The sequence below is a fragment of the Mercenaria mercenaria genome, chromosome 3 (genome assembly GCF_021730395.1).
Source record: "Mercenaria mercenaria strain notata chromosome 3, MADL_Memer_1, whole genome shotgun sequence".
Classification (NCBI taxonomy): Eukaryota; Metazoa; Mollusca; class Bivalvia; order Venerida; family Veneridae; genus Mercenaria; species Mercenaria mercenaria.
In genome coordinates this window covers 41224289-41363233 of record NC_069363.1, presented here as the reverse complement: position 1 = coordinate 41363233, position 138945 = coordinate 41224289, and the positions used below count along the sequence as shown (strand labels likewise).

Sequence of the window (138945 nt, the reverse complement as noted above, 5' to 3'; positions counted from 1 at the left end):
CTTAGCTCAGTAGGGAGGGTAGAATCAGGAGCTAGTATTCAATCCAGTTCTCCGGGTGACTTGCCCGCTAAGCTCAATAGGGAGAGCGCAGTTTTACGGATCGCGAGGTCGTGAGTTCGATCCCCGGGCGGGTCGTATGTTCTCTGTGACGATTTGATAAAATACATTGTGTCTGAAATCATTCGTCCTACACCTCTGTTTCATGTGGGAAATTTGGCAGTTACTTGCGGAGAACAGGTTTGTACTGGAACAGAATCCACGATCACTGGTTACGTTAACTGCCTGTCGTCACATAACTAAATACTGTTGGAAAACGGAAAACGCTAGCGCCACCAACAAATTGTGGTGATGAGGAAAAGAGCTATCGACATTTCCGAGGTGCAGCTATCGCTCGTTTCTACTTGTAAACACGTGAGTAAAATCTATATTTTATCTTATATTTTTATTGATAGAATTTTTTTCGAAAATCGGAGAATGTAGTTCCGTGTAACAACACTTTTACTACAGTTTGGTTGTAATTCCATTAAAAAAAATATGCAAATTGTGGTGTCAGGAGCTTTTCTCCCGAATCTGACAATGGAACATTTTCATATCGGCCAGTATTCGAACACCATTCCGATGAATAAACACACTGTAAGAACATTCCTTTGCATGCAAATGGTGTAGAAATGATAAATAATTATATACGCACACACCACGAATGATAGAATCTCGGGTTAGAAGAAATATGCAAGGATTTTTAAAAGTGGTGGCGCTATAACTCTAGTGGTGGCGCTATACAGTAGTGGTGGCGCTGTTACGGCATTCACTAATACGAACTGCGAGGGACATAAATAGATAGGGAATCCCTGTAATAGATTATTCCTGGAACTGCTGACGCATCCGGAACAAAACAAACACCAATATTCTCTAACTGATAATTTCCCTGCAAGGAATTATGCTATCAAAGAAAGAAAAACACGATCATAGTTTATTTACCTTTATGAAACATTCTCTATCCAAGAAAAAAGAGCAAAATACTCACAGACCCTTAGGACTCTTGTAGTCAAATTAAAAATTTTCCTTTGTTTAAAATGTTAATGTAGAATTATTTCTAACCTTTAAATATTCTACTTAAATACAAACGTAAGTGTACTTTAAATTCAGGTCAAGAAAAATAATAGCAATACATTTATTTCAAACAAAGATTTGTGTCCAGGAAATAATCTGAAGATATGGTAAATTATTTTTTTAAATCAAGATTCTGAAAGTTACTTCCCCTTGATCTGCATGTCATTGTAAACAAAAAACCTTACTTTCACAATCCTTTCTGAAAAGTGAGTACAGTCCATTTTCAATTCCAATCGATTAAATATGATTTATCAATAGAGCTTAGATGTACAATCTGAATCCAAAAGAATGTAGATTATGTTGCGATCATGTAGAGGTTACTACATGTATTTTGTTGAGTAACGTAATTTGGGTATATATATATATATAGTGTGGGATAGGTTGATAACATCGATTATTGTAGAAATTTCCGTGGCTTGCTGACAGCGCCACCACTACTGTATAGCGCCACCACTAGAGTTATAGCGCCACCACTTTCAAAAATAGTCGTGTTTTAACTTCTTATTGTGTTTTCCTAATTCTTTGGTGTATGGGAATACGTGCAATTCATTTCTACACCATTTGCATGCGAAGGTATGTTCTTACAATGTGTCTATTCATCGGAATGGTGTTTGAATACTGGCCGATATGAAAATATGCCACTGTCAGATTCGGAAGAAAAGCTCCTGGCACCATAATTTGCATAATATTTTAATGAAATTACAGCCAAACTGTAGTAAAAGTGCTATTACACGGAACTACATTCTCCGATTTTCGAAAAAGTTCTATTAATAAAAATATAAGATAAAATATAAATTTTACTCACGTGTTTACAAGTAGAAACGGGCGATAGCTGCACCACGGAAATGTCGATAGCTCTTTTCCTTAGGCCTAAAAAAAAAAATTCTTTGTTTCCGGTAACATGCTCAAAAAAATTAGGGTAGGTAGGTCGGAAAAACTTTTTTTTTGGATTTTTTTTTTATTAAGGGAGACTTTTTGGAAATTATTTTTGTGTCAAAAAATGAATACAAATAGGGGGGTTATGCCTCTAGAGCATCAGTAAGTTGATTTATAACATCACTGTCCATGTTTAAAGCATAAAAAGTGCAGTTTTGCAACTTTTTGTCAAAAAGTTGAAAAAAATGTTCTCCAAGGCCATAAAAACATTTAGGGTCGGGCCAAAAATTTAGGGTAGGTCGGGATACCTGAAACAAACAATTTTTTTTTTACGCCTTAACACCACAATTTGGTGGTGGCGCTAGCGTTTAGTAGCCGTGCAGTGAGGAATGATTTCTTCTTAGTTCTAAGGTCTTCCAATTCAGTTCTGTTAACATATCTGAGACGCTACTGGCAAACTGGTAATCATTAAAACATAGCGTTCTGCAGATCTTTGTACCCTTTCTACTTTATGAGTAAGATATTTTAGCCAGGGTGCCAGACTGTGGAACAGTACTCAACCTGGGGGCGGACATAGGTTTTATAGGCCATTTCTTTAACCTGTCTGATAGTAGTCTTTACAATCCTTTTGATGAAGCGGTTGGTATTACTAGCCTTGGATGTTATGTCATTATGTGATTTGACCAGGTCAATTTATTACCTAAGGTAACACCAAGATATTTTCATGGTCAATGGACTGAAGTTAGACATTATGTAGGGTGTAAACCATGTTGTTGTGGGCAAAAGACGTTGTTTTTATCAAAGTATGACATTATGTCGGAGACTAGTAAATGCCCCAATATTTTGGATGCTATGCAAGTCAGGGAGATGGGCCTATAATTACTGGGTTTTGAATTTCTGACCTTTTTCGAAAACCGGTGCTGTGACCGCATGTTTCCAGTTGTTCGGAATACTGCCAGTGTCGTGTAACCATTGGAAGACGACCGTCAGTAAAGGGGTAATTTCATTATGCAGTTCTTTCAATAATCTAGGTGAAATTTCGTTTGGCCTAGATGCCTTATGAGGGTCTAAACCTAGTATTAGGGACATAGGTGGGTGAGTAAGAGTGGAAGTTGCACTTTCCGATAACTGCTTAAGCTGAGGGGCCGTGGGCAGGAACAAAACAGACACTAACTGACAGCTGAGTATGTTTACCTTGGTGATTGGGTCTCAATGAATCTGACCATTGCTACTAAGTTGGGCTATTTTAGTTTTGTTGTGCTTATTAAAAGAGTATATTTTTTTATCTTTTGACCTTCACCAGAGTTTTATGTATGACAAATAAGCACTTCTGATTTTTTTTCTGGATGCTAGACTTGAGGGCTTTAAACTTTTGGACTTTAATGGGGTCTTTGGAGGTGAAGCTTTTAAGCTTGGAATAAAGCTTATAAATCCTTTTCCTAATGTTCCTAACAATTAGAATGTCCTGTGATATCCAACGGAGGTCAGCACGGGACTTGCATAACCTACAGGGTATGTGGATGAATGCTAATCTGTTTATTTCGGTTTTCAGGCTGTCCCAAGAGGTGTTTGGATCAGCATGGTCTAATTTAATAAATTTATCAAAGTACATCCTCATCTCCATCTTGAAATTAGTCCAATCAGCTTTACTGTATAATCTAATCGGTCTCTTTGCCTGAACAGAACGTTCCCTTTTAATGTTTAATTCGTGGAATACAATATCATGATCTGATGACCAAAGGGACGGAAGTGGTTAGATATTGTGGACAACTGAGGGATTATTATTGAGGAAACCCACATAAAGCGTCAGGTCCAGATAGTATTAATGCCCGTATACTTAATTAAGGAGTGTTCTGGTGAACTTGCAGACATATTGTCTATCATCTTTAACCTTTCCCTGCGCTCAGGACAGACCCCTAATGACTGGCGTAATGCCTCAGTAGCTCCTATTTTTAAGAAGGGTGACAAGTATAACCCGATCAGTTATAGACCAGTTTCCCTTACATGTATTTCATGTAAAGTGAAACTTAATGAAACACGTTTCATTGTCTAACGTTTTGTCAAATTTTCAACACGATTTCCGAGAGAAAAGATCGTGTGAAACGCAACTAGTACAATTCATCCATGACTTGGCCCACAACCTGGATAATAGTAAAACCAAGAAACATGTCCAAACCGATATATTAATCATGGATTTTGCCAAGGCCGTTGATAAGGTGCCTCATAAGAGACTCCTGCACAAGTTAAATTTTTATGGTATACGGGGTTCCACCCTTAAATGGATTGAATTTTGGTTAAATAACAGGTCTCAGGTGGTAGTCCTTGATGATGCAGAGCCTGTCCCAGTCTCAGTAGTATCTGGTGTTCCCCAAGGCTCAGTTCTTGGACCAGTATTATTCCTGACCTACCTGAGGGTATCATATCAACAGTGCGTCTTTTTGCTGATGACTGCGTGTTGTATCGCGGTATCCATTCCTACTCAGATTGTCTGACCCTACAAGATGATTTGAATAAACTGCAACAGTGAGAGCAAACTTGGTTAATGAAATTCAATGTGGCCAAATGCGAAGTTATGAGAATTTCTAGACATAAACAGGCCGACCTTATTAAACATAATTATTTGCTCCATGGTCAAGTCCTAGAGGCAGTTGACTCTGCTAAGTATCTTGGTGTAACTGTCACAAATACTCTGGATTGGTCCAAACACATAGACATTGTGGCTAGTAAGGCCACTAGAACACTGGGTTTCATACGTCGTGACCTCTCTTTTGCCCCACAGGGGACAAGAGTTTTGGCATACAAAACCTTGGTTAGACCCCAGATTGAGTATGCGTCCCCAGTATTGAATCCTTACACCCAACAGAATGTACAGAGGATTGAAAAGGTGCAACGCACTGCGGCAAGATGGACATGTAGGAGGTGGCGTAGGACTAGTCATGTGAGTGACATGTTGGCAGAATTAGTTTTGGATAGTCTAGAGCATAGAAGAGAGGTCACAAGTTTAACCTTTTTCTACAAAATTCTTAACAAGCTAGTCTGTATCGACAAGGATGGCTATTTGACCCCTGTTACAAATGGGTCACTTAGAACCAGACACAGTCATCCCTTCCATTACTATAGACTTTCCCCACATACAGATTGCTTTAAGTACTCCTTCTTTCCTAGTTTAATACCAGTCTGGAATGGCCTATCTGAGTCAACTGTCTCCATTAGTATAGTGGACTCCTTTAAGAAGGACCGCCCCTGAACTTCCAAAGCGGATGCTTTTATCCCCTTTTAACTTGTGAATATTTCATCTTACTTAACACTTTCACACTTTTATCTTCTTTCTCACTATCTTCATTTTTGAAGCCTTCCTTTCACTGCTTTTAAACCAACTTTTATCTGGTTGTGACGCGCATCCGGCTATTATACCCGTGAGTGGAGTCCAGCCGTATACAAAGATAGATAGATAGATAGGTCGTTATGACAATGTAATTAAGGTAATATAGCCTTGTACATAGTTTTAACAGGTTGTGTCGGCTACCCTTTTTAAAACATATAATTTGGCTGTCAGAGCGATTTTGGCATCAAAATTACTTTTTTTATTAACTGTATTATATGGGTAGTTGTTTGTTTTTATCAACTTTTCTGACTGTACAAATTGCCACCAGCATGACGTTATGATCAATAATGATCGAAGTCATTATTTTAAAAGGAAGAAAGAAAGAAAGAAAGGAAAAGATCAAGGAACTAGTAGAAATTTTGACCTTTTGTTCTAAATTAAAATTTACTAGAATTTCAATAAAGTTTTCATACATGTTCTTGCATTTACAGGATTGTGTGGGCGACTCGTAAGCTCAAACGGAAAACCGATCATCGTTCGATTAGGACAGAATGCCACTTGGTCAAACTCCATGCTTCATAATCAAGTACACTCATGGCGGCGCCCATGGTTTCAGGAGTCATTCAAACGCCGGAATCATTTCCTGTGAAGACAAAGCAGGTTTATGACATTAAATCACTTATAAGTTTTAATATTGATCTTTCTCCAACTATTTTAACTGTATCCCAAACTCTTTCTTCTATTTTATTGAAGACACATGCATATGTAATGAGTTTTCGCGATAATTTCAATATACGTTTTTGTTCGGAGGGAACTAAATGAATTTGCGTAGGCACAGATTATGATGTTTCCAGTCCTGGGCATTACATAACATTTAAACTTTTAATGCCATCTGCTAAAACTATTCAAGACCTATCATAAACCTGCAAGAAAGTGCATTTATATCCCCAATTCCTAGGGATTTTTCTAGAGCGGAATAACAGGGCGCAGCGCCCTGCCCGTTTTTAGCGCCGCCCTTCTGCCCGAAATCGCCGCCCTTTTGCCTTTCTTCTGCGCCCCTTTGCCCTTTTAGCACCGCCCCTTTGACCATAAATTAAGTATTTCTAAACGAACTGCCTGTCAGTCATCTGTCAAAATACCATCCCAAATAATTGTCAATCGAAACGAAGTTATGACACGCACCGACTATACACAGGTGCTGTATATTTGCCCAAGGTATGTATACAGTATCCATGCAGACGAAGACCGACCCAATCGTAATAAACAACAATTAGATAGGTCAGCAATTAAAGCAAATTGCAAAACAAAACAAAAAAGGAGAAAAAAAACATACCTTAAAACAAAAGCAAACAGCAAAACAGAATAAAAAAGGAGAAAAAAAACATACCTTAAAACAAAGTTTGCTGCATATTAAATGCCGATTAATGGCCAGTAATTATCGGCAATTAGCATGGCACCTTGTGTCAATTTCGTTGTTCACAGTTTGATCTCGGTTGAAGATAACAGTCGATCTTTAATTAGTATCACTGCCTATCAAAATATCTATGATTTTGTTATATATATTTATTTCATCAAAATACTATTAAATCTGTATGATATTAATTTCGTTTAAAAGAAAATAACCCCTCGATGTTTTACAGAACGTAACGGCCATCTCAGAATTTAGCGTAGACAGTCAGCGCGTAGAGTAGTTTCCCTTTACCAAAATGGCGAAAATCGTAAACAAAGTTATTTTGAAGTTGGAAAATTGTCTACACCTTTGTATAATATGCACCCACGATTCGGGGGAGTGGGGGAAAAAAAAAATGTGCATTTATACACGAGTATCAACGGTACGTTCGGTAATATAATAAATGTATAATGACAGATTTGCACCAGAATTATTAAATTCTTCTAAAGTATCTTTATGGTATATTTCTAATCAAGAAAACTTTCAACACAAAAATAATGTATGCAAACATAAAACAAACTGCATGTATTTATAAATGATAAGCATGTTATATAGACAAATGGGTATTAATGTTTTTCCTGACATTCAGATTCATTGCAAATCTTTCTGTAGTATCTTACAATGTAGACATTACAATAAAAACCATGGAAATCTACCTTATGATTTTCGTAGACAAAGGTACGCAACGCGCAAAATGCACCCTGCCCCTTTTTAGCAGCACCCTGCCCTTTTTAGAGGTCTAGAAAAATCCCTAAATTCCTATATCTTACCACAATGGTTTTGGCTTATACCCTTTCTTTGGTTTTGATTTCGGAACATATCTATCTATACTGTGAGTGTCATTGAATTTCTTAGTAAAATGGTTCCACATACCCTCAATGTCACAGTTTTTAAAAGTCAATTCCCAATCTATTTCCTGCCATTCATATTCAAAACCTATCAAATCACATTTTCTGTACATAATTATAACCACTATTTCCAGTGTAATACTCTTTATAGTCACAAAGGTAGTCAAAAAGTTTCATAACATGGTCACTACATCCCAAGGATGGCAAATATCATTTCATGTAAGAGTTCTGACGTCACTAAATTGTGTTAACATTTATAATAAGCACTTGATATTTTGTAAACAAAGAAGACAAAATGCATAAAAAATGTAGATTGCCTTTAATCCACATTTATTTAATATCTGCCATTTTCAGGGTTTCCACTGGCCCTTATTTTTTTTCGCACAAAATATCGATGTCAGTGACGCATTTAAGGGGGAGGGGAGGGAGGTGTATTCTCCAACGTACTGCGCATGTTGCAACATTTGTCATTTTTTTTAGTTTATTTCATTATTTAATTGTTAAAACTTTTATTGGGGTCAGGGGGCTCTCCTGCTGGAAATTTTTTTAATACAGGCATGAAATCATGGCCTCTGGTGCATTTTTAGGTCCAAAACAAAATTTTGAGGTAATGGAGAAATTAGTACCCTCTTGATGAGAGGGGGTCAGGGGGAAAATCATGAAATATAGGTATGGAATGGTGGCCTTTGGTGCATTTCTGGTCTAAATTTTGAAAATATATTATTATTATTCCTTTGCCAAAATAGTAGGGTGCATCTTTGATGAGTATAGGCCACTTCTCAGCTAACTGGGGGAGGTTTGGGGGTGGGGGCTCGAGCCCCTGAAGCCGGACCTGGAATTATATTTCAAATAAAAGGACTTTATAAATCAAACAAGATTACTCTTTTCAAATCTCATGTAACTACTTTAGTATGGCCTGTAGCAGGTCTAATCAATTTTCGATTTCGTGATTAGGCATGCTAATACAGGTACAAAATTTAATATGCTCTATATCTGACAAAAGTTTAATTTTCCATGTATATTTTTATCCTAATATCGGAAATGAATAGTGCCTTGGTACGGCCTGTATATTCTAATTACTATATTTCCCTGACCTGCAAAATACTAATATTTTGACTATTGTACACACATTCGAAAACTGTATAATTAATTGCTATCTTCGAAGATGAATATTAATTATTAGTCTTAGGAAGTTAAAGATTTTAATTTTCTACATTCTGTTCTGCCTAGAAACGTAATAGCATTCTACAAGAAATCACATTTATTTTTAGCTCGACTATACGAAGTATAAGGAGAGCTATCCTACTCGCCCCGGCGTCGGCGTCAGCGTCTTTCCGCATCCCCACCTTGGTTAAAGTTTTGGTGCACTTTCTCATTTTTCAACTTATCTCTGAAATTACTTGATGGATTTTGATTCAAACTTGAAATACTTATTCCTCATCATCATCCACATCATCTGACATAAGGGCCGTAACTCTGGCACCAATATTTCATGAATTGTCCCCCCTTTCACTTAGATTTTCAGGTTAAAGTTTTGATGCACTTTCACTCTATCTCTGTTATTACTGAATGGATTTGATTCAAACTTAAAATAGTTGTTCAACATTATCGCCCACATCATATGACACAAGGTGCATAACTCTGGCACAATTTTTTCATGAATTATTCCCCCTTTTTACTTAGAATTTCCGGTTAAAGTTTTGGTGCACTTTCACTCTGCCTCTGTTATTACTGAATGGATTTGATTCAGACTTAAATTAGTTGTTCAGCATCATCACCCACATCATATGACACAAGATGCATAACTCTTGGCACAATTTTTCATGAATTATTCCCCTTTTTACTTAGAATTTCAGGTTAAAATTTTATGCACTTTCACTCTATCTCTGTTATTACTGAATGGATTTGATTCAAACTTAAACAATTGTTCAGCATCATTACCCTGATTATATGACACAAGGTGCATAACTCTGTGACCAATTTTTCATGAATTATTTCCCCTTTTTACTTAGAATTTTAGGTTAAAGTTTTGATGCACTTTCACTCTGTCTCTGTTATTACTAAATTGATTTGATTCAAACTTAAAACATTGTTCAACATCATCACCCACACTATATGACACAAGCTGCATAACTCTGGCACCAATATTTAATGAATTATGCCCCTTTTTGCTTAGGATATACTTATATAGTGTTTTGATACATTTTATCTTTACCTCTCGTATTACTTTAAGTTGATATTTTTGACATAGACTCAGGCTGTTGTGCAATATCTTCATCCACAATTGGAGTCATTAAACACTCCAGTGACAGCTCTAGTTTCCTGAGATGTGCCCAGATTCACTATCCAGCATCGAAATAGTCGAGCGCGCTGTCTCCTGTGACAGCTCTTGTTTGATTCCGAATGACATATCTCATTAATCCAAGTACTGTACACTGTGTATGGGTGGTTTTCAAAATAATGAAGCAAAAGTGTGACATAGGGGTTGAAAATTCAAACCTATTTCTTATAGTGGTCACCTATTTTATATGATAGCAAATACTTCAAATTTCAAGGAAATAGCTTTGGGAAAGTGTTGAGAAATACCAGTCAGAAAATATTTCAGCCTTTAATTCAAAAGTTTGGTGAATTTCCAGTAAAATGGGTGATAAATGCTGTAATGTTTTATGACAAGGAAATATGTATAACAGTAATTTTTTCAACATATATGATACGTAATAGGTATATGTGTGTGGTGTGAAACTTAATTTATCAAATATTTGTGGACATTGGCTTTTAAAATAGCCATTTCTGCATAAATATGACATGAAATTAAATTCTACCTAGAGAAGTTATTGCTCAATGAAAAATAATGAACATATTATTATAAAACCTATTTTTTTAAGGCAGTTTGCATGTTCGTCAACCGCATGCCAAATTTCAAGCATGTACTGTAATAATAATTTCTAAAATTATCTCGAAACTTAGTTATTTTACAGGTGCACAGGGGACACATATTTGAAAATCATTGTTGTATTCATTTATTATTAGTTTTCTGTTTATAAAAAGACTATTGTTGATCAACTTAAGACAAATCCTTTCAAACAAATAGTGTATTCCTCAAAATAACTACAAAACTGAAAATTTTCGCAACAAAACATGAAAATTCAGCAGCATGTAATGTTTTTAATGAAAAATAAATTACTTTAAACGTAACTAACACATTGAAATCACTTACTTTACATGCAATGCTTATTCAAAGTATAAAACTGACAAAATGTCATGCATGGTACAATGGAATGGTAAAATACATGCATACTTCATAATGTTATTGAGAAGATGCACAGGGGACAAATTGCACCCAAAAATATATTTATAGAATATGTTCATATCTAGGTAAAATTCTTTCATTTACACAATATTCACTAGTGAGCATTAACATTTGTAGGCAAACTTGACAGCTTAAGAAGCAATAAAGTTGATATTTCCACTTTTTAACTTGAAAATTGGCAACTACGGCAAAAATGCAAACAATGAATTTTAAATTGTCCAGGGTTTCTTTTATAATGCTAAATTATCAAGTAATGCCTAAATTTTGTGTACACATTGCTAAGAATATAGAACTGCCACCATATATTGCAACAATACTAAGGTAATTGATGAATGTGAAAAAAGGATGCACAGGGGACATCACTTTTGGCTTTGTGAAAGTTTAACGGTCCTTTATATGTGAAGTTGAAAGCTGCTTTTGTATCCACTGTAACTCCCTTTCAAGGAAAATAAAGTAAAAACCCATTTTATTTAAAGAATAAAAGAAATCTGATGCTTAACTACTGAAAAGGTGCACAGGGAACATTTTTGGGTATATAGACATTCATCAAGATTCTCAGGAAGTTGATTCATTAAACAAAAAAATCATATCGTGTCTTCAAAGCTTAAAGGATTAAGATCTCAGAAAGACATCAAGAATTAAGAAAAGTAATGGGGTTGTGAAATTGTAGAGTTCAACATTTAAATTTAGTATTTTTTTCACTATTTTTGAACTGTCTGTCTGTCTGTCGGTCTGTCCGCAATTTTCGTGTCCGGTCCATATTTTTGACATCCATGGATGGATTTTCAAATAACTTGGCATGAATGTATACCACAGTAAGACGACGTGTCGCGCGCAAGACCCAGGTCCGTAGCTCAAAGGTCAAGGTCACACTTAGACGTTAAAAGTCATTTTTCATGATAGTGCATTGATGGGCGTGTACGGTCCATATCTTTGTCATCCATGGATGGATTTTCAAGTAACTACGCATAAATGTGTAGCACAGTAAGACGACTTGTCGCGCGCAAGACCCAGGTCTGTAGCTCAAAGGTCAAGGTCACACTTAGACGTTAAAGGTCATATTTCATGATAGTGCATTGATGGGCGTGTCTGGTCCATATCTTTGTCATTCATGCATGGATTTTAAAATTATTGGGCATGAATGTTGATCACAGTAAGACGACGTGTCTTTGTCATCCATGGATGGATTTTCAAATAACTTGGCATGAATGTATACCACAGTAAGACGACGTGTCGCGCGCAAGACCCAGGTCACACTTAGACGTTAAAGGTCATATTTCATGATAGTGCAATGATGGGTGTGTCCGGTCCATATCTTTGTCATTCATGCATGGATTTTAAAATAACTACGCATGAATGTGTGGCACAGTAAGACGACGTGTCATGCGCAAGACCCAAGTCCGTAGGTCAAAGTTCCTAAACTCTAACATCGGCCATAACTATTCATTCAAAGTGCCATCGGGGGCATGTGTCATCCTATGGAGACAGCTGTTGTTTATGAAAGGGGTTCTCTTACAAGATGTGAAATATCAAAGCTGTAAGAATAAAGCTTGGTTTGAAAACAATAAAACACTGTTGAAAACTAGCCTTCATGTAAAATGTCACACTTTTTTGGGTGCACAGGGGACAAAATTAGCTATATAATTCAATATAACTTTAAAACTGCATGAGCCATTTAGCTGAAATTTAGCTGAAATTGCACACATTTATTGACTACATTGATTTGGATATAATTTACCCCAAAACACTTTCTGAAACTGAACTAAATTAAAATAAGGTGAGAGAGAAGAAAAATCTTCATTATTTTGAAAACCACCCATATAATTTAGAAAATACAAATCTTTTTAAATATTACATAACCAGTAAAATATTTTTCTCTTCTTTTTTTTATTCCTCTTTTTTTCACACATACTGAAGATAGTCGTTTCCCAATTCATTACTGTATTTAAATTGTTTTCAGCATGTATAGAGTTATGTTCAAGATTTGAAAAGTTTATTCATTACTCTATTCATCAAGAAATTGTAGTGTTATTTCTATAGTGATGTAGCTTGGTACTCCTCCCTGCCCTTTCCAACTGTCAACGTCTTGCTGTAAAAATATGATCTTTTGCCTTTGATCTTCTGCTGTATTCAACCCCTTTACCTGTCATATCTTTTTATTTATCTGTACTTATAGGATGTTTCTTTTTCTTGACACTGGAAAAAATGGTAGATATATAGCTTGGAAAATGGGGCAGATATATAGGACCCACAGCTGATAAACAAAAATACCCTGAAATACATAAAATTAAATTGTATCATATCAATATTTCTTGTTATTCCAGGTTGCAGTAGAGATAAACAAGATCAGGACAGAGTTGATTTGTATGCAGTTCAAGGACAGGGTCTTCTTTATAGTGACACAATACAACAAAATTGGCACACTGGTATATCATTCACTTTATTTTGGTTTCAGTAGGTACTTCTACTTCTGTTGAAGTGTGAAAGTTAGAACTTTGTTATGGAGAAACTACTTGACTTTATTAGAACTAAACCTCAAAAAATATTAATTATTATTATTATGTAGTTTTGTGTTATAAAAACAGTCATCATTGCTAACATGCATCAAAGAGGTGACTCTGGGATCAATCTACCCCTTACCATAGATAAGATACTTACATTATTTTACACCAGGCTGAGCAGCAGCAGTTCTACACTAGCTTTAAAATAATGCAACAAGGGCTCCTGCTTGTACTTGTATCTTTAATTATATTATTTGATTGAAGGTGAAAGTGACACAGAACAACATTGCTGATGAGACTGGTGCCCGTTCTTCCATGTACAGTACAGATTTACTCATGGGAATAGATGAAGTAAGCTTCTATTACTTTGTAGTATAGAAAATGATTATTTTTCTGTTGTATGGACAGAAGTTAGAACATCCCACGGACAAAGTACAGAATGATGTTCTCATATGGAATATGTTCTGATGGGAACAGTGCAAAGGTGCTGATAGCCTTATTAGGAAAAGTTGAGGTTAGCTGTTATTACTTGTAGTACGGATGTTTTGATGAGAACTTTGATATCCTGTCTGCAGTTAGCATGTTCTCAAGGGAAAGATATGTTCTCATGGTACCAGTTATGGGTAACAGTTGCTACTCTGTAATACATATTTTCTCACAGGAAGCATAAAGAAGTTCTCATGGTAAAAATGAATTTTGTCTAGTAAGATCCAATGTTCAGGGTGAAAAAATTCTCTTGTGAAAAAATATGTTCGCATGGGACAGTACAGAGTCTAGGATATATATGATAATTATAGCAGAAATACATGTATGCTATCTGCTTTTTAGCTTGGTAATTCCAAGAATAAGAAGGACTGTTGTACTCACCCTTTTGCCATCAGCATCAGGGTTGCATGCAGGTTTTTATGGCAAGCTTCTCAGTTTCAATTTATCATTGAACCTTGTGTACAATTTGGTTTGGTAAAAGGAAGACATGTTAGGGTTAAGATACCCTAAAGGTCATGTTCAGATTGTAAAAGTTTTATGTCAAGCTTAGTACTCAATTTCACTGTTTCTACCAAAGTACTGTCCATAACCTCACATAAGTATTTGTTGTGGTAAAGAGCAAACATCATTTGGTTTACTGTTTATGGTCAGGTTTCTGAAAGGTCAAGGTCACTCGGGTCAGATTTTGTAATGGTGTTTGTGGAAATGGCAAGTTTCTCAATTTCTCTAAGTCTTCTTAAACAAACATATCTTCTATTGCTTCTTAGCAGGGCTCCGGAAATTTTGAGAACTCAATCGGTCCGAAACGAAAATCCTGACGTCGTCTGACATCAAAAATGTTTAATACATTGCAGTCGGCTGTCTGCAAACATTAAAGGATGTGCCGCGCGAGCACTTATTGCGTCACGTGCTAATTACGGACCGATTATCAAGGTGACAATCAGACCGTTTGACACGTTTATTGATTATATGAGGGTGCGACCAACAACTTCCTGCTTGGCAGGTGATGGTGTATTGAGATTTCAGACTGAAATTTATACTTTTCCCATTTTTACGGGACCGATTTTTTTCGTTTTTTCACTTCACGATTCGGTCTGAAAAGTCAAGAAATCGGTCCAAAACCGACAAACCGACAAATTTCCAAATCCCTGCTTCTTAGTATTTCTCATACACACTCCTCAAATTCTACCACCACCCATAACACCCCCTGCTTCCCAAATTTTATGCCCCGACTTCTAAAGGCCCAGGAGCATATAATGTTTTAACAGTCCTTCCATCATTCCATCCATTTGTCCATCACACGTTCTTGTGCAATCAACTCCTCCCAATGAATACATTCAATTTAACTGAAATTTGATGTACATAGGGCTGAAAAGTTTGAGTACGGATATTCGTTATTGTCAAGATCTTTGGATCGCGATCTTTTTCATTTATACATGCAATATGTAAAATTCTATCAATAAAACTTAATTGAAGCCACATTAAATGTCTTCAATGAATTTTCTTGCACATCTAAGAAGATTACGCATTGTCAGATCCGGATGTAAACAAATGTCTTAGGTAAGGATCGGTCTTATATTCGAACTAAAATTAATATGAAATCTGTCAAAACAGTGAATAAACATTTATCATTTAAGTAATTAAATTCAATAAAAAGTTAAATACGAAATTTCTTTCCAACAAATAAAATTTTCTTATAAAAAAAATGCGAAACTGTTGCTAAATATTATGATATTAATGACCAACGTCATATCGTTCATCTGCAAGAATGGCCGAACATTACAGAAGTCCACCCGCGAAACCTGACATTAATTAATGAGCAAAACATTAAACATAAGTCAAAACGAAAACTGCAAAATTTAGATTCCATAAAGAAAATGGTACTTATATAACAGTCTTGCATTTTTTTACAACATAAGTTGCTGATGACCCGTGGTTCGATCTGTGAATCAACAGCCCAGACTCGCGGATCGGATCGCCACTTGTTTGACGATCCACAGCTCTAGATATACATCATCAACATGAAATGGACATGCTCATATTATTAGTACACGTCTGATGATTGTTTTATGAGTTATGTCTCTGTTTTTGGACTTGCTCATGTTTTCAGGGCTTTCTAGTCAGGTTAGTTTTTATGCCTCCACACAAGAAGAGGTATATTGTTTTGCTCATTATCATCTGCATGTCCAATGGTCTTCCATTTGCATTTTGATCAAAATATAGAGAATGCTTGGGCTCACAAAGGCCAAACATTATAAGCTTATTGCCTGTAGTCAGTAGATGACCTTAATTTGGGGATCAATGTCACTGTGACCTTGGAACTGAAAATGGTTTCCTGTGAAAACTAACAAATGGTTTGGCCTACTGTTGTACCTCTGGTGCATTGGATAATTTGATTCGCTTTCTCACTATTGTATTTCAACACCTCGTTATGACACCATGCAAATTGTCAACAGTCCGGGTAGCAGTAATTAGAGAGTGCGGAAGTCAAAGAAAATCGGGCAACTTGCATTTTGCTTTGAGGTTAGATTTGAGCGAAGTTTGAAGTTCCAAAGCGCCTATTTCGCTCAAGTCGCCCACTCGCGAGAGCCCTGCCCTAGGCACACACAAAGTACAAATCTCTTCAATTTTTTCTATTGCATGGCATTGCAGTCTCCAGTCATTTTCACTTCTCTGCTGGCAAGCATTTTTGAATAGTTGATGTGTAATTGTTGAGTTCTGCACAACCTGGGGCCTAGGGGTATGGATAGTAGCTTGCATTTCTGTTTTCTCCCATGAACAGGCTCAATCAGACTTATTATGTCATGTTGAGAGACCTGTAGTTTTCCTCCTTTTCTATCTTTTACAATTATACCAAATATAAAGTATTGCAAATTGATGACAATTGGTGAAAAATTTCATAATCTAGCATTACTGAAAACATCATCAGTTGTTTATCTGATGTTTTGTTTGTTTACTACAGTGAGGAATTTGTCAAATATTGAGTAAGAGGGAAATGTTGACTGATTACATTGTATATGTTTAATCATTTATTTCATCAGTATTTTTACTTTTTATATTATTTTTATATGATTGCACTGAACATGAATCTTTGTTTTATGAGATGTTGGCTGATTGTCTTGTTGCATTTTTGATTCCTCTGCATTTATTTGAAAAAGAAATTGAAGTTTGTTTTACTGTAGTGTTGAAACAGATTGTGTAAGCTTGTACGAACGGTTTTATAAAGAGCGCTAATCATCATTAATTCATAAGAGTGAAAAATTTTAACTGTTTCTTACTTTTATAGAAAATTCTGTTATACTAAGTAGTTAAAATGTGGTATGTCATATGGAACTGACAAAAGTAAAGTACGCTTCACCAACTGCATCAGATATAATATTTTGAGAAGTTTAATGGCACAGCCACATAAGTATTTTTTTTTTGTATAATGGATTTAGTTTAAATTATAAAAAGAACTGGATTTTATGGATTTTGAAAAACATTTTGAAGCTTATGTTGTTACAGTTTACTACTTTTTATTGATACCTTGTATTTTACCTTTACAGCCGTTGACTCATGTTGTAGCCAGGAATCTGATCACAGAATTATCCTTACATAAACCTATACTGCTCTCAGTCGCTCTGAAAGACTCGTCAGCACCTACTGTGAAAACAATTGCCAAGATTCTTCCTTCACTTGTCTAATCCTTGTATGGATAACAAAGACAGGTGTGTCTCTACTGACGAACCAAGTTCTTTTAAAGGAAGTGGAAAATTATAGTGCAAGGTCCTAATAGGACAGAGGATAGGAAAAAGAGCTGTTTTCATATGATATGTTGCCTTCTGGCTGCATAAAGTCCATGAGCTGTGACACATCTAGATAGTAAAACCACCTTCTAAGGGCTTTTCTGTTCTGCTTTTACTTCTTGCATAGCTCTTGTGGTCCGGCTTTGACATTTAGTCAGAAATATTTTATTTGATTAAAATCTTGCTGAATATTGTTAATATATGAATGGTTTCTTGTTGAGTTATAATGAAATTATGTCTTTAGAAGTTTTATGAAATGTCACATAGAATAATGCAGACTTTGAAGAAAAACAAGTTGTGTTTACTTTAATACAAGCAGATTCGGTTATTTGTGTATAACTTACCCGCATCTGTAGATATTTCTATGATGGATAACATAGGAGTTGCGAGTGGTAAACCTACTTTTATAGATGAAGTCAGTCAGTGTAATGATAAAAGTGCTCTACATGGACAGTCTGTATGTGTAACTGGTCGACTTACGTTACATGAATTTAGTGCTTGCTTAGCAAAACTTACAGATCCACAAAGTAAATCAGAGATATGTATAGACACATCGTTGATAGAGCCATTTCAGGCAAGATTTGGTTCCCAGTTTCAGATGATTGGGGAGTTGGAACCAGGGAGCCAGCATGATATTGTGTTGAAAGCACGTGTTGTAAGATGTGTGGATGGCCTAGATATGTCTCTGTATAGAAAGGCAATAGAGTGTCAGAGAATGTATCTGCAGAAAAGAAACTCTTGATTCTTACACAGTGTTTTTTAAACTCATTTTGACATAATTTGACATTTATTTTTATGCCCCCGAAGGGAGGCATATTAGTTTTCAACTGTCCGTCCGTTCGTTTGTTTGTTAGTTTGTTCGTTCATTCGTCACAACGTTAACTTTTTGCATGAAGGCACTTTACTCGCAAACCACTGCACCCAGGACCTTCAAACTTCACGTGCTGATAGTACTTATTGAGTATACCACCCCTACTGACTTTGGGGTCTCCAGGTCAAAGGTCAAGGTCACAGGGGCCAACGTTAACTTTTTGCATGAAGGGCTTTTACTCACAAACCACTGCACCCAGGACCTTCAAACTTCACGTGCTGATAGTACTTATTGAGTACACCATCCCTACTGACTTTGGGGTCACCAGGTCAAAGGTCAAGGTCACTGGGGCCAACCTTAACTTTTTGCATGAAGGCACTTTACTCGCGAACCACTTCACCCAGGACCTTAAAACTTTACATGCTGATAGTACTTATTGAGTACACCACCCTTACTGACGTTGGGGTTACCAGGTTAAAGGTCAAGGTCATAGGGGCCAACGTTAACTTTTTGCACGAAGGCACCTTACTCGCGAACCACTGCACCCAGGACCTTCAAACTTCACTTGCTGATAGTACTTATTGAGTACACCACCCCTACTGACTTTGGGGTTACCTGGTCAAAGGTCAAGGTCACAGGGGCCAACGTTAACTTTTTGCATGAAGGCACTTTACTCGCGAACCACTTCACCCAGGACCTTCAAACTTCACGTGCTGATAGTACTTATCGAATACACCACCCTTACTGACTTTGGGGTCAAAGGTCAAGGTCACAGGGGCCAGCGTTAACTTTTTGCATGAAGGCACTTTACTAGTGAACCACTTCACCCAGGACCTTCAAATTTCACGTGCTGATAGTACTTATTGAGTACAACACTCCTACTGACTTTGGGGTCACCAGGTCAAAGGTCAAGGTCACAGGGGCCAACGTTAACTTTTTGCATGAAGGCACTTTACTCGCGAACCGCTTCACCCAGGACCTTCAAACTTCACATGCTGATAGTACTTATTGAGTACACCACCCTTACTGACTTTGGGGTTACCAGGTTAAAGGTCAAGGTCACAGGGGCCAACGTTAACTTTTTGCACGAAGGCACTTTACTCGCGAACCACTGCACCCAAGACCTTAAAACTTCACATGCTGATAGTACTTATTGAGTACACCATCCCTACTGACTTTGGGGTCACCAGGTCAAGGTCACCAGGTCAAAGGTCAAGGTGCTGCGGGGGCATTTGTCACCATTAGTGACAGCTCTTGTTTTAGTTATTTTATGCATGTATAGTTTGTATGTATTTTGCTTTAAGAAGTTGTACATAGTACATAATGACATTGATAAAGGAGAAATGAGTAACTTTTTTGTGTGTCAGAAGATGTCAAATTTTACATTTTTAGTATTAGAGAGTTAAAAAATATTGAGAATAGTGTCTTAAAAATAACATGGAGCAAAGTTTCAGTTAGTCTCCTGACAATTGGCTAAATGCTAAAAGCTAATGGCCACCATTTTAAAGTTTGAGTGATTCGAGCCAATAATAGATGAATGTTAACAGATCAGCACACTTTAAGCAAATCTTAATAAGCACCCTGCTGCAGTCTAATAATTTGGTCTTTATATCAGTTAATCTGATACTGTGTTTTTTTATTTTGATTCATTGTGAAATAGAAGAATACCAGTTTGAATCAGAAATCCAAAACATATGAATCGACTCCTGCTATTTAATGCTAAAAAATGTTTTCTGCAGAATTTTCAGACATAACAATGTATCTTTATAAATATTGGACCAAGTGTTTATTGAACAATGTTAAACAATCGTTCTATAAACACAACCCAATTTATTTCTCTATTAAACAAAGAAAACTGAAACTGTGTGTTATTATGCAACATATCTTACTGTAAGCATGTCACAGTTATTATGTCATTGTGTCAGATGTCATAGTGGAGCACTGGAAAAGAAAACCACAGAGAACAGGCCCCGTGTTCACAAAACATTTTTCGATCTCAGCTGAGTTTGAGTTTGAAATTTTAATATCAATTTTACTAAAACTTCAATACTTATTTCCAACTGAAACTGAGCATCAATACTGAAAAGTCATTTGAAAATAGTTATTAACTTAAAATTTAGTTTTAAACATGCTATTTAGATATAAATGACAAATAAAGTTTCATTATCAAACTCAGCTGAGACTGAAAATGTTTTGTGAACATGGGGCCAGGCAAATATTTTTTGGACATCTTCAATATGTAGGTTATAATTCTTGATAGCATGTTACAATCGAAATAATATCTCCTTAAAAAGTGATTTGCTCTTGAATAAAATCAGTGTCGTTCAGATGTGTGTTATTATATCATGAGGCCTGTACTCTCTTGATATAATGCCTTTGCAGCTTAACCCGAAACAGTAATTTTTTTTCAGTGACAGATCACTGTTTGGAATATGATATAATTTCTTATGTAAAATAATTGTGCGTAATTTAACATCCTTAAGCTTAATATGTTCCCTGCCTCCTTTGTTTGCCATTCCCCTTATTGGTTTAATAAGTGCCTCATTGTTCCTAATCCAAAGTTATTTGTGTCGGCTGTCATTTGATAAATCTCCTATGTTATTATTAATGCTTTGTTAATATGAAATAATTTAGCCAGAAATATAAGGGGAAACAACTCTAGGAAGAAGTGTGTGGAAGCAATTTGTTGTACAGTCCCATAATAGCATTGTCTATGATAGAGACTGAAGTTGCTAAAACTTGTTTGTATCAAGTTATTTGACTGATAGACTTTGCTGACCCTCAAAATTTTTAATACATTTCATTTCCATTTTAAAGTCATCCCAAAAAACTGAGATTCATGTTGTAGTTTATGATGTATTATTGAAAATTAAGTAGTTGCAATGTATGTACTTATGCCATAAACTAAATAACACCAGTAGCAAAAATATGGTAACTTCCTACGGGAGGCATACTGGTACTGATGATAAACCCGGACAGATGATAAAGTCGACCACCTTGGAAATATTCGATTGCAATCGATTATTTATAAAATTGAACACACCATCTAATAGTTTCCACTTACCACACCAACTGGTGTAAACAAAAACAAAATTGGTAAATATTCTGTATAAATAAATGACTTACATAAATTTGTATAAAAAATATTTATCCAAAATTACTGGGGAAGAGGGTGTTTTTTGCGCATGCTCACTGTTGAAACATGAAGGCCTGACATTTGGTAACTTTTCATTACTTGATCAGGAATGACTGTTGCAGCTTTTTGGGGAAAGTTTCAATATAATAATACCAAGAAAATTTTGTAAATGACAAAGTGTTCGAATTTATCATCAGTCAACGTTCATACAGTCCCCTTTTTACATACCCCTTTCAGGGCCTCACTTCATGTGAGTTTGCTTACTAAATATAAATTTGAATTCAGCAAAGGTTAAGCTTTATTTTGATACCGACCATTGATTACAATTTGCAGAAATAAAAAAGTTACAGGTAAAAAACTTCATTTTCTGTTCGGGTTTATCATCAGTACCAGTATAGTGTTCTGTCCACCTATCCATCACACTTTCTCCTGCAGTTTTCATCCAGTTAAAATGAAACTTCAACATCAAACATTAACATAAAATGTGCAAGTTGTCAGGACTTCCATGTCCGATTATTATCCCCCGCCGATGAAATCGGGAGGTGGGTATTGAAATGGCGTTGTCCGTCAGTCAGTCAGTCCATCCATCCGTCCGTCCGCAGCCATTTCTCAGTAACTACCTGGTAGAATTTCATGAAACTTGAAATAAACATGAAGCAACATATTGCGATGATGCCCGTCAAGTTTTTTTTTTCATTGGTCAATTTCCCTTAGAGTTATTGCCCTTGATTTAATGAAAAATGTCCGTCCGCAGCCATTTCTCAGTAACTAGCAAGTAGAATTTCATCAGACTTGAAATGGACATGAACCAAGATATTGCGATGATGCCCTTCAAGTTTATTTTTAATTGGTCAATTTCCCTTAGAATTATTGCTCTTGATTTAATGAAAAATGCACAAAAATGTCCGTCCACAGCCATTTCTCAGTAACTAGCAGGTAGAATTTCATCAAACTTGAAATAAACATCAGCCAACATACTGCAATTATGCCCGTCAAGTTTTTTTTTTTTGGATTGGTCAATTTCCCTTAGAGTTATTGCCCTTGATTTAATGAAAAATACACAACTGCAACCATTTCTCAGTAACAAGTTTGTAGAATTTCATGAAACTTGAAATAAATATGAACCAACATACTTTGATGATGCCCGTCATTTTCTTTTTTTATTGGTCAATTTTCCATAGAATTATTGCCCTTTAATTGTTTAAAAATCCACAGATTTGTACATAACAAACCAACCAATTGGAAGAATTTCATTAAACTACTTTCATTCTTTTCCATGAACATTTATTATAAACATGACTGTGAAGTTGTGTATCCACACCTGGTCGCCACCTTGCCTTGGTCACACCCCCTCCTTCCCCCAACCCCACCCCCCCCCCCAAAGTAAAGTTTTGTACCCTCACACCTCCCCCAACCTCCCCCCCACTCCCCCCCCCCCCCCCCCCAAAAAAAAAGCATTCATTTTCTGTTAATTTGATTATGACTAATGAAATTATTTGCTTCTTTGTAACATTCTTAACTTTTTGCCAGATGTATTTTTTTGCTGTTCCTCACCACAGACCCTTGCGGCGGGGAAAACCAATTCATCGAATTTGCTTGTTATTTTTTCTTTCTTCAGTTGTGCCCCGTTTTTGGACAAGGTTACCCATATTACAACTACATCTTTACCTTATGTACTCAAGTCTTCTTACAGTTTCCATCCAGTTCAAATAAAACTTGGTATACATCATCTGACAGCATATATTGGAAATATGGATATTGTCATCTGTACCTCATGTGCTCAACTCTCATCCAATTCAAATGCTGTGTAAAGCATCTTTAAATGACTCTTTTTGAGAATTGTTAGATGTTCAAATGACTTACTGGTCTTTGTTTTAAAAAAATTGTAAAAAAAAAAAAAAGATCCTCTTAAAAATTGAAAAGCTTAGTATTACTGGGTACTTTTGGTCTCGTTGTCAAGTTTATCCAAGCAGAGTTCTTTGAATCAAATTCTGCGTTAAGAAAATTACTGTAGCATGAAGAAATGAAGAAAATAAAGTAGAAAACCTGTAGTCTGTCTAGTTGAGACGATCTGGACCACCCTGGTTACTTAGGTAAATCTTTATGAAACATTATCTTTTCTGATATGGCATAGCTTTTAATGAATTTTTTATTCAATTTAGTATTTATTAGTGGTTCAAGTCTGTTCAAGACAAGCCCTGTGGTCAATATTGAGCTGTAAATGTCATGAAATTTATCAAGTAAAATAAGAAAAAAAAACATTTCAAACTTTTTCAAACTGTTACTCAATTACTGAACATCTTTTGACATTTAGTGTGTCATTATTTCATTCTTGAAAAAACTAAACAAAGGTACAACAAAATGTACATTAAAAAATGAAACATCTTTTTATAAATGTGCAAGTTGTGATACACTGTTAAACAAATCTGCTGTAAGGTAATGTTTGCATTTTTAGCTCGACTATACGAAGTATAAGGAGAGCTATCCTACTCGCCCCGGCATCGGCGTCGGCGTCTTTCCGCGTCCCCACCTTGGTTAAAGTTTTGGTGCACTTTCTCTTTTTTCAACATATCTCTGTAATAACTTGATGGATTTGATTCAAACTTGAAATACTTATTCCTCATCATCATCCACATCATCTGACATAAGGGCCATAACTCTGGCACCAATATTTCATGAATTATCCCCCCTTTTCACTTAGATTTTCAGGTTAAAGTTTTGATGCACTTTCACTCTATCTCTGTTATGACTCAACGGATTTGATTCAAACTTAAAATAGTTGTTCAAAATCATCACCCACATCATATGACACAAGGTGCATAACTCTGGCACCATTTTTTCATGAATTATTTCCCCTTTTTACTTAGAATTTCAGGTTAAAGTTTTGGTGCACTTCCACTCTACCTCTGTTATTACTGAATGGATTTGATTCAAACTTAAAATAGTTGTTCAGCATCATCACCCACATCATATGACACAAGATGCATAACTCTGGCGCCATTCTTTCATGAATTATTCCCCCTTTTTACTTAGAATTTCAGGTTAAAGTTTTGGTGCACTTTCACTCTACCTCTGTTATTACTGAATGGATTTGATTCAAACTTAAAATAGTTGTTCAGCATTATCACCCACATCATATGACACAAGATGCATAACTCTGGCACAATTTTTCATGAATTATTCCCCTTTTTACTTAGAATTTCAGGTTAAAGTTTTATGCACTTTCACTCTATCTCTGTTATTACTGAATGGATCTGATTCAGACTTAAAATAGTTCTTCAGCATCATCACCCACACCCTATGACGCAAGGTGCATAACTCTGGCACCAATTTTTTATTGATTATTCCCCCTTTTTACTTAGAATTTTAGGTTAAAGTTTTGATGCACTTTCACTCTGTCTGTTATTACTGAATGGATTTGATTCAAACTTAAAATAGTTGTTCAACATCATCACCCACACTATATGACACAAGCTGCACAACTCTGGCACCAGTATTTAATGAATTATGCCCCTTTTTGCTTAGGATATACTTATATAGTGTTTTGATACATTTTACTTTAAGTTGATATTTTTGACATAGACTCAGGCTATTGTGCAATATCTTCATCCACAATTGGAGTCATTAAACACTCCAGTGACGGCTCTAGTTTCCTCAGATGTGCCCAGTTTCACTATCCAGCATCGAAATAGTCGAGCGCGCTGTCTCCTGTGACAGCTCTTGTTGTTACCCTGGTTATGACCTTTTTATCGGGATCCTGGAAAACCTGGGATGGGCTCATGGGATGGGCTCGTGGGATGGGATGGGATGGGCTCAAGGACATGGGCTGAACTTATTTGCCCCTAAAATTTTCTCAGATTCTCAAAGGTTTCTTAAGGTGAACAGTTCTCTATAAAATAAATGATACTTCTGGGAATTCATGCCATACTGTCAATAAGATCTGGTCGAGAGTAACAAAATGGGTTAATGTCTTATTCTATAGGCTAATAACAGTAACTACATTTTCTTATTATTGTTATCATTATTGTTAATTCTCTTGATCCAGTCAGTAGTACACTTAATAAAACAGTAATAATTTTAAAGTAATATTATGAAAAATAAAAACACGTAGAACAGTAATAATTTTAAAGTAGTATTATGAAAATTAAAAAATATATACTTCTTGCATGTGTATTTATAAGTGATACCTTTATGAAATAAAAGTAGACTTATATAGCGGAAGAAATGTATTTGAATATTATCAAAACAAAACAATTAGGTATAATGAAGAATTATGAAGATAAAGGGTAGAATTACATGTATATATGTCACAGGGAGGAAAATGATGAATTCAGCAGTTGACCTCTCACCCAAGGCAGAGAATGAACCTACAACATTAAGTTTGTAGAGAGAAAATATGAAATGGAACTTATGAAAAATCAGTTCTGAAGAAAAGTTACTGAAAATAGAAAGAAAACCATAATTGACGTATTTCAATATAAAAAGATGACAGAAATGAATTTAATATATTAGAAATATTATAACATATGAAAAGGGAGATTCTCAAACATACCGCAATTTTCAATTTATTGGAAATATACTTTGATGTTTACATTAACACAAAGTGGACAATAAATGACCCATATTTTGTTCCAAATAATTGCTTTTTATTTCTACTTGTCATAAAAAAGATGTTTACATTAACACCAAGTGGACAATAAATAATTATATTTTGTTCAAAATAATTGCTTTTTTGCTTTACTTATGATAAAAAATACAGTCCATAAATTTTTCATCACTTATACCACTTATATTGGAACCGTAGAAGTACATTCCAACAAGTTAGAGGACTAAGTGTTGGTATTTTCTTTTTTGTTTCCCTTCTTGGCAGCCAGTACAGCGTGAGTCTCACTCTGGGAATTGTAATTACAGGCAATGTCCCTGTTATCCTTAGCTGACCTCTCAATTGCCCAGTTGAACTTATAAATTCATGTACCTCACTATATATTTCTCTGACCTTGGGCCCACGATCCCATGACCTTCAGCCCATCCCATCCCATCCCATGAGCCCATCCCACGAGCCCATCCCAGGTTTTCCAGGCTGCCCTTTTTATCATGTCATGGTGTAAGAAAATAGTCCATTCAGAATCTGCAGAACACATTAATATCAGATTATATCAGTCCTGGGTGGATTTTATTTCTAATATAAAGATAAATCAGTTGATTTCATGAAACATGATATTTGGTTCACAGTTCCAGAAATGATAAATCATTTTAATTGCTAATTGAAAGGTTGGCCAGAAAATTGCCTAAGATCAGCTTTTTTTTGGAAAGAGTTCTCATTGGCATTGTTCAGTCTTCCAACATAGCTGGACCTTGTGACCATTGCTATGAATGCTAAATAATCACATTGTTTATAGTATGTGATGTGGATGTGCAAGGTTTATATGTTTGCTATACTAGCAATTTTCAAGTTTCCTTTAAAAAAATTGAAATTTTGATGCCATGTAGGAATTCACTTAAATTCCTTGGTGCTGTAAACATTTGCAGCCAGGTTACATTACTCTTACACATATCTTTTTATATCAACACCCTCATTACACTTCGAATTGAACAGGTGCAGCCAAACTTGTTTATCTGCAACCTCTGGGTGCACTAAACTGAAAATTCACACAAAACTTAACTTTCAATGCTAAATTTGTTAAAAATCTGTTAAGCCTTTCAAGGAAGATGGTTTATCTAAAGACCTCCCAGATTATCTGATAGAAGTTCAGAGAATTTCAAGATCATTTAAAGGGATAATCCAAATGGAATTCACTATCTGCATTATAAATTCTAGTGTGAGAATTGAAATGCATTGACTGATAATGTAAGTTTTAAATACCGATTTTCTAGATAATAAATCTAAAGCCTGTAGCAAAAATAGGATGATATTTATGGAATACCTGAAGACTTCTTTAATACTGTTGTAAATGTTCTGTGATGTAGTGTAAAATCATTTCATTTCGTGGGCATGAAATTTCGTAGTTTTGGTCAAAACTGCAATTTCGTTGAGATATGAATTCGTGGATTTCAACTTTTGAACATAAAATGAATGGGAATTTTACTTTTTAGTTGGGATTAAATTTCATGGATTGACTCAACCACGAAAATTAGTCCCCTACGAATATTAATGATTTCACAGTATGTGCTAGGGTGAACTTACATCAGCAGCATTGTCAGAATGTTTGTTCCCTGCATTCTGCTTGCCCATTTGTCCAGAAGCTCATATCCATCTGTCTGTCAGATTTTGTCTGCCGTTGTGGCGAACAGTTTTATGGTAATGCAATTAATGGTAATAATTATTGTTTATTGTAAACCTCTGATATATTAATAGGTTTTTAGTCTTGTATTCAACATTTGAATACATAGGCTGAAGGATGTATGAGATGCTGCAAAATAAAAGTACATACTTTTGCATTAAGTTCTACTCATAGCCAATGATATCTAGTTCTAGTCTTTACCAGTGACATTTTGGTCTAGTGTTAACCAGTGACATGTAGTTTTAGTCTTGACCAGTGACATTTAGTTCTAGTAACATGTAGTTTTAGTCTTGACCAGTGATATGTAATTCTAGTCTTACCAGTGACATTCAGATCTACTTTTGCCCAGTGACATTCAGTTCTAGTCTTGACCAGTGATGTTGAGTTCTAGTCTGGACTGCCCGCTTGCTTAGCTCAATAGGGAGGGTGCAGATCTATGGACCACAGGGCAGTGAGTTTGATCCCAGGGTGGGGCATAAGTATGTTCTCCATGACTTCCTGATTGAAGACATTGTGTTTAAAATCATTGCCCTCTGCCTTGGATTCATATGGGGAAGTTGGCAGTTACTTGCAGAGAACAGGTTTGTATTGGTACAGAATCAAGGAACACTGGTTTTAGAGTCTTATAAGGCTTTTAATTTTATAGTAAGAACAGAAAAAGCAAGAGTCCAAATAAACATTATGCTAAATTACATGATTAGAAAAGCTTATATTTTCAATATCACACATGAACTTATACATTTAGTCTTAAAGGGAGGTAATTGAAAACAATGAATGTGGCAGCCACAGTTCTAATTTTGACCTAAATATGGGGTCTTTCTTTTATTCCGTATTAATGAAATATGCAGTCATACATCAACAGAACAGAACAGCAGTCTTAAGTTTAAAGCCAGAGTGCATTTTGTTTTCACATTTTATTAACAATCACTAATATATCATGAAAGTCATTATCTCAATTTAAAAAAAGATATATGCACATACTGGAGGCATTCATCTTTCATACAGTGGCCTACAAAATGCTGTAGCCTTCAAGAAGTAGATAGTACAGTATGGCTGTTTTCTTGTGACTAAAGTAAATCATTTGTTTAGAGGGTAATTAATCATGATGTGTGTTTGTTGTGAGTGTACTGCACATTTCTTTCATTCTCATATGTCTGGTATCTTGTCATGATAAAGGAGTGTAGCAGAGTTTTGGGGGATTCTGCTTCCTCATTAGGCCAACAATTATAATGCTTGTTCTGTTCATGAATAAGATGTAAAAATGTTAGTTTTCTCAGCTACTCAATTTTTTACAAAAACTGTGTAATCTACTTGGAGAAATAACAGAAAATGGTTTAAGATTATATAAAAATACCCAGGTGGAAATGCAATTCACAATTCAGCACCATTGGAACACCTCTTTTTGATTAAAAAAACAACGCAGGGATTAAACTTGTTATACATTTGGTACTTTTAAAAATATTTTACATCCAATATTTCAAGAAGTTTTAGCTAGTTGCTTGCAGGCGGCAAGTGATTTTGCCTTTGCCACCAGTGCAGACCAAGATCAACCTGCACATCCGTGCAGCCTCATCATGGTCTGCACTGCTCACCATTCAGTCTGTCAGTGAACACCCCTTTAAATAATAAATGGTACTGCCTAAATTGAATGATGGACCAGTCCATTTAAAAAAATTAGCAGGCTAAAGGTTAACAAAAACTATTTAGACAAAGAACACTTTTAACATGGTCTTACAATGCTGGCGTCCTTTATCAGAGACCTTTTTTCTGAAAACCTAACCTTCAATAGAAAACTTTGTTTTGAAATTCTGAAAATTTTGACAGCATGTCGATAACTGCAGACATGAAGAGAGATCTGTACACAAAGTCTTGTAGAAGGTACACACATTATTAAAACAAATGATTGAATTCATTAGATATTGTAAGTCTAAGGTCCAGACATAATCAGTTTCAATGTTTGTTTTTAGGTGAAATGTGTTAATGTTCCTTAATCTATATGAGGAGGTTGCTAATTGTGTGAATTTAGGTAATTGCTATTTTTTTGCTACGGAGGTTAATACTATTCTTTACTAGGAATCCAAGCATCATATAAGAACTGGCCTAACAATACATGAGGCAACAGTATGAATTGTTTATCCATGTAGAGCATGTTCAAAGATCTAGTTGCTAAGATGTAAAGTGAAGATAGCAAATTTCTGAAAAGATAAGACTTATACCCTGCCACAAAGTTACATGTTATCCCCAAAGCGAAAAACATGGTTTGTCTGGTCTTAGTCTGTTTTCAGACCCTCTGTTTTGTTTACAAGAGAACTCCTGAGGCTGTTCAAATTTTGTGTAATTATTCTCCCTTTTTTTCTCAGCACAGATAACCAGACCTAATAGGGAATTTGCTGAAAAAGTAAAAGTGAAAATTTAGAAAGTTTGAAAAATATTTGGAAAAATATTTTATCACAAAACAGCCAGCATAGCCTCTCCAAAACAGCCAACATAGCCTCTCCAAAATATCACAAAACAGCCAACATGGCCTCTCCAAAATATCACAAAACAGCCAACATAGCCTCTCCAAAACATCACAAAACAGCCTACATAGCCTCTCCAAAATATCACAAAACAGCCAACATAGCCTCTCCAAAACATCACAAAACAGCCAACATAGCCTCTCCAAAATACCACAAAACAGCCAACTTTTAGTCTCTCCAAAATATCGTGAAACAGCCAACATAGCCTCTCCAAAATATCACAAAACAGCCAACATAGCCTCTCCAAAATATCACAAAATAGCCTCTCCAAAATATAACAAAACAGCCAAACTTTAGCCTCTCTAAAATACCACAAAACAGCCAACATAGCCTCTCCAAAATATCACAAAATAGCCTCTCCAAAATATAACAAAACAGCCAAACTTTAGCCTCTCTAAAATACCACAAAACAGCCAACATAGCCTCTCCAAAATATCACAAAATAGCCTCTCCAAAATATAACAAAACAGCCAACCTTTAGCCTCTCCAAAATATAAGAAAATAACCAACTTTTAGCCTCTCCAAAATAAAACAAAACAGCCAACATAGCATCTCCAAAATATCTAACTTTTAGCCTCTCCAGAATATCACAAAACAGCCAACTTTTAGCCTCTCCAAAATATCAGAAAACAGCCAACATAGCTCTCCAAAATATCGCAAAACAGCCAACTTTTAGCCTCTCCAAAATATCACAAAACAGCCAACATAACCTCTCCAAAATATCACAAAACAGCCAACATTGCCTCTCCAAAATATCGCAAAATAGCCAACTTTTAGCCTCTCCAAAATGTTGCAAAACAGCCAACATAACCTATCCAAAATATCACAAAACAGCCAACATAGCCTTTCCAAAATATCACAAAACAGCCAACATAGCCTCTCCAAAATACCACAAAACAGCCAACTTTTAGCCTCTCCAAAATATCGCGAAACAGCCAACATAGCCTCTCCAAAATATCACAAAACAGCCAACATAGCCCCTCCAAAATATCACAAAACAGCCAACGTAGTCCCTCCAAAATATCACAAAACAGCCAACATTTAGCTTCACCAAAAAACAGCCAACTTTTAGCTTCACCAAAATATCACAAAACAGCCAACATTTAGCCTCTCCAAAATATCACAAAAATAGCCTCTCCAAAATATAACAAAACAGCCAACCTTTAGCTTCTCCAAAATGTAAGAAAATAGCCAACTTTTAACCTCTCCAAAATATAACAAAACAGCCAACATAGCATCTCCAAAATATCGTGAAACAGCCAACATAGCCTCTCCAAAATATCACAAAACAGCCAACATAGCCTCTCCAAAATATCACAAAATAGCCTCTCCAAAATATAACAAAACAGCCAACCTTTAGCCTCTCCAAAATATAAGAAAATAGCCAACTTTTAGCCTCTCCAAAATATAACAAAACTGCCAATATAGCATCTCCAAAATATCTAACTTTTAGCTTCTCCAGAATATCGCAAAACAGCCAACTTTTAGCCTCTCCAAAATATCACAAAACAGCCAACATAGCTCTCCAAAATATCGCAAAACAGCCAACTTTTAGCCTCTCCAAAATATCACAAAACAGCCAACATAGCCTCTCCAAAATATCACAAAACAGCCAACATAGCCTCTCCAAAATATCGCAAAATTGCCAACTTTTAGCCTCTCCAAAATATTGCAAAACAGCCAACATAGCCTCTCCAAAATATCACAAAACAGCCAACATAGCCTTTCCAAAATATCACAAAACAGCCAACATAGCCTCTCCAAAATACCACAAAACAGCCAACTTTTAGCCTCTCCAATATATCACAAAACAGCCAACATAGCCTCTCCAAAATACAACAAAACAGCCAACTTTTAGCCACTCCAAAATATCGCGAAACAGCCAACATAGCCTCTCCAAAATATCACAAAACAGCCAACATAGCCCACCCAAAATATCACAAAACAGCCAACATAGTCCCTCCAAAATATCACAAAACAGCCAACATTTAGCTTCACCAAAAAACAGCCAACTTTTAGCTTCAACAAAATATCACAAAACAGCCAACATGGTCTCACCAAAATATCACAAAACAGCCAACATAGTCCCTCCAAAATATCACAAAACAGCCAACATTTAGCTTCACCAAAAAACAGCCAACTTTTAGCTTCAACAAAATATCACAAAACAGCCAACATGGTCTCACCAAAATATCACAAAACAGCCAACTTCTAGCTTCACCAAAATATCACAAAACAGCCAACTTTTAGCCTCTCCAAAATATCACTAACAGCCAATTTTTAGCTTCACCAAGATATCACAAACAGCCAACTTTTAGCTTCACCAAAATATCACAAAACAGCCAACCTTTAGCCTCTCCAAAGTATCAAAAAGCTAGTAATAGTATTATTCTGCTGGACTGTAAACCTAAACAATCACTGTGGTTTAGGATGGTGATATGACTGATTCTCGAACTACACTTGGCTTTCATATAGGTATTTAAGTAATGCTTCAAAGCATAACAATATTTTTTTCAGATTTATGAGTCATTAACAATGATAATGAATTAATTTTTTATGCTGTGCATCTTGCATTTGTCAGTTCCAGTAATTAGAATGAAAATGAATGAATTCCTCTCTTGTGCATAGTTTTTTTCACGGCCCATCTGTTGTGTGCAAGAAAATTCATTAATTCACATTGATGTTTTGCTTTTTTTAGGAAATATCGGATTTAACTGGAAAGGACTTTCAGAGAGATGGTGTTGCAAGAAAACAGTATGCTTGTTTACAATTTGTTAGAAATTTTAGACCAATAGGACTTTTTGCACTGGTCAGCTGTGGAAGTGAGAAAGAAACCCATTTGTCATCCAGGACAGGGTAAACAACTCATTGTTTTTGCTATTCTATTCCCAGTTAATCAAAACTTCATAGACCAGACACGTGTAAACAATCCTTCATCATGGAGAGCTCATTATTCCTGTTACAAGGTGATGAAGGGTCACTGTAGTCAAATAGGGTCAGAGGGTCTCTGACAGGGTCAAGCTGAATTCCAGACCTGCCAGAAATCAGCCTCTGTAAGCTCTGTTTTAGTATATTGTTTCTCATCTTCTGTGTTTCTGGATTCAGGAAATTTTTAATGGATATGGGCACAAGTGTAGGATGAAGGCCTCATTGGTAATGTACATAGCACAGTCCCTAAAAAGGGCCAAGCTAAATCATTTGAAAAAACAACTTGAAAAAACTTGAAAATGGTCCATGCCACGATACTGTTGAACAACTTTGGTGTAATTTTGACAAATTGAGCCAAAAAGATGTTTTAATAAAACATTGATGCAGGACACAGGATGATGGAAGCCAGACATTCACAAATACAAGTAGCTCACCCTGAACAAAATTCAGATGAAATAGAATTTAATGGTCCCATACCTATCCAATTTATTGGTTCTGGGCTTTAATTTTTTGTTTTTTGTTTCAAACCTTAGAGATTAAGTAGTTATTTCCATAAGAAATTTGATGGCCTCAAACTTAAAACGTTAGGTATGTTGCAAATATGTTGCAGTCTTACCCCTCCATTAACCCAAATAGAGGATTGGTTTGCAATTATCGGGCAGTTGGATAAAAGGACAAAAGCAAAATACTCGAGGAGATGCAATTAAAGGTAAGCAAGTAAGCTTTATTTGAGCCGTGCAATGGGAAAATCAACATAGTGGGTGTGCGACCAGCATGGATCCAGACCAGCCTGCGCATACGCGCAGTCTGGTCAGGATCCATGCTGTTCGCTAACAGTTTCTCCAATTCCAATAGGCTTTAAAAGCGAACAGCATGGAGCCTGACCAGACTGCGCGGATGCGCAGGCTGGTCTGGATCCATGCTGGTCGCACACCCACTATGTTGGTTTTCCCATGGCACGGCTCATTTAACATGGCATATAATCAAGATACAACAGGACTTACAAAGCTCTTGTGCAATAAACTAGGGTATCCAGTAACATATACTTAATGTCCTGTGCTTATCATACCAGTCACCATGGTCCAATGGTTAAGGTGACCGCCTTGGGGATCGGGAGGCTGCTTCGTGAGCTACAAGCTAGTTAAATGAATGATTACCAACTTCTATCCACCTGGCTTAGTGGTAGGAGTTGGGAGGTAATTGGTACACACAATAAAGGTGTCTCATAAGCCCTTTCAATAGGGGTGACACTATAATAGACCTTTACCTATACCTCCTGGTAAAACCCTTTAAATGACTTACCAAGCAAGTGAGCTACCAGTAACATTTTCATGTCATTGATATGGTGCGGCATCATCACCAGGGATTGAACCCCAGACCTTCAGCACTCAGAATGGGCACTCTGCCCCTGAGCTATTGAAGCATTGAAAATAGAACAGCATTATGGAGATATATAATCAAAACAGTGACAGCATGCCAGAAGATTCAAGTGGATTGGCCAAAGGTTACATTAGACACCTTTAAACATGCCATAACAATTATTATATAAGGAGCAGTTAACTGTTACTGGGAAATAATGTGGCAGTACAATAGTTAATCCCAGGTGGTAAAAAATATATCTTGTGACAGAAACAGTCCTGAGTTATGAAAAAAATCTGATTGTTCTATTGTGGAAAATGTTTATGTGAAGCACACATTTCTTTGATTTATTCTAAGTATTTATGAGGATTGTTTTTCATTACGATGTGATTATAGCAAAGGGTCTAGGTGATATATCTGCCATCTGCATCCTTTGTCTCCAGGTATTTACATAAAGTTATTAGATGATAATATATGAAAAAAGGGCTTGTAACTCTCTAGTGCCTTCTTATGAAAGTAACATGCTTTTAATATGTAAAGCACAACAGTTACTGTAAAGACTCATTTTGATAGTACTACTCCTTTGAACTTAAACTCCTACTCCAACTAAAATAACTAACTGTGGAATGAGTCCCTTGTATGGGTGCTTTTCACCTCAGCCCTGTTTAAGAACTATGAGCACTGGGAACTGGAGCATCTCCTGTTTTTTGCACTATCATCTGGCTAACTTTACGAACAGTCTTCTGCAGGAGTGGCCAATAATTGTTACCTTGTTCTGTTTTTGTTGGGTTTAACGTAGCACAGACACAATTATAGGTCATATGGCGACTTTACAGCTTTAATGGTGGAGGAAGATCCCAGGTTCATTATTTCATCATGGGCAGGCACTGAACTTCCATAAGCCAGCTGTATGGCTTCCTCACATGAAGAATTCAATGCCTTGAGTGAAGCTCAAACCCACATTGGTGAGGGGCAAGTGATTTGAAGTCAGCAACCTTAATTATCCACTCGGCCACAAAGGCCCCATAATGGTTACTGGCAGAAACTATAAATATTTACAAAAAAAAATCAAACACCTTCACAATATGAGGGAACTATGAATCTTTGAACTTAGTCTGCTTGAAAACAGAATGAAGGGCTACAACATGCAGGATTTTTTGGTTATTATGAATGATCAAATGGAAGGATAAATCTATAATTATGCACCCCCAACTTTTGGGAATGCGTAAGTCTCCTAATTATATAACAGCCATATTTTATCAGTGCTGATATGGATTCCATATGGGAAATTACTGCATGGTACTTCAGTGTTATTAAGAATACTCATAAAATAACAGTCTGATAGCACAAACAAGAAAAAATAACTCCATTTCATTTTGTAAATAATTTTACTCTTGAGAGCATATTTTCTGTACAGTGTATACAATTTATCATACACCACTTATTCCATATATTCAAATAAATATTGAGACATATAAACATTCATTCAACAAAAACATAGCACTAGACTAAAATGTAAACATATATTTTACCAATGCACTCTAAAATGACTGAAAGTTCTGCATGCAATAGTACACATTTAATTTTATCAAAATAATGCTAACAAAGAATTATTGCTAGGTTTTCATATTTTAAATAAAAAGTTCGAGACTTTCCTTCCAATTTTGACTGACATGCAAGAACTCAGAATTTTCAAGGGCTTTAAATACCTTGGTTTAGCAACAGGTCAAAATATCAAAGCCAATTTTACCAAGATCTCCTTAGATATTCAAACTGAGAATATTTAATGGTCTTTTTCTTTTTTTTTTTTTTTGCAATAATTTTGCATAAGTCTTAAACAAACTTTGTATGTATGCAGACTTTTATTTTATGATATTAATCCTTATCAGAAGTTTCAGCCAGATTTTATAAAATGCGATGTTAATTTTAAAATTTCTTACTTAATTTAATCACTTGATGATTTTTTGGTTCGGATCTATGGTATAATTTATTTTCGTTTGTATCACGAAAACCTAGCAATACTTTCAAATTGGCCTTACAAAGTTTAGACAATTATTTACATATGAAAAAAAATGTTTAATATAACCAAGTCTAACAGTATAATACCTCCAACAGAACTTTCTTTTGTTAAACTTGTGACAACATTAAAGTAGTTTCATTCCATCTACCATTAATACATATTACCAGAATTTACAATGTGACAATTTTCATGAAATCCTCAGCAAAAAAAAAACATGATAAAGGGTCATTGATAGATGTATATATATGGTTAAACTAACACCCTTACAGGATAAAAGCCGAGTTTTGCAGTATTTTTTAACAAAATCTTTTAGCATAAATATAATAAGACAGATTTACCCTTTATTTTTCAGTATTTTACATACTGTAGATATGATGTTTTTGCAGAATTGTTACTTGGCAATCTCTTAGTCAGCAGCAATTTTGCACTATTAAGGATATGCAATTTGTAACTTGTTATGTAACTGGATGTAATGGTGGCTGATATTGACGGATGTTTATAAATCGCAAACCAAACCAAAATGTTAATGAAAAATTAAATGAATGCAAAAATTAACCAATCATAGAGCATTTCCCTGCAAAAAGTTGAAATATCTTAAACACCTGTATAAAATTTCTTGCAAAATTTTCTCACACATTGAAAAATATTCTTGTTCATAAATAAAAATAACAGAAACTGCGATAACATGAATTTAAACAAACATGAAGAAGACAAATTACATTCAATATGTTTCTCTTCCTCTGCCAATTCCTTCCAACCAATGTTTCTATTTATTCAACAAAATGCTCTTTCATCTTATACATACACTTGCCTTATCAAAAAAGCTTCTTTTTACCTAATCTTTATAAAACATCTGCGGGTATGATGTTTATTTCCTTATCTTTTAATAAAGTATCAACGTCTAAGAAGTGTGTCTACAAACCTTATCAAGTCATCGGTTAAAGTCTGCAGGGGTCTTTGATTTAATATTCAGCCAACCGGTTTTAAGTACGAGATCCTTAACTTAGCTTCACAGGAAACCGGTGCTAAGAATACCCCAGTAATTCTACAGATGTGTTTTGTGATCCTTTTTTTTGTTTAAAAGATACATAATGCTTATTTTATTTCCTGGTATAATATAACATCTTAGAAAAATCTTCTGACAAAATTCCTCTGATAAAAAGTTTTAGATGTTTTTTCGTTTATTTATTTAGTTTACACACTTGTATATTTCGCATTACAGCAAAAGCTATCTTCATTTTTTTTCTAAGTAATTCAAGAACAATTTTAGATAATATGCAAGGCACAAAAGTATCATGGAAATATTTGTATTAGATTAATTGCAATAAAAAGTTTTGAAGAGAAAGTAATTTCTCAGGAAACAAGAAAATTAACCACAATTTAATACATTTAGCTTCACTTTAGAATCACTACTTGTTAAGACAATAAAAAAACAAGTTTTTATAAATGTTATTGTATGCAGACATTCTACAGAAAGAGTAATTATTTCAAAACATTTGACCGAGATATTCTGACAAAACTGGCTTTATTCTAACAAAGTATTATATTTAATCACAGCTTGGAAATTCCTACCATGTTATTTATACAATTAAGTCACAATATGAGTGTCTCATACCATTAAGTTCAAACATATCTACTAAAAATAACTTCACAAAATGGTCATATATCAGTGCTTCTCATGCAGTACAGATACACAATATTTGTCTAATTAAAAAAGAAATGGTCAATCGTACCATAAATACACTTCAAAATGTTGAATATTCGTCTCTTACTCTCCCAAGCATCTTTCAACCAAAGCTCTAAAATTCATAATTTACATCATATCTTTCTCCTTTGCCACAATTTAATCCAATTTTCTTAGAAAAATGTTTTTACATACTTGGCTACAGTAGTTGTAATCTTATCAAAGACTCCCTACGCGACTTTGTACGTCCCTATCTCAATAATATCTACGTTTTAGGAAACCGGACCGGCAGAATTTTTTACCATCCTCCCACTGATATATTAGCTAATGACTTTTTCATGAATGAAAAGCTAAATCACTTAATCTAATCAATGTTTTTATCTATTTCATTACAGGGACCCATACTGAGGTACAGTTATACAGATTACTGTATTTTTTATTTCATACCGACTTTTTTAATATTTAACTCCTTCCTGTTGATATTATCAGTCACCCAAAGAAATAGCATCATCTGATTAAGTTTATGAAATCAGATTTCCAGGCTTTGAGGATTATGGGACTCTGTGGTTACATAAAATCTTAGATAAAATAATCATTAGGTTTTCAGTGGAAAATAAATCTGGTTGCAGTAACAGGAACTTTTATTTCTATAGCTTAATCCTGCAGACCTTAAATTTTTCTTGTGGAAGTCCCCGCCACCTACTCTGATGGTTGAGGAAAACTTCCTTACATGCTTAAACTATCTGCGAATTGAATATTTTCTGTAATTAAATTACCCTAAGAACTATGCACCAATGCCCCCATCAAATTTAGCTACAGGGCCTGAAAACCATGAATAGTATGTATGAAATACTGCCGGATACAAATGCCTCCACATGTAATAATCATCTGCAGTAAATAAAAACTGAAGTATGAATAAAACTTTCATTATGAAAACGTGGTCCCTAAACAGAACTTACAAATTATCTAGTACAGAAAGAGAAAACATCAACTAAAAACTGTTCTATGGTGACAAAAACTAGATGTTTGTCCATAGGACACTGGTGCCAAAACTGCTGTCATTGTATGCATATTTTTGAATAAATCAAGGGCCATCACTCTGATCCGGCTGTGTGAAATCCCATGCTGAAATAACAATCTAGTGATGGATGGTCACACATAAAGACAAAGGCAAATCTAAGTCCCACCAAAAAACTTTGAGGGGTACAAAAAAGCAGCCAAACATTTTTCACCATGTTATATCTACTATGATTTCAGGGAGACTGAGGACGCTTAAAATGAAATACTCATAGTCCAAACATTTCTCTTTTTCATTCCTCTTTCCCCACTCAGAAAATGTGTAACAATTACTGGGAGCACTTATGTAAGACAATTTAACAAATTTATACTTAAGTATGTAAAAAGAACTGTATGTCTACGAAACAAGAAAAAATCTGTAATCTGTTTATGAAATGCTCTTTATGCTTCTGAGATTTCTCAGCATTAACTGGTTCAATTTTTTGCTTTCTCATTTTGTCAGATATGGTGAGAATCTTCACAATGGCATCAAAATATGAGCTGCTTCATTACAACAAAACAACAGTTAGATTTTTTTTTCAGATTTTCAGATTAAAATCAGTTCAGTTCAAACTGTATTTATTTTATAAAATAGTATATCTAGTAGATTTCAACATATACCAAGAAAGAGATATAAATAGGAGCTGAATATCAAGCACAAGTATATGGGCAGTACTTTCAAATTCTGCCATTGACAATTCAGAAGACTTCAATTATCACGATGACATTTCATGCAGACAACACATTCTTTTACATCTTTGCAGAAATGTCTGCTCACTGCACAAGGCTGTTTACTGTTAATTCTTGCATAAAACCTTTGTTTTTTTGCCGATTTCGGGCATGCACAAACAGGGAAAAAACGTGTACAAACAAGGAGATTCTCGTGAGCACGCGCTGTTGGTGAACGTTTTGAATATGCTGTTGCGGGTCCAACGTAAGCAAATTATGGATCCCGAATCAATTTTGGCTGAAGTCGAAAGGTCCGAGATTTATGAAATCTTTTCATCTGCATTTTTATTAAAAATATCATTTTTCAACCTAACTTTACTTTAACTTGTAATAAGCGCTACCTCTCTTGATACGCGACTGAATTGACGTTCCTTATTATTGTATTATTACGCGTATTTACTATTAGACTCAAAGTAAGTTTACACGCCGCGATTTAATCCCTGAAAATGATAGGCAAACAATATTTACAAAAATACAATTTCGTTTTCCAAATTAATTTGAGTCGAGAAAGTTGACATGCTAACTTTAAATCTTACACTAAAACTTTTAAAACAAGAGGACCATGATGGTCCTGAATCGCTCACCTCTTCCCACATGACCCGGTTTTGAGTATGACGTCATTATTTGACATAGTGACCTAGTTCTTGAGTTCATGTGACCCAGTTTTGAACTTGACCTAGATATTATCACGATAAAAATTCTAACCAATTTTCATAAAGATCCATTGAAAAATATGGTCTCTACAGAGGTCACAAGGTTTTTCTATTATTTGACCTATTGACCTAGTTTTCGAAGGTACGTGACCCTGTTTTGAACTTTATCTAGATATCATCAAGGTGAACATTCTCACTAATTTTCATGAAGATCTCATGAAAAATATGGCCTCTAGAGAGGTCACAAGGTTTTTCTATTTTTAAACCTACTGGCCTAGTTTTTGACCACATGTGACCCAGTTTCGAAACTGACCTAGATATCATCAAGGTGAACATTCAGATCAATTTTCATGAAGATCCATTGAAAAATATGGCCTCTAGAGAGGTCAAAAGATTTTAATAATTTTAGACCTACTGACCTAGTTTTTGACCGCAGTTGACCCAGTTTCAAACTTGACCTAGATATCATCAAGATGAACATTCAGACCAACTTTCATACAGATCCCATGAAAAGTATGGCCTCTAGAGAGGTCACAAGGTTTTTTTTATTATTTGACCTACTGACCTAGTTTTTTAAGGCACATGACCCAGTTTCAAACTTGACCTAGATATCATCAAGGTGAACATTCTGACCAATTTTAATGGAAATTTATTCACAAGTATGGCCTCTAGAGAGGTCACAAGGTTTTTCTATTTTTAGACCTGCTGACCTAGTTTTTGTCCGCACATGACCCTGTTTCGAACTTGACCTAGATATCATCAAGATGAACATTCAGACCAATTTTCATACAGATCCCATGAAAAATATGGTCTTTAGAGAGGTCACAAGGTTTTTCTATTATTTGACCTACTGACCTAGTTTTTGATGGCACGTGATCCACTTTCAAACTTGACCTAGATATCATCAAGATGAACATTCAGACCAACTTTCATACAGATCCCATGAAAAATATGGCCTCTAGAGAGGTCACAAGGTTATTCTATTATTTGACCTACTGACCTAGTTTTTGAAAACACGTGACCCACTTTCGAACTTGACCTAGATATCATCAAGGTGAACATTCTGACCAATTTTCATGAAGATCTCATGAAATATATGGCCTCTAGAGAGGTCACAAGGTTTTTCTATTTTTAGACCTACTGACCCAGTTTTTGACCGCACGTGACCCAGTTTCAAACTTGACCTAGATATCATCAAGATGAACATTCAGACCAACTTTCATACAGATCCCATGAAAAATATGGCCTATAGAGAGGTCAGAAGGTTTTTCTATTATTTGACCTACTGACCTAGTTTTTGATGGCACTTGACCCAGTTTCGAACTTGACCTAGATATCATCAAGGTGAACATTCTGACCAATTTTCATGAAGATCTTGTGAAATATATGGCCTCTAGAGAGGTCACAAGGTTTTTCTATTTTTAGACCTACTGACCTAGTTTTTGATGGCACGTGACCCAGGTTCGAAGTTGACCTAGATATCATCAAGATGAACATTCAGACCAACTTTCATACAGATCCCATGAAAAATATGGCCTTTAGAGAGGTCACAAGGTTTTTCTATTATTTGACCTACTGACCTAGTTTTTGATGGCATGTGACCCAGTTTCGAACTTGACCTAGATATCATCAAGGTGAACGTTCTGATTAATTTTCATGAAGATCTTGTGAAATATATGGCCTCTAGAGAGGTCACAAGGTTTTTCTATTTTTAGACCTACTGACCTAGTTTTTGATGGCACGTGACCCAGTTTCGAACTTGATCTAGATATCATCAAGATGAACATTCTGACCAATTTTCATGAAGATCTCATGAAATATATGGCCTCTAGAGAGGTCACAAGGTTTTTCTATTTTTAGACCTACTGACCTAGTTTTTGAAGGCACGTGACCCAGTTTCGAACTTGACCTAGATATCATCAAGATAAACATTCTGACCAACTTTCATAAAGATCCAATGAAAAATGTGACCTCTAGAGTGGTCACAAGCAAAAGTTTACGGACAGACGACGGACGACGGACACCGCGCGATCACAAAAGCTCACCTTGTCACTTTGTGACAGGTGAGCTAAAAATGTTTGTGTCTACTTTACACATCTATGCAGTCTACTGAAGTAGTGATGGTGTGTAATGTAAAGCATAAACATGACGAAGCGTAAAGTTTGAAGAATTTTTCCATAGTTAATGAACATTTGATGAACAGAAGGTATTTATTATATATTTTTCAATTTATTTGTAGATCTCACCAACCATGTTTGAGTTTATAAATCCAATCTAAGTTGATTATATCGATGTTGGAAAAATTCAAATTTTTGTGTTTATCAAACTTTAATCGCGATGGGGTGGGGTGCAAAGCAAAATTTTCTAGTTATAGGCCTAGAGATTTCATTTTTAACGACATGAAGAATATAGGTATCGATACCAGTTTCTATTAAACGATAATATTTACATTTAAAAAGCGTAAGGGACAGACTATTAATTTAAACCAAGCAGAATTGTATTCTGTCGGCACCTCACCTGCAAATTGTCTAAAGACAGGATGCCGTGTACAATATGCCCTTTTCTCATAATTCCGAGCCTCTAAAGCTAAAGTTCCTACCGATATATCGGAAAAAGGGGAAGTCATGCTTATTTTACATATATTTAATATTAAAGAAATTACCACAACAAGAATGTCCGTTCGACACGTATAAAATATGCACTGTTTCTGTATGCCCTGGAAATGCATAAATAAAACATGTGTCCATAACAACCTGAAACGGCCGACTTCGATCGACTAATGTCAGCTGAATAGTCTTGCTTTTTCGATATTTCCAGCACTTTAGTTGTGTTTTATGCAAGAATAGCGATAACACACGTTTGTTTCGTGAAACAACATCTGCAGAATCCCTCGGGCTATGTTGGTGCACTCGCCCTACGGGCTCGTGCACCAACCAATCCCTTGGGATTCTGCAGATGTTGTTACACAAAAAAACGTGCGTTAACCCTACAATGATTCATACTTTGTATTATTTCAAAGGTCACTGAATGATATGATGTATGATACAGCCAAACCTGCCTTTGCGGCCCCCTATGTTTAGAACCCACTTACTTTCAGTGGCCAGTCAGCTCAATTTCCCAAATATTTTTTTTTTTTGTTCTAAATTCCACCTGACTGAAATGGCTACCTGCCTTAAGCAGCCGTATGGTCTCATTCCCTTGGCTGGCTGCTTAATACAGGTAAGACTGTACATATTGAATGAGATTTGCCATACTATCTTGGTCAAACTTGCATGGGACTTGCTTCCAAATTCATATTGTTACCATGGTAAATTTCAAAATATCAAAAATATCCGAAATGTTTTAATAAATCATGAGTAAATATGATTTTAATTTTTTTTTATTTGTACCATAATGCTACTAAGAACAGCTAAATTTTCATTGTTTTTCATCACAATTTTACTTTAATTACCCCCAATTTACCTCAATCAAACTTCAGTGTCACAATGTTTCAAATGGTTTCATTTAAAAAAAAGTCCTTTTTTTTTATGTAAAAGAAATTGACATTCCATATATTCCTAAACTAATGCCCCCCCCCCCCCGTGCGTCACATTTTGCAAAAAGAGGGCGTAATATTTTTTTGTTCCAGTATTTTTTTTAGTAAATATAAATTACAGATCCTACTTCTAATGAAGGAATTGTATCAATTATAGCACTCTCACAGTGCTGGGCCTCACTTACGTTTTAATTTCATTTTTTATGTTTTGTGTGAAAGTATGATTGGGGGTTTATTAGTGGGAGGGCCTTAATTAAGAAATATGTGGTAAACCTGGAACCCATTTAAACATGAAGTAGAATAGCAGATATAAGGGTTTGCTTAAATCGAGTAATTATTTATACAAGAGAACTTTTGTTCCATTTCATATTCTTACATGCAATATCTCCAAACTTCAGCATTACAATAATAATGAAACATATTATTTCCTTATTTATAAAATTAAGAAGTTACTTTCATTTCACACTGCAACTCCCTGGAAACTGAAATATTGTCCTACATTTTTATGAGACAGAAGATTTTACCCTAACATTTCTTTCCTTATACACTGAAATATGTTCATGTATTCAGAAGTTTCAACAAAAACAACAAGTTACTGGATTTATTTCAATGTACAACTTACTGACATATTAAAGTGAAAATATAGAGTTCAAAAATCAGAAAAAAATATCACAAAATGAAAATTAATTTTACTCCAGTATTGGGGGACAAAAATATAATCTGATAGTAATGTAGTATATGACAATGATTTTGGTCTAAAAGTATAAATGTTTAACCTTTAGCATGCTGGCGGCAAGTGTATCTTCCTTTGCGACCAGTGCAGACCAAGATCAGCCTGCACATCCGTGCAGTCTGATCATGGTCTGAATTGTTCGCTATTCAATCAGTAATTTTTCAATGAACACCCCTTTGAGCAATAAATGGTACTGTCCAAATTGAAAGATAGACAAGTCCATTTTAGTAAATTAGCAGGTTGACGGTTAAACAAAACTGAGGATGAGGGTCTCTGTAAAGACCAAAACTAGATGGTTACTTAATAAATTATTCTGGCCTCGTGTTTTGATGTGTAGTTGCTTGTATCTATTTCTTAGCAAAATTAAAGGAAAGAAATATTTTACAGTTAAATTTTCCTTCATAAACTTGTTTACAGAATCAAACATACTTCTGAAACTTGTATCTCATTTTATAAGAAAAATATTAATTCTGGTTTTGAACACTATTGTAACTTTTAAGGTGATTCTGCATAACGTCAATAGCTCAATCTCTTATTTTACAAACACCTTAAAGCATAAACAGTTCATTTTTTCCTACACAACAATAAATAAGTTAAACTTATACATTAGCTCCCTTTAGTTATAATACCATCACACAGTCAGCTATTTACAAATGAGCATTATAATGAGAATAATGTAACATAAAAATGTAATAAAAAACAGTGTAACACAAAGAAAAATGAGACAAAATGTTAAGGTATACATCACAAACTTTGAGCTTTAATATATTCCTGAACAAAACTTCACAAAGTCCACTGTCATGATCTAATAAATGCATTTATGCTTTTCTAACAGATCTATGTGAGTAAATGATAAAAATGACTAATACAAACCAATGTATGAATAGATATTTGAGCCGTGCCATGAGAAAACCAACATAGTGGGTGTGCGACCAGCATGGATCCAGACCAGCCTGCGCATCCACGCAGTCTGGTCAGGATCCATGCTGTTCGCTAACAGTTTCTTCAATTCCAATAGGCTTTAAAAGCGAACAGCATGGAGCTGACCAGACTGCGCGGATGCGCAGGCTGGTCTGGATCCATGCTGGTCGCAAACCCACTATGTTGGTTTTCTCATGGCACGGCTCATTTACTTGCCAACTCAAGAAAAATATCAATGTAAATGGTGGATGACAATTTGGCAGTTTACTGTATCCATGTAAAAACAATCTGGACTCATATGCATCTACAACATACAGTCCATTCCTTGGACATCAGTGTATACAGGTCTTGATTACATCTTTTATTATGCAACTTCTTCCTTTGTCAATATACAGTCTTTTCTAGAGGAATCTGTTATTTGCCCAACACCATTTTTACAGTCCAGTTACTCTGCCTCCATAATACCAAGCCCATCAATCTTTGATTCATATCTAGGTATTCTTTACCTTTCTTACACAAAAAAATCTTGGATTTCGATAAACATTTTTTTTTAATCTTTACTTCTGATACACTTACTCTTCCAAAAAAAAATTCCTGTGTTTTAAACTTACTAAAAAAAGTTTTTTTCAAATACTTTAATAATATAAAGGTCTCATCATAAAAAGTTATATGAATGTTGGATCTGTATCTTCAGTGTAATTCAGGCTTTTACAAAATAACTAAACTGCACTAAAAGTCAGTCAATGTGCAAAACCTTGAAAGAGTTTCCCTTATCACCAAGAAGTATGCAACATTTTGCACGTTGGGTGACAGATTAGCTGATAAGAACTTCAGAGTTCCCAACAAATTATTCAGATGCTGCAAAAAACATTTCTAAACAGTATAATTATTATCTAGCAGCCACAACAAAATCAGTGTGTAGGTAAACTTTTCCCAGAATTCTCTTCTGTCTGGAGTTTCAAGTGCAGAATCACAACATCAAATTGTAAATAAGATTTGAGCCGCACCATGAGAAAACCAACATAGTGCGTTTGCGACCAGCATGGATCCAGACCAGCTTGCGCATCCGCGATACTGGTCAGGATCCATGCTGTTCGCAAACAGTTTCTCTAACTGCAGTAGGCTTTGAAAGCGAACAGCATGGATCTTGACCAGACTGCGTGGATGTGCAGGCAAGTCTGGATCCATGCTGGTCGCAAATGCACTATGTTGGTTTTCTCATGGCGCAGCTCATTTAGTCTTAAATAACTCTGAAATATCAACTGTAGAACAAAGACTGTTACTTTTTCAAATAATTAAATGATTCCAAAATGGTCATACTAAAATGCTGCCAAGTTAGAATTATAACAACCAACATGAATCTCCTGTAACCTACAGTACTACAGACCAGTTTTCAATTCCTATTTTTTTTAACTCCTTTGTCTACTTCATACTTTTGAGCCATTTCCCTTTCATTAACAAATCTAACATAAGAAACATTCCAAAATATATGCCAAGAATTTAGACTACTTTTTTTTTCGTAATGTGTTGGAAATTTAAGTTATTCCCTAGCTTGTGGTATCAAAATTATGTTATGTCTCTGCAAAAGAACCCTAGTATCATTCCATTTTGATAGTGGACCTAAATGATATAAACTGAATCATGTTTTCTATAAACCTCATCATACCTCACTAATATCTTTTGTTCTTTTTTTCAACAATTCTTCATGAAAAGCACTAACAGAATTGTATAACATCTGAAACTTTGGTCTATGTGATGGTTTTCTGCTCCAACATTTGAGCATCAGATCATAAATTTGTTGTGGGGTATTCTCGGGACACACTAAATTCTTCCCGTCTTTTAAATATTCTACCACTTCCTCGTGTGTCATGCCGTAATACGGCTGTAAGGCAAATGAAAATATTTCCCACAGAATCACACCATATGACCAAACGTCTGATTCCACGGAGAATTTGTTGTACAAAATTGATTCCAGCGGCATCCATCGGATCGGAATCGCATCATTATCGCTACCCTTGTAATATTCTAGTCTGTGTACACTACGCGCTAGACCAAAGTCAGAGATTTTGACAGTGAGATTATCACTTATTAGACAATTTCTTGTCGCTAAATCTCGATGGACGTAACTTTTTTCAGACAGATAAACCATTCCCGCTGCAATCTGCTGGGATATATCCATCTGGTCAATTAAGTCTAATGATAAAGTTTCACCTTCACGTAACTGAAAAGTGTGATGTTTTCTAACATTCATATACATTTCTGGACTACAAATTCGTAAGTAGTCATTCAGATCACCTTTACTCATAAATTCAAATAATAAACACATAGGTTTTCCAATTGCACATACCCCTAAAAATTTCACTATATTTGGATGATCGAATTCAGCCATCAAAGATGCTTCGCGTTCAAAGTCTGCTTGTAAGTCATCTGAAGCATCTTCTTTAAGCATTTTGACAGCGACATACACTTCTTCATCATGTTTCAATATATTTGGTGCTTTTGCTTTAAATACACGACCGAAAGCACCCTGACCTATATCTTTGATATAAATAATGTCATTTCTCGGATATTCAAAAGCTTGTAGTTTTGGATTCAACCTGATTGGCTCCTCCACAACATGATATGACATGTTCGCTGGTAACTTCTGGATGTCTATTTCCAAATCATCTTGCGGCGTATTTTTGTACCGGACGACTTTTCGCTTGTTATACACAATATGGTAGCAGACTATGGCGACAAAGCCAAGTACAAATACGCCAACAGATCCAACAACAGTGATGATCAGAATGGTTGACCATGACATTTTTAACTCTTCCTTAGGAGATTCCATCTCTTCACCTACAAATACATAATGTTAAATATACTGATTTATTTACTGACATTTGTAAGTAGTAAAAAAATAACAATACATTTTTCAATTGTGTAGAGTGTAGAGTCATATAATTCAATCATTTCTTTTTAAGAAATTGTATATATGTATATCTGGGTAGGACTGAGAAGACAACTCGAAATTATGAAAAAATATCATTACAGCATGATAGTACTTTTTAACACAATTTCTAACATAATATTACATTATAATAAGTTCCTAGTCTTACTTCTGTTTTCAAATTTTCTATACATAATACACATTAGTCTGTGAATAAACCCTCTTACTCCTGTTTTTATACAGGTTTAACTGTACACATTTAAGTGCAGTTAGCAACTCTTGGCAAGGAATGACAAGATAATAACTTGAGCTTCCATCATTCTGTGATAATTAATTGCCAATTACACTTTGTTACCGCACATCTCTCCATGTTTTAACTGAACAACAAAGAAACTAGTTGCTAAAATAAGTTAAGATTAGTCATAACAACAATATCAATAATGTTTTATATACCTCTGCAAGAAAGAAACCACAAGTTTTCCAAAAGGTGGTAAATGAGAAGGAATCGGAAAAGAAAGAGGGGACTTAGTCCTATTCTCTTCCAGTAATGAGGTTTTTCAACAAGAAATGCTATTTTTAGATACTTGCTATTCAGATGACAACCTCTAAAAGAAAAATCTTGAGGTATTCAAACAGAACTGTTGGAGGATTAATACTACATTTTTAGTCAAACCAAACATTTCTATTACCTCTTGCATACAGAGCTTCTTGCATTCAGAATGATAGTGTTACATCCTCCCAACAGAGCTTACAAGATACACTTCCGTGTTACACTGTCCCTGAAGAGCTCACAAGACACACTCCCATGTTACATCCTCCCCACAGAGCTTACAAGATACACTTCTGTGTTACATTGTCCCCGAAGAGCTCACAATACACACTCCCATGTTACATCCTCCCCACAGAGCTTACAAGATACACTTCTGTGTTACATTCTCCCCCAAAGAGCTCACAAGACACACTCCCATATAACATCCTCCCCACAGAACTTACAAGATACACTTCTGTGTTACACTGTCCCCGAAGAGCCCACAAGACACACTCCCATGTTACATCCTCCCCACAGAGCTTACAAGATACACTTCTGTGTTACATTCTCCCACAAAGAGCTCACAAGACACACTCCCATGTTACATCCGCCCAAAAGAGCTCACAAGGCTCACTTCTGAAATGCTTTCTCCTTACAGAGTTCACAAGACACACTTTTAGAACTGTGATATTCTCCCAAAAGAACTCACAAGACACCCTTCTGTGATACATCCTACCTAAAGAGCTCACAAAACATACATCTGTGAATAACTCTTCCTACAGACCTCATAAGACAAAATACTTCTGTGATGTTGGAGGATAAAAAGGCGTCTTTAGTCATTTACCTCTTGCATACTGAGCTTCTTACATTCAGATAAATTCTCCTTAAAGAGCTTACAAGGCACACGTCTGTGTTACATCTTACCCAATGAGCTCAAAAGACACACTTCTGTCATACATTCTCCCAACAGAGCTCACAAAATATACTTCCGTCAAAATTTTTCCTCACCGAGCTCACAAGACATACTTCTGTGATACACTCTCCCCACAGAGCTCGCAAGATATGCTTCTGTCAAAAATTCTCCCCACAGAGCTCACAAGACATTCTTGTGAGATACATTCTCCCAACAGAGCTCAATAAACATACTTCTGTCAAAACTTCTCCTCACAGAGCTCACAAGAGATTTTCACCACAGAGCTCAAAAGACACACTTCTGTGATGCACTCTCCCCACAGAGCTCACAAGACATACTTCTGTGATACACTCTCTCCACAGAGCTCACAAGACATACTTCTGTGATACACTCTCCCCAAAGAGCTCACAAGATATGCTTATGTCAAAAAGTCTCCCCACAGAGCTCACAAGACATTCTTTTGTGATACATTCTCCCTTCAGAGCTCACAAGACATTCTTCTGTCAAACATTCTCCCCAAAGAGCTCACAAGACATACTTCTGTGATGCACTCTCCCAACAGAGCTCACAAGATATACTTCTGTAATATATTCTCCCCAAAGAGCTCACAATACATACTTCTGTGATACACTCTCCCCACAGAGCTCACAAGATATGCTTTTGTCAAAAATTCTCCCAACAGAGCTCACAAGACATTCTTGTGAGATACATTCTCCAATCAGAGCTCACAAAACATATTTCTGTCAAAACTTCTCCTCACAGAGCTCACAAGACATTCTTCTGTCATACATTCTCACCACAGAGCTCACAGGACACACTTCTGTGATGCACTCTCCCCACAGAGCTCACAAGACATACTTCTGTGATACAATCTCTCCACAGAGCTCACAAGACATACTTCTGTGATACACTCTCCCCAAAGAGCTCACAAGATATGCTTCTGTCAAAAAGTCTCCCCACAGAGCTCACAAGACATTCTTCTGTGATACAGTCTCCCTTCAGAGCTCACAAGATATTCTTCTGTCAAACATTCTCCCCACAGAGCTCACAAGACATACTTCTGTGATGCACTCTCCTCACAGAGCTCACAAGATACACTTCTGTAATATATAATATTCTCCCCAAAGAGCTCACAAGATATACTTCTGTGATACATTCTCCCCACAAAGCTCACAAGACATACTTCTGTCAAACATTCTCCCCACAGAGCTCACAAGACATACTTCTGTGATGCACTCTCCCCACAGAGCTCACAAGATATACTTCTGTGATATATTCTCCCCATAGAGCTCACAAGATATACTTCTGTGATACATTCTCCCCATAAAGCTCACAAGACATACTTCTGTCATACATTCTCCCCAGAGAGCTCACAAGACATACTTCTGTGATGCACTCTCCCCACGGAGCTCACAAGATATACTTCTGTCATATATTCTCCCAACAGAGCTCACAAGATACACTTCTGTGATACATTCTCCCCACAAAGCTCACAAGACATACTTCTGTCATATATTCTCCCCATTGAGCTCACAAGATATACTTCTGTGATACATTCTCCCCACAGAGCTCACAAGACATTCTTCTGTCATACATTCTGTCCAAAGAACACAAAAGACACTCTTCTGAGATACATCCTCGCCTTTGAGTTTACAAGACATGTTTTTGTGATACATCCTCCCCAAAGAGCTTTCAAGACATACTTCTGTGATAAATCCTCCCCAAAGAGCTTACACGACACACTTCTGTGATAAGAAAATAATCATGTGCATAGTTAGTCTGGCTATTAGCAATACTGACCACAAGCTGGTATGTCACACATTTCCCAACGCTCCCCAGGAACATTTGAATCAATATAGCACCATGGTCCTTCCTCTTCTGCCCCAGGGTTGCGACAGTAATTTTCAGAGTCCCTGAGTTCTTCGTACACATCTGGTGGCCGTTTATGCTTCTGTGGATAGTTTAGAGACCACTGCTGGCAGGGTTTGCCAGACTTTGTCATATTTACAGTACCATTGTACCACCTTCCCTGATCTACATAACAGTGAGCTGAAAAGAAGAACAATCTAGGTAATAAAGAACTGACAAGCAGGACAGACATCTATGTAACAGAGAACTGGACAAAACCTCACTTGAGAGAGAAGGGAGGCAAATCAACATAATTGTTACCTAAATCAAAAACCGCTTACTTGAGAGTTGTGCAACAATACACAAAGCATTTAGCTGAACAAAACTTAATGTAAAATAACTGATGTTAAAGGAAACTTACTGTATAGCAAAAACAAGATAACAGGGAATGGAGCAAAATCAATGTGACATGAAGTGGAGCTAAGAGTGAAGCAAACATCAATGTAAAAGTAGGTGGAGCAAAAAAAGGTAACAGTAAGTGATGCACTCAATTGATGTAACTATTAGTGCAGCAAACATCTGGGTAACAGGAAACAGAGAAAAAAAGTAGAAAAAAATCAATATAACAGTTTATCAAGTAAGTTTTAGTGGAGCAAAATCAAGGCAACAGGAAGTAGAGCAAAATCAATGTAATAGTGAGTGGTTAATAATTACCAATTACCTAAATAACACTGAGTTAATAAATAGATGTATTATCTACTGAATCAAAACCAACAGTCAGTTTTTAGGCTTATCTGATATTTGAGGAAAAGCATTGCAAGTTTTATCTTGCCAATATTTATATTTTGATAGAACACAAGTCATGCCAATCATAAAACACTCAGTAAAATGCATGCTTTTCCCTCCAGAAATTGAAGGACTTTCACTCATTTTATACTCCAAGAAACATTGCTGTTAATCAAGTTCCCGCATTTGATCAAAAATACCATGAATACATGACACAATTTGCCGTGAATTCATCTTATACTAAAAATCAGAAGGTGTGCATATATAACAAGTTTATTTGAAGATTTGTGCTCCTGGTACTCTCTGGCATATAAACTTGTACCCACTGGGCTTTGATATCCCTTATAACATCTGCCTGGGGACATTACAAATAAGAAAGGGTCATGGATGATCAATCAAAATGTATGAACAGTTAGACACACTTTACAGATTTAAGAATAGATAAAAAGGGCAAAATTTATACATATCCCCCTACCCAAACACAAACTCTCCAATCCAAGCCAAATTGTAAGGGGCTCAATAGAATTCAAATGTTTTAAAAGCCATTTAATCTAGAAGCGCAACGCATGAAACAGACCATAAAATGAACAAAATGCGCAAAACATTCCTGCTTAACACAGTGTTATTTTCTGAAACAGAATATAGAACATTAATTAAAAAGATGACTGTTTCAGTAGATGGAAAAACTGACAAAAACATTTTTTTAAGGCAACATGAAAGATAACATCCATAATGACATCAAAAGAAAATATTTTGTGATCTATCAAAGTTATGTGCATCATGCAAAACATATGCTCCTAAATATTATTGTGTGACATATATTTTGAATTTTTGTAGTTTTTCATGTTAAGATAAACTAGTAACTCCCTAAACTATGCATGCAGCTTGTGTAAAAATCAACCATTATTTGATTCATGCAGTTTGTATATTTACAAAACAATCTAATGTAGTGTACAGAAAATACTGCCAACTTGCATGATATATCTAAAGGGCCAAATTATAAGGCTCAGTTTAGAGCCAAGAACATATACAAAGATATAATGCCGCCTTATACAGACAGGTCTGTCTTAAAGTAAAGAAAACAATTACATCATTTAAAGCCAACTTGAAATATGCCAGACTAGTAACTTGATTTTACAGGATGTAAGTGTGCTGAAAATAACCAATTTACATGTCTCAGAGTAAAACAAAATAATGGGCACTTTCAGCTGAAAATTCAGGGGTGGGAAGACCTGTTGTCTCCCAACTATAAATAAGTGACCAATCACAGTCTTGGTAAATTAATTTTGCGCTGCATATTCTGCACAACCATTACAAGCTGGAAACCAGTCAACCTTGCCCTCAAAGTAGTGTTAGTAGAGTTCAGTTCTTCGGTGACGAAGGTATGCAAAGCATAATAAATAGCTACCAGGCTCACTTACAAGTGACTTCTGTTTGATCCCTGTCAAAAAGGTTAGCATCAGTACACGGCTGTCCTTCCGCCTCCAACTCCCACTTGGATGGTAATGTGTTATCGCATGTGGGCAGCTTCACATGGATGTTACTGTTCTGTATAACTGGCCACTGCACATAACACAACAGGTCCTGAACTGCTGTACAACTCTCCCTGAAATACATACATACCTCATGCATAATAAATGTGTGTTCATTTGTTGGAGCTTATACAATATGTTACTAAACATATAACAAACTCAAGAGGAAAATTGACTCTAACCTTTAGCATGCTAGATAAATTGTCGTCTGCTGGAAATGTCGTCTGCTAAAATTGTAAAGTTCATTCAATTCGCTCCAAAATTGGAAGAAATATTGTCAGAGTAGCAAACAGCTTGAAACCTGATCAGACGCCGATTTAATCGGCGTCTGATCTGGTTCCAAGCTGTTTGCAAAGGCTGTTAAATTCGCCTGCAGCAGGCTAAGGGTTAAATAGCAGGGATAACAAAATGTACACAAGGCTAACTTTCATAACACCCAACTTTTATTGAATAGCGGTTTTTGCATGTTTTCTACAAAAAATACAGGTTAAGTTACCTGAAAAACATTTTCATAGTTTTTTGGTCTGAAGAATATATTACGGACATAGGTAGGAACATGTACTATCTTTTAGTCCTTTCTAAATGCTAATGCCCTTTCACTGAATTTACATCTTATACAGAACTTAACTACATCAATGTAGAGGTAAACATTCTGTGAGAGGTCTGTCAAAAACTCAATTCCAAATCCCTGTTTTTTTTTCATACCTTATGTTTTTCTAGACTTCAAACTATTGTTTTGGAACATAACACGGACTGTTTGATATCTATTTTCTGGTATTGGCAGGTGTCAAGACAGGAGCAGATGGAGCGGGATTCATGTAGCTAAATGTTTTCATTACAAGATTGTTATCAAGACAACAGGTGCTTCTTTAACAGTCTAAACACTTTAAAACATCAGGCAAACATCATAACTGCATTATCTCAAAAAAAACCTTTAAAGATTCCAAGAGAATTTGATCTTAATAAATTTCATTAAATGATACTGCCTGAGGCAATCAAGGCACCCACTGCAGGTCTTGCACTCAATGCTGCATGTCTCAGTGTTACTTAAATGTCTATCAGTTAGCAATATATAACAAAATATGCATTAAACTTTTTTTCAAGAAGATTTTGTATTATAATCTACAACGATCTTCAATGGTATTTGAAAAGTTCAAATGATAAAAAAACTGCAAGAATGCACCTGTTGCATTCACCTAAATAAATGAAATGGAAATTGAATCTATAGAGAGTGCGGACCCTAGCAGTAATAAAACCAGCTTAGAAACATATGCTTTATTCATAAACAATTTCTTGGATGATTTCTATTATTTTATTCCAATCATAAAGGTGTCAAACAGACTGATATATTGCCTGTATCTCCACAACATGAGGCTGAACACTGAGAGTGTAAAAGACTGATAGATCTAGACCAGTAGACAGATGTAACTGCAGTAGGTATTGGCACTGATGCTCTCCAGCGGTGATCCAAAGAATGCTTTCACAGATTCTGGAGTGATTTCTAGGCATGCTGTCTGGTCAATTTTCTACTAGTGTTTCATTAGTACAAGGGCTGTTTTCACACCATAATGAGACAAACATGCATTGTAAATATTCTTTTGAAATGAAGCAAGTACAGTTTTATAATGCCTAGTATTTTTTCCCAGGAAATAATGCTAAATTTGACATACAATTTTCTCTCAAAAGTAATGAGAGTTGTTTGCAAAACACATATGCCCCTATGATAAAGTAAAAACAATAGGCACAAGTCTTCTATACTTGTTACATGAAAATCCTTTCATCTTCAATGTCTAGGTTACCTTGACCTTTGACCTACTTACTCCAAAAAATAGGGGTAATCTTGTGACCACAGGCAATCTTCCAATGAAGTTTGATGACTGTACACCAAACTGTTCTCTCCTTATTCAGTTGGTTTCACTTTCAAGGTCATTGTGATACTAGAATTTGACCTACAGACTCCAAAATATTTCGGGCCATCAGTTGATCACAGGCAATCATCCTATTAAGTTTGACAACTGTAGGTCAAAGCATTCTTTACCTATTGAGCAGAAACTGTTTTCAGTCTCATGGTCACGGAAACCTTAACCTTTGACCAACTCACCTTTAACAAAATATGGGTCATCTGTCAACCAAAGGCAATCATCCTGTAAAATCTGAGACTGTAGGCCAAACCCTGCTTTACTTATTGAGCAAAAACTATTTTCAGTCTCAAGATCACCATGATCTTGACCTTTGCCTTACCTGCCCCAAAAGCAATAGAGGTAATCTACAGACCACAGCAATCATCATATGAAGTTTGAAGACTGTAGGCCATAGCATTTTTCAGTTACTTAACAGAAAGCGTTTTCGGTTTCGATGACAATGTGACCTTGATCTTTGACCTTTGACCTACTGACCCCAAAAACAAGAAGTTCATCTACAGACAACAGGCAATCATCTAATGAAATTGTGAAAGCAAGCATTCTCCTGCTGTTGATCAGAAACCAAAAGTTCTACAGACTGGCCATTCAAGAGATAGACAGACAATGTGCAAACAATATACCCCCTCTTTTTTGAATGGGAGAAGGGTGATGCATATTTATAATTCTTAATAAAGTCCATTTTAATTTCCAGGTATGCCATTTTCCAATGTTTTGTTATGAAAACGCTTGCATTTAGGAGTATTTCTGGACTTACATATTTATTTTCCACAAAACTGCTGATACTGCCTAACACTATTTATATATAGAAGTATTAATGGCCTTTTGAGATACCTGAACCAAATGTTCCCAGGTTCTCAACCAGTTCAAACTAATTCTCTGTAAAAATGCGGGATAACTTCCCCACATCAGTATAAGCTGAAGCACGAGTCACTTCAGAACTTCCCCAATATCAGTAAATGATAAAGCATGATTCACTTCCGAAATTTGTTAGTGTGAGCTTAAACCTAACAAACAAGAGTGCCGCCAAGTGGGGCAATATACGCCCGAAGGGTTACACCAGAGGATGGGAGCAAAATTTAAAGAACTTGACTGTTGAAGCCCAAAGGACAGATACAACAAAAAGAAGAAATTCCAAAAAAAATTCTAAGTCCACACAAGAGATCACAGAGTGATCTTGGCGCCCACCAATGTGCCATTTTTGAGTGTTCCAAATTTCAAGACTTACTGACTAGCTCAAGGTCAAATTTCATTTCCGTACACAACACTTTGCATGTGGTCCAAATTCGAAAGCTGTAGCTTGAGAAATGTGAAAGTAGGTCACAAGATCAATTTCAAGGACGAAATGTGAAAGTAGGTCACTAGGTCAAAATCAAGGTCAAATTACGCTTCAGAACACAAATTTATGCATGTGGTCCAAATTTAAAGCCTGTACCTTCAAAAATGTGGAAGTAGGTCACTAGGTCAATGTCAAGGTCAAAGTTTGTTTCGGTACACAATCCTATGCATGTGGTCTAAATTTGAAGCCTGTAGCTACAGAAATGTGAAAGTAGGTCACTAGGTCAATCTTAAGGTCAAAGTTCATTTCAGTACACAAAACTATGCATGTGGTCCAAATTTGAAGGCTGTAGCTCGAGAAATGAGAAAGTAGGTTACCAGGTCAAAATCAAGGTCAAATTTTATTTCGGAACACGAAACTATGCATGTGGTCCAAATTTGAAGCCTGTACCTTCAAAAATGTGGAAGTAGGTCACTAGGTCAATGTCAAGGTCAAAGTTTGTTTCGGTACACAATCCTATGCATGTGGTCTAAATTTGAAGCCTGTAGCTACAGAAATGTGAAAGTAGGTCACTAGGTCAATCTTAAGGTCAAAGTTCATTTCAGTACACAAAACTATGCATGTGGTCCAAATTTGAAGGCTGTAGCTCGAGAAATGTGAAAGTAGGTCACCAGGTCAAAATCAAGGTCAAATTTTATTTTCGGAACACAGAACTATGCATGTGTTCTAAATTTGAAGCCTGTACCTTCAAAAATGTGAAAGTAGGTCACTAGGTCAATGTAAAGGTCAAAGTTTGTTTCTGTACACAAAACTATGCATGTGGTCCAAATTTGAAGGCTGTAGCTTGAGAAATGTGAAAGTAGGTCAGTAGGTCAAAATCAAGGTCAAATTCCAATTCAGAACACAAAACTATGCATGTGGTCCAAATTTGAAGCCTGTACCTTCAAAAATGTGAAAGTAGGTCACTAGGTCAAAGTCAAGGTCAAAGTTTTTTTCAGTGCACAAAACTATGCATGTGGTCCAAATTTGAAGGCTGTAGCTACAGAAATGTGAAAGTAGGTCACTAGGTCAAAATCAAGGTCAACTCATGTCAAGGTTCATCTTGCCACTCAAAACCATACATGTGGTCCAAATTTGAATGTTGTAGGTTATTGACAAGAAGATTTTAAAATCTTTTCCCTATATAAGTCTATATGAACCATGTGACCCCCCAGGGCGGGGCCATATTTGACCCTAGGGGGATAATTTGAACAAACTTGGTAGAGAACCACTAGATGATGCTACATTACAAATGCCAAAGCCCTAGGCTTTGTGGTTTGGACAAGAAGATTTTCAACGTTTTTCCCTATGTAAGTCTATGTAAACCATGTGACCCCCGGGGCGGAGCCATATTTGACCCTAGGGGGATAATTTGAACAATCTTAGTAGAAGACCACTAGATGATGTCATATACAAAATATCAAAGCCCTAGGCCCTATGGTTTTGAACAAGAGGTTTTTCAAAGTTTTTCCCTATATAAACCATGTGACCCCCGGGGCGGGGCCATATTAGACCCCAAGGAAATATTTTGAATCATCTTGGTAGAGGACCACTAGATGATGCTTCATACCAAATATCAAAGCCCTAGGCTCTGTGGTTTTGGACAAGAAGATTTTCAAAGTTTTTCCCTATATAAATCTATGTAAATTATAGAAATAAACAAAGGGCCATAACTTACTAAAAAATTGTTGAACCAGTCTGATTTTCAGGGGGACACAACTAGGGTACCAATACATCATTCTAACAAAGTTTGGTCAAAATCCCCCAGGTAGTTTCTGAGGAGATGCGATAACGAGAAATTGTTAACGGACGGAAGGACGGACGGACTGACGGACGGACGGACGGAAGGACGACGGACCACGGACGCAGAGTTATTTGAATAGCCCACCATCTGATGATGGTGGGCTAAAAAAAATTCTTACCAGGTAAAGTTATGTCAAAATACATCTAAAAATTGGATGTACCATCCATGCTGTATCACAAAAAAAGTGGTCTCGGTTTTTCCCTATGGCCAATAATAAAACAGTTTCAAAATAAGCTATTTATAGGAACAAAAATGAAGTAATACAAAACAAGAGGGCCATGAAGGCCCTGTATGGCTCACCTGACCTACAGACCTAAAGATCATTAAGATTAACATTCTGACCAAGTTTCATTAAGATATGGTCATAAATATGGCCTCTAAAGTGTTAACTAGCCATTCCTTTGATTTGACCCCGTGACCTAGTTTTTGACCGGACATGACCCAGATTCGAACTTGACCTAAAGATCATCAAGTTTAACATTCTGACTAAGTTTCATGAATATACAGTCATAAATGTGGCCTCTAGAGTGTTAACAAGGTTTTCCTTTGAAATGACCTAGTGACCAAGTTTTTGACCCCAACTGACCCAGATTTAAACTTGACCTAAAGATCATCAAGATTAACATTCTGACAAAGTTTCATTAAGATATGGTTATAAATGTGGCCTCTAAAGTGTTAACTAGCTTTTCCTTTGATTTGACCTGGTGACCTAGTTTTTGTTCCGACATGACCCACATTCAAACTTGCCCTAAAGATCATCAAGTTTAACATTCTGACTAAGTTTCATGAAGATACAGTCATAAATATGGCCTCTAGAGTGTTAACAAGCTTTTCCTTTGATCTGACCTAGTGACCTAGTTTTTGACCCCACCTGACCCAGATTTATACTTAACTTTAAGATCATCAAGATTAACATTCTGGCCAAGTTTCATTATGATATGGTCATAAATGTGGCCTCTACAGTGTAAACTAGCTTTTCCTTTGATTGACCTGGTGACCTAGTTTTTGATCCTACATGACCCAGATTCAAACTGGACCTTAAGATCATCAAGATTAACATTCTGGTCAAGTTTCATTAAGATTGGGCCAAAATTGTGACCTCTAGAGTGTTAACAAGTTTTTCCTTTGATTTGACCTGGTGACCTAGTTTTTGACCCCAGATGACCCAATATCGAACTCATCCAAGATTTTATTGAGGGTAACATTCTGACCAAGTTTCATTAAGATTGGGCCAAAAAAGTGACCTCTAGAGTGTTAAAAAGCTTTTCCTTTGATTTGACCTGATGACCTAGTTTTTGATCCCAGATGACCCAATATCGAACTCGTCCAAGATTTTATTGAGGGTAACATTCTGACCAAGTTTCATTAAGATTGGGCCAAAAATGTGACCTCTAGAGTGTTAACAGTCAAATTGTTGATGATGGACAGACGGACGGACGACGACGGACACAGGGCGATCACTAAAGCTCACCTTTGAGCACTTCGTGCTCAGGTGAGCTAAAAAAATTATTGTAAGAGAACAAACAAGAGGACCATGATGGTCCTGAATCGCTCACCTCTTCCCACATGACCCAGTTTTGAGTATGACATCATTTTTTCTATTATTTGACATAGTGACCTAGTTTTTGAGCTCATGTGACCCAGTTTTGAACTTGACCTAGATATTATCAAGATAAAAATTCTAACCAATTTTCATGAAGATCCATTGAAAAATATGGTCTCTAGAGAGGTCACAAGGTTTTTCTATTATTTGATCAATGGACCTAGTTTTCGAAGGTAAGTGACCCTGTTTTGAACTTTACCTAGATATCATCAAGGTGAACATTCTCACTAATTTTCATGAAGATCTCATGAAAAATATGGCCTCTAGAGAGGTCACAAGGTTTTTCTATTTTTATACCTATTGACCTAGTTTTTGACCGCACGTGACCCAGTTTTGAAACTGATCTAGATATCATCAAGCTGAACATTCAGATCAATTTTCATGAAGATCCATTGAAAAATATGGCCTCTAGAGAGGCCAAAAGATTTAAATAATTTTAGACCTACTGAACTAGTTTTTTTAGACCATGATGGTCCTGAATCGCTCACCTCTTCCCACATGACCCAGTTTTGAGTATGACATCGTTTTTTCTATTATTTGACATAGTGACCTAGTTTTTGAGCTCATGTGACCCAGTTTTGAACCTGACCTAGATATCATTAAGGTGAACATTCTGACCAATTTTTATGGAGATCCATTCACAAGTATGGCCTCTAGAGAGGTCACAAGGTTTTTCTATTTTTAGACCTACTGACCTAGTTTTTGATGGCACATGACCCTGTTTCGAACTTGAGCTAGATATCATCAAGATGAACATTCAGACAAATTTTCAAACAGATCCAATGAAAAATATGGCCTTTAGAGAGGTCACAAGATTTTTCTATTATTTGACCTACTGACCTAGTTTTTGATGGCACATGACCCACTTTAGAACTTGACCTAGATATCATCAAGATGAACATTCAGATTAACTTTCATACAGATCCCATGAAAAATATGGCCTCTAGAGAGGTCACAAGGTTTTTCTATTATTTGACCTACTGACCTAGTTTTTGATGGCACGTGACCCACTTTTGAACTTGATCTAGATATCATCAAGGTGAACGTTCTGACCAATTTTCATGAAGATGTCATGAAATATATGGCCTCTAGAGAGGTCACAAGGTTTTTCTATTTTTAGACCTACTGACCTAGTTTTGACAGCACGTGACCCAGTTTCGAACTTGACCTAGATATCATCAAGATGAACATTCAGACAAATTTTCATACAGATCCCATGAAAAATATGGCCTTTAGAGAGGTCACAAGGTTTTTCTATTATTTGACCTACTGACCTAGTTTTTGATGGCACGTGACCGAGTTTCAAACTTGACCTAGATATCATCAAGGTGAACGTTCTGACCAATTTTCATGAAGATCTTGTGAAATATATGGCCTCTAGAGAGGTCACAAGGTTTTTCTATTTTTAGACCTACTGACCTAGTTTTTGACCGCACGTGACCCAGTTTCGAACTTGACCTAGATATCATCAAGATGAACATTCTGACCAACTTTCATAAAGATCCCATGAAAAATGTGACCTCTAGAGTGGTCACAAGCAAAAGTTTACGGACGCACGCACGCATGGACGACGGACACCACGCGATCACAAAAGCTCACCTTGTCACTTTGTGACAGGTGAGCTAAAATGGGATCTGCCAAATAAAAACAAGAGCACTGCAATGCAGAGCAATATACACAAAGCAAAGTCATATATGACCTTTGACCCCTAAGTGTGACGTTGACCTTGAAGAGAGTCATCCAAAACATGCACTCTGCATGTCGCCTCAGTGTGGTGAACATTTGTGCCAAGTTTCTTTGAAATCCTTCAAGCAGTTCAAGAGTTACAGAGTGGACACAGGAAATCATATATGACCTTTCACTCCTAAGTGTGACCTTGACCTTGAAGCTAGTCATCCGAAACAAGCGCTCTGCATGTCGCCTCAGTGTGGTGAACATTTGTGCCAAGTTTCTTTGAAATCCTTCAAGCAGTTCAAGAGTTACAGAGCGGACACAGCAAAGTCATATATGACCTTTCACTCCTAAGTGTGACCTTGACCTTGAAGCTAGTCATCCGAAACAAGTGCTCTGCATGTCCTCTCAGTGTGGTGAACATTTGTGCCAAGTTTCTTTGAAATCCTTCAAGCAGTTCAGGAGTTACAGAGCGGACACGAAACACACTCATGACCTTTGACCCCTAAGTGAGACCTTGACCTTGAAGCTTGTCATCCGAAACAAGAGCTCTGCACGTCGTCTCCATGTGGTAAACATTTGTGTCAAGTTTCTTTGAAATCCTTCAAGGGGTTCAAGAGTTACAGAGCGGACACGAAATTGCTAACGGACTGATGGATGGGCAGACGGACACCGGTGTCATAACATAATACGTCCCTTCGGGCGTATAATAATAATATAATAAATGAATAAATTCTTTGCAATTATAATAGAGAACATTGTTTCCACTTGCAGAATCTGCTTGGTTGTCCTGTTTCATTTATATTGAGCTTCAACTGGGTGGCTATTTAAATGAAAATGAGGGAAATAAAATCTTTTTGTGCCAAATAAATATAGTAAACATTTGCCCCACAAAAGATTAAACAAAGCCTGGTGGGCTGTCTGTATATAATGCATTTAGAGTAATGAAACTAAAACTGAAAATAATGTGGTAGCATTCATGCTTTTTTCTCATAAAATTTAAGCATAACGTGTGTTAAGGATTTACCCATAATGCCATATATTTTCTTCAATTATTTCAGTATGTATTTCTTGTTTTATTGCATGATGCATGCTAGCAAAACCAAGATGTGTCACAATAGTTTTGTCTTCAGTGAAGTTTTAAAAACCCAAATATTGTGAAGTAATTCAATTTCAAAGACATTTCATTGGAATAAAATTCTGTAGTTTCTGCTAAGACAGCTAGCTATTTATCAAAGATAACAATTTGGATTTTTTTTTCATTTTAAAAATTGACGACTTTATAGAGGGTACTTGTTCATCAAAAATAATTCTTTCCTAGAATGAAGAGCAGATGCAATACTTTAAAGAGTGTTACATTTAGTCACAATGAAGTGAAAATGTTAGATATTGTGTTCAGGAAAGAAATTTCGACCTAAATACACATAAAACAAACAAATTTTCTCTTTTTTTTTTCATGTATGTCTTTTTCAATAGTTTTAACTAAATTTTACCCATTTTGTAGCCCCAATTACCAGTGAAAAATATCTAAATAATTCACTAAAGAAATTTCCTAAGAATTGAGTTTTTAAGGGCTATATAACAAAAATGAGTCCCACACATATAAATCATGGTTTCAAGGCACATGCACTGATTTCTGATCTAATTTACCAGGTAAGACTTCTGATGAATGTACTGAAATTAATTCTGGCAAAGGCCTTAGCCTCTAGCAACACTACTTGACATAATATTAATGATTCTATAATATATCAGAAGCAACTTTATTACTGAAGTCAATAAATTTGTAATGCTTGCAATATTTATAAATGAGCCATGCCATGAGAAAACCAACATAGTGGGTGTGCGACCAGCATGGATCCAGACCAGCCTGCGCATCTGCGCAGTCTGGTCAGGATCCATGCTGTTTGCTAACAGTTTCTCTAATTCCAATAGACTTTGAAAGCGAACAGCATGGATCCTGATCAGACTGCGCGGATGCGCAGGCTGGTCTGGATCCATGCTGGTCTCAAAGCCACTATGTTGGTTTTCTCATGGCGTGGCTCAAATATCATTTGAGATACCTGATGCAATGATAAATTAGAAAATAAAAAAAAAAGTCATTACAAAACCTTCCAGCTCTGGTTAGAATATACAGAGCAAATTAAATTATAACTGAATTTTAACTCTTTCAATTATACAAAAATTAACAAGAGATTTGTTTATCTCTTTGATATGTGAGTACATCATGTGAAATCTTTGAACTGTTTTGTAATAACAGAGCCATAATGAATTTCAACCTCAATCCCAATGGCAAATAGTACATTTTTCCCAAAAGTTAAAAGTTATTTTTTCTTACTTTTTCAGCCAAGATTTTTACCCATGAAAATTTATACATTTGATACATAAGGCAAATTGCTAACTTAAGTCCTTAAATTTATACTGAACTATCTTTAATGTAAATTTTTAATCAAAACTACAAATATAATGTAATCCCCAAGCTGGATATTTTACCAATCCCCCCAACATTATAAAGGTCCCTGCCCCATTCCCAAATCAGTGTAAAAAAAAAAACACTGCTTTCATCCAAAAGGAATTGTGGATTTGAAGTTCATGCATTTTATGGACTATCAAATAAAAATTTTACTGGTTTAATTTAGTTAGTACCTATTTTCCTGGATTGACACAGCAAACATAAGTACCCCATGCGTATACTAATGATCCCTCAGCTACGAAAATACAGCAAAGATCTTACTTAACCCTTACCCCGCTAAATTTCTAAAATGGACTGGCCCATCATTCAATTTGGGCAATACCATTTATTATTTAAAGGGGTGTTCACTGAAAATTTACTGACTGAATATCGAACAGTGCAGACCATGATCAGACTGCACGGATGTGCAGGCTGATCTTGGTCTGCACTGGTCGCAAAGGCAGAATCATCTGCCGGCAGCAGGCTAAAGGTTAATAAACAATTGCATTGCATAAATGCAGGTTATTCAAATAAACTTGTGGAATATCACATGAACAATTTTCAAGATCTCTTACATATAAATGACAACTTGTTACCCTAAAATGATCTACTGAGAACAGATCTAGAATTATCTTCCCATTTTTCACACAATTTTATTTATTTTCAGGCATCAGTTCATAAATCAATTGTAATATATCTTGGAAAATATATAATCTTAAAGTACAATCAGTTCTAAGCTTTAATATGTCTTTAACAGAAAACAGGAAATAGATTTATTGTTTATGAAGATAAGACTTCGATTTAGATAACTGGTTTCCTATCTCTAACCTTATGTTTAGTAACATTTAGTCTGCTAGCAAATGCAGCTACTGTAATATGCAGTGTATAGAATGATATTATAGCTGTCCTATCTAAAAATACTGTCAGAATTATCACAGAGTCTGCTCTGGGAACACTAACAATGTCAGGTGCCAAAAGATACATGAAACATTAAGCAGAAATCTTTACTTTTTAAAACAAAGACTGCATGACTGGATCAGAGTTTTTCCAGCCCTAAGACTTACCCTGTGTGGTGATCTAGATTACACCTTTGTGTTCTCTATTTCAGAGAATGTAGAAGAAAATGAAAGGCATTTTTAGGTTCTATAATTCAACATCACTTGAATGACGTCGATTAAACTTCTTGTGAAGGTCTTGTAAACAAGGTATTGGATCTTGTTCATAGCCCACCTGGTTAGCAAAGTACAACTGTTCAAACTAACAGTCTCAGATCAAATCCTGGGAAAACACAATTCCTTTCTGTGATTATACCAAACAGATAAAGCAAATGGAGACAGCCTTCAACCAATCTTACATGATGGGAAGATTGTAAATTACTTATATGGAACTGTCTTTTGCCTGTCTGACATGATGGGAAGGTTGAAAATTCCATCAGTCTGACATGATGGTAAGGTTGAAAATTACTTATGTGGAACAAGTTATCTGTCTTCCGCCAGTCTGACATGATGGAAAGGTTGAAAATTACTTTATGTGGAACAAGTTATCTGTCTTCCACCAGTCTGACATGATGGAAAGGTTGAAAATTACTTTATGTGGAACAAGTTATCTGTCTTCCACCAGTCTGACATGATGGGAAGGTTGAAAATTACTTATGTGGAACAAGTTATCTGTCTTCCACCAGTCTGACATGATGGAAAGGTTGAAAATTACTTATGTGGAACAAGTTAATATCTGTCTTCCGCCCATCTGACATACTCCGTCTGACATGCTGGGAAGGTTGAAAATTACTTATGTGGAACAAGTTATCTGTCTTCCGCCAGTCTGACATACTGGGAAGGTTGAAAATTACTTATGTGGAACAAGTTCATATCTTCCGCCCGTGTGACATGCTGGGAAGGTTGAAAATAACTTATGTGGAACAAGTTATCTGTCTTCCGCCAGTCTGACATACTGGGAAGGTTGAAAATTACTTATGTGGGACAAGTTAATATCTGTCTTCCGCCCGTCTGACATGCTGGGAAGGTTGAAAATTACTTATGTGGAACAAGTTATCTGTCTTCCGCCAGTCTGACATACTGGGAAGGTTGAAAATTACTTATGTGGAACAAGTTAATATCTGTCTTCCGCCCATCTGACATGATGGGAAAGTTGTAAATTACTTATTTGGAACAAGTTATCTGCCTTCCACCAGTCCGAAATAATGGGAAGGTTGTAAATTACTTATGTGGAGCTGTCTTCCACCAATCTGACATCATGGCAAGGTCATAAGTTACTTATCTGGCACAAGTAAACAAGAAATACTGGCTGAAATGAATGCCATTACATCAACTTGAACAAAGGTTTTGACCCAACATCCAACAAACAAAGTATAGTGTTGCATGGTTTACTATGTCATGTAATTCATAGGACTCGACATCATTCTGGTCTGTTTCTCTGAAATCATTCTTATTCAATTCTGTCAATGAAATTATTTCTTATGCCACAGTATTTGATCAAATGTATTTTTAATACCTCCTTAGGCTTCTTTCATTAACTTAAAGAGCATCATTATATTTTATTGCACATTTACAAAAAATCTCTTCAAATCTAAGCTGGAATGAGTCTTACACTGTGCTCTGTAACTCTTCAAAAATTCATAACATGCTTACATCTACTGCAAAATAATGAGAATTTCTTGTTTTAACAACATGTTTGAGATGTTGCTCTTTGATTACATCAAGTATAATACATATACCAGAGCTGGGAATACAGAAGTTACAGCATAAATATTTGCAGCATTCAAGTGCTAACAATTAATTCTTTAAAACAGAGTTCAACTGCTTTTCCTCCCCTTTTACAATTATTTAAGAGAAACTTATTTCATTTACCAATATTATTGGGTTATATAAAATTGTTCTGTAAAATATTGCAATTATATCTGGATGAGTACCCAGTTAAAAAGATATTGTCATACACTGATGAGGCAATATCTTTTCCACAGGCGAGTCCAATTATATCTCATACTGTACAGAACAATGTGAAATAACATTTTTATTGTATGCTTGTTTTTCTGCGTAAAACGTATGGAAGGGATTTTGTCTACAAAACTTATGCAGAAGCGTTGCATCAAGCGTTGGCTGACCTTGGGTGTCATGCAGCAAAAGGACTTTTTCCTTTGTTTAATTAACATGAAGATTCATACCAAAGCTTCTGCAACATCCAATACAGAAATATATTAGACAGATGTGGCACAAATGCAATTGCTAAGTAGAATAATTAAACTTTATATATAACCAATTTTACATTTTTGATTTTATTTTTTTTTCAGAATGTATGTCTACACTGATGTAAATCTACGCAGACACTTGTAGGCCCTGTCTGCAAATAATTTCCAGATATGGTGCTTTTGAAATGTATTTGAAGTCCTAGATTTGCTGCAAACCCTTAATGCATTCTCATGAGATCATTCCCTTGGACCACCCTAGGATGTCAGTCCTGAACATATATTCTAGTCAAACTAAGGGAAATTCCCCTAAAATAAGTTTCCCATCTTGCAGATTCTGTTACATTTTCAGGTATCAAAAGTCATCCTAAAGGTATAATAATACACAAGCACGACCTTATATTTTAAATATTGACATTTAGCATGTAAATGAACAGGTATAAGTACGCAATCTAAAATTGCTTCTTAAACAAAATATATTCATTTCCTCATCATACAGTTATCTCTTTACATTAATTTTCCTTCCTATAAAAAAGTGATTCACTTTTCAAACAAATTGTCAAAGATTTTTTTCTTACATATCAAAGTGATTTCCAGTTCATTCACACAGAGGATATGTATATAATATTGATGTAAAGATTAGCTCCCATGCTTCAGAGATCATACAGAATTTATGTCATTGACAACTGCTTTAACAGAATAGGCCCTCCTACATTTCCATATATATATTGGTTCATATACCTAATTCTTCTCTTTACTTATCACATCAGGTGTCCATTTTAACAGATTCATAATCCATCTGTATAGAAATTCATCATTAGACAAGAATTGAAGCCATCCCTTTAAAGAAGAGAGATTTGGTGAGAAAATAATTTCATTTTCTGAAACACATTTTTCGCAATTAACTCTAGTCTTTGATCTTGTAATGTGAAGAGTTAAATTCAAAGTTGGACATTTGGCCCCCTTTCAAAAAAACTGTTTTTCTATGGTTCTGATTATAATCTATTTTGGACACTGACCTTTCCACTCAATCCTAATTTTTTATATGTTTTAGAAGATTAAATTTCAAGGTGTTCTAAGTGGATCCACATGAAAAGATTCTTTCCTAAGACCAGTATACCTTAAATTTGTAAAAAAAATTACAATCGCATAAAACCTATTGACCTAAAACGTAAGTTATTTAAGTACAAAAATCACATCCAATCCTTTTTTCCCTTACCCCTTACACTAACAGTCCAGTGCTGACATATTTTGAAAAGCAAGCTGCTTCTTATAATGGTGGGAATGATGTGTGGGAATGATTTTTCATATTATCATGGTTTATTGCAATTTCCATAAACTAGCCAGTTAATGATACAGCAAAGTCTCACATCAAAGTAATATTTAAATCAAATGTAATATAAACCATTTTCTATATTGTATTGAGCATCCTGTCTTAATTTACTGGTCATGACATGGTACCCACACCCCTTGGGATTTCTCCCATTATCTAAATTATATTAAAGGGCTTATCAGTCCGAGTGTTGTAATGTTTATGTTACAGATATGCTTGTGCATGTGTAAATAATTATAAGCCTGCAGTATGATACCTTTGACAAAATTTGTAAGGCCACCATATTAATCATAAAATTCAGAAGACCATGGCAGTGACCTTACAGTCTGACCAGTTTTATCTCACATTTGATGACCTCTTTTTAATATGGAACTTTGATATAACCAACTACTTGCAATAAAAAGTCAGCTCATATTTTTAAATGAACAGGCTCCCTCTCAAAAAGGTACTTTACAGTATCTGAAGATAGTATACAGGAACTTGGAAATACTAAGGTTGAGGCTTTTGATTTTTCTGCCACAGTATCTGTTTATAACAAATGTTGGATGTTTGGCTTCTGTTATACAATATGTTTGTTTGTTTGTTTTGGATTTAACGCCGTTTTTCAACAGTATTTCAGTCTTTTAACGGCGGGCAGTTAACCTAACCAGTGTTCCTGGATTCTGTACCAATACAAACTTGTTCTCAGCAAGTAACTGCCAACTTCCCCACATGAATCAGAGGTGGAGGACTAATGATTTCAGACACAATGTCATTTATCAAATAGTCACGGAGAACACATGCCCCGCCCGAGGATCGAACTCACGACCCCGCGATCCGTAGACCGACGCTCTACCTACTGAGCTAAGCGAGCGGGCTTCTGTTATACAAAGATTTATTTGACATATAAAGAATGTATAAAGTTATATATAAATAATTAATCATTTATGATTTTCACTGACCATTTTTTTGTTTACAATGTTTTGCATTATAATCATCATTATTACACCCAAGTACCTTAAAATTGTTTTGGTTAAAGCATATTTAAAATATTTTTTTACACAGCCAAGCATTGAGAAGTTTCCAAAATTTCTTTTGTGAGTAAACATTCAAATATTTTATAGTTTCCACCCTAGTATAGCAAAGGCCACTTGCTGAATTTAAAAGTTCAGCGTACTTTACCTCCACCGAATCTTCATAATATAAAACTTCTCATCTGCATCACTGATTTTTTTGTTCTACACTTCTTAAAATTGTAGATAACATTCTTACACTGTAATCACCCTAGTTTTCAAGGTCTAGTGATTGCTCGCATAAATATACATAAAATAGTAGGGCAAGATATATTGCGACAGTATGACAATAACGAACAAACAGATAATATTGAATTTACCCTCAATACATTTTAAGCTGCTAATTGTTTTTATGTCTAAACATGTATATTAATTACATACTTAATTATCATTAAGTGGGTATCCGATTTACAAATATGACAACAGTATTGTATCATATTGTACAATCATGACAAAACTATTTTTTAGTTCCCACAACACTCTTCTTCTTTTGTTATTATAAGAGTATATTATTATTACATATACGAGTTCAATATAGAGTTTTCTTGACCTGTTAGAAAGTAATAATGACCAAGAGGACATACAATTTATGTTATATTATTACACCCATAATTTTATATTAAAATGTTAGCATATTAGTAAGATATTTCAGACAATCATTTTTTTGTTTTTTTGCAGCCATTTAATTGATAATTGAGCCGTGCCATGAGAAAACCAACATAGTGGCTTTGCGACAAGCATGGATCCAGACCAGCCTGCGAATCCGCGCAGTCTGGTCAGGATCCATGCTGTTCGCCAACAGTTTCTCTAATTGCAATAGGTTTTGAAAGCCAACAGCATGGATCCTGACCAGACTGCGAGGATGCGCAGGATGGTCTGGATCCAAGCTGGTCGCAAAGCCACCATGTTGGTTTTCTCGTGGCGCGGCTCATATGTTGTTCATAATTCATAAACGTCTTGTTATTAGTTTTGAAATTTAATGTAATTTGTTGATTTTTGTTTCAACAAATTATGAAATGCAAACAATAAAATAGATTTGAGAAAGCCTGTCCCCAAAAGGCATACCTGACACAGTGTTTGGATTAGGATAGGATAAGTGGGCTTGTCCGTGACCTTGACCTTAGATGAATAACATCTGTGTAAAATTTCCTTAGAATTCCTGGAATCATTTTAAAGTCATCACTGAGAGTTTCAGATGAAATTAAGAATAGATGAATCAACAAAGTGACAGACAGAACAGTTACTTATACATGCCTCTCTACAAGGGGCATAAAAATTCACATGTACACTAATCCTCGAGCATAAGGAACACATTTGAACATGTATGTATATTGTTAAGACAAAAGTTCCACCAGTTTACAGGTCCATTGTTACAACTTGAAGTCGAAATTACTGAATATATGTCAGCAAAGAACTATACAGATATTTATATATATGTACAAGTATAGATTTATCACTTTTAAGCTGATGTAAAAGAATGTCTCCAAACCTTGTTTCAACTCTTACCTACCTGCATAAAGGAACTGGTTTTGGATTGAGGTAGTTTTCACACGGCGGAAAAACATAGTTGCATATGAGTTTTTCCCCATGACCATTACAGCGTTCACGTATAGTCTTTGTTGTCTCAACATTGAACATTTGGTCTAGAAGATCAGCTGCCATCTTTTCTTGGTCCTCAAAAGGGGTTGGTTGTGAGAGATTCAGGAAGACTGTGCTGGTTCCCAGCACTGATGCACATCTGGTACCATTATATGGTAGACATATACCGGATGTCCTGGAAATGAAAAATACAATTCTATTAAAAAATTAACAAATACATTCATGCTGAGGTCACACTGCTGTCCTTACTTTCTACTGCTGTTGTATGCTGTCATTAACTGCTGTTATTACAATAAATGTCTGCTGCTGTTTACTAGGATTTCTACTGCTCTTCTCTTACACCAACGATATTGTTGCTGTAACGAAATTACATCTTGTCCTTACCAGTAACTACTGCTAAATCTACAATGGTCTGTTGTTCTTGACTAGATTTTCCAGTACTCTACCATACAATACTCATCCTGGTGATACTTATTTATACTTTTACTTCTACAACAGCTTGTACAACTGTTAAATCACTGCTTGTAAAAGGTAGTTCACACTTATTGTTTCAGGTCCATAATGACTTCTGTTCAATTTCTTAAAACAAAAAAAAAATTGTTTTCTTTTTTAAATTTTCCAGTGTCAGACAATGCCAGACAAAGTGTTGTTATTTCAGACATCATAAAACATTATTTGGTTTCAACCAGGGAACAAAAGACAATGACTGTAATTTCTTATCCAGCTGCAAGCCAGTGAAAGAGCGAACTAATACCACAATTCCAAACACCATCAGATAGCAAATATACTGCAATCCCTCTAATCACAAAGGCTTCAAAATGCATTTTCATGTTCACAATGATGCTAGAAACAAATGAGGATGCAGGCTGTTGTGGGAACCTTTCACACAGTGACACCCTATGCCCAGTAAAAATGTCTCGACTAATCAAAACGGAAAAGTACTTCTAACAACATGTCTATACCTATCATGCAGAACTTGGATTTCCATCTACATGAGGCTGGTAGTGCAACCGTGACTATCTAAAGGACAACAACTCCTACAAATGTTGTTCATTAGTGAAAAAAATCATAAGTATTTCCTGTCTACAAAAAAGATAAGGGACTGGTTCTCTATTTTTTCAGATGATTATCTTTCTGACATGGTTATACAGGTGACACAGTCTGATGTTATCAATGAGCTATCAAAGATGTAAACCTTGAATGGAATAAACATCAAAACATTACTACAACAAATCAGACACAGAATTCTCTTCTGCAAATTCATGTATTTTCCAGCAAACTGGAAAAAACATCATCAAGTATGGAAAATATATCTATGTTCTTCCATAAAATCAGTATACATATGTATATGAATTAATGCAAGACTTATATATCAGAAATTATGATTCAAGGATGATTCTGCAAAGTTAATTCATTTAGCAGAGGACCACACGGATGAAACAGATTTTTGGAGGGTGGAGCGCCTTTGCAGGAAGGTCTGAACGTATGAAAAGAAAATACCAGCATGTTTATTTTAAATCTGACAGGCTAAGAATTCTGAGATTTTTGTCTTCCCTGAAAATGCAATCACAAAATGGCTCTGTCATTCAAAATCACAAAAAGCAAAAGCTGCAAATTTTCCCCTAAAATGCATTACCTTCAAAGCCTCAGAAAACAGCCTCAGAAAACTGATGAAAAAAAAATGAAGAAATTTGGGACTCAAGGTCCTGGGTCTGACATGCGCATTAGATTAAAAGATTCAATTTAATTACAAGTTCTGTTTCAATTTGATATGGTTTTCCAATGGGACCCTCTTCTAAACATGAGATGAAAGACAATTATTTCAATATAAGGAAGCACTGTGATGATGCCTCTATTAATGTATAATTCAATTATAGCTCACGTCTTTTGTTAATTTAAAATTTATTTCCGTACAAGGCTACTTTTCTTTTCAGCCTCATGCAGACGGAACTATTTTAAGACAACTGGCACCGAGTATAAATCATTCCAGAATAATTAACCATGTATTTAATCCAATTAAAAGTACCTCAGAGAACAATTAATCATTTAAGAAAACAATACTGATCTAATTTGTCTGAGGAAGCTGCAATTTTCTCTGCAAAGTTACATGTAACAGAAGGTTGAAATTCTATTTGTACAGTTCCAATTCTGTTATGTATTTAGGAATGGGGAGGAATCTGACTCTTTAACTCGGGTGGGTTTGTACGTCCAAATCCTTCATGTGATAGCAGCACAAATCTCCTCTGACAACTCCCTTACTTAAATAAGCACTTCAGGTCAATGCAAGAACTTTCTCTTCAATTTATGCAAAATCAAATACAACAGTTACTGATTGCTTGAGGTTGCAAATAGGGTATCAGCAAAATGTTTGAGCTATCCAGGCTTTTGCATGACCCAAAAGAAAATAATTGGGGACAACATGAAACACTTGAGTAAGCCGTGATATCTGAGCAGTGTTTTACATTACATTCAAACTAGTTGTTTATTACCCCAATTTATTCCACATATATTTTTGAAAGGAAAGGTATGCTCAGTAATCATAACATTGGCAAGAATTGTGAACTTTGTGTATATTTTTGCCAACCTGATGTAAATAGAGATATGTTAGATATATGACCGAAAGGCCAAATGGAATCAGTAAACCTTAATCCTGTTGAAAAAATATGTCATACTTTCTACTTTTGTTATATAGGATCAATAAACAAAATGTAACCTTATAATAATTGAAAAGTTAAAGTTTTAAGAAACTTCTCATCTAGACTGCTTAAATCTGGGGGGAAAAAACAGATTTTCAAGTAAGTTGAAACTTGATAAAAATTGGCAATTATAACTTCAAGGAATGCTATAAAAACTCACCTGAACAATGATGAAGTGACATGATTTATCGAATTAATTACAAAATAGCTATGTTTGTAATTATTGTGCAGAAAAACAAAACATGGCTTTGTATTATCATGACTAAGTACCCACTTCTCCGTCTTCTTAAGAGAAGTACAGTAGTTTTTCATTTCAAAATATGAGCCATGCCATGAGAAAACCAACATAGTGGCTTTGCGACCAGCATGGATCCAGACCAGCCTGTGCATCCGCGCAGTCTGGTCAGGATCCATGCTGTTCGCTAACAACTTCTCTAATTGCAGTAGGCTTTGAAAGCGAACAGCATGGATCCTGACCAGACTGCACGGATGCGCAGGCTGGTCTAGATCCATGCTGGTCGCAAAGCCACTAGCTATGTTGGTTTTCTCATGGCGCAGCTCATATTATTAAAAACATACATTTTAAGAATCAGTTGTGATGCATTATAAGCTGTTGCATTATTTCATTTTTACCTTTCTGTCACTGTGTAATCTGGCAATTTTCACATTTAAAATTGTACAAATATATATAACAGTACAACCAGAAAAAAGGAAAAGTTTTGAAATAAAGGAGTGACTTATATCCATCAGAACACTTCCTCACCATTAACTAGAAGGATAGTAAATGATTGTACCCAATTTTTCACTCACTGCTAAATGTCAAACAAACATTGACTTGTTTTCTCATTCAATTTGCTTCACTCAATATAAAGCATACAGATAAGCTGGCTCTTGATTTACTGATAAGCAAAGCCGAACAGTGAAAGTACCTTTTATCTTTTTCAGTGGAGAAAAAAACACTTTCTGCATTGGAGATGCTATCATAGAGGTGTTTTCTGCATCTATGCAATTTTTTAGGATTGCAGTCAATGTTTTTATCAACCTCTTTTTCCTTTTTTTCTTCCTACTGTAATGTTCAAATTGTTCTTTTCATCTTCAATACATTTAGAAGTAATAATATGTTTAAAGAGGAAATGATAGATTTCTCTCAAGAGAAAATGTAATTTATATTGTTCAGACTAAACAGCAATTTCAATTTCACAAATCCAAATAATCATCTAGAGGGAAATTATCAAAGAAATCAATGTGCAATCTGATTTGTTGACAGCTTTTCAAGAATTCACAAATCAATTTGCTTCATTGCCAACAAAAAAACAGCAAATTAAAAACATCCTGAAACAGAATTCAAAATCTGGAATAAAAAGGAAAAAACTTTTTGAATTCCTAGAATGGATTGCTTTTAAATAACATAAATCTTTTCTTGCAAATAATATAATAAATATATTCCATTGACAAAGTCATACAATATGATATTTATTGTGTGAAAAAAAAATATTTAATGAAACATTGCAAATATTTTGTTTAAATTTTGATACCAGCTATAATAAAGGCAGGGAGTGACACTTGAGTTTGAGTGGGCATCCCTTGTGTACACTGCATAGATAGAAAAATAAGAAAAGAGTTTAAACAAGCTTTCTTCATTAATAAATATTTATCTTCCCTCAATATATATATACTATCTAGTTCACAAAACCCAAAACCTAAACCACATCACAGAGCTAGATTTGGCAGTGCACTGATAAGCATTCTGTTGACACTGATTGGCCAAGAAAGGTCATTATGATAAATACAGGGTTCAAATGAATATTATCACCTTACAAATAATTGGCTGTTCTCCATGCACACTTCCTTACCTCATTAATCATTGTTAATTAATTACAATTGTCCATGTTCCAGGTCAACTGGTGGTCAATACACTCAATCTGTAGTTATTAAGTGTTATATCTAAACAAAGAGTTTATATCTTTTGTTTTACTGTAAACTACTGATTGAAATCATTTTCTTTCATTAAAATCCACGAAAATTAGTCCCCCATGAATATCACTAATTTTGCAGTGTAACAATACAATAATAAATAGAACAAAGAGATATTTATATAACATGTAAACACCCCTATTACTGCCTGTCCTATTTCAGTCCTGTGATAACTGTGATTCTGACCTATCTCCAAGACAATAGGGATCTACTGACCACAGGCAATCATCTCCACTTTAGTTTCTGCATGGAAACTGGTAACAGTCTCTATGACCTTGACTTACTGCCCCCTCAAACAAGCATCTGACCATCTTGAGACCAAAATTTATATACTCTAGATATAGACTGGAAACCAAATGGTCCACTGACCAACTGACAAAGACAGGCCATGAGTAAAACAACAGAGCCCATTTCTTCAAGGGGTTTGGGGAAATAAACATGATGAAATACCAAAAAAAGTACTCAAGGAGTAGTAGTTTAATTATATAATCCGATTTTAGCTATATGATGGGGAGAAGACAAACAGGAAGGAATATAGAAAAGCCCTGTAACTAGCCACCATTTTACTAAATATATTTGAGCCGTGCCATGGGAAAACCAACATAGTGGGTATGCGACCAGCATGGATCCAGACCAGCCTGCGCATCCACGCAGTCTGGTCAGGATCCATGCTGTTCGCTAATAGTTTCTCCAATTCCAATAGGCTTAAAAGCGAACAGCATGGAGCCTGACCAGACTGCGCGGATGCGCAGGCTGGTCTGGATCCATGCTGGTCGTATACCCACTATGTTGGTTTTCTCATGGCGCGGCTCATTTGTTTACAAAGCTAATAACTTGCAGTACCTCAAGAAAACATGCTAGAAGTCTACTCATGTATTATCCCTGACCAGTAAATGATTAATCAAAATAACCAAATAATCATCATGCCTATAAACAACTTATCTGAATGGACCTCAAGTACTGGCCACTTATAAGCCACTTTGATTTACAACTCCGATCTCCACTGGGTATTTTAGAGCAGGTGTGTAAGCAGTTAATCTACAATGTTTTATGGCATATACTTAAAACCCTCATTAGAACCATTAGATTGGACACCAAGTTCACTTAGAGCACTGGAATGGGTTTCCCACATTTCAAAAAAAAAGTTGTTTTGTTTTTCACAGGTGGAGATTAATCAAAACAGCAACACAAAAAAAATAGTTTAGACATTAGCCTTATTCATTTAAAAAAAGTCTTTAAGGCCAATAACTTTGCAAAAAAAAGTTTTTTTTTGAAAACTGAAAAATGTCTACGCTGTAACTATAACAAATGTTATAACGATTCATTCTACCAATTTCACCTCAAATAAAACTAGCTGATCTTAAAGTGGTGTGGACCATCTTTATGCTCATGGAAGAAGTCAGACTGATATTTAAATGACAAAAAAATTCAGAAGATATGAAACTGGAATCTTGACATTAATTTAGCAGACTTGACACTGAAATAGCAATGCCACTGATTCAGATTCCACTTTGAAGAGAGGACCATAATTGTTATAATGCACATGTGCTTTTTTCTACATCAAAAATTACAGAATTTGCATTTTTATAGAAAAACTTTCTTAAAAGTAAAACTGATGCGATGCAGAATATAAAACCTATGACAACACCATATCCTGTAGTCTTGAAGAAAGTAAAACAACTGAGCCTTGCCCTTACCATGCTGGACACCACTGATTCTGCCTTTGCGACCAGTGTAGATCATGATCAGCCTGCACATACGTGCAGTCTGATCATGATCTGCACTGTTTGCTATTCAGCTAGTACCTTTTTGGTAAGAATCCCTTTTAACAGGTAATGGTACTGTCCAAATTGGAAGATGGACAAGTTCATTACAGACATTCTGCAGGGTAAGGGTTCATAGTGTATTCATTAGTCATTCTCTCCTAGACAAACTTGTCATTTGCCAAGATCCAAATTACCAGTCTCAATTCTTAATTTATAATTAACTCTTCAATATTCCATCCAAGTCCTTTTGCAGGCGAGATTTGTACTGTAATTTTCTCAAATTAGATTTAACCAATTTCAGTTTTGACATTCATCTATGCAATTGTGTTCATAATGATGTCATATTGCAATAACAACATTCAGGCTTTGTCTCAAAATTCAATATTTTGTCTAAGCTTATGCTTTTAGGTGTCCATTTGATGCAACGTCTACAGTACATGCTGTGCTCTGACTTTTACTTCATGCTGGGGATGGCTGAACAATGCTATTTGCACAGTCAAACTTATCATTAGACTAACTGATTTTAATTTGAGGTGAAATGTCAATTCTTTGTTTGAAATATGTCAGTCAGTTTCTTCTTAGTGCCGAGGTGGAGGTCATCTGTGACGAAAAAGGCTGTTTGAAGCTCTATCTTCATATATATACAATGGGGAAGAGGGGAGGATAGGAATGGTGGGTATTAACTAAACTGACAACAGCCATACTATTTGATGAATGTGCTTAGCACTTTGTAATACTTTGACTGACTTTAAATATCTGATTCTAACAGTCGAAAATTCAGTTTCAGAAAGTATGCAAACTGTGCCACACAAAGAACATTATGGCAAACCACAAACTGCAGCTGTATTACATAACTGTGACCAGAAAGGAGAGTCTAAAAGAATCTTTGGAACACCTGCAAAACATTCTATGTAGATTTATACAGGAATCAAAGTGTTCATGCTTCTGTAGCAAGGTAATTGACCCTAATCATTTTAGGGGTAACATTCTGGCAAACTTTCTTCTCAAACCTGTCATGGGAAAGCTTTCTTCTGACACCTTATCAACAAGGATTCCTTTTCATTTCAAGATGTAATTAACATATTTATGAGTATAATCAAACGCTTAGTCAATTCAAATTACATATCAACTTCTGCTTTTCTGAAATGCCACTGGTTTAATAAAACATGATATCATAAGTGGTTGAGTCTGGTTTTTCTTAGAGTTTGTAAACAAATGCATTCTGTTTAATTCTGAAGATTTAACAAAATTATAAATATCAACAACGGTGAAATAGTGCTGGAATGGAGGGTTGGATTCCTGCGAGTCTTGAGGACATGAGACTAAAATCTGTCTCCATAATGGAGGGTTGGGTTCCTGCGAGTCTTGAAGACATTAGACTAAAACCTGTCTCCATAATGGAGGGTTGGGTTCCTGTGAGTCTTGAGGACATTAGACTAAAACCTGTCTCCATAATGAACGATTTGGCACAAGCATTGGCAGGAGTCAGGTTTGTTCAGTGCAATTAACTTAAGCTGTAAAAACTCATTCTACCAAAGAACATAATATTATTTACTTTTGTAAAGTTAATTCATTTTAGTTTTAGATGTACTTTAATAATTAAGTACAGTGACGGAGCAAAAGCTTGACTGCTTAAAATCCTTTAAAAACTACGGTACAAAAACTGGGGAAATCTATGGCTGCCATGCTTTGGCATCAAAGCGGACAAGATTTTTCATTTTGCCATATTGATGCAGGAAGCATCAAAGCAGAAACGTGCCTTTAAGAAAACAACATTTAAAATGCACCATTAAACAGCATACCACGCATGCCAACTTTTTGTTATGGCCCTTTGCCAAAATGACAAATTTGGTACCATTGTCAAGATGCCAATATGCCAAATGACAAATATTGTACAAGCACATTCTGGTAGAGCAAAGGCAGACTGGAATCTGCAGTAATATTCCTCCACATCCATTTATGTTACTAAATTTTCAAATTATGAAATTCTTCATAATACTTCCTGTATTAAACCATTCCATAGTGTTTTACGTGACATGCACTTTGGTTTTTGCACAACTACCAAGGTGCCAAAAGGTAAAATCCTGTCTTTTGCTTTGGTGCTCACACCAGGATGCCAACACAAGGCAGGCACAAATCAGCCACCATAGAATACACTGCTTTAATCTCACATCATATCAGACTACAAAATTAAAACTGATTATAAAACTGGCATAAAATGCTGCACCTAAAGATCATGTCTTGAAATATCATTGGAAAAATAAAAAAGAATGCAGAAATTAAAAACATGCACTTACTTTAATCTTAAGATTTTAAAATTGGCATATTCTGTTACTTAAAATCTTGTTCAGTTAATTCTGCCAGAAATATTTTACTCATATCAGTTGATAAGAATTATTTCATATTTCTGCACGTGCAGTATGCAAGAGTATGGTGAAAGATTAAAGAAATGAAATTTGAGCCGCAACATGAGAAAACCAACATAGTGGGTTTGCGACCAGCATGGATCCAGACCAGTCTGCGCATCCGTGCAGTCTGGTCAGGATCCATGCTGTTCGCTAACAGTTTCTATAATTGCAATGGGCTTTGAAAGTGAACAGCATGAATCCTGACTAGACTGCGCGGATGCGCAGGCTGGTCTGGATCCATGCTGGTCGCAAACGCTCTATATTGGTTTTCTCATGGCGCAGCTCATTTCCCTGTGGAAACATTACAATACACTCTCAAATAATTGAACCATTTTCCAAAAATAATCTTAAGATAGAAACAAAAGTTTGTTTAATATTGCTTAACACCATTTTTCAACACTCTCCTAAGGTTTTGTTATAGTGGTTATTATTCAGTATCCTGGATGCTATACCAGAACAAACATAACATTCTCTTCATGTACCTTACACCTTCCTCACACCAATCAGAAGTGGGGAGAAACTCAGACTCCATAATAAGCTGTCCTCTGTCAAACTGTCATGAAAAACACCAAGAACCAAACATGCAACCTTTCGACTGCAACAGTGACTTGAGCTACTCCTGCCGAGGTGACAAACTCCTTGCACTTCAGGTGCTTCGGCTTGTTTATGGCCTGCACAAATTGACAGAGTTTATCGTACCTGAGAGCATCTACTCTATATACCTATACTACATTCCAGATTTCCAGATTTGCTATCCTATGATGATTATTGAAAGATTGATGTTAAAAATATCTTTTTTTTTAATTTGCCAGTATTTCAGGATATTATCGTTCTAAAATATTCTTTGATTTTGTTAGATATCTCATATTCTATCAAAACATTCCATGGGAATGCTCCTTGTATCCGAATTTCAGCAATGAAGGCATCTTACAAATGATAATAAATAAAAAATGAGATGAAATATGTCCTCCAGATAGACTTGTCGGGCCTATATATTAAAAATTTCTGAATAAAACTAAATTATCTAATGAAGAATATGCTTGGAATCTTTCAATCAAGCCGAATCTCAAAATATGCCAACATGAAAGTCTTGTGTCAAGGAAATCTGGCTCCACTAATATTGGGAGATTAAGTTTTGATGAAAAACAAGAATTCTTGTGGAATATTTCTTTCCCCAAATATCTGTAATATAACATTATAAAACTATTAATTCTAAGAATCTAATATCATTCATTTAATCCATAGGGATGGTGCAGACTGAAGAATAAATGAACATGGAAATTTTGACTGATTACCCTTGTCATGATTTACTTGTGTCACAATTCAATGGTTCTAAAAATTACAAGAGTTGGTTCCTTTATACCCCTAAAAAAATCAGAGACCAAGGCTGTTGTTACAATCAATGGTCATAAAATGGCCACTGTTTGCCAGTAGCAGTAAAACTGTGCTTTCTGCACAATTAGACATGTATTAATCAAGTGTAAGACAAATTGCCAGATTGAGAAAAAGCACCTGCTTTCTGGGAGCAGTAAATTACACTTTAACAGATATAAATGTCCAGTAGGCTATCAGAGCACCCTTAAAGGAAATTCTGCCACTATAAATCACAGTTATTTATGAACATGTAAACTCTGCTGGTGGTGGCAGACCTCTCTCATCTTTTAGTACCACCAGTTCTTTTTGCTTCTATCTTTTAAAGCAGTTAAAATGTCTCCAATGAAATTTATCAAGTGTATTAATTGAGTACCTACTGCCATGATCTGCCCTCCTAGACATTTTTAATACACTAGAAACTGTGATAATCTGAAATGTTGACTGCCTAACAAGAACTTTAAATGAAAACAACTTGCTTATAATTGTCCAAATATGTTTTTCATTATGTGCAAAGAAATGCTGTGTGCCCCATTATATCAAAGACATTTGATAAATTAATGACATAAAAAATGCGGACATTTCTTAAATATTGTATGTACAAAAGAATTTTTAAAAATTTAAGATGTTTGTTTTATCTTTAGATAAATGTACCGCTGAATTGTGGCACATATTGCATCAAAATTGATATATATATAAAACGCAATTCAGTGTGTAATACCAGAAACTCCATGGGAAAAATGGCAAAATACCTGATTTTAGGGTGACAGGGAAAGCAATAGTTTATAACTGCCAGTGATATGTTTGTGAATGCACCTAAAAACATGCTTTATCTACTTGCTTTAATGATATTTTTGTAACTAAATAAATACGAGGGCTTTGATAAGCCCGTACAATGCTCCATTCTCCAAAACAATGCACACTTTATCGTCTAGCAGACCCATGGATTAATCCTTTTTACTCGATTCAACCTCTGATTTTATTCACCGCATTTAATGTAGTGAAATTTAAAATTTCAATCAAATTAAAATAGCCGAATATTTGTTAAGTTATTTCCGTTCAGTCGAAGAAGGTGTTAATATTTATTGTTGCAACTTTTCACATTGCACGGATTATCGCAAACAATCGGGTTTCTCTTTATGTCCATGCGGATCTTAATTTAGAAAGTAGTAATATACGGCTAAGGCTCGTGTTTGAAGAGAGTCATCAATTACAACTAAATCAAATACGTTAACTGACAGCGATAAATGTTTTTCAATACCCTCAAACTTTGACAAACTAATACTATAATGTTATATGATTTGCAAAAGATTATTTGATCAAACTTATGGTTGGCAAGTGTTTCAACAGATGAAAAGGAGAAGTCTTGTTATATATGGTATATCTACCATAAATAATGTATACAAAGAGACTTTGTTCTAAGATAGCTTATCCTAGACAAAAAATTAAAAAAGAACAAAATTAGTAATCTTTCCACTAGTATGCCTAATCAGGTCTATATATGCTCAAGTGTTGGGGAAAAACTGAAATTATTAGTTGAGGATTATGGCAGTAGACTTGCCCCTGGGACTATTTTTTTTTCATTTTAAATGTCTATATCTTGCTTCCAATATCACTTCTTTGAAAACATCTCTTAGGTAGACTTGTTTTTCACTTTAATATATTAAAATTCCATTAAAACCAAATGAAAAATATGTACTAATTTCTTTATTATCAGTTAAGTGGCAAGTCTAATACAGGAACTTGAAAAAAGTGCTGAGCATTTAAATCAAAAATGTTATGCATCCTATGCGAAATAACAAAATATTTCAATTTACAACCTGAACACTTGACATAATACTGGTATATCAAAATAATGCCGGTTTATAGCGCCTTTTCTTAAATAACTGATTCAATCTGGTGCAGATGTATTTGTTATGGTGAAGCATTTGCGGAATGTAAATGATTAGCTTAATCAATACATAAAACTAGTTGCCGATACATTCCAATCAGTTGTATCATCGTGATTTATTACCTCCATGTTATGCCTCATTACAAAACATCATTTTTACAAAAGTACTCATGAAATTTACTGAAACAACAAGAAAAATGTACTCTAAAGGTATACACATTTTTAAGTAATACAGTTACACATCTGCTCCCCAAAAGACCGTTTCAGTAACACACTGCAGTCACATCTACACTCAAGTGGCACTCCCAACAACCAAAACTGTAGTTCATTTAAGCACAGACAGACTGAAATGCTTTCTCTCATTTATATAAGAAAACAAATTCATGCCATGTAACTAGTCTTAAGAATTTTAATATTAACCCTTATAGGAGAGATCGTGTTTGTAAACAAATCCATTGTATTTTCTATTTTTAGAACTGATAAGACAAAGACCGGGTGGCAGACGCCGAGCGTCCATGTTTTTTTGTAAACAGTGATGTTTTTCTAACGGCTTAAACTTTCTTAAAACACAAATAATATCAATAATTTTTTGATCAATGGAAAGTGTATAAAACAAGCAATTTATTGATTACTTTTGATTATAATTTCGAAATTAAATGGATTAATTATGAACGCTTAACTTACAGTGTTTTTTCAAAAAGTTTGGAGGATCGCTACGCAGCTATTAAAATCTTATGTCATTTAAAACGGTTATTCATTTTAAAAAGATATTTAAATGGGAAAATATGAAAATCGTAAGCATTTCAAAACTTTTTGAATTTTTAAAATCCATAAATGAGCGAAAAAGTTATTAAAAATTAAAAATTCAGATCCCATACACAAACGATGTAAAAACATTTGTTTTACCCACCACCAGATAAACAGGTATTTATGCGTGACGTCATGGCGATCTCTCCTATCGTGCTGGACACAATTGATTTTGCCTTTGCAACCAGTGCAGATCAAGATCAGCCTGCACCTCCATGCAGTCTGGTCATGATCTGCACTGTTCACTATTCAGTCTGTATATTTTTGGTAATCACCCCTTTTAACAGTTAATGGTGCTGTCCAAATTGAAAGATGAACAAGTCCATTATTAATAGAAATTAGGGTAAGGTTTAAACAGTCTGGAAGGAGAATTATTATTATTACCAAAATGATCAATTAAGACACGAGATCCTAATTGCCAGTAAAAAATGAACCTGGAATGGTGACAGGCAATCATACATTATCTGAACACAGGCAACTTTGGCCTTCCATAATTGTATGTATTCAAATTTTACCTTTTTTTCCCCCAAGAATATTTACAAGTTACATCATCAGACTTAATCAGAAACAATTCATGTGTATACCATGTAAATTGATTTTGTTTATTTATACCATAACACTATTATGTCAAACAAATATAATATAATATATATACTAAAACATCCTCCTCTCATTTATACAAATCTAATGTGTGGCCTGCTTTCCTTGTCAAATTAATGCAAAAGTAAATGGTAAGAATCTGACATTAATTTGACCTTGTTTCTGCCCCAGCCATATGCTTATCAGTCAAAATCTATCCTATCTACAGACACTATCTTGATAATGAATGATAATTCTGTAAATGTATATATTTTCCCAAGAACCCTTATTTCAATTTAAAAATTTTTTGAAGAAGAAGAAGAATTAGCAATGTGAAAAAAGTTGAAATTCTCTCAGTGTACAGTTCGTGTGTTTTTTTTTTGTTTTTTTTGTGAATCTTTTTTTTTTTAATTCAACATGTATAAGGACTTTCAAAATACTAAAATAATGCAGTATATCTATAGGTGATATAGTTGTTAACTTTAAAGAGAAGTGTTTTTAAAAAAAATGTGATGCTAAAAACGAACACAGATCGACCTAAGCCAGTCCTAAACTGTCATATACCATTTTTTTTATTTTTATTTTTAAAGGTTTTATTAGAGTCAGTCTATATTCTCTGTCCAATATCATAGATATAATATTGCAATCAGTTCCACAAAACGTTACAACAGTTTTAAATATTTTTGCAAGCAAGCATTTGTCACATTTAACTTTGTCTTGAAAAGCATTTTAGTTTAATGTTTCCCAAGAAATTTTGTTCTGGGACATAAATATTTACAAAAGACTGACAGGACTACATCAACATGATGTTGAGAGAACTGCACTATGCCCACGCACTCTAACAAAAAATAAAATACTGTGATATTTTTGACAAAGGACACTACTTAAATGAACTGTCATTATTGGAGAGATCAGTGGTCCAGTGGCAAAACAAAGAACTATGAAACCATCACTGGTCACAAGTAACAGATCACCAGCTCCTTCAAAAGAGTGTTTTCAAGTTCCCATGTATGCTGTTGTCCACCTTGCAATTGTCCAAACATCTTGAAAAATCTTCTAAGACCTGAATATATTCTTATGACAAGGCACCCATATTGGTAACTACACAAACCTTCTACATTTCAGTATACTAATTTACTATTATTTTGTTCTGCATATTACTAAATTACTGTATTTTGTTCCAAATATTATTAGTTTGCTTTATTTTGTTGTGCTTATTACTAATTTGCTATATTCTGTTCTGCGTACTATTATTACTTTACTATATATCTGGTGTATTACTAATTTCCTATAGTTCGTTCTGTAAATATATCAATTTACTATATTTTCTTCTTTATATATTAATAGCATTTTAATACAAACCTTACTTTATCATGCTTACAGCATAGAAAAAATAGAATATTTACCTCTTATTTGTATCTGTGTATGCCGTCCATCCAACACCAAGTATGAAAAGAAAAAAAGCAAAGGACTTCATTAATTCCATGACAAATCTGATGAATAACACTTTCTGTCTATCATAAAGTACAGCACTTTCTGCCTATCATATAATCATCTACTTCAGCATGTCCTCTTCTGGAACTGAAGCAATACTTGTAATGTCTATAATCTCTCTGTCTCTCGCAAGAGTCTGAAAATCCGTCATAAAAATCACATATATACAAATTATTTCTGTAAATTCATAATTTCACGATTCAACAGGTCTTTTTTCATGGAAACACAATATTTCCCAATCCCTTAAAACATTTGGTTCTTAATGACTAACACATGCGCGAACTGCAACAATTTGTCTATATGAGTTTTTTATGCATGTGTTCGCAAACAATTTCCTCATTTATTCAAATTGTCCAATTACCAAATGAATTTCTCCAATTCCTGGATATACAATTTAATGCTCTGAGTCAATAAATATATATAAAATTTCCCACTATTTCTTATTAAAACACTTCTGTCCCATTTTGTTAAAATAGTGTCCAATTCATCAAAAAATTGTCCTTTTATCATTTCTAAATTGCGCAAAATCTACGACATCTTTTTTTTTCAGTTCAAATAAATAAGAGGTCTTTTTTCCAGTTCCAAAGAAAATGTCTAGCAATTTATATGGTACCAGTCTTAGACAGTCTTCAATGACAAGTAAAGCAATTATAAAATCACGGAGCATTTATCCACATGTTTTGACTGGAATAAAAAAAAATTTGATCCAAGCTAACGGGTTTTGATTGAGCATTCTCGAGTACAGAGGCTCCCTGGAACTCCCTCAGCAGATTGTATATCCTGATAATGTAATTTTCTCCGTTCCACAAGATGCTTACCAGTTCTATCATACACTGAATGTAATTAATCACTCATACTATATCTTGTCCAATGCTTAGATAAGTAATCTTTGAACAGTTTACTACTGACAAGTAAAATTTTTCAAACAAAATTTGAGCCTATTTTTTCACCTGAAAATTCAAAAAATCGAATCTGTTTCACACAGTTTTATTTCATCAACAGAGATTTCATTCTTTGTCTCGCTTTTCATTTTTCCATTAATTACCCCCCAAAAAAAATTATATAATTTAAATCTGATTTCCCTTCAAAATGCCGTCAGCTTATTTAATCAATATTTTCCAATTAGAATAAATTTCTCCTTCACTTCAATTTACAGCAAAAAAAATAAAAGATTTAGAATGCTTTCAAGGGGACAATTTATACCCGGAAATCACAGAAACACATTGTCTCAGACAAGCTTGTGAACAATGAGAGACAGAAAGCCAGCCTAACAAGGCTATATAAAACAATTGTTAGTTTTCAGATGGTGTCCAAAACTGCTTTGAGTGACAGAAAAAAATGGACAAGTTCTAAACAGATTTCATTAAGATCAAAACATAATCAATGACATAAGATTTTTAATTTCTTAATAGTTTTTGCAATTACATGAACAATGAACTGCTTCCTACAGTTTCAATGTTAAATCGTAAAGCATTATCACTGTTTTAAATCATTTTGTTGTCATATAGTTACCATACCTGCACTGCATTCTATTCAGAAAGACATTTTCCTAGACACACAAATGAATGTGAATTATACAATTAAGATTTGTCAGAATGTGGTGCACTATATTTTGCATTTGAGCCGTACCATGAGAAAACCAACATAGTGCATTTGCTATCAAAGCCTATTGCAATTAGAGAAACTGTTAGTGAACAGTATGGATCCTGACCAGACTGCACGGATACGCAGGCTGGTCTGGATCCATGCTGGTCGCAAATGCACTATGTTGGTTTTCTCATGTTGCGGCTCATATGTCTGTTTGATGAGATTAACCCTTACCTTGCTAAATTTCTATAATGAACTTGTCCATCTTTCACTTTGGACAGTAAAAGGGGTGATTCCCAAAAAGATTCTGACTGAATGGCAAACAGTGCAGATCATGATCAGACTGCATGGATGTGCAGGCTGATCATGATCTACACTGGTAGCAAAAGCAGAATCAGTTGTGTCCAGCATGATAAGGGTTAAGCAGTATTCCTTTAATGAAACTGCATTTAATTGAATAAACCTAACATGGCTCTGAATTCTGTACCAGCACAGTCTGTAACTCTTCACATGAAGCTGACAACTTCCTCAAAGGAACTAAAGGTGGAGGACACAGGACTTTAAACATACTGTCTTCTGTCAAATGGTCACAGGAAACAGATACGATGATAGATATACAACAGCCAGGGATCTTACTCACAACCTCCCATTTCAAAGTGTTGTTCTTTATAATCTGCCAGGCCACAGACCAGATACACCTGGAATCATGTTTAGCAGTCAAACTGAAAAGACTCATTATTATTCTTATACACTCAAAGAACGAATCAACACTGCTTTTAAATACTTGGCCTTAAAGAAATATCTGATCAGATATCACTGACTTCTCCCTCTATTTTTCAGCCAATCACAGCAGCCCATTATCTGGTCCCCTGTGACTTAAATATAGTCATTAATTGATAATTTTTCTCTCTGTTATCTAAACCAATGGTGAGTCTTATCTTACAAACTTTTTAGAGATGATAACTACTGATAAGCACAGCCAAATAAAAATATGTCTGACTTGAGGTTGTGGGGGATTGGAGAGAGAAAAAAATGTGAAAATTTGTCCCTTTTTTGAGACAGTTAAAAAAACACTACCATGATATTATTTTTGGAAAGATCAAATAATAAAGCTTAAACCTAGCCAGTATTTGCAGTAACAATAAGAGAAAAATTGTCATTCTCTGGTAGGGTAATTTCCTTTTATTCAATGTGCACTTTGATTTTCTCTAGTCTTGAGCTCTAACCATTAAAAGGCCAATAATTCTGAATTATTACAGCATGAAATAAATGACAAAGAATGTCCTTAGATATATTATAGTCTCGACTAATAGATTCACAGGGGCCAGAACTCTGTTACAATGTTCTTAGTAGAAATTTAATGCTAATTTATGCTATAAATGATGACTCATACCAACTTTTGTTGATATGAGTCGAATAGTTAGGAAAACTTAGGACAGACAATGGCCTAAAGACTAAGATTGATTTCACTTATTCACAAAAATACGTGCTCCTTTTCAATAAAAAATGTTTCAATGTTTGTGTCAAATGTTTTAATGCAGTATGTCACGTTACTGCCTAATATCATTCAAATCCTTAACCATATTTTGACAAGACTGATGAAAATATCCACAAAACAAGAGCACCACAATGCAGAACAATATACACCTGAAGGTATGACTATTGACCCCTAAGTGTGACCTTGACCTTGAAGCGAGCCATCTGAAACGTGCTCTGCACGTTGTCTCGATGTGGTGAACATTTGTGCCAAGTTTCTTTAAAATCCTTCAAGCAGTTCAAGAGTTATAGGGTGGACACAAAACAAAGTCATATGACCTTTGACCCTAAGTGTGACCTCGACCTTGAAGCGAGCCATCGGAAATATGCATTCTGCATGTCATCTCAATGTGGTGAACATTTGTGTCAAGTTTCTTCAAAATACTTCAAGGGCTCCAAGAGTTACAGAGTGGACAAGAAATTGCTTTGACCCCTAGTCTGACCCTGACCTTGAAGCGAGCCATCTGAAACATACCCTCTGCATGTCATCTCGATGTGGTGAACATTTCTGCAAAGTTTCTTTAAAATCCTTCAAGCTGTTCAAGAGTTACAGAGTGGACACGAAACAAAGCCATATGACCTTTGACCCCAAAGTGTGACCTTGAACTTGAAGCGAGCCATCCAAAACATGAGCTCTGCACGTCATCTCGATGTGGTGAACATTTGTGTCAAGTTTCTTTGAAATCTTTTAAGGGGTTCAAGAGTTACAGAGCGGATACTGAATTGCTAACGGATGGACGGACACTGGGGTCAAAACATATGTCCATTTGGGAGTATAAAAGTGATCTTTTGTATAAATATACAAGACTCAAGGTCGGTATATATAACGTTTAAAAAAGTTCTGAATTTAACACTCACAAAACACCAGTGGAAAATTAAAAAGAGCTGTCCATAAGACTATTCGACTATTTAACTGATTGTAAATCAAACAAGGGCCATTACTTTTCAAGACATATAACTGAGTTATTTTATATTCATTACAATTTATCACAAATTTTATTTTTTCATGGCAATTTTTCAACCAAAATAATGGCCATAATTTGAATTAAATTCAATGAAGAGTTATCTAACTTGGTTAATTCAGTAGACATGATGACTGGGAAGCACTTTGTAAAGTCTCAATCCAATACATATAGTTGTTATGGAGACCCAGCTTGATAGTTATAAGCTGCATGCAAAACTTTAACCAATTTTTCAAAGCTGAAAAAGGGCCATAACCTGAATTACATTTTACCAAACATTATCTAACTTGTTTATTTCGGAACACTGATAACAAGGAAGCCTTGTGTAAAGCTTCTATAAATCTTTAACCAAGGTGTTATGCTGATGCTGACACCACAAGCACCAACCTTGACATTGATGCTGATGCCCGGATGAGTTATAGCTCTCATTTTTTCACAGTAAGTATTGACTGTATATTGCACTATTACACAGTATTAATTAATAGCTAACATGTGGCAACATGTATTTTACTTACATTTTTGATATACAATCCAACTGATTGTAACTCAATGAAAAATGAATCCTACTGCCAGACATGTCATGGCCTGGAGTTTGATTACGATTTTCCCCAACTGCTTGACTAACAACCAGTGCTTTGAATCATAGGATTATAAAAAGAACATAACAAAACTGATTTATGTTATCAACAAAAAAATCCCAATTTAGCTATATTAGCATTTCAGCATGATGAATTTTGTCATATTAATGTTGCACTTAACAACTGTTTTTCAATGACATTTATTAAATCATCTAATACCTAACATATTAGATTACTAGCTATAAATATGGAAATCACATAATCCATGCCATAAGAACTATTATTTCTATTACAAAACTCCATCTTCTGTCAGATCAAAAAATATGTAAATTATGTCATAACTCATAAATCAAATTCCCCATATGCAATTTTTTTCATATATAGTATCAATTATGATATTTCAAACTTAATTAAAGTGGGTTTTTTCATTATGCAACACAGTTTGAGACTGTCAATTTTAACAATGGTCTAACTGGGAAAATTTAGACCACATGGTGGCAGTGTAATTAAAACTTGTTAATCTTTTGTAAAAATGTCATCTTAATTTTGAAAAATTACAAAGTTTTTTGTAAAGATTAAACACACATCATTAATCATAAACCCGGGACCTAGCCCATTTCAAGAAACAAACTCAAGACGAAATTAGGATTTAAGTAAAAGGCATTTCACAAAGTTATAATTTAAAAGGTTTCTTCTATTCCTAACAGAACTTGATTTCAACAAAAATTCAGTGTATCATTTCTACAGAGAACAAAATTATGTTATTCTTACAGAAATCCCTTTGAAAACCTGTATTTTTTATACAGATTTTTGATTCTCTGTAGTTTTGTTTAATATTTTGTAAAATTAACATAAGATGTTGTCTAGTATTTTTGTATTGAAATTTCATCACTGTTCTCTGACTTAAGTGTTCAGAATACCAAAAAAAAAAATGCAGTCAAGGTGATAATTTAAACACCATAAAGTTGCCTTAAGCTTTTGCTGATCTTTTTGTTTTTCTTCTAGTGTACTTGTGGAAATTTGGTCCACAAATTTTAATCATAAATATAACAAATTTTATCATTTTTGTTTACATCCATTTTTGTGACAATTACCTGCGACATTCCAACTTTTTGCAAAGTACTAAATGCATACTTTAATAATCTAAAGGCTTCGTTTTATAAACTGTCATATCTTTTGGACCAAATAACGCTTCATTATTCAGTCCTTACATTGAACCTATTTGTCTTTTTTATAAAACCTGCAATTATAGCAAAAAGATATAAATATGTTTGAAAATACTGCAATTCAGTCAATTAAAGGTATTTATATGTTTTAAAGGGAATTAAAGAGCCATGTCAAATATTTAAATGGCACCTAGTGCAAAGTTACAGAAAACACCCATAATTATGAACATTTATCTCATAAAAAATTGTGCCACAGAAACTATGTATTTCATACAAAGCCAGGAATTTTAAAAATTACCTCCCTTGCATCAGCTTCAGCAGCCAAAGCAAGGGAGGTTAGAAGTATCTGACCAAAGATGCTGACATACAGAGTTACATTTCTTTGGCTGCTGAGGCTGAACTGCCCTGCCTCTTTCCTACATACATAACAGATGGAGTTTATCTTATTGCTAAGTATGCATTAGTTATTAAGTTACTGAACCATTAACTAACTATCAATTATAAATTAAGTGTTTGTGATGAAGAAACATATGTCTGTAGGGAAAACAGTTTGGGTCTTACAAGCCATACAGGTCTGACAATATACAGTAGATTGATAGTTCCATGTGTGGTCTTCAACAGTGGAGATTATTCTCTTCTGTTACCTCACACTGCACAGGTGTTTTAAGTCATCCAGGCTTGCAAAATGATACCCCAGGTAAGACTAGAATAAATAACCCAGGGTTTAGAATTAGACTTATGTCAATAAACAGAAGTCTATGATATAATAATGTAAAATATGTCTTTCTTGCAACAACTCTGTTTCCCTCCAACAAAAGACATTAACCCTTACCACTGCTGGACACAATTGGTTCTGCCTTTGCTACCAGTGTAGATCATGATCAGCCTGCACATCCATGCAGTCTGATCATGATCTGCACTATTTGCCATTCTGTCAGTATCCTTTTGGTATGCACCCCTTTTAACAGTTAATGGTACTGTCCAAATTGAAAGATGGACAAGTTCATTATTGAAATTTAGTGTGGTAAGGGTTGAAAGAATCAATTCCGTACAGTCTCAGACCTGTGTAAAGAGACAGTTTAATTTTAAACCTCTAAAATAACTTAATTATTCTTAAATAGTCAACAACCACTGGCGTACATTTTCTGAAGTTAAATTTTTTTTACCTCCCGAAAGTTCTGTTTACAGTAAAAATAATTAAAGAAAAACTGGCTTAATGAAATCATTTTTGTAAAAGTAGCTGCATGACTCACATGCTATACAAAAGTGTTTAAATACAAATATACCATCAATCATCCAACATTTATCTGCAATTAACAATTACATACAACTTAACTGCATGCAATAATTTTAAGATTTAGGTGTTTTTTTCTTTAGACAGAACTGAAATAGTTATAAATTGGGTTCCTTATCTCAAAATACAATCTTAACACTACTGCTGTATAAACTTTGCAACATATCAGCAACACCCAACGGATGACAAATGTAAGAGGTCCTGATGAATGATCCCCTGGCCTCAATATGCTTGTGTATATAATGAAGTAGGTACAACAGTTTTCTGCTGGGTTAGCACTATTTCTGAGCTTGGGGTAGGGAATATTTCCAGGAAAACTAAAATCATTAAAAAGCGAGAATGTGGGCCCATATTCATTAGCGTCTGAAATTTGGAATGCCAAATATTCAATTTTCGACAACTTTGCTCATAAAATTTGCATATAGCTAACCTTTTGTAGCTGTAAAAGGCATAACGACTCATTACAATGTGCTTATTGACAGAAGAAAATGAAAATTCAGAGATTTTAAGTGAGTGTCTAAAGTTCCTATAATTGTTGGTACAGTGTAAGACTAATAAACAAGCGGCTCGTTTTCTGTCACATAAGTGGTAACCATTTTATGAACTATTCAGCTGAGGAACTTCAAAAGATTCCGTGAAAAAAAAATTAACCTCTGCTGAAAAAATTAATTAAGCTTTTGAATACTATTAAAAAGAGACCAATAGATGCCCTCAGTCACCCTTCTGACCTTGATCTTGAATGTATACATCTAATAAGTTTGGTGAAGAACAATTTCAACAAAACTGAGAGAACTCGATCAGCAGCAGCATGCAAGAATGCCACAGACCAAGTTTGATGTACTTCATGAGACTAGTGTTAACATACTTTCTAAGATTTTACATACCGTAGATACCCATGTATAATGCGCACCCGTGTATAATGCGCATCCCCGATTTTGGCCCGAAATCCTGGGAAAAAAAACATTTTTGGTCAATTTTGAGGTGGATGGAAAACAAAAGTAGAGTTTACATCGACACCGGTAATAAATTTTATCTCCGCGGTGGAGAGCAGTATCGGTCTCACGGTACTATCGATTTTTGTTTTCTCGAAAATAAAACTTATAAAATATTGTTTTATTTGTTGTTTTATCTTTTTAATTAACTATTTTGAATAAATAAACAGCAGCTGATTTAATATTTCATAATGGTATTTTTCAAAATGACATGAGCTTCTCAATTCAAACCAATAACAAAAGGTGTGATAGTCTTTTTGTCACAAACAAATAGCCAATAATTACCGGCAATTAACGTGTCACCTCGTGTCAATTATGTTGTTCACAGTTTGATCTCGGTTAAAGATAATTCTCAATCTTTAATTAGTATCATAATTTTTGTGATTTATAAACATTTCCTTCATCAAAATACTTTTAAATTTGTATGAAATTAATTTTGTTTGAAAGAAAAATAAACCATCGATCTTTTACGAAACGTAACGGCAATCTTAGATTTTAGCGGCGACAGTAAGCGCGGGGAGTAGTTTCCCTTTACAAAAATGGCGGACATCGGTAACAAACTTGTTTTGAAGTTAGAAAATTGTCTATACCTGTATATTATGCGCACCCACGATTCGCGGGTGGTCCCGGGGGTAAAAAAACTGCGCATTATACATGGGTATCTACAGTATACAACCATCATGTACAGATTTCTCGCATATCATTTTAAAACTATGCCCATGGAGTGTTTCAAAGGTATTCATATGATCTGAGCAAGTGAAAATATTGTTTATGATCCAAGATGACCATGTTTCAAACTTCACACTGAACATTCTGACTAGGTTTTATGCATAACAAGAAGAAATAGCAGCTTCTATATTCTTAACAAGGCTTTTTTCTATAACTGGACATGGAGCTTTAAACCAAGTTTTGGGCTTGACCTAAACCTAATAAATAGAAACATTCTGGCCAGGTTTATATCAGGAAGAAAATTTGGCCTCAGTTGTGTTAAAAAAAAAATACAATGATTTCAATAAATGACCTTATTAAATTCTGATCCTGACACAGTTTAGAATTTTTCACCAACATTGATTCTAACCATGCACATTTCATGTAGGTCAAATGTGCAAATGTGGCATCTATAGTGTTATAGTTTTTCTATGATTTGTTTTAAAATAAACTTAAAATATCCTTAACATGATTTTTCTGTGATTTTGTCAAGTAACTTTAGTTTTTGACCCCAGCTGATACAGGTTTGAACCTGGCATTCATAAAGACAACCCTTCTGATTATGTTTAATTCAATCAGGTAGCAAGCACATGTGGGCTCCTGGGCATTGTGATAAAATGACAATTTTTGCTAGTTCAAGGGCCATTACTCTAGTATAACTAAAGCAAGTTTGCCCATAATCAAACTTCACTGAGATCTTGTGGCCATGTATTGTTTACTGCAAAATTGCTGACCAATAGGGGCAGATGAAGAGTGGTCACAATAGCCGATCTTGAGCTTTCTTGCTCAGGCGAGCTTAAAATGTATATGGATAACTGAAACTTCTCATGCAATTAGTGCAACAAGTTCCTAAAGTTAAAAACTAGGACTTTTGTCAACAACAACTTATTAATTCAACAACTGCCATAATTTGTTACATAGGAGTCCAGGTTGTCAAGTAGATCACAATAAATCTGAATATTCACTTCCCACATAAGTGTAAAGTTTCATGATAAATATGTTTTAACTATTCATAAATTGAGTCAAAACCATAAATTCATTGACTTGTATAAGTTTCATATCATTCATTTAGTTTCATGGAATCTAAAGTCATTAAAAGTAGAAAGTCTTTCTTTCTGTTGAACTTCTCAGATTTTCCTGTGATCAAGCTTGACAAAAGGCTGCTAAGTTCATGCATTATATTTCCATATCAACTCACCAATAAACCAGGTTCTTCCGACACCTTAAATGTCAATGATTTTCAGATGTTACGAAATATATATATTTCAAATTTTAAGATTTTCTGGGCTGAAATATTTTAGATTTGTAATCCCCATCACCCTACAAATATTAACACTTTCATTATGCTTACAGCAAATGAAATTATTAACAAACATCAGGAGTGTCAATTTTAATTTGATTAATACAAGAACCTGTTTCGATCTACACTAATGTTTATTTGGGTTAAGGGCCCTTTTCAACAGTATTTTAGTTGTGTAACGACTGGCAGTTAACCTATCCAGTGTTCCTGGATTCTGTACCAGTACCAGTATTAACCTGTTCTTCACAAGTAACTGCCAACTTCTCCACATGGATCAGAGGTGGAAGATCAGATGACTTCAGACCAGGGCTTCGGAAATTTGCCGGTTTTTCGGTTTTGGGCCGATTTTTGACTTTTCAGACCGATTCGTGATGTGAAAAAACGAAAAAAATCGGTCCCGTAAAAATGGAGAAAAGTATAAATTTCGGTCTGATATCTCAATACACGACCACCTGTCAAGCAGGAAATTGTTGGTCGCACCTTCAGATAATCAATAAACGTGTCAATCGGTCTGATTGTCACTTTGATAATCGGTCCGTAATTAGCACGTGACGCAATCAGTGCTCGCGTGGCACATTCTTTAATGTTTGCAGACAGCCGACTGCAATGTATTAAACATTTTTGACTGGTTTCCAATTCTTTCTGACTGGATCCAAATCATTTCGACGGGGATCCACTTCATTTATTTAGAATCCGACGGATGGCTTATTTCAGAAGGCTATGTTTGACCACGGGTAAAAAACAAATGGTCACTGCATTTAATCAACGAGCTGTAATTGTACATTATAGGTCTTTGATTTAATAAGACATCACACGGAAAATAATTTCTATAATTACTTGATTAGAAAAAATTACATGATTCATTTTTCGGGGCTCCAGTTGAAACAAGTGCAGAAAATCGTCTTTGCAACCCGACCGTACAAAAAAGAAAAAGAAAAAAATGGACTGGCAAACACAAATGATAAAGAAAACCGCGGTGGCGCTGTTTATCAAATCGGTCTTTTCAAAAAAACGTTTCAAAATGAAATTTTGTTTACATCAGAAGAGAACATATATCTTTATAAAATGTAGTTGCTTACTGAAGTACAACGTAAGTGAAATGAAATATCCGTGGCCAACTTACGTGATCTTTTGGTACATGCGGGAAATTCGATCTCAGCGTTCACATATCGGACACATTCGGTCCGCGGCAGAGTATTCTTAAAATACTGAGGCTGTTGGCAGAGAATATATGTCGTGTAATTCACTTTGACGCATTGTATTTTATAGAATTCCTTCAAAGAATGAGGAAACATCACAAATTATCTGCTGTGTATACGGTACCAAAGTCACGTGCGTTGGCTTTTAGACTAATTACGTGCCTCGGCAATTTTATCCTTGCAAGTACTTTCTCGGAAAAACATCGAAATTTAAACAAAGTAACGATCACTCATAACACTGAATAACTGTCTTCATTGTATGGAAACTCGCGGTGACCGGTAACTCATATTTAATGAATGACATCCTTATTTCTTTACTCTATCACGTTTTACAAAATGTGTAATATTGAGAATGCGGTGGGTGGGGTAGTGCCGATATCAGGATTTTCGTTTCGGACCGACTGAGTTATCAAAATTTCCGGAGCCCTGCTTCAGACACAATGTATTTAATCAAATTGTCAACGAGAACATACAGTACACCTTTCCCGGGGATCAAACTCATTATCTTGTGATCTGTAGATCTGTGCTCTCCCTATGACACTTGGCAGGCAGATATTACACTGATGTGCTTTTAAAGTACTGGAAGAATAGGACAGACTGTAACATCTTAAAGTCTGAAAAATACTAAAATGAATATTTCCTGCATAAACGTAAATATATATTTTCTTAGCACTATCCTGAAAATTTTGTATTAGAACCTACAAAAGATCAAATGAATTAATTTTGAATTTTAGGATAATTTATTTTTTATCGCTAGCATGCATTATGTGTATCACAACATGACTTCAATGTTAAAACACTGTGGCTGCCAACCAGCATCCAAGTGCAACCTTGTCATTAGTCAATTTCAAGACTGATCCAAAAATCGTCCAGTCAGAGGCTTGAGTTTTTACAACTGGTTTATGTCATTTAAGACCAAGGATACATTAGTTATACTGACCTTCATTTTGTCTAACTATGATGTTGAACACCTTTGACTGTACCGAATCCCCTCCTATATTTTGGTTGACGGCTTCACACTCAAAGTTTGTTGTTTCAGTGAGATTGCCGGTGTGTAGAACTGAGCTTAAAATACTGTCAGGTGCAATCCATTTTTCCTCTATAACAACTCCATGTTCTTCAACATCAATTATCTGAAATACAAAACAGTATATTGTAATGTTTATTTAGCTCTAAATGTGTATGAGGTGATCAATGCTTCCAGGGTTACTCTTCACAGAACAGCCCTAGAACTATTCTCTTAATGCTGAGTTTCTAATGAGGAAGCTAATAGTACCATTTTTCATGTCTTTGGTATGACACGGCCAGGGAGTGAACCAATGACCTCCCTGCACTCGAAGCTGCTGCTTTACCACTAGGCTATCATGGCAGTATGATTTAAGTAAGTTTAATAGTTAAATGTTCCTAATCTAACAAATTCCTTATGAAAACCACCAATATTATCTGCCTGATGCAATTCTGTTGCCATTTTCTTAACATATCGAATTCAGTTAAATCCAGAGCATCATCTGTAGCCTGTCCTAACTTGACTACCCGGTAATACCAGTGCTAATGTATAGTGAACTAAGAAACAGTTTCAAAATGGTGAATAATTATGCTATAAATGAGAACAGCACACTAGTTATATAGTGAGAGCTGTGAAAGCAATTGGCATATTACTCACAGACACGCCGTTTTTGCGCCACTGCATTTTTGGACCAGGTATTCCAGCAGCCCAGCATGTCAACCTGACTCCTGTGTTGTAAGGCAGAATGAGTTTTCCAGACTCAGGAGTTTGCTTGATTATTTCAACTTCAGCTAAAAGATACAACAAACAATGTTAAAAGTAACATACCACTATTAAAAGATACTAATATTCCATATCTGAATATAGTATAAACATTTATGAAAAATGTAATACACATTTTAATCAAGTCAATACGGATTCCATTTTTTTTCAATGCATATTGGTACACATCAGTTTAATTTTCAATGTGTTTTTCTGTAAATTTCACAATATATTTACACAGACATGCAACAATATATCTGAAGCTCTGAGGTTTCATGAAAAAAAATGAAGACACTACCGTGTAGAGCTAGTGTAATGCAGCATTTCTTTTATAAATCAAGAGCCGTAACTCCTGAAATTCTTCAACCGGGTTGTCATTTATATCATCACTGTCAAAAACACATCTTCTACAGAGCTGTCATTTGTATAATCAATTGTAATCCTGCACTATCACTTAAGCTGTAAAGCGCTTTTGATTGGTTTGTTTGTTTCGAGTTTAACACTGTTTTTAAACAGTATTTCAGTTATATAGTGGCAGGCAGTTAACCTGAACCAGTGTTCCTGGATTCTGTACTAGTACAAACCTGTTCTCCGCAACTAAATGCCAACTTACCTACATCAATCAGAGGTGTGGGACGAATGATTTCAGACAAAATGTCTTTTATCAAATAGTCAATAAGAACATAATACGCCTCACACAGGGATCTGCGCTTTCCCTAAAGCACTTTTGATCATACAAGGCAATGTCTGAGAGACATGCATGCAGCACAAAATATTTGTAACCTAGACTTCAATGTTGGCATGGCAGAGAAAACATCAAAGATGTGTCTGTATGGAAATCAACAAACAACATGAATTTTTCCTTCCTGCCAAACCAAACTATAACATTATTTCCTCATTGCTGTGGTAATTATGAGTAATTATACAAACTCTGCATGGGTAAATACGAAAAACAATCACATACGAAACATTTTATCATGTGTAAATGTAATTATTTCACTGTCTCAACTCGTTTGCTTGGATGCACCTATATTGCATAAGGTGTTAATTGATGTTGCTGATTACAGCCAGACTGTTCATGTCTAACAGAAGCAAAATATAGAAACATCTGCTGAAATATCTAATGACACAAAATACACAGACAAAACATCTCAAAAATCAAAATTGCTTTAACGGCCCATTCACTGGGTAACATACAGCAGTTGTAAGCTTCTATGGTTTTCAGGAAGAAATTAACTGCAGTCTAATTCACATATTTTTCTGGTCAGTTCTGGGCAAAATCCTTTACATGTTGTGCAAACACGTTTTCACTGGGGTTTTTTTTTCAATCTATTTGTTGTTTTTTTAATATAAAATTATATGAGTAAACATCAAAACTGTCATACATAATATTTGTCATCAGACAATGACTGTTACACTCATTTTGTGTATTAAATACGTACAAATGGATTCAAATCTATAATGATTCCAAGGTTTAGTTCTCTCTTATTTGAAGTCTACAAAAATTCGTTTACAAAAATTCCTTAAGTACGAGAAAATGTTACATTAATTTTAGTCTTCGAGTCTCAAGTAACAAATTATTTACCTCTTAAGACAAATTCATGCTTTTTATTTTATAAACTAAAACTTCATTACTTTCAATTATTGTATATATACCTTCAACAACAAGATGTGCTGGATCAGAAAACAGAGATTCTTTTCCGCTCTCGACTTTACAGCGATACACTCCACGATCTGCAACCTTCACCTGGCGGAATCTCAAGGTACCAGTATTGCGTATCTTGTAGTTAGTCCCGATCCTACTCATTAAATCACCGTTGTGGAACCATTTGATACGAGGCTTTGAATTTCCAGCTGCTTCACAGTGCATCAATAAACGTGTATCCTCTAAGACAGTGGCGTTTTTCGGAGGTCGAGTAATTACTAGATCTGAAAAATATTTCAAAAATCAAAGTAATCAAAGTAAGTCATTCAGTTACAACAACCCTTTATAAAGCGAAGTTTGATTAATTCAAGGGGCACAACTCTAGTGCTATTGAAGCAGTTGTGTAAATTATTGAACTTTAGTGAGAGCTATATACATATTAACAATAAGAAATACAGCAACTTGACTAATTTAAGGGCTAAAACTCTGGTCTTGTACACATATTCATTCTTTGCAATTTTCATGAAGAATATACTCAAGAAATGCGAAACAAGGTTGCAGAATGTATGTTGTTCGCAATGTGGAACTTGGAAACTTTGGTCAATTACTTCAAAGACCACAACTCAAATATATTCCTGGAACAATTTTAATCTTGTCTCATTTAACAATGTGAAAATTGTGACTCAATGAAGAGCCATAACTTTTGTTTAATATTACAGTAAACTTGCCCAATTTCATCTTAACATGAAATCTGAGTACCCAGACGAAATGTTGACCATGGTTGACCATGGTCACCACGGTTTTTTATGGTTGACCGTGAACTTACGTGGTCAACCATCAAATACCATGGTGAGATAAGATTGGCCATGGTCGACCATGGTCAGAAAAGATTATCATAAGTTTGACCATGGTCAACTTTTTTCAACCATAGTTGACCATGGACTACCATGGTCATGTTAGTGATTTTCACACTTGTCAAGTTTTACAATGCACCAAAGACGCCTGACTGCATTTTGGCTCCAAAGGTTTTCCTAATTATAGAATAGTTTTCCTGCATTTATAGACAGATTCAAAGGTAAATTTTCATAGTCTGGTTATAATTTGTTGTCATCTTAGCTCTTTTATGACAAATAAATGACTGACTTGCAAAAATAGATATAGACTGCAATTGTCATGTATTTTCATAACCCTTTCAAATTCATAATACACAGTTTTTTTGATAGTCAATAATCACCTAGGTTGACCATGGTCGTTGACCTTTGTCAACCATGGTTGTCTGTGGTCCATAACCATGGTTTTTGACCATGGTCTAATACCATGTTCTATGACTGTGGTGCCAATTACCACAGCCATGGTCAACCATGGTCCCTTGACCATGAACTACCATGGTTCACAAACAGTCCATTACCATGGTCGACCACGATTTGTGACCACGCTCAAAAACCATGGTCTGATACCATGTTCTATGACCGTGGTGCCAATTACCGCACATGGTGAACCATGGTTAATGCCCCATGACCATGAACTACCATGGTAACCCATGAACTACCATGGTAATAAACCATCAATTTCAACTGAGTATTGTTTGTAAGCCGGAAATGATAATGCAATTTTGACTAATTCAAGCTTGTATTATTTGAGAAATTTTGTCCAATATCACATTTTGCCTGTATCTTGTGGTCTGACATACATTGTGGTCAAGTTAATTAATACTACTTCAGAACTGAGGATGCTAGAGACTGTATACTAACAAACCAAACCTGAATGACAGACAGTTGGTCTGAGTCAACAAACAATATAATTATCATTTTGTCAGATATACTGATATACTATATCAATGCAGTGATTAAATTTACAAAGCCAATGAGGTGCTGGCAGTGCAAGTGATTCTGCCTCTGCTTCCAGGGAAGACCAAGATCAGCCTGATCATGGTAGACCTGGAAGATCAGCCTGATCATGGTCAGTGCACTATTTGCTATTCAGTCAGTAAATTTTCATGCGTGAACACAACTTTGAATAACAATTAAGTGGTACTGCCAAAATTGAATGCTGGACATCTCCATTTTAGAAATTTAGCAGGTTAAATGTTAATTAACAAATATTTGAAAGAACACTGTAAAATTCATACTATTGTATTCATATTTAGTATGATTTTCTAGTACTTTTTGTTACAGGAAGGTACCACTACATCAGATAGCTACACCCCTGACTCAGCAAACATATATCTGCAACATTTATCACTCAGTCATCACACATGATAGAGGTGATGATGGGAAGATATATTTATATCACATGCCCCCTCAATGTTTGCACCAGTTTACAAACAATATAGTTCATTCAGAGAACTCTCATAAACACCCATAAATAAGCCAACCATAATTAAGTACTAGAAACATCACTAGACAGAATGCATTTCATTAAATAAATAACCTTCATTAGAAACACTAACAGAAGGAAATATATATCCTCACAACAGTACTGCTCTTTTTCAAGAATTTCAAAGGGTCAGACATCTTTATTCCATTTTTTTTCATAGGCCTACATTGTACCATATATTAATTTTATTCCTAACTTAAGTACAAAATGCAGTGATGAAAAATTAAATAGACTTTTTTCATTTACCACTGTTGCCATATATGTATGTCTGAGAAAACAAATCGGAAAAATTTTAGAAATTGACTCCCAATGACGAAATTATAAAATTTTCTTTAAAACTGCAATTTTTTTTGGCCAGAAATGTCATTTTAATGTGCTCCAATTCCAATACTTTAAAAAGTCACTGCTTAAGTATTAAATTTTCAAATAAAAATAAGGTAAAAATAATGATAAAATGAAACTAAAATAAACAATAATTTAAAGAAAAATAGCAAATTAAACACATAAGGAAATAAAAGCTGTGTTTCAAAAGCAATACTTCATAATTAATGCAAATGACTGTTACTAATTAATATCCATACATTATAAATAACTGATGAAACAACGCTTATAGTACAAATATAAACTATTTACGTACCAAATTGTGACCGATGTTTGGTAAATTTAATACATTATGACCTGACATGAACTGAGTCAGTTCATTTGTGTTAACAAGATCTTAAATCATGAAATCTTTTATTCAGTTAATACTGCTAACAATTAAATATGGACTGTCCTTAAAGAAAAAAGCAATGTTGTTCTTTAATTATGTTAATTCCGTTTTCTAGAATTTCTTGAATCATTTTAAGAAGTGAAAGAATTTTCAAAATGGCTTAAAAATGAGAAAGTTATGAGCATTTAAATATTTGATCAAACTGGTGGCCATTTTGTTTCCACGGCAACAAAAAACAAAATGGCGGATTTATTAAATTTCTAAATACATATCTGAACTGTATTAACCCTTATCCTGCTAAATTTCTATAATGAACTTGTCCATCTTTCAATTTAGACAGTACAATTAACTGTTAAAAGGGATGCTTACCAAAAATATACTGACTGAATAGCGAACAGCGCAGACCATGATCAGCCTGCACAGGCTGATCTTGGTCTGCACTGGTTGCAAAGGCAGAATCACTTGCTGCCAGCAGGCTAAGGGTTAAATTTATTTCTGTAAAACAATTTTTCTACCTTTTCAAGCTATAATGAAATAAATTACCATGTTTTACATCTTACACTCAAGAAACATATTAAATTGATCTATTTAACAGGTTATTTTGTTAATGTTGCGTTTACACTTAGCCACGACGTCCACGATTTGAAAAAAGCACGGAGCTCCACGATTTATAGCATGACTTTTGTATTACTATATAATTTATGCTTTCCTATGCTTTCTTACGCTCTCAGTAGGTTTTGTTACTACCTGTATCATTTTATTACGAAACCAATACAATTCCGGTCAAGATCTGCTATGATTTTCATCACATTCTCTCAAGGTTCTCTTATGATTACCACAATATGCTATCACGTTTTGTCACGTTCTGTTTAGATCCCTCACGTTACCAAGTTCTGTTTAGCTCTCCTACGATTTATGGCCACGATTTGATCAAGATTGTCATATTTTGAGCACGATTGGAGTATAAATAGGAGGCATGGGTCATCCTCTCATTCTCACCAAAGATTCCAAAGAGGAACGAGCTATGCATCAAAGAGATGAACAAGATGCTGAACTGGCAATTTTCGTGTATGCCTATAATAGTTACTCATCGGCAGCAGCAACAAGGGATGAAACAGGGCAGGATCTATAGAAGAGAGAGGAAGGAGAAGAAGAAATAGAAGGCCTAGGACCTGGTGAAACCATGGTTAAGTGGAAACCGAAGGCACCAATTGGGACAATACTCCCAACTTTTCAACAGAGAATTCAGGCGTGAAGATGTTGGCTCCTACGTCAACTATGTAAGGATGCCTCAGGATCTAGTGGAACTTAGAATCGTGTTTCCAAGTTCACCAAGATCCCCCTATGATGGAGCATCAAGGTCTGATGTGCTACTTTAAGGTCTGTTAAGCTGCATTATGCTCTACAATGATTTCCATGTTCTATCACGCTCTCTCAAGATTTAACGATAAATCAGGATAATTGTGAAAAATTTTTGACTGTCAAAAATTTTGTCACGATCCTTACAATCATCACGATTCCACCAAGTTCCCTCAAGATCACCACGATTTGATCCCACGACCCCCCACGCTCAAGTTGTGGACATTGTGGCTAAGTGTAAATGCAGCATTAACAAAGAATTCACCAGTGTGTAAATGACATCATGAACACACTAAAATGACTGCCTCCATGATCATGCAGCCATTTTCCTAAATTTCAAACTGCCATATCTGTTTCAATAGTTACCCAATTTTAAAAATTCTTTCAGCATTATGAGAGGTTTTAGGATGGTTTTCATATAAAAATTACTTATTGTCAGGCTTTTCTTGCCCTTTAAATTATAAAGGTGACACATTTGATACACCATAAAATACTGGAACCCCTCTAAACCTGAACCCCTGAAAAGAACAAACCCTTCAAAACTGCATAACTGTGTTCTTTCCCATCATAGAAAATAACCATCATCTAAACCAGAATCCCACAAAGATGCACTTTTTCTTCGGCCCTAATAAAGCCGCTTTCACTCGGTCATATCACTATTGTGCAAAATACTGTGCCAACTGAATCTCTAGCAGGGCCTATATGGTAGATTATCACAAAAGCATATTCACAAGAACTTAAAGATCTTTTGCATGTAACAAAATCTGATTTTACAATTTAAAAACTTGAGGCTTAAACGCATTAATGGCTTGCATTAGCAACACCAGTCTTTAACTTTTACAACACTTAGTTATTAATGGCAGAGATATCCATATATCGGATGGTACGACCATGACACTGAAGCTACCAGCTTGGGTCTTTTGTATGACATGTAAGGTTATTGTTGTGCCAAGGAATATCAATATTTACTGATGGCATTTGCGGACAGTCAGGACTAAAAACAGACCCTAGTAATATTAAATTGTGGAGATTTAAAAAAAAAGTCCATCATTCAATCTGGGCAGTACCATCAATAGTTCGAAGGGGTGTTCACTGAAAATTTACTGATCAAATAGAATACAGTAAAGAAGATGCATGATCAGCCTGCACAGATGTGCAGGCGCAAGCTGACCTTGGTCTGCACTGGTTGCAAAGGCATAATCACTTGCCACCAGTGGGCTAAAGGTTATTTTTATCCACAGAAATTCAGTGGCCTTCCATTAACTTTTTGTTTAAAACATACCTAAAAAGCTCATAAAACACATGCCCACAGAGCACTGGAACCTTTCAAGGTAAAATACATCACTGAAATTTATCTTGCAGCTTTATTAAATTTGAGCCAATTCTGTATGTGTTCCGAAAGAATAAATTCATCTGGAAGGCACAAATGTTTTCTGAATGTACAACAGACAATTGTAGGGATGTTAAAATGACCCATAAAACACGCCATGTACCCGGATAATCTTAACTCTGTTCAGCGACCCTAACTCAGTGCCAACATGGCGGATGTAAAGCCGATACAACTTTGTTTTCTGCGTAATTACGATGTATAAAGGAATGTTTCTGTTGTTATATCTATCTCCATTGATCAAGTGTATATTTATTTCAAAATGTATCGTGTTAAATATATCAACCTTTGTGTATTCAGGTGGAAAAACGACGAACAAGGCAACTTTTTCAATGAAAACTTTTACAAAAAATCTTTAAAAATACTTCTATGCTTTTGATGCCTCGACTATTTTGTTGTTTGAAAGCAAAGATATACTGCTTTATAGGCCCCTTTACACTATGTTGTTAACCCACTACATGTTGACACAATACATGTTCAAATGTAGTGACAGCGAGAAAAGGGATAAAAACATAACTTTGATTTGATAAAAACCGAACTCAGTTTACATGAAGAATGGATAAAAACCTAACTTACACGAAATTGTGTGACGGATAAACACCTAACTGACTAGTATTCTATAGTAATGAATGAGTTGACATGTACAGGGTCTGATTATTGTAGACATTACTTTATAAGCGGTATTGTCTTCAAACTTTGTCATTAATTTTAGGATGTTACATGTATGCCCACTACAGTCAAATATTTTTTTCATAATTTTAATATTATGCAAATAGCAATGTTTGGAAAAATCTGGATAACCCCTAAAAAGTAACTCAGTATAAAAGTCAAAATTATTAATATATTTACATAAGAAATTATTTAATACCACCGATGTTCGAAGTTCTGTAGTTCCCAACCCCCCCCCCCCCTCTCTCTCTCTCTCTCTCTCTCTCTCACACACACACACACACACACACCTCTTTGTTTCAGAAGAATTGTGTTTGTTTCAAATCTTGTATATCGTATAGTGTAAGAGATTTTTATAGAGGTGCTAATGGAATATTTTTGATATTGTTTAAATGGGATTAGATTTATGATTAATTATTAAATATGATATTTTTCAGACGGTAAATAGGGAATAAAAGTGTGTGTGGTGTGGTGGGGTGGAGGAGTGATGCATGGACTGGCGGGACAGGGGTGTGGGTATCCTTACATTTTTCACTTGTCCACGGACACTTAAAATCCACTTGTCCATAGTCAAATTTCTCTTGCTCTGGTTTGTAATATTAAACCTTCATGAAAGCGCGAATAGACTGGAGTTTGAATTCTTTATTTAGGACAATGAAAAGAAAAGCATATCACAGTAACTGCGGTAAAATATAAGTTGTTGAAATATTTGCCTTTTAACGTTTATAAAAGTCTGAAATCGCGTAAGCAGTGTTCAGGATCTTTTGAGGTCATGCCCGAAACACTGGTCACGCAATGGTGCAAAGCCAGATGAATTCAGAGAAAGACTCTTAAAACGTTCCTACTTGTTTTAGTCATACTTGCGATCTCTGTGTGCTTTTGATTTTAATTTGGCTGACTACTGGGTCAAATATTTCCTTTGACAGTGACTTATTGTCTCAGCAGTTGGAATTCTACTTACAAACTTGTCATAATACTTTTTTTAAGTTGTTTACGTTTCTGATGTTTTTAAATGTCCTTTTAGTTCTCTGTGTGTAACCCTTGTTTCCTTTTATTTAGTTTTAGTTACAGAATGCTATATGCTGATGATGCAAATATTTTTCTTCAGCTACTTTAAGTAGTTCTTATGTTCCCTTTAGCATGTATATGGTTTCTTCTTTTATGCTGTTTTTTTTTTTTAAATGCATGTTGTAAAATGTGACTCTTCTTATTTTTGTGTAGTGTCAGCTAATTTTTTTATGTTGCTTTAAATGTGCTAAATCTGTATGTGGTAAATTACTTTTTCGTTTTATTTGCTAGTACATATGTGCTATTTTGTTTTAATGCGCTGTAACATGTATGTGATAATTTGTGATTTGTTTCTATCTACTTAGAGCCAGATGCTTTATTTGCTTTAATGTGCTTTAACATATTTGCATTTTATTACAGCTGTTTTACTTATGTTGAGCTTATTTACATGTGTTTGTCGGAAAATAGCTTTAAGCTAGCGTTATATGTTTATACTTTTCCGACGTTAAATAAATGTTCTTGTATCTAAATCTTCTCTGATATTTTATCATAGTCACCGAATTACAGTGTGCGCGAGACCTAGTCAAAGAACCCATTATCTTTATCACCTCCATACACTTGAAGCAACACACAATCTAAATGATATTTTATGTTTTCTCATTTTATACCTGAAAACGTATGCTTGTCCGCGGACACACAGAATGAAAAATGCACTTGTCCGCCGGCAAAAAATCACGAGTCGGATAAGTTGGACATAGGAATCCCACATCCCTGCAGGGGTGGGTAGATCAAAGAACTTAGAGCATCAGCAGTCCATAAAAAAGCACAGACGAACAGCAGTTTTCGTTTGGTTAGGTGTTTATCCATTCTAAGTTCGTATTTATCCAACGCTGTTTCCTATACCAGTTAGGAATTATCCGCAAATTTAAATCCACCTCATAATCAATACAATTTTTAAGCTATAAAAATCGATTTCAAACTTTGATACTGTTAAACATTGTCAAAGAGATATTTATGGAACTAATACATTTAATAAGTAAGGTCTTACTGCAATTTCTGGTACTTTAAAACAGTTAGAAACATAAAACATTTTCATTTTGAAGACTTTTTTTGAGTACATTTTAATGAATTCCAGCCACATAATTGACATTTCGATTGAAATATTTAATACACAAAACATGTTATCAATACAGGATATTATGACTATCAAAAGTTTTACGCTAACATTGCATACTCACATAAAAACACGAAAAAAGACAAGGAAATTAACCACATACATCGTCTTTCTGTCAGCCATTTTGGCACTGAGTTAGGGTCGCTGAACAGAGCTAGGATTATCCGGGTACATGGCGTGTAAAAGGAAAGCTATTTTTCTCTAAAGTTGCAATAATTCCAAACAACATTTAACTGCATTTAACTGCCTAAAAATTGTGAACTCCTAACTGGACATGGAAACATGTCATGATGGGACTGAAACCTTACCTCTAAATGTGACCTTGACCCTTTTGGGGAAACACTGAAATCCTTGATAGATGGCAGACATGAAATAGACACATGAGTCAGTGTGACCTTGAGGGTATGTCCCATGTATGACAGTCCTTTTATGGATCGAGAACACTTGAGCCAGACACTGTTATTAACATGACACTAACAGACCCTACCTATACCTTTGTTCTCCAAGTGTGAACTTGGCCTTTGTGTTGTAGAGTTCCTAAGACCACTGATAGAGACAGCCCATTTCTATGCCCTCCCCATATATAAAATTTATTAGTTATTCAACTTTATCAAAAAAAAATGTTCAAAAACAACACTTTATATTCTGCTATCCACTGGTGTACCGGTAAACACTTTTCAATATATATAACTGTATAAAATTCTTTGATTTTCTTCATTCACAGAATTAATGCTCTCATGATCTCAACCACAAAAATGTAATACATTATTTTTCAAAACCAAGCTAGTTTAAACACATTTGAATAAATCTATCACAACAATTTTATTATTGTGAGTCACGATTTCATGGGGAAAGTACATAATTTTGAAAATTGTCTGGTGCATGAAAAAATAAACTATACTGTATGCAATTGTTTCTGCATTAATCTAAAAACAAATTCATAAAGATGTTGATGTTACAGCGACAAGGTCACAGCAACTAAACCTGAAGGTCGCAGGCTTAAACCCCCACTGGACTGGCCATATCTCAGTGTGTCAACATGTTCTTACATTCCATTAAATGACTATTTGTGGAGAAAATTTTCATCCTGACCAATGCCAATATCACATTCAAAGACAGGTCATCACATTTAGCTACATATAGCCTCAAAACTTCAGTCAGCTGACAGTTCATTTCGGACATTATTTACAAACAACCCAATATCAATTTAATAAACTAAATTGTTCTAAAGATTAAGTAGTAGCACTGATGGTTTAAGCTTTAAACACCCACGTTCGACCCCGTTAAGCACCCTGTTTAAATTTGGGGCATACATTGGTCTTTACAGGGTACAAGGTGGGTACCCTGCAATTGTCGTTCTTGAATTAAGTGGCGGTAATAAATGGCAATAGAAGATTACAATACCATATCAGTATGAACATTTAACAGACTAAATGGTATCACAATTAAATCTTAAACCGTTTTTGATACACCGACAACTACGAGGTAGGGAAAGTTGAACATAATACCCGTATTGTATTAATTGTCAACGGTGCGTTATGGTATCCTGGTACTGCCATGCACTGATGTTTATCTATGAACATATTTACACGGCCGAGATGACAATTTTCCTATAACTATTCAATACAAATATAAGCTTTTCTATTGCAGCATTTTATATAAACGAATAGTTCCCATTTAATGCAAGAATACAAGTAATTGACATGCAGTGTGTCTCTCTCTAATTTCCTTGCTAAGCAACTATAATGTAAATGGTATTTCAGTAGTCCAACTAATTTGACGCAATCCTAGGAAATACTGAGATAATTTTTTCATATGGGCAATATCCCCACTCGCGTCAAACACTCAAAAGACCAAAATAATTGAAGCAATTTCCGATGAAATTTTCATCGCTGCCGACGCTTTACATGCTATAGGTTTAAATGCCGATTATTTCATGAATTGGCCATAAATTCAAATAAAATATGTATCAAAAGGGGATTCAATTCCTCATTGATTTATGTAAAAATTATTAAAATAATATTCAAAATTACGAATTTTCTGCTGATTTAAACCTATGTATTAGCAATTAGGAGCGACCTGTCGCTTTTATTTTTAGATTTGGATTTTCCAGACTGTTCCATTTATTATATAAGGGTTTGAAAGATATTTGACGTTTTTAAAACTATAAATATATTTCAAAGATTTAACTTTTGCGATTATGAGGCTGTTGGTTCGAATCCAGCACAGGGCAATTTGTTTTATGATTGAATTTGTTTTATTTACATTTTTCATGTTTATTTCATTTTATTTCATCATTTCAATTTCATTTTTAATTTCATTCGTACAATTTCAGTAAATTCAATACATTTCAAACACACGCATCCAATGGAGCATCTTCACACTCGCTGGCGGTGTTAGTTTCCTCTGAATCAGTTTCATCAGCTAACTGAATGACCAAATTGTCAAGAGCTATGTCAACCATGTTGAATAATTCACAATCAAGAAGATATTTGAAAAAATACTATGTTATATGCGAAAATAGCAAAAGGATACAACTAATGCAATTCAAATACATGTTTAACATTATCATCATTTTAAAATGTATGTTAGCAAAATATAAAATGAAAAAATATATGTTGATCTCCGTTGGAATTCGAACTCACAAAAGTTAAGATTTTATAGCCGTCACGCTTACCACTGCACCACTGCGTCTAATTGTCGAAGAAGGCAGTCATTTAAATATTTATTATAAAAATAAGTTATAAAAAGGTAGGGTACCCCTTTACTGAAGTGGTTTATTCCAGTAACCTTTCAAATCTATTAATAAAAGCGACAGGTCACTCCTAAATGCTAGTATGTACTGTACACGATTAACGTTTACCGTGTATACACGCCAATATGCGCAAGCGATAAAACCAATAACTTTACATGACTGTGTACTGTGATTCATCCTCCATTATTTTGGTCCTTCAAAGTTTTGACGTTTAGATTGCCAGTCACAAATATAAAACAATCTGAACGTCGAATTATTTTGACTAGTATTTCAGATGCTCCTTATGGTACCCTGAGTGATTTAAAGAATACTGTGCTTCCAGGCACCCGAAGAAGGGAGGGTATCTGACACAGTCAATAATTTTTCATGTTGTTTGCATAATTATAATTCTTTACGCACATACATTGGCACTGTCCACTTAAATCATTATGACTGTTGCAATAGAGAATAATATATGCACTCTATCTGTGAAACATACCTACATATCAGTCTTGAAAAGGGTAACATTCTTTAACTGTTAGGCTAAAACCTACAAACATTATCGCCTCATTTTTTATCAGCTAACAAAAATGATAATCACTTAATGCTAGTTTAAGATTCAACAAGTTCTTCAAAGCAAATTTTACCAATACCTTTACCAACACTAACCTTTTTTCTCAAATAACGTAGTAAGTAAGAATATCACTATATTTCTGTGATTACTCAATCTAAGAAACGGCCATCATGTTCCAAGCACTAAGTCACTATGAAAAGTTTAAAGAGATCATGTCAAATTGTGCACATTATACTACACATTATGTCATCATTAGTCCCTACAGTCTGAGTCATACATGTACCATATTCTGACAATATGTAATCATGTTTAAACATGACATTAAGTCATCATGTCCTTACATTTATGTGCTACAGGGCTCAACACATGTACACCTAAAATCAATCCTGTTCTGCTATAAACAATGGAATGGAAATATATGTTATGCAACAGGATAATATCGTTATGTTTTTAGCATCATGTCACATGGTAGAAAATAAACATCATCATATTCTAAATACCATGTTCATGTTAAATAAAACTAATCCCATGACCAGTATCTGTCACTTAAATTTGAATTAGTAAAATAACAAAGTATCATCACATAATTCACAACATTCCAATCATTATGTTATTATATATTCAATGCCAAGCATCAAGTTCATGTCAGCATGTAACACTGACCCTGCATCTTGTTACTATGTACTAATGACAGTATTGTATCAAAGGTTACAGTAGCATAATACTAGCAGGGTAATTATGATGTTGTTGCCTTTAGTGCAGAATTGCAACAAGTACATAGTAAATGATGCTGGAAACAACTGATTCTGCTGCTTTTAATGTGGAGTTACATGGTATTTCTGTCACTATCACAATGGCTTTAGTCATATTAGTACAGTATTAAATTGCCTTAAATACACTGTATTGTGATTCTAGGGATATGATATTAACTTTGCCGTTAGTGCAGTTACATGACACTTTTGTCATTATCACATTGGGTTTAGTACAAAAGGTACATTGTATGTAATAACATGATGCTATAGACATAATGCCATTGCCTTTAGTGCAGAGTTGACGGTAAGATAAATGTAACATTATCTTTATTACAATATTTCTTCAAGTACATATATATATACATATATATAGTAATTAACATATTGCTGTACGTGGACCTGATGGTTTTGTCTTTAGTTGCAGAGTTACTACGGTATATAGGTAATGCTCTAAGGTCATTATCACATTACCTAAAATACATTATACAACTGGGCCACTGTGTTAAATACATTATTTTTTTATTTTTTTTGGTTGGGTTTAACATCGCACCGACACATTTTATGTCATATGGCGACTTTCCAGCTTTGATGGTGGAGGAAGACCCCAGGTGCCCCTCCATGCATTATTTCATCACGAGCGGGCACCTGGGTAGAACCACCGACCTTTCGTAAGCCAGCTGGATGGCTTCCTCACATGAAGAATTCAACGCCCCAAGTGAAGTTAGAACCCACATCGATGAGGGGCAAGTGATTTGAAGTCAGCGACCTTAACCACTCGGCCACGGAGGCCCCCCTTTAAGTACATTAAAGTAACAAGATGCTGAAGGACATGATGACATCCCCTTAAATGCAGCATTACATGATGCACTGATCATTATCACATTATAATGTACCTATTATAAGACTTATACCGTGAAATCATTTTTAAAATTTTGTGTGCATAAAATTTCCTGGTTCTGGCCAAAATGGCAATTTCATGCATGGTGATATGAATTCAAAGATTTCAAATTTTGAACATTATTAAAAATGAATGGGAATTTCACTTTTTGGCTGGGATTTTATTTCTTGGATTCACTCAACCAAAAAAATCAACGAAAATCGGTCTCTACAAAAACTAAAGATTTTACAGAACTGTACTCACTGCAATTTTAAGATTTAAAAAAACTTTGACAGGACTTCAATTTAACCAAAACAGTGTTAACGATTCCCTTTAAAGTCATTTGATTTTTCACTGCCAATCCTATCTAAGGACATTACCAATTATTAACGTACTGAGATAAAGATATATACCACTGATAGACATACTTGATCGAGTAAGAAAAAATCTTTTCCTAATCTGTTTTATGTAAAGAAATTCAGTAAATACGATTCTCTAATTCTCTATTCGGACCACTAACAAAACTAAATACTGCTAATATTACACGCAAGATAAATGATTTACGTTATATTAACACTGACATTATTTACACAAAAGACAAAAAATCAGGTCAAATGATCAAAGGAAATCTAGTAAAACATATGTCAGTACACAAGCATGCATTTCGAAAGCATGTTACTTTTTTGTTTTGTTTTGCTCTTTTTTTTTTGCAAAAAGTGCTATATTTAGTATGGAAAAGTTTGCAATAATCATGATATGTAAGTGAAGAAGATCTTGTTACAAAATGCTAATTGATACAAAATCAAACAAGTATTTTTTTACTTCACTGATTTTATGAAAGGATCTTTTTTATTAAAGGCGCCACTAATATTGTATTTCATAAATTAATATTCTTACTGAAGTTTGCTGCATATGCAAAAGTTCTGTGCTTTATTTTGTTGTGTTTTAAGTCACATAAACACAACTAATTAAGAGCTTTTTTATGGTCTGAGCAGTATTTCAGGCACGGGCTGGCACTAACGGGACTTGGGCTGGCACTCGGACTGAAACATTGACTTTCAGCAAGGCAGCCAGTGAATGTATAGGTTCGATCGATCCACACATAAATTTGTGCTAAAGGAGTTCTTTCTCACAGCTGTGACCAGTGTGTGGATTGCAGTCAGCCTCACCTTGGTCACAAGCCAGCTTTACCTTGTCATGGTGGGGCAGATTATAAAGTCAGCCTTGAGCCTTTCCTTGCATGGTCACAGCGGATAATGTAGTCAGCCATTAGCCTTGTAACCCTGTCATTGAGGGGTGGATAATAAAGTCAGCATTATCTTGGCCACAGAGGTGCAGATTAGTCAGCCTTACATCTGTCACAGTGAGACGAATAATGTAGTCTGACTTATTACCTTGGCCACAAAGGGACAAATTATTGTCAGCCTTATCTGACTAAGTCACAGAGGGGCAGATTATAGTCTGCCTTACCTTGGCCATAGGGAGATGGATAATTGTAGTCAGTCTTACCTTGTTTACCAAGGGGTGTATATGCAAGTTTCTTGGCATGTGGTTGTTACGGAGACTAGACTACCTATATTTGCATTATTGCAACAGAACACATGACCGTATGATGATATGCCAGCTCAATTCAAAGAAAATATTTGTTTCAGATGCAGGTATGTTCTGGAGATCCTTACCTAAAAATTATTTTCTTTTTCTATCCTACTGTTCTTCATAGACAATCAACTAGGCAAAACTGACATGGTATTATAAAACAGTAGAGCATATTTTGCTGCCTGTAAGTCAACAAGGCTGACACTGAGATGATATAAATCAATTCCACAGTTGCATATGATTTATCTTCTAGCACAGAAGTTTTATCATTTTACAATATTTATTATACCACCTACTTGGACATAAAAATAAAGGGAAGTAATTTAACAGTGTCAAATTGCCAACAATTAGAGCAAATGATGCTATTGTATTACATTTTATCAGTGTTTTGTCAATTTAATTCAATATCTCTTACAATTGAGAAGAAATTCTTCAAACAAATAAATGAACTAATGGTTCGATCAAGTTAGACTAGAAATTTGATCGGGATAATATGTATTACAAATTGGAAATTGAATTCCATAAATGAAATGGTATGTTCAATGTATATGGCAATTAAACGAGAGTTACCTAATAACAGCATGCTCGACTCTAGACCCTTCCAAGTATATTACGAGCTTACAAAAAGCTTAGACAATTTAGTTGAATTTAGTAAACTATAAGTCAGAGACTATCAAATGGAACCAATGGCTCAGAAAAGTATGGTACTAAAGACTTATCATGAGTCTGAAAGCATTAGAACTGTAAAAATTATTACTAAAAAGTTCCTGAAAAAACCTGCGAACATGCAAGACACATCCACAAAATTTCTATGTTAAAAAGGGGCATAATTTTGACAAAATACAAGCTAGAGTTATATTACTTGTCCATAAGGTCCACTAATAATGTTGTAGACATGTGTGAAGTTTGAAAGCATTTTGTAACTTGGTAGTCGTTGAGAAATCTCAATATGCTTACGTATATGCAAAGCAACAGATATTGATGGAACGGGTGGCAACAAAAGCTCTACTATTTGAAAAACATTTAGAGCTGTCCGTAAGACAGTCACAGTTCAACTATTCGAAATGTTGTCCCAGAAGCAGGAATAATTCCCCTAAATGTTAAAACATCTATACAGTTTCAATCTAGTATCTGCATTTAATTTAGTTTGGAGATAGTAACTTGCATACAAAAGTTTAACCTGCAGTTTTTAAGTTCAAAAGGGGACAAAATTCTACAAAACACATGTCAGAGTTATGGGACTTGAGTGCTATGACCTAGTTTTATAAACCCGAAGAAATGTGTCAAGTTTCAATTCAATATTTGTATTAGTTTTTGAGACAGTAACTTGCATGCAAAACTTCAACTAGAATTTTCTAAGTCCAAAATGGGGCATAACTTGGCCAAAATAAATGTCAGAGTTATGGGACTGGATGCTATCACCTAGTTTTGTTTATAACCCCAAAGACACAGTGTGTCAGAAGTTTCAAATCAATATCTGCATTAGTTTTGGAGAAAGTAACTTGCATGCAAAACTTTATCCAGGATTTTCTAAGTCCAAAAGGGGTCATAATTTGGTAAAAAGAAAACAAGAGATCACAGAGTGATCTTGGCCCCACCAATGTGCCATTTTTGAGTGTTCCAAATTTCAAGACTTACTGACTAGCTCAAGGTCAAATTTCATTTCCATACACAACACTTTGCATGTGGTCCAAATTCGAAAGCTGTAGCTTGAGAAATGTGAAAGTAGGTCACTAGATCAATTTCAAGGACGAAATGTGAAAGTAGGTCACTAGGTCAAAATCAAGGTCAAATTACACTTCAGAACACAAATTTATGCATGTGGTCCAAATTTAAAGCCTGTACCTTCAAAAATGTGAAAGTAGGTCACTAGGTCAATGTCAAGGTCAGAGTTTGTTTCGGTACACAATCCTATGCATGTGGTCTAAATTTGAAGCCTGTAGCTACAGAAATGTGAAAGTAGGTCACTAGGTCAATCTTAAGGTCAAAGTTCATTTCGGTACACAAAACTATGCATGTGGTCCAAATTTGAAGGCTGTAGCTCGAGAAATGTGAAAGTAGGTTACTAGGTCAAAATCAAGGTCAAATTTTATTTCGGAACAGAACTATGCATGTGTTCCAAATCTGAAGCCTGTACCTTCAAAAATGTGAAAGTAGGTCACTAGGTCAATGTAAAGGTCAAAGTTTGTTTCGGTACACAAAACTATGCATGTGGTCCAAATTTGAAGGCTGTAGCTTGAGAAATGTGAAAGTAGGTCAGTACGTCAAAATCAAGGTCAAATTCAACACAAAACTATGCATGTGGTCCAAATTTGAAGCCTGTACCTTCAAAAATGTGAAAGTAGGTCACTAGGTCAAAGTCAAGGTCAAAGTTTTTTTCACTGCACAAAACTATGCAAGTGGTCCAAATTTAAAAGCTGTAGCTACAGAAATGTGAAAGTAGGTCACTAGGTCAAAATCAAGGTCAACTCATGTCAAGGTTCATCTTGCCACTCAAAACCATACATGTGGTCCAAATTTGAATGTTGTAGGTTATTGACAAGAAGATTTTAAAATCTTTTTCCTATATAAGTCTATATGAACCATGTGACCCCCCAGGGCGGGGCCATATTTGACTCTAGGGGGATAATTTGAACAAACTTGGTAGAAAACCACTAGATGATGCTACATTACAAATGCCAAAGCCCTAGGCTTTGTGGTTTGGACAAGAAAATTTTCAATGTTTTTCCCTATGTAAGTCTATGTAAACCATGTGACCCCCGGGGCGGAGCCATATTTGACCCTAGGGGGATAATTTGAACAATCTTAGTAGAAGACCACTAGATGATGTCATATACAAAATATCAAAGCCCTAGGCTCTGTGGTTTTGAACAAGAGGTTTTTCAAAGTTTTTCCCTATGTAAGTCTATATAAACCATGTGACCCCCGGGGCGGGGCCATATTAGACCCCAAGGAAATATTTTGAATCATCTTGGTAGAGGACCACTAGATGATGCTTCATACCAAATATCAAAGCCCTAGGCTCTGTGGTTTTGGACAAGAAGATTTTCAAAGTTTTTCCCTATATAAATCTATGTAAATTATAGAAATAAACAAAGGGCCATAACTTACTAAAAAATTGTTGAACCAGTCTGATTTTCAGGGGGACACAACTAGGGTACCAATACATCATTCTGACAAAGTTTGGTCAAAATCCCCCAGGTAGTTTCTGAGGAGATGCGATAACGAGAAATTGTTAACGGACGGAAGGACGGACGGACGGACGGACGGAAGGACGACGGACCACGGACGCAGAGTGATTTGAATAGCCCACCATCTGATGATGGTGGGCTAAAAAATGGGTTTCAAAGCTGTGGCCTTGACCAAATGATGTCAAAGCAAAATAGGTCATCTTAAATGACCACAGACAATCATACTGTTAAATGTATATACTGACATAGCCAAATTTTTCTCTAGCTATTGTTTGGAAACCATTTTCAGTCTCAAGGTCACTGTTACCATGATCTTTGACTTACTGTCCCCAAAAACAATTGAAGGTCATCAACTGATCATGCCTATGCAATCAACATGAAGACTTTGACAGACAGAGACCAATTAAAGCAAGTTCTTTAATTATCACATCACAAACCATGTCATCCAAAATCCCAGATCTGCCTCTCATATATACAATAAAGGACTGTAAATTACGGCGTGAAAATATGAACTACCTAATATCAAATACTAGTACATGTCGGTTATGATCTACTAACTTTCTTTCACATTTGACTTTCGTTGACATGACCTGGCCGAGACAGGCAACGTATGTAATGTACCGTAATGGAATGTTATCAATAATTATACTGTATGATAAAGAATGTAAAACATTCTAATCAGAATGCTATAGTACATTTTTATGATAGGGTAATTACATTTAGAAATATACATAGTATTTAAGCATGATAAGGTCATTTCAACAGTTAGAACAACGAAACATAGCCATAAAACTACATAACAACGTTTTTATGACTGGCTCGATCTCCACTTTATTTCTGGTCTTGACTGTAAACAAAATTCCTGCACTTTTATAATAGTCAGTTATTCTGATCTTACTAGCAGGCCTATTTCAAAAGTAATTAAATATTTTCATAAGGTTCTTGTATTTTATAAAAAGTTTTTTTCATACCAACAGAATTCTTAAGGTTACAACAAGCAACATTTTTATAAGTCACACTGACTGTTCAGTATTTGGTATTAAAAATGTTGTTATACATGACGAGAGGCAAACAACTGAGATGCTTCATCAGAGTAAGCTTTTTAATGAAGAGATGTATGTATAACCTTTATATTAAAGGTGATTAATCAGATTTTGGTCAACTAATAGTTTTTTTTTAAAGGGAAAGGCAATGTTATTTCATCCGCTGGAATTTCTTTAATCATTTAAAGAAGTGAAAGAACTTTCAAAATCGACTTAAAAATGAGAAAGTTAAATGAGCATTTAAATATCTGATTAAAATGGTGGCCATTTTGTTTCCATGGCAACAAAACACAAAATGGCGGATTTATTAAATTTCTAAACACATATTTTAACTGTATTTACTTATTCCTGTAAAATAATTTCTCTATTTTTTTCCAGCTATAATGAAAGAAATGACCACATTTTACACAAGAAACATATAAAATTAATCTATTTAAAAGGTTATTTGCTAAAAAAAAGAATTCAGCAGTGTGTAAATGACGTCATAAACTCACAAAATGGCTGCCTCCATGATCAGCAATTTTCTTAAATTTCAAACTGCCATATCTATTTAAATAGTGGCCCAATTTTAAAAAATCTTTCAGTATTATGATAGGCTTGAGGATGGCTTTCATATGAAATTAACTTATTTGAGGCTTTCCTTGTCCTTTAAACTTTACCAACTGATCATTTCCACTTATTTGTGTTCATCGAGTTCTTAAATTAATACACATCAGATTTGCACTAGAAGTATTTTTACCTTTTTTTATTTACAAAGTCGGTGCAAATGTAACAAATAACATATAAGCTCTAATGAGCTTTTAAGCCTTTGATTTTCCTATCCTGGTTGCCCAACCAAGATAGCGTTATATTAGTATATGTATAAATTTACACACTTTGCCTAAGGAGCAGTGTGTAAATGACGTCATAAACACACTAAAATGGCTGCCTTCATGATCAGCCATTTTCTTAAATTTCAAACTGCCATATATGATCTTTTTCAACAGTTATCCGATTTTAAAAATTCTTTCAGTGTTATGAAAGGCTTGAGGATGGCTTTCATATAAAATTAACTTATTGTCGGGCTTTCCTTGCCCTTTAAACACTTGTATTAAAGGGAGATAATAACAAAATTTCATAAAAAGTAATAAATCATACATTTCCAATAGGGATCTAACTCTATGTAATGGGTCTTTTTGTTCCTTAAAAAATCTCTAAACAGAATATGATTTATATGAAAACTGAAAAATGTCGGAAAATGTTTACCAGTTTTAAATCTTCCTAACATTTGTACCATAGGGATCCGTCACGTGCTATGATAGAGGGGAAAAATTTATGATAGAGGGGATTTTTTTTGTTTAAAATGTTTTTTAGATGAAAATTCAAGAACTTATAATGTGAAAAAAAAATCATCCATAAATAACATAAATATATATTCATGTTGTTATTTATGGATGATTTTTTTTTCACATATAAGTTCTTGAATTTTCATCTAAAAAACATTTTAAACAAAAAAAAATCCCCTCTATCATAAATTTTTCCCCTCTATCATAGCACATGACGGATCCCTATGATTTGTACAAGACTTGTTGAAAACGTGTGTACATGTAAGCGTATTTTTCAATAATACTGTCTACTTTTAGCAGAGATCGAGTTTATGGGAATGCCAAAGTTTATAGTGCTGCCTCTATGGAATATATCAAGACTAGACATGACCACATCCTGTCACATTATACTGACCTGACAAAAGTCTGCTTCCTTATTTTAAATGTACTTTAATACATTAAATCCTGTTTGAAATTGTTCCCTCAATTTTTTAAACAAAATTTTATCAATGCTACACTTGATTTATTGGTTTTAATTTTTCATTTTTAACATTTATTGAATTTTAATCAAAAGTGCCAGTTTGTAGACAATCTGAAGAGAAACAAGCTGGAATATTACAAAGTTTGAACTGTTTGTTGTACATTTCTCTTTGCATAGTTTATTAACTTGAAGTATGTCTATATTTTATTCTATTAATATAACTAACAATGCTTTCAATCATCACAACGATAATATGTTGACGTCACGTCGACGAGATATTTAGCGCCCGTCGCATCAAGAAATAGCGCTTTCATATTTGATCAAATATTTTACTTAAGAACAAAGTTTGAAATGTCACATAGCATAACTGTCTTAATTAATTTACACACAAGGAGTTGGTTATTCACTGTGCAGAATAATTTGCCATCATTTGCGCCCTTAGTAAAATTGGAACTATTCCACAATCCAGTCCTGGTGTGTATATAAACAAAGGAGCATGACGATCTACCATTTGGCGCCATACATGTGCCAATAAACAGTAACTGTTCTATCGTATTTTATCTAAATTTTAAAATAAAAGATATAATAGAATTGAAATAATTTATAGTAAAACCATGTTTGAACACCATTTATAGTTTTATACACTTGTGCCGGTATACGTTGTAATTATTACGCTCGACGTATAACCTCTCACCATGTATAAAGTGTTAAAACAAGGATTTGCTCTAAATTATTTCTTAAATAATTATATATAAAAATCTACTACAATATCTTTTGAAAAAAACTTTAAGTTGAAACAAATTAGAAAACATGCTTGGCCTAATATCACAGCATGCTGATCCCCTGAACAGCAAAACATTTGAAATACTTGAAACAAGAGAATTTTCAAACAATCGTCAAATCCCTAGACTCTGGGAGGTTGTCAAAATGCCGACTTCACTCAAATTGGACTAATTATTTGCCTTTTTAAGTTATAAATCCAGACCTATAATCAATAAATTTATCAATATTACAAGCAAGAAAGTAGAAAATCATAATGTTCAGGAGATAACACACTTCCCAGTGAATACCATATCAATTTTGTACTACCCTCAATAAACATTTACCAAAAAGTATTGAAAGACCAGCCAAATAGTGTACAAAGAGGATTTGGCAAAAGAACAACTATTTTTATACTATGTTAATCCAATAGACTGCACTGTTTTAAACTAAATATTTGATATACATGAAGTTTGTTTTCTATAATGTGACAACCAACATCAACTTGCTTAAACATTACTATTAAGTTCTGTAACAAAGAAAGATGATTCGGTTTACAGTAATGCGCAGTTTCTCAAATTTACCTAACTAAAATCCCTAGTACCATCGTTTCCAAAATTTTGAAAAATTAGCAAAGAAGGCAGTTTTAAAGGGGAATGCATCCGAATAATTTGTATTTTTGATGTATTTAATTAATCAAGTGATACATAAGCAGAGATAGTACTTGACTCTATCATTGCTATAATGCTGCTGTCAATAATTATGAGCTGTTGGGTACATTATGCCTGAATTAAGTCAGACTGGATCCCTGTATCATGCATTACAACAATTAAATACTCATTGAAAAATACTATTATATGAATTCTGACCGATCCAAAACAACCGCAAAAAATATAAAAGCACAAATCAGAACAAACTTCTATAGATAGCACATTAGGGCTAATTTAAGGTACAAATAGGGAGACAGATGGCAGTGAGATCACTGACAGCAGACGAAGTGGCATGCCTATACAAAGCCACAGGTCATGAGTTCATGCCCCTGCTCCTCCAACTAAAATGACTAAAATCTGGATAAGAGTCCCATGTATGGGTACTTTACACCTGGCATGCTAAAGAGTCGAGAAAGCTTCTGAAATTGGAGTGAATCTTCTGTTATCTTGTGCTATCCTGTCACAGTCTTCTGGAGGAGTTGCACATACGGATTACTGGTGAAGACTACAAATAAGCTTACAAACATCACAGTGACTGTGATATCATTCTATACCCAGCAACTGATGTAGACACAGTGAAGATTCAACAAATAATTTATCCTAGTACCTTGATCATATTGATAAGAATTTTGTAACTGCAGCTACTGTCTGGGCAGCAGAATAAGGCACGCGGTGTTCAAGCTTTACATATTATGGAACTACGGAGGCAGAGTATAGAAGTTTATACCTTAGGAAGCTGAGACAATGTTAAGAAGTTTTAACAACTATTCCAGCAGCAGAACAGTTCTAGCTCAAAGACAAATGAGGTTCAGTATTACTGAATGCTATATATCGTAACATTATATGAGTGGAGCATCATGGAGTCACGACAAAAATATATGCAATTGAGTTGCAGCTGTAATTCAGAGGACATAGACTGAACTCCACATGGTAGGACTCACATACAGCTGACTGACAGACATTCTCTGACAGGAAGTGCAACAAAAGGCTAGTCAAGTATTGTAGTTCCACTTGACTATTTAACATTACACTGCAACTAGAGAAAGTTAAATAAGTAAAACAGTACCTGTTACCTTTGCACTGCATGTCACTGCATGATCATCACAATGAACCCTTACCCTGCTAAATTTCTATAATGAATTGTCCATCTTTCAATTTGGACAGTACCATTAACTGTTAAAAGGGGTGTTTACCAAAACGATACTGACTGAATGGCGAACAGTGCAGATCAGGATCAGACTGCATGGATGTGCAGCCTGATCATGATCTACACTGGTCGCAAAGGCAGAACCAATAGTGTCCAGGTAAGGGTTAACAGCGATCAGGTTCCATAAATAAATTTTGCTTTTTTAAAAGGCCATGTCCAAAAGGTTCACTGTGATAACCTGACTTGCAGTGCACAGTTCCACAACTCTGTTTTAAAATTTGACAAAGTGATGCCCGTTTTTTGACGTAGCATTTTTTGATAAAATTTTATCTGTAAGTTGGTAACTCAGTATCCACTGATAGAAATGGATTGAAACTTCGCACTCTTAATCATAATAATGATCTGACAAAAATAAAAGCCTATATCTTATTCTCCTCTCACTAATTTTATAGGGATTACCTTAATAAACCATTTGTTTAGTCCCAACCTGTATTTAGCAATTAACATGTTTTCCGCAAGTAATTGGCAACTTCTCCACATGTCTGACTCAATATGTGATTGAGGATGAATGCATGGTGTCACCTATGATTTGAACCTAACGCCCGACTTTATTGTAAATACTGTGACCTTAGTTACTGACATACCCGGTCCTAATTAAGCTAATCGGGTTGGACAAAATATATGAAACTTTCTATTGTAAGTCTATACATGACTTAAATATTTGATGCAAGGTTGAAGAAAAATGCCTCTTATAAAATAAAGGGTTCAAATGTCATTCATGACTGAATGATTCTTGATGCAGTTTTAAGAATAAGAGCACCAATATTTAATAAGTATGTGTTCATTAAACTCTAAATTTATGTTCTAAAGTCTAGCCAAGTGTCGACCAGAGTTCTTATTCAAAATATTCTGCTGAATGCTTGGCATCGCTTGCTGCGCTTTTTGCAGATCTTGAGGATGGATATATTCACTTGTAGATTTTCAATGAATGACTGTAGCTAAATTATCAAAAATATAGAACAAGACTAAGTAGAAGAGTGGTTTGGAAAAATAAGAGCAGACTGATTAATGTGGGGAATAAGTTCAATTAAAAACACCATGTTAAAACAATTGAAATGAATGTGGGGAATGAATAAGCTCAATTAACTCAAATGATGTCAGATTAAAACTATACATGGCAAATTATCAATGAGCAAATGGATTTACATAACAATAAATTATAACCCTTTAATTTGTCGAGTTTCCCCTGGTTAGGATTCACTTAGGTATATGCCTTAAAAATTAACACTATTAAGGCAAAAATATTTAATATGAACACAGTGAAATACAATTATTGTGATTATTAAAATGTCTAAGGCTCTAATGAGATCACAGGATACCAGTGAATACCCAACTAATAACTAGGTATCTGAACATCATGTATTAGATGTACATGTATCTACAATATGAAAACACTGTGTTACAGATATATCAGAAAATACACTCCTTCATCACATATAAATATATCATGTCTACAAATGATGCATTTTCACTGAAAGGACAATATCAGAATATTACCTAGTGTCTGACTCTGAAAACCCTATATAATTCATTTCATACCGAGTAATTCAAAATTATTTATTCCCTTCTGCAGCCGTGACAACATATTTATACATCTCAATAATACTTAATCAATTCTAAATACGCCCTAATATAAGTGAAGGCATCTTTTAATTACGAATTACTAACATCAAAGAAAGATCAAAGACCACCGACCCGACTGACTGAGTGTCGTCATATAATTTTACACTAAAATTGACACTTACCTGCACTGCAGAAAGATAGAATAAATCCAAGTATCAGAGCTGCTCCTCCCGGTTTTCTCATTCTACAAATTTATTTTATTAACAAATACATTTGTACCTTGAAATTGTCATTTTTCTCTTCATATTTTCAATCACAAATTCACAATACACAAAATTTACTATTTACACACAACCGAACATACTTGACACATTTTTCACACGGTGACAGGTATCTCCTTCTCTAAATATATTCCGACTAACGTATGGATACGGACTGGACATATTTGTTATAATTAAATACCAAGATGGAAAATTCCCCAGTTAATCCATCCAATTAACACTTTTGATCCTAATTAAAACTTCGGAAAACTTTTTTCCCACCCGATAACGTTATGCCAATCGTTCCACTTGATGTAATATGTCCTGCGCGATATTGTCAACGTTTAATTCCCACTTGCGCATAATAAAAGCACATGTCATGACAAATCCATTTGACAAGTAGCCAATCAGGCTTTTCAAATTTACCTGCGGGGTTAAAAATAGCCGAAACACGTGTGTTCTGCGAAAAATGTAAACAAATAAAATTGGTACAAATTTCATACAATTATAGGAATAATTAATTCTGACACTGACATGTATGCACTTATGACTTCTTTCCCACTTGGAAAGATAATTTTCCTAATACAATTAGTGTAAATTACTGATGCATATTAGCTTCCGCTACCAGCACTGTAACAGTTAGGAAGTGGGTCTGTGCAAACACAGATAACTCGTGCAACATGCTCTGTGCTGCTGTGTAACTAGCGGGCAAGCCTTATCTCATATCTGTATCTATATCATTGAAAGAAACTGGTCAAGAAATCTGACAGTAATTGACTCATTACAAGATTAACTCGTATCAACAAACCCATTATCTGATTCAGCGTTTTGTCACTACAGGGGCGTACCAAATAGTCCCAAAAAGTGTCTTAAAGACCATACAAATCTATATTAAAAATAAAGTGGTAACCTACTTTGGTCAATACAAATAAGTAATTACAACCTGATTATATCATGCATTGTATTGTATAAATGCATGAAAATACGGATAATAAATTGTTTATCATTTACAACGAAATTCTATTAATAAGATGATAAAATGATCCTTTCGAACATGTATCTCAATCTAACGGTGACAGATAGAGATAAGATTTGTATCATTCTTTGACAACCTGACAGAAAACACTCTTTGGACGTTGATTTTTAAGATTAAATGGAAGATTTCGGCATAGGCCTGTCTTTCTTTCTAATAAGGGTCAATAGACTTTAGCTCAGCATGCCCTGTCCATTTGACATTCCACAGAAACGGCCGAGTATAAACACAAGCTACTCGTCATATTTTAAAGAAAAACACATTCGACAAATTACCTTAAATAAACATTTAGTAATATGCTAGCAGCACAGACAAAGCCGTTTTCATTTAAGACCTCTTTAATCCTTTCCCCCCTTCCCAAGACGTTAGTCACTAACTCATGTCAGTATTGTCGATCAAGCTATGAACCATGAAATAACTTGGATGGCAGACAAATCAAGAAGGAAACGAGTCGTGGAAAATGCATCATGAACGCTTAAATTGTTTCACTAGCGCTGCGCAGCCGAAGAAAGACAGTGTTACACGAAACTTTGATGCAATACAGCGTTATGTGAAGCCGTTCGGCAAACCACAAGTACGTGCGAGTCTGTAATCACAAAAGCTATATGACCGGCGTCTTGAAGAGAAATTAAATGTGAAGGTTTTCAAATATTAAGTGATAAAAATAGGAATAAAGATAATTATCATTATAATGATGACTGTAATGATAATTAACATGATCTTCGTAGTCGCGGCATCAGCATCATCGTCAAATAAAGAAATGAAACATTAAGGGTAGCATATAGTTACAGTTACAATAGTAAAATAAGAAGGAGTTAATGATGATGATGATGGAAAAAATGAATAATGATAACTGGGAATGATAATTAAGAGTAATAAACGTGATCATCGTCGCCGCCACTTACAATGGCTGCGTCACTGCCTCCTTTCGACATGCACTGTAACTCCTTGTAATGACTACCCTGAAAAGCAAATTACTCCCTGCAAAAAAAAATGAATATTGTTTCATAAAAATATAGTCGTTCTCGTTACTGCTGCGATGAATTAAATGAACGCGGTAATATAAAATGGTTATTGTAACAGTAGCTTGATCTGCACTGTTGTATTTGGCTCGGGCCTGGATCTCACGAGACGCTTGCGCCGAGTATGGTCCGGTCAGCCGAATGCATCATTGCAGATCAAGGTAAAGCTTGAATGACCCTTTTATTACATAGATATATCAATTTGCATTGTTATGTCAGCAAAATGGACTACAGTTTGAAAACTCGTTTGAAACAGTGAACATTATGAGGAAAGGAAAATAGGTATTCCAACCATTTTTTCCGTATCCGACGCGAGTTGAATACAGAGTTGTTGTTTTTATTCATTAGTGAATTATAGGTAGCATTTCAGAAAGAAAATTCGTAGGTTTTATTTCGTTAACTTCGTATTGAAACTTTTTTGTTGTACGAGTTGATGTGTAGAATTTCGACACATTTCAGCCCAACATCACCGTAACTGACGGACTTTCGAATGTCTGCATTAGTATTTGCATTAACTCCTTTATTCAATTTGTTCATAACACTCTCACCAAAACTAGTAGAGATTTTGTTATAACTTCGTACAAAGATGTAGGACATCCAGGGGAAGTGCAGTATACCAGAACTATGAATATATCTTGCTTTTTAATTATCTCCCTTTATTAAATTAAAATGTCTTTTAAGTGCTGAAGGGAACATATTCAAACTGCATACAAAGATGACGGGCATTCAGGGGAAATGCACAGATTAAGAACTATAACTTTACCTTCTTTAACTTATTGAATTACCTCCCGTTATTTATTTATAACACTTGCCCAGAGCATACTCAGAGTGAGTTGTGTTTTACGGCAAATCGACACAAAATGGTCATATATCGCCGAGAAGAAGTTATATTGAAAACACCAATTGTAAAGCATACCTAAAATCATTTATGTAAAAATGTAAAGCATATCTAAAATTATTTATGTAAAAATGTATATACGTTGTTAAAATATCACCTGCAAACATAATAATATTGCAAAAAATGTGAGTAAAAATATGAAATGTTCAGATTTTTTGATGAGCATACTCAGAGGATTTTGCTAACACTCCACACAATCAGAGGAAATGCATTGTACAAGAACCCTAACTCTATCTTGCTTGCTTGTTGAATTATAGCCCTTTAAGTATACTTGAAACTTTTCAAAGCCATTATCTAAACTTCACAAGGGTAGTGAAGAATAGTTATGGAACTACATATACTAGTATTAAGCTAGAACTCATGCATACATTTTGAACACAGAAGCTTTTGATAACACACTTTCTCTTCTAACTACACGTCGTATGCATAATGATATACTAATTAAGAATATATCCACTTACTGGCCATCTTTTGCACGAAAAGTTTGCTTCAGTGGGACGGTGGCTGCATCCGATATGGCTCATTTCAAATAGCCAAAGGAGGAACTGCAGAGTGCAAAAACCTTAACAGTGTTCAGTTTCTCTTTCATTTTTGATCATAACTCCTCAGATTTTTGTCTACAAGTTGATACTTTGCGACTACAGAATAAAATTCAATGATGTATTGATAAAAGTAGATGGATGCAGATAGTTTAAAAGCTTCAATAATCATTGATCTATCGCCCTTTCCACATAAAACACTCTGCAGTGGGGGATACCACTGTCTCTCAGATAGCAATTTGTATTTGAATAGCAACTGTATGTTTTGAGGTGTCTCATGGTCACTTAAAGCCAGTGCAGTCAAATGACCACTATAGCAAAAATTTCATTAATGCAATATATATCCTTGAAAGGATGCAAGAGCATGACATGGTATAAGAGATAGTAACACAAGTCTAGGGTATGAGCTACTGAGTCCTTCAGAAAGTTCTGATTCCACTTAATTTTGTCAAATTAGTCTCTTGACAATGAAGGTAAAGTGATGGCATATTCTGATATTTATAAATGTAATACCCAAATGTTCAGTTGATATCCCATGAAAGGTGCTATGTGTTAGACTAACATGAGATGAGAAAACTCCACAAGACGGCAAAATCATTTAAAAAATAAATAACAAGAGGACCATGATGGTCCTGAATCGCTCACCTCTTCCCACATGACCCAGTTCTGAGTATGACGCCGTTTTTTCTATTATTTGACATAGTGACCTAGTTTTTGAGCTCATGTGACCCAGTTTTGAACTTAACCTAGATATTATCAAGATAAAAATTCTGACCAATTTTCATGAAGATCCATTGAAAAATATGGTCTCTAGAGAGGTCACAAGGTTTTTCTATTATTTGACCTACTGACCTAGTTTTCGAAGATACGTGACCCTGTTTTAAATTTTACCAAGATATTATCAAGGTGAACATTCTCACTAATTTTTCATGAAGATCTCATGAAAGATCAAATAAAGGAACACAGTAGGGCACTACCTTGGAACGGTAAGTGGCAAAACAGCAGGAGACTGTATAGAGTACCGCTACTTTGTAGACATCCCCAAACGTCAGTTCAACAATGGTTTTAAATCAAAAAGAAATATCATCATTAAGATTTTTCTGAAGAACACAGGAGTTTGATAAGAATAGGTACTGATAAATAGGCGAAATTTTAAATCAAATACAGACTTCGTTATTCTCTAACGTAACGGAAACTATAAATTCATTCATTCATTCATCCATCATTGAAAATAGTAAGTCTAAGATGGAATTCAAATATTAAACCGTGGACGAATGAATATTGCCACGGAACTTGATAACCGATTATAAAATAAAACACAATGAAAAGAAAATTAAACTTCAACTTTTTATTTTGGCATTTCATTCAAACATGAAACATCAAAAACAAATGGATTTAAATAGTTCCAAGTGTTGTTGACGTGGGTCGTCTCCAGATTGCCAGTCGCGTAATCCGTTTCCACATCTAGTGCAAACAACGTAATCATCCGTGCCTGAAGAAAATGTTTATAAAAGATATAATAAAGATATATTATACCCAAGTGTCATATTTGAAAATATAATCAGTTACTAGATACTATTAATAGTTTGTATATAAGAGGGCGAAGAAGGTAGCATCCATTTCCACTATCCAATTTTGAGTTCGATTTCAGGGCGTGGTCGGAAGCATCTATTTTCAATTACGTCTAATACTCTATCAAAACGATCCTGCAACATTTTCATTTTTGTCGCTTTGTTTGATCTGTTGGTCTCCTTTTTTCTTTCTTAACATACTGTACACCACAGATGGCAGTAACGTATCTAGCATACAGTATTGCTTCCAGGTCCGTATTTTTTTCGAAACAATATTTCCTTATCAATGATTGACCGTCTTTTGAGCAAAAGAATAATCTTTCAGGAAACCCTTACTTAGAATCCCAGTTCCAAACCGTTTACGCATCACGAGCGAGCAACGGCGTACGAAACGGTAGTGTTTTCTCTATCCGAATAAAACCTACATATTTTTTGCACCAAAGTCTCCCCCTTAAACAAATCAAGTACACCATGTCAGTTAAAAATAGCGCTACAATCAGTCAGAATATGCCAACTGTAAACTAACAAGGCTAAAAATAAGATTCAATTCTACTTAGTTACTTACCAGTTGCTATTTTATTTGAATTTAGTAAATAATCTTCGTGAGCCATCGCTGCTTGTTTATATTCGGGTACTCTTCGGATTTTATCGCTACGTCTGAAATACGTAAACTGTCTCCGCCAATGAAAACGTTCTTTACAACCACCGTTTTGTCATCGGTAATCATGGCAGGCGAAGGTAATTTGCAAAAGCGAAAAAGTTAAATAGCGAATTTGTAAGTAAGAAAGTAGAATTGAACCTGATTTTCGGTCTTGTTAGTTTACCTTTAGCCTGTTCTGAACGGTTATAACGTTATTTTAAACTGGCATGATGTATTTGATGTGGGTTTTTTCTTGGGGGTGGGGGGGGGGGGACTTCGGTGCAAAAATTGTGTGGGATTTATTCGGACAGAGAAAACACTACCGTTTCGTACGCCGTTGCTCGCTCGTAATGAGTAAACGGTTTAGAACTGGGCTTTGAAGTAAGGTTTTTCTGAAAGATTATTCTTTTGTCCAAAAGACGGCCAATCATTGATAAGGAAATATTGTTTTGAAAAAATATTACGGACCTGGAAGCAATGCACATGTCAAACTGTTCTTACTTACCTTTCTCATGGCTCATTGTCACAGGTGCATTTTTTTTTCAAAATGGCTTTTTGTCATTTTTTTCCTAAGAAAACATTATAATTGTAATAAATTAAAGTGCATATGGCTCATGGACCCATACTGTATCCTAGGTACGTTACTGCCACCTGTGCTGTACACTAATAAATGGATAACTTAAGACAGGTATATGTAAATCCACTAACAATACTAGAATTTTTTGCAAACTGCTATAAACAGATATGACATTTATCATGGCTGCAGTTCTAGATACAAAGCCTAAGCCTAATTGAACACATTTAATGAGGAATCTAAAGATACATAATTTAAGTGAAAGATGAGCGTAGTGCATCGTTGGATTATAAGCAAGCTAACGCATTTGTTAGAATTTTAATGAAAAAACGTATTTATTTCAGTTAGTGGCATTTTATGTTTTAGATAAATTATGCAAAATAAAATAAATTCCAGAAACTCATGTTTAGAACTATCACTTTAATAGTTAAAATGTAAACACTAAGAAATAAAAAAACAATTGAATTAAGTAGAGCTGTAACTTCTAAGCTGATAGAAGCATTCCATACACTGTACAGATAAATCTATTTCAAATTTGAAAATACCAAATCGTACCATAATACCAAAATCCTGCCTCAGCTAAGACCTCTTTAGCAAGAAAAGGTACTGGCCAGTCACAGTATGTTGCCAATCGTCCTTCGTAGCTGAAGATACTATACAATGCACTTCTTGGTTTTTGTCGTCGAAGGTAAGGAGTGGCTGACACCGAACTTGGAAATGTAGGAAAGCTTCGCAAATATGGAAAATTGAAGTCTTCGTGACGAATGTATGTAGGCGGCTGTAATGCAAAGTCTGTGTATAAAAGGTAATTTATTATATATTTAGAGTTTCAAAGTGGTAGAAATATTATTTGCTTTGATCTGAGTGAAGTCACTGTTTTAGGTTCTTTAAGACATTATTATAGAAATATCCCATGAATCATAAAACAAATTTTCCCAACGGTATACATAATCGTATACCTTTGACAAAGCCCTGACAAGAAATTGCAAATGTATGCGAGTTCTACAAGTTCTTAAGTTTTAAAGAAAAAATCGTTGAAATGAAAACTCTAAAACCAAAAGTTTCACAATAATGTTTTCACGTAATATATGATTGTGAAGGATACTATCCCTCTGTAATAGCAGTTTTATTATAGCAATGCTAGTTCATCCCAGAATGAAATGTCATTATCAGTTACATTTCTCACTTTCATGAGGCTTGATTTGAATTATCTGCCCTTGAAAGTAGATTGTTTTTCGGCATTTTCCAAATTTCAAGAGCAGATAATTCATGACCAAGGCTGGGTTCCTATGATTTGTTTTATTTCATATTTCTGTTTTAGATTTGATTCTCTGTTAGTAAAAAAGTTTAAAGAAGAAATTCAGTGAGAAATTTTTAGCCGTGTCAGTATAGAGACTGTTGCAAATATCCTTATAAACATGACAAAATGATACTGCAAAGTCCTAGTCTTTCCTATGGACCGAATTTCTTTAAACTTTGTATACTGACTGCAAATGAAGTCTGAAATAGAAATAACAATTAAAATGCACAGTTCTCTTGCCCTGATCTGGAATTACCTGCCCTTGAAAATTGGTTTTTTTTTTTTTTTATTTTCTGATTTTCAAGGGCAGATAATTCAAGATCAGGCCTGAGCACCTATGCTTTTTAATACATATTTCCGCTTTAACCTTGATTCTCAGTCAGTACACAAAGTTTAAAGAAATTCTGCCCGTAGGAAAATTTTTGCCCTATATACATGTAGGCAACTGTAGCTTTTACCTTTATCAGTAACAGATACATAAATAAAATAATCTGAACTACATTACACTAAAATTGCAACGTAAATCCTCACCACCACCCACCCCCCATCGCCCAGCACATAAACACACACACACACACACACAAAGACGTCCACACACAGAGCATAATAAATCACGTTTGAATTATTGCAGAATAATAAAAAGAAGGTAGGCACATACTTCTTGATTCCACTGCCACTGACTTGGCCGACATGGCAGGTTCGGTTCTGGTAAATCCTAAATCAAAATACAAAAGAAGAAATGTTAAAAAGGAAATAATGAAGATTTCTAAGTATTATATTAACAAATTAATAAATTAATGATAGCATTTCTAGCCTATATGCGTTATTAATGCGAATTATAGTCTGCATATTGATACACTAATGGCAGTTATGCATTACATTAAAATTGCAACGTAAATCCACCCCCACCCCCCCCCCCCCACACACACAAAGACTTCCACCCACAGAGCATGATGAATCACGTTTGAATTATTGCAGAATAATGAAAGGAAGGTAAGCACATACTTCTTGACTCAACTGCCACTGAATTGGCCGATACGGCAGGTTCGGTTCTGGTAAATCCTAAATCAAAATACAAAAGAAGAAATGTTTAAAAGGAAATAACAAAGATTAAAGTACGTATTATAACTGATAAACTCAATGATAGCATTTTAGCTATTATGCGTTATCTTGCGAATTATTGTCCGCATAATGATGGCACTTATGGCAGCTATGCCTGTGGAAACTATCCCGTCTGAACATTGAAAAAAGAATATCGTCGGATTGCTGCGCTGCAGGGCATAAAAAGGGAATACGAATAAATTAACCTGTATTTGGTGCAACAATGAAATATCGTACTCTGATTAATATCTGCTAAATGGCAGCCAATTTAATTTGCCACGATTTGTGGGCAATAACAGCAAGTACTTCTGTACATGACTATCTTAAAAATTCTTTCGCATAAAGTAAAGTTCTTCAAATATCTCATGACACGCCATACTTTTTATTTGATTTTATACACCAACAAAGCAGCAGTCAACATTAAAAACTTAACTTTCCATGGGAAATGCTAGTTCCCATAGGAATTGCGGTCTTTTCCATGGGAATTACTTTCCATGGGAAAAATAAACTTTCCCATGGGGAAGAAACATATGATAAATTTCCAATGGGAAAGTGGATTTCCCATGGGAAAATTCCCATGAAATTTATTTGTTTCTTAAATGATAAATCTTTATCTTTAAACTAATTTCTACACTAGGTACATCATACATGACTCTGAAAAAAGTTATTTGTCATTTTATCATTTTACGATTTTCCATGGGAAAACCGTTCCATATTTTGGCCATGGGGAGGACATTCGCTAGGAGCGAATCATTTCTATGGGAAATATTCCGATGGGAAGGACTTTTAAAATATTCCCATGGGAAATATTTTACAGGAGATATTTATTCCCATGGGAAATATTCCCGACGGGAATGAATTTGGTGGGATATATTGGATATAAAATGAGTCATGTGTATAAATTTTCCCAAAATACTTGATAAGAAACTAAAAATTCTAAAACAGAATTATACCTTTATTGATATGGAAGGTCGTCGATTACTGTCGTTTAAATTGGCCATCCAATTGGAATTCTAACACGATCCGATCGATTTTCCTATAAACAAAGAAGGCAGAAAACAGTAAATTATTATTCATGTGGTTCTGACGTCACATTTATTACGTCATGGCGTCATGCAAAACGGCATAGCGGCGCGCTGGAAAAAAAAAAAAAGTCAAACGATAGAGTGAAATATTTAATGAATGTCGTCAAGGATGTACTTAAAAATCCTTGGTAACGTGTTAGAATCGAAATAATATATCTCATTCAGTGTTTTGCTGCGCCTCATGATATAATTCCTTCGCATCTGAATTCCAATACATAATGTATTTATTCAGCGACAAATCATGAATGAGTTTTATTATTCTTATAATAGAGTATGTAAATGGGAATGGAGAATGGTCATGAGGTCTTGACAGGCGGATATTTCTTTATCGGGGACATCCGTGGCCGGAGTGGTAATGGTCGCTGTCTTCAAATCATTTCCTCTCATCGATGTTGGTTTCCCGGCCTCAATCGGGGCGTTGAATTCTTCTGTGAGGAAGCCATCCAGTGTGCTTACGGAGTGTCGTGGTCTCTACCCAGGTCCGTCGTGAGGAAATACTGCCGGAGGGGAACTGGGGTCTTCCTCCATTTAAAGATGGAAAGTGCTATGACTTATGTGTGGTGGGTTATAACAAATTAAAATTTTTAATTAATTTAAATATGCAAAATTATTAAAACATTGTGTGATTGGTTATGTATAAAATCAACATGTGTGAATATTATAACATTATCTTAGTGAAATATATAATGTCATTTATAAGAAAATCAATCATACTCAATATACAAAAATACATCGCTAAACCTAACCAATACATACCCATCCCTAATCTACAACACTCCCATTTATCTTTACCATTCACTCCACTCTAAACAAACAAAAAACTAAACATACCAATCCCCATCACCCTCTTCACTAAAAACCCACTACCCCCTCAAACCAATACCACCCCACAACAATTATTAACTAATTAAAAAAAAAATACAAACCCCACACCAACCATATACAATCACCCAACCCCCATCCAAATATATAATATTTTAATATATCTATATACTCTAATAACCCTAAACAATTAAATAATAAAAAAACACACCAAAAAATCTAATATACAATCAAAACCCTATAAATAACAATATAAAACACTAAATAACAAACCATAAACCAAACCCACAACCACATATAAAACAACATCAATAAATAAAAAACAAATTCACAAAAACCCCAATAACACAACAAATATCA

At 35.0% G+C, this 138945-nt stretch overlaps 3 protein-coding genes and 1 long non-coding RNA gene across 4 annotated transcripts; 2 read left to right on the top strand and 2 right to left on the bottom strand.

Annotated features, from left to right (window-relative positions):
• Window positions 1-5821: 5821 nt before the first annotated feature.
• Window positions 5822-18058, top strand: LOC123524983 (proteasome assembly chaperone 3-like). The gene is made up of 4 exons (XM_045303642.2): window positions 5822-5971; window positions 13244-13345; window positions 13685-13771; window positions 17452-18058. Exons 1-4 carry the CDS (start codon window positions 5906-5908, stop codon window positions 17587-17589), a joined length of 393 nt encoding a protein of 130 aa, XP_045159577.2. The 5' UTR covers window positions 5822-5905; the 3' UTR covers window positions 17590-18058.
• On the top strand, window positions 18059-18433 carry LOC123524984 (CST complex subunit TEN1-like). Its single transcript, XM_045303643.2, has one exon. It carries the CDS (start codon window positions 18059-18061, stop codon window positions 18431-18433), a length of 375 nt encoding a protein of 124 aa, XP_045159578.2.
• A 17661-nt stretch (window positions 18434-36094) lies between these two features.
• On the bottom strand, window positions 36095-128300 carry LOC123524985 (muscle, skeletal receptor tyrosine protein kinase-like). Its single transcript, XM_045303646.2, has 9 exons — window positions 127923-128300; window positions 102276-102548; window positions 100515-100648; window positions 99792-99984; window positions 87442-87454; window positions 72455-72718; window positions 54483-54667; window positions 52228-52476; window positions 36095-48894 (listed from the first exon to the last, which is right to left on the bottom strand). Exons 1-9 carry the CDS (start codon window positions 127981-127983, stop codon window positions 47717-47719), a joined length of 2550 nt encoding a protein of 849 aa, XP_045159581.2. The 5' UTR covers window positions 127984-128300; the 3' UTR covers window positions 36095-47716.
• A 4532-nt stretch (window positions 128301-132832) lies between these two features.
• On the bottom strand, window positions 132833-136292 carry LOC123559166 (uncharacterized). The gene is made up of 3 exons (XR_006687889.2): window positions 136236-136292; window positions 134833-135055; window positions 132833-132984 (listed from the first exon to the last, which is right to left on the bottom strand). It is a non-coding gene; the product is annotated as an uncharacterized LOC123559166 (long non-coding RNA).
• Between the last annotated feature and the right edge of the window lie 2653 nt (window positions 136293-138945).

Bases quoted from the DNA above. Each gene is read 5' to 3' on its own strand.
- LOC123524983 (XM_045303642.2), top strand. From the start codon at position 5,906: ATGGCGGCGCCCATGGTTTCAGGAGTCATTCAAACGCCGGAATCATTT. The intron at 5,972-13,243 runs GTTTATGACATT...TTGTTATTCCAG, and splicing joins TTCCTGTGAAGACAAAGCAG to GTTGCAGTAGAGATAAACAA. The intron at 13,346-13,684 runs GTATATCATTCA...ATTTGATTGAAG, and splicing joins ACAACAAAATTGGCACACTG to GTGAAAGTGACACAGAACAA.
- LOC123524984 (XM_045303643.2), top strand. From the start codon at position 18,059: ATGGATAACATAGGAGTTGCGAGTGGTAAACCTACTTTTATAGATGAA.
- LOC123524985 (XM_045303646.2), bottom strand. From the start codon at position 127,983: ATGAGAAAACCGGGAGGAGCAGCTCTGATACTTGGATTTATTCTATCT. The intron at 100,649-102,275 runs GTATATATACAA...TGTATCTTTTAG, and splicing joins AGCACATCTTGTTGTTGAAG to CTGAAGTTGAAATAATCAAG. The intron at 48,895-52,227 runs GTCAGTATTGCT...ATGTATTTGTAG, and splicing joins GTGTGACATACCAGCTTGTG to GTGAAGAGATGGAATCTCCT.